Source organism: Megalobrama amblycephala, linkage group LG19, assembly GCF_018812025.1.
Source record: "Megalobrama amblycephala isolate DHTTF-2021 linkage group LG19, ASM1881202v1, whole genome shotgun sequence".
In the NCBI taxonomy this organism is placed as follows: Eukaryota; Metazoa; Chordata; class Actinopteri; order Cypriniformes; family Xenocyprididae; genus Megalobrama; species Megalobrama amblycephala.
This window is the reverse complement of record NC_063062.1, coordinates 30,282,356-30,426,534: the sequence shown is the minus strand read 5'-3', so window position 1 is coordinate 30,426,534 and position 144,179 is coordinate 30,282,356. Positions and strand designations below refer to the sequence as shown.

At 39.1% G+C, this 144,179-nt stretch overlaps 3 protein-coding genes across 10 annotated transcripts in view; 1 reads left to right on the top strand and 2 right to left on the bottom strand.

Annotated features, from left to right (window-relative positions):
* The window catches only part of kiaa1549lb (KIAA1549-like b), a 128,277-nt gene extending 106,980 nt beyond the window's left edge, over window positions 1-21,297 (bottom strand). The window contains exon 1 of one of the 5 annotated variants that reach the window (XR_007181603.1): window positions 20,268-21,297. Coding sequence is in view for 4 of the 5 variants with exons in the window: in XM_048168609.1 (XP_048024566.1) it covers window positions 20,268-20,448 (181 nt within the window). In the remaining variant the exon portion in view is untranslated. The remainder of the gene's footprint in view (window positions 1-20,267) is intronic. The other 4 variants (XM_048168609.1, XM_048168608.1, XM_048168607.1 and 1 more) reach the window with 4 other exon arrangements.
* Window positions 21,298-34,062: 12,765 nt separating this feature from the next.
* hipk3b (homeodomain interacting protein kinase 3b) lies at window positions 34,063-106,554 on the bottom strand. Of its 2 annotated transcripts, XM_048168480.1 has the most exons (16): window positions 106,212-106,553; window positions 89,504-90,767; window positions 70,791-70,914; window positions 59,381-59,500; window positions 56,959-57,045; window positions 55,907-56,091; window positions 55,636-55,798; window positions 49,632-49,749; window positions 49,227-49,348; window positions 47,345-47,463; window positions 47,025-47,189; window positions 45,075-45,380; window positions 44,440-44,586; window positions 41,653-41,882; window positions 40,959-41,104; window positions 34,063-39,328 (listed from the first exon to the last, which is right to left on the bottom strand). In XM_048168480.1, the coding sequence occupies exons 2-16, from the start codon at window positions 90,763-90,765 to the stop codon at window positions 38,852-38,854; spliced, it is 3,771 nt and encodes a 1,256-aa protein (XP_048024437.1). In that variant the 5' UTR covers window positions 90,766-90,767; window positions 106,212-106,553; the 3' UTR covers window positions 34,063-38,851. The 2 variants fall into 2 exon arrangements, with proteins under 2 accessions (XP_048024437.1, XP_048024438.1); XM_048168481.1 differs by lacking the exon at window positions 44,440-44,586 and having other exon boundaries at window positions 106,212-106,554.
* An 8,267-nt stretch (window positions 106,555-114,821) lies between these two features.
* Window positions 114,822-143,279, top strand: iqcg (IQ motif containing G). Of its 3 annotated transcripts, none has more exons than XM_048168881.1 (9): window positions 114,823-115,063; window positions 118,223-118,377; window positions 118,557-118,685; window positions 118,786-118,867; window positions 119,137-119,298; window positions 125,288-125,362; window positions 128,473-128,604; window positions 128,721-128,822; window positions 143,107-143,279. In XM_048168881.1, the coding sequence occupies exons 1-9, from the start codon at window positions 114,965-114,967 to the stop codon at window positions 143,206-143,208; spliced, it is 1,038 nt and encodes a 345-aa protein (XP_048024838.1). In that variant the 5' UTR covers window positions 114,823-114,964; the 3' UTR covers window positions 143,209-143,279. The 3 variants fall into 3 exon arrangements, with proteins under 3 accessions (XP_048024840.1, XP_048024838.1, XP_048024839.1); XM_048168882.1 differs by having other exon boundaries at window positions 114,824-115,063; window positions 118,226-118,377; XM_048168883.1 differs by lacking the exon at window positions 125,288-125,362 and having other exon boundaries at window positions 114,822-115,063.
* Window positions 143,280-144,179: the final 900 nt, after the last annotated feature.

Genomic DNA, 144,179 nt, shown 5'->3' with positions numbered 1-144,179 from the left:
TTTCAATTTTCAATAACAAATATAATGACATTACATTGTGGATACTCCTGTCACCCCATCTCTAATAAATGCATCAGTTTGCAGTGATATAGGTTCCACAACCTGTCATAACAGAGATTAAGGCTCTACTGGCCAATCCTATTTAATAAAATAATAAGCAGTGGCAAAGCATTACAAGCACAGAGAAAGAAAGATGAGACGTGCGACCATCTGCATCTCACACCCAAACACTAACGCCTCCGCTGTATACCAGCACATCCAGCTCGCTCCTCATTTCATGGATAAGAATTCCAACAAGACAGAGAGAGATGGGCTACATTTCATCTAATCCCATGAAGCTTTTTTTGTCTGCCCATGAAAAGCAATTAAACTCACACTTCCTGTAAGGACTTCACAAAGGAGCAAAGGAAATTGTCTTCATAGAGATACATGCAGGAATATATCCTGCACACTTCTCTGAGAATAAAACGGAGTATGCCAAACACTCTGTAATCACTTTAAATTGTCACAGATAATCCCATTTCAAAGCAACATTCTCCACATGAATGCGGTGAGCAGAAGCTGATGGTAATCCAGTGAGAATCTGCCTTCAATCTGTGTAGGTACACTAGAAAAGTGGTTTTAAACATCAGTTATTAAAAATCAGTATTTTGTAATATTCTATCTATCTATCTGGAAAATATCTAAACATTCTTGAGAGGCTGAAAATAATATGTACATATAATATCTGTCAAGCAGACACCTGTAGTTGATAATGTCAAGATGGCTAAACATCGGACAAAGCAGTCTTGTGATTTACTAGCCTTTTAATAATAGTGGTTTAGATCTCTGATCTATTCAGCCATGACTTATTGCACCAGTCCCCCTTAACAATAATATAGATTTATCACTTCTGTTGCTGTTCTATGTTGCTGATTCTGTCAGTTTATCTCTATTAAGTGAAAGGGCAAAGTTAGATTTTTAAGAAAGGCATTGTACATCAGCACATTGGGGTTACACAAATGTCTTGGGAAAGATAAACATTCCTGAGCCACAGGGACGTGCAGCGTAGCCTGATTTACCCCTGCAGTGGCCCGAGGGACAGTGTGCTGCTTATAACAGCCTGTGGAGAGGTTTGACAGTTCTGAAGGAGACACAGTCTTATGGGATGAACATCAATATAGAAATGCAGATGTGTTGCTTTGATGGGAATAAATCTAGGAAGTGTTCTCTCTGAGCTCAAATGGCAAGGTCAGCGGTGGTTTCATCAAACCCCATTGGTGCTTGTGTACTATAAAGTTTCAATAAAGTTTTTTTTAAAAAACTTTAAAAGCATAACTTGTAGTATATATATCTTTGTGTATAGTATAGGCATGTTTTAATTCCAAATATTTTTATTTTATCAAATTATGCAGTTTAGATTTAGTTATACTGTAACAGTGAAAGTGTTCAGCAGAGGGCGAGGATTACCCCTGACTGGCTCAAAAGATTAATTTTGAATCTCACCACATTGTTTGCATATGTTTCTGATTCACAAAAAGAATCAGTTCACAAAAGTCATTGCTTTGGGAACCGGAACACACTGGTTGGACTAGTAAATATGCTTTTCATGCTAGGGTCCTACCTAGAGAGGTAATCAACTAAGTAGCTTTTAACCCACTAAATCTTTTTTAGAGTGAAATAAGACAAAAACACATTTGTTATCTTTTGATTTTGACTTAAGTTTTTGATTTTGTTCTATTTTAGGGGGTGAAATAAGGCCCCGTCCACACGAAGCCAGATCTTTCCATATCCAATCTTTTTTTTTTTTCTTGTCTCAAGAAATATCTCCATACACACGAAAACGCTGAAACCGGTTCAAAGGCAAGGGCGCCGTTTTCAGATTTATCCACTCTGGGACCCGGTTTAAAAAAATATCGGATTCACCTTCTGAAAACGCTGGATTTGTCTGGACGAAACGCCAATCTGACACATTTTTGCGCATACACCTAAACGCATCTCCGTGTGAACGGGGCCTAAGACTGGTACATATCCTTGACAGATTTTGTTAGATTCATTCTTTGAGTTTATCCTTTACCAACATTTATTATTTGGTAATCTAATATCCTACCACATAATCATGTCATATCATAGTCAATGAACAACAACACATTAAAACACACTGTCAGAACATCTCGGATTAACTGTATCCCTGGTTCCCTGTGAAGGGGAACGAGACACTGTGTCCTGAGATGCTTTTGGGGAATGCCTCAGCGTGACTGATGACTGAAGCACTGTATAATCATGACAATTGTATTGGCCGGCGAACAGCCTTGTTGTCACTACTAGACAAAACAGTGTCTAGTTCCCCTCCTCAGGGAACCAGGGTTACAGTTGTAACCCGAGATGTTCCCTTGCGAAAGAGAACTCACACATCGTCCTGAGATGCATTTGGGGAACAAAATACCCATGCTGCCATGTCTAGGGGATGCATTGTCAATATTGGCTGTGACAAGCACAAGAAAATGTAACTCCATGGTCTGAAATACCAGAGTTAAATTCCCCCATGGGTACACACCAGCTTTGCTGTCGGTGACACTACTCCCTACGGCCACTGCCCAAGATTCATGCCTCAATGAGGAAGTACCTTCACAATTCCAGAATGAAAGGACCTGGCCCAGAGCTGAGCTCAAAGACTTGGAAACCACAACCTTATTCTTTAAGGCAGATTCCTTTAAGGATGTATGGCCCAGACGTATAAAAAAGCTGAACACTCTGACGAGGACCCTACGAGGGGAGTACCCAGCTTTAACTACAATAGTCCTTCAACCTGATACCATCCTGCTTATATAGAGGCCATATTTCTGAAAGCCTACTATAATTCACCCCTAGGGAGTGAAGTACTCTGCACAATGACTCTCTCAAACATGAGGAGTAAGTCCGCTCAACCTAAAGCGTTTACTACTAAGGAGGCCCGGAGAGGGCCAATGACTCAAAAAAGCATATCTAGACTCTAGCAATAGATTTATGAAGCAGAGTGCTTACACATGCTGCCATCCTGGTATAGCTAACTAGCCCCAGGAGCAACATACTCAACCCTTAAATAAAGGGGAGTACTGAAGTATGCATCTAGGGCAGCATGATTACCAAGGAGGCTTTAGCTAACAGCCTGCCACTTGAGAACATTTTGGGAATGTGCTTAAAAACTCTACAGCATGACCTCAGCAGAATGACTCTCAAAGTGAGAGGAAGCCATGAAAGACTATATCTATTGTAGTCTAGTTGTTTTTTTACTGAATGCTGTTTTAGATGTGCTAGGTATAAATGTAAGAAAAACCCATGGACAAGGCAACTAGCAGAGTCCATAAATTTGCGTCATATTAATATATAGGGGCTCTAGGGAATAGTGTCATGTTAGGCACAGAGACAAACAGGTAAGGTCCATTTTCAGCTTTAAATGGGTTAATCCAAAACATAATCCAGAAAAGGCAGGGTCAAAATCCAAAAAGCAGTCCACACAACACAAGAAAACAAACACAAAAAACAGTGACCATAAATGAAACCTCAATGACAAAAGCAGAAACAAACAGGGTATAAATAGACAGACACAAATGATCAAACGCAAAACAGCTGAAAGCAATGACGAGATAATGAGTCCGGGAAGTGGTTTATGGGAAATGAAGTCAAAAAGAAGTGAGAAACAGTCTGGGTTGGAGTGCCCTCTGGTGGCTAAATAGGGCACTCCAACTTGTGATCATGACAGTACCCCCTCCCTACGGAGTGGATACCAGAACGTTCCACAATAAAATAAAAAACAAAACAAAAAACAAAACCAAAAACCAAACAAGGAAAAACTCTCAGGAGGGAGGTGGACTGGAGGAGGACCAGGGGGAGGGATGGTGGGCCAGGACCAGAGCCCCTGACTGAAGGCCAGGGAGGAGCCGGAGGAACAGACCACGGGGGCTCCACGAAGGTCGGAGTCCTGGCTGAGAGCCAGGGCGGCACCAGAGGAACTGCCCAGGTGGGCTCTAGCAGGTCCGGAACCCCGGCCGAGTGCCAAGGTGGTGCTGGAGGAACTGACCAGGTGGACTTCAGCCGGGCAGACGGCCTGGGCGGCGCCAGTAGGGCAAGATGCTTGGGAAGTGCAAGAACGGCCTCTGGGGTGGTCTCCGGAACTACCACGGGCTCTGGGAAGGCCTCCGGGCCTTGAGGGATGAAGGAAGCCTTCCTCTTCCTCCTTTTACATGAGTGAGGCAGTGACTCTGTGCCCACCTCCTCTGTGGGCTCTGGAGCAAACTCACGGGCTGGATCGGGCTCTGGAGCGGGCTCACGGGCTGGTGAGGGCTCTGGCTGAGCAGGTGTTGCCCACTGGCTTCTATGGGTGAGATAATTGACAAAGCCCCAAAAAGCCAGGATTTGAAGCCCCTCCAACTCCCATTGAGGAAGAGGGTCTTTCAGACACTCATTAAAAATCCCCTTAAGAGCAGTCTCATTATAATTAAGCCCCACCGCCATCGTCCAGAAGGTCTGGGCAAAACATCCTACCTCCCATCCCTCTTGGCGTAGAGCCATCAATGCCCGAACTCGAGCCGTTCGCTCCTTTACTGTAGCTGGAGGAAGGATCCAGAAACCTCTACTGCTGGACCTTTGCATGATTGAGGTTTCTGTCACGTTAGGCACAGAGACAAACAGGTAAGGTCCAACTGGCTTCTATGGGTGAGATAATTGACAAAGCCCCAAAAATCCAGGATTTGAAGCCCCTCCAACTCCCATTGAGGAAGAGGGTCTTTCAGACACTCATTAAAAATTCCCTTAAGAGCAGTCTCATCATAATTAAGCCCCACCGCCATCGTCCAGAAGGTCTGGGCAAAACATCCTACCTCCCATCCCTCTTGGCATAGAGCCATCAATGCCCGAACTCGAGCCGTTCGCTCCTTCACTGTAGCTGGAGGAAGGATCCAGAAACCCCTACTGCTGGACCTTTGCATGATTGAGGTTTCTGTCACGTTAGGCACAGAGACAAACAGGTAAGGTCCATTTGCAGCTTTTAATGGGTTAATCCAAAACGTAATCCAGAACAGGCAGGGTCAAAAGCCTAAAAGCAGTCCACACAACACAAGAAAACAAACACAAAAAAACAGTGACCGTAAATGAAACCTCAATGACAAAAGCAGAAACAAACAGGGTATAAATAGACAGACACAAATGATCAAACGCAAAACAGCTGAAAGCAATGATGAGATAATGAGTCCGGGAAGTGGTTTATGGAAAATGAAGTCCAAAAGAAGTGAGAAACAGTCCGGGTTGGAGTGCCCTCTGGTGGCTAAATAGGGCACTCCAACTTGTGATCATGACAAACAGAGGCCATTTTCTATCTCACTTTTTTTAAAGGAATGGCCTAACTACACTCTTACCTCCTAGAGGCTAGCAAGAGGAGACTATAAAAACCAACAATACTGCTACACACACACACACACACAAACTACAGGGAAATGAGATCTCTGCAAAACGACTCTCATTATAAGGAGGAGAAAAGCTGTTATTTGGAGAGTGGAAGCCTCAGAAGTGTAAACTCTCATATTAAGAGAAGGCCTGCCATGCTCAGTTTTTATTTATTTAAAAGGCATGCTTGTTAACAAAAAGTCCAAGCCGGACAGTCAGATTATTTATTTTTCTCATCATCGGTCCAGCCCTTTCCAGGGCCTGATGTTGCACATGTGAGGAGGGGGAAGGAAGAAGGACATGGTAGAAGTAATAACCCTCAAAGGGAAGGAGACAATGTTATCTGCCTCGGCTGGTTCCAGGATGCTGGTCATGCCTGTACTTGATTATATCCCTGAGGTCCTGCTTCTTCTTCCTCAACTCGCGCCATCTCAGTGACCGGCTCTTCGGCAGAGGAGGCACACAAACGGCAACGCTGTCTCTCTGGCCTTGTCTTCAGTCCTCAAACCAAGACCTCCTAACTGTCTGGGTGCAGACTCAGACCAGCACAATATATATGTTTTAAAGGCAGCTGAGCGTGCCTTTAGTCCTATGAATTTTCCGACCACTGTCTCGTCTGATGTGCTGAGTAACTCAGAGGGCGAAACCGGGGCATAGAAAAGAAATGCTTTTTCTTTCTCCCCGATGCTTGCCAAGTTCACCCACAGATATCTCTCCGTGGCCACCATTGCCGCCATCGATCTCCAGCTACCCAGAGAGCCAAATCTGTGGTGCGGCACAGCTGAGCAACCACGTAAAGGAAATACCCTGACACTGGTCCAAGTCTCTCAGCAGGTCTGCTTGATAGGCATGGAGCACTGCCATTGTGTGCAGCACCGCACCAGCCTGACCTGCTGCCGCATATGCCCTGCCATTTAACCCTCTGGGGTCTGAGGATTTTTGGGGCCCTGAAGAAGTTTTAAGATGCCTTGACATTTGTGTTTTTTTCAGGTTGTTTATAAACATATTAATGGCAAAAGTGTCATCACACTGTATTCAGCACAAACTAAGCTACCATAATATGTGAGCAACATGTATGTACATATTTTTATTTTTGAGAGAATAACCATTTATGCGAGGTTATTGAAAAAAACAAAAAAATTAAGTCACCGAAATAAGGCCACAAAACACATACTAAATATGTGTCCACAAGACCTCTGGGTATTGGAGGTTTTAGATTAAAGTTTTTGCTTCAAAATTATGTGAAAATGATTCTGCCTACTTGACATATTCACATAAAACAATATATTGATATAAATTTTGTAAGACACTTTTTTGTTTAGAAAGACAGTATCCCGAATAATGCTGTGATTCACACCTGAGGAGACAATGACCTGCATAATGAGCCGCATAATGAGCCTTTCAATCAGGTAGGCTACGTGAGAGAGAACTAAAGAATCTGAGAACCAAGACGTTTATTTAGAAAATAGTTAACAAAATAAATGAGACACATTTTGAATAAATTAGGGCACATTTTGAGTATAGTTTTATCTGTAAATAAATCCTGTTTCAAGATATAAGTGAACATCACTTACATGGTATTTTTAGGTTTTTGGTGTTTCTATGCACTGGAGAGAAAAGAAAAAGAAAAGAAAAAATGTTTCTGCTTCCAGTCAGTGATCTCACCATTATATTAATTCAGAATGTCCGATGTGAGCCAATATATGGTCACTATGATTCTCAGATCTGTGGGATGAAAGAAAAAAAACTCTCTGCGAGCATGCTGAAAACGTACTCTGTTACGTACGTAACCTCAGTTCCCTGAGATACGGGAACGAGTACTGCGTATGGGAAAAGCTCCTTTTTCCTCCTCGCTGAAGCCTTTTTCAATAGCGCAGTGTAACTGCACGTCTATTGGCTCAAAGGAATGAAACTCTTTGAACCAATGACGGCACGGCGTAGTCGCGCGAGCCTATGGCGAAACAGCGCGCCAACAAGCCCGCCAAAACGGGCGTGGCTTATGGCTATATAAGCCGGCGTTTCACTGAGCCGCAGTGTCGGGGCACGGCATAAAATGCAGTACTCGTTCCCGTATCTCAGGGAACCGAGGTTACGTACGTAACTGAGTACGTTCCCTTTCGATACTCTCACTCATACTGCGTATGGGAAACGAATACAATCACGCCGTGCCACGACAGGGAACGACAAAACATATCATGGGCGCGAGGGGGCCCAGAGGATACGTGAGGGGCCAAGGTCGTCGAACCCTGGGTACAGGAGCAGGGACACTCCTGAGGAGGCGTGACGACGGGGCTCGAAGAGGCCATCGTATCACACCGAGAGGACCCGAGCATGTAAGGTCGGGATGTCCAAGTTGTAAAACCTGACAAAAGTGGACGGCGAGGACCAGCCGGCCGCGTCACAGATGTCTTTGAGAGAAACACCACTAGACCACGCCTAGGATGAGGCCATGCCTCTAGTGGAATGGGCTCTTACTCTTATGGGGCAGTCCAGGCCCATAGAGGAGTAGCATAGAGCAATCGCGTCGACTATCCAACGCGAGAGGTGTTGCTTTGAGACCGTAGACCCCTTGGTGCGGCCTCCAAAGCAGACGAAGAGCTGGTCCGATTGCCTGAACGGTTCGGAACGCTCAATATAGACCCTCAATGCCATAACGGGGCAGAGCAATTGCACCTCTCGCTCATCCAAAGAAGGAGGTAGCGCTGAGAGGGAAATGATCTGTGCTCTGAACGGGGTCGAGAGCACCTTGGGGATATAGCCATGTCTGGGTTTCAGAACGACCTTAGAGTCGTTGGGCCCGAATTCAAGGCATGCAGGGCTCACAGAGAGGGCCTGCAGGTCGCCGACACGCTTAACCGATGCCAGTGCGAGTAGCAGAGCGGTGTTGAGCGTTAAGGGCCGGAGATCAGCTGACCGTAGCGGCTCAAAGGGCGGACCCTTGAGGGCTGCAAGGACAGTGGAGAGGTCCCAAGAGGGAACGGTAAGTGGTCTAGGGGGGTTAAGACGCCTAGCACCTCTTAGGAAATGGACAATGAGGCGTTTCTTCCCACTGTCTGGCCAGCGATAGGGGCGTGGAACGCTCCAATGGCTGCAACGTAGACCTTGAGCATGGAAGGGGTGAGACCGTGTCGCATGATGGTCGTGTCGTATATAAACCACCAGGGAGGCCTATCGTCCAGCCGCCTTTGTGCCCTGACAAAGCGCCTCCTCGCTCAGAGGTCTACCTCTGCCTTCCCGAAGATTTCCCATATTTTCTGAACCATCTGGGGATGGAGCATCCACTCGTCCGAGGGGACATTGCTCCGAGACAGCATGTCTGCCCCCAAGTTCGATTTCCCAGGTATGTGGGTCGCTCTGAGCGAGGAGGCGCTTTGTCAGGGCACAAAGGCGGCTGGACGATAGGCCTCCCTGGTGGTTTATATACGACACGACCATCATGCTGTCCGATTGGACCAGGACGTGGTGTCCCTTCAGGAACTTCTGGAACGCGGCCAGGGCGCATTCTACTGCCAGCATCTCGAGGCAGTTGATGTGCAGATGGCTCTGCTCGTGGGTCCACGAGCCGAAGGCCGGTCTGCCCTCGAAAACGGCTCCCCAACCCGTGTTGGAGGCGTCCGTCGAGAGCACCTTCCTTCTTGACACCGTCTGAAGGGGAACTCCACGCTTGAACCAGCTGGGGTCTGTCCAAGGTCTCAGAGCTGTGACACAGGCCTGATTGACCCTGACTAAGAAGCGGCCATGCCGCCAAGCATGCAGTGGAACCCTGAGTTTCAGCCAGTATTGCAGAGGCCGCATTCGGAGGAGGCCGAGCTGCAGTACCGGGGAGGCAGAAGCCATCAGTCCCAGCATCCTCTGGAAGGACTTCAGAGGGTAACGGACATTGTTCCTGATCGATGCCGAGAGCTTCTGAATCATCAGAGCGCGCTCTGGAGAGACTACAGCCCTCATATGGACTGAATCGAAGACTGCGCCCAGGAACGTGATACGTTGGCTGGGGAGCAGCGAGCTCTTGGCAAAATTGACCCTGAGTCCCAGGCACTGAAGGTGGCTGAGGAGCACGGATCTGTGGTGTTCTAACTCAGTACGAGACTGGGCCAGTATGAGCCAGTCGTCGAGGTAATTCAAAACTCGGATCCCCATCTCTCTCAGAGGGAGAAGCGCCGAGTTCATGCACTTGGTAAACGTGCGGGGAGCTAGAGACAGCCCGAAGGGCAGGACCTTGTATTGATAGGCCACACCCTCGAAGGCGAATCTCAAGAATCGCCTGTGGTGGGGGGCTATCTGGATGTGAAAGTATGCGTCTTTCAGGTCCAGTGAGAAGAACCAGTCCTCGGGGCGGATCTGCGCGAGGATCTGCTTCAACGTTAGCATTCTGAACTTCCGTCTCATGAGGGAGAGGTTTAGAAGCCTGAGATCTAAGATGGGTCTGAGACCGCCATCTTTCTTTGGGACAACAAAGTAGCGGCTGTAGAAGCCCGACTTGCTTTCTGCTGGGGGAACAATTTCTATGGCTCCCTTCTGTAGCAGAGACATCACTTCTGCACGGAGGACATGCGCGTCGTCCGCTTTGACTGAAGTGGTGACCACACCGCTGAAGCGTGGGGGCCTTCGGGCGAACTGCAGAGAATAGCCGCGGGATATGGTCCCTATGACCCACTGCGACACTCCTGGGATGGCTTGCCAGGGCTCGACCCGTGTGACCAGTGGCTGAATAGCGTCCGGTGACAGACCGCTGTGCAGGGGTCTTTGTACCGTCGTTACAGGATGAGGAAATTTGCTCTCTTTTTGGGAATTTAAAAATATTGGGTTCGCCATTAAAACAGTGGTTTGTGTGGGCACAACATCTGTGGGCCCAGGGCACGTGCCAAGTTGATTCCCAACACCCGAAACTAAGCGAGGTGGCGGGGAATGCATGCGAGAGAGCTTTTGGGGTGGTCCGGCCGTGGCGAGACTTAACCCCATCCTCTTTCTTCCTTGTTGATCAGGAAGACGCCAGAGGCGTCGGGTCCAGCACTATCCTAGGCCGGGGACCCTGGTGTCTCGGGAGCGTGGAGCGCTTCGCAGGGCGGGCTCGCTGGCGCTGCTCCTTAGGTGGCGCTGCTTGAGATGCGGAGGGGGAGAGTTTGCTCTGGAGCTGGGTCGGCGCAGGTTTGGACCGACTTGCAGCAGATGAAGAGCTGGAGCGCTTCGACAAGAAATGTTGCATTGTCTGGGACGATTTCTGTGCAGCAGTGAAGCGCTCGGTGAACCCTTCCACAGCTGGCCCGAAGAGACCTGAGGGTGAGACAGGGGCGTCCAGGAAGGCCATCTTGTCTGCATCCTTAATCTCTGTGAGGTTGCGCCAGAGATGGCGCTCCAACACAACCAAGTTGGCCATGGACCTCCCTATGGCCTGGGCCGTGGTCTTCGTGGCGCGCAGGGCCAGGTCAGTGGCGCTGCGTAGGTCACGGAAGGCCGACGTGTCGATTCCAGACTCGTCCAGGGTACGGAGGAGTTTGGCCTGGAAGACCTGAAGGATGGCCATGGTGTGTAGTGCTGACGCAGCTTGTCCTGCTGAAGAGTACACTCGGCCAGCAATGGCGGAGGTCGTACAGCAGGTCTTGGAGGGAAGGGCCCTCTAGCTCTTCCAGCCCACAGCTGCGGGCGGGCAGAGGTGAGCGGCCACGGCCTCGTCCAGCGGCGGCATCTGCTCGTAGCCCTTCTCACGTGAGCCGTCAACCGAGGTGAGAGCCGCGGGTGAAGAAGTGCGAAGGCGGGCGGAGTAGGGAGCGCGCCACGACTTCGTCAGCTCTGCGTGGACCTCAGGGAAGAGGGGCGCAGATCGCTGGCGAGGGGTCTGGCGGGGCCCCGTACTGTTGCCCACCTTAAGACTTGTTTGCAGCAAGAATGGGACAAAATTACACCTGAAACACTTCATCACTTGGTGTCTTCAGTCCCTAAACGTCTTTTAAGTGTTGTGAAAAGGAATGGCAACATTACAAAGTGGTAAATGCTTTACTGTTCCAACTTTTTTTGAAATGTGTTGCAAGAACCAAAATAGGATTTTTTTTTTTTTTTTTTTAAATAAATAAATAAATAATAATAATAATAATAATAAAATCATGAGGAACACATTAAATAATGTGCTGTTGTATTGTCTGCGATGAAATACAAGTCAAAGTAAATTTAGAAATCACTACTTTTTTTTTTATTTGTGTTTTCCATACTGTCCCAACTTTTTCTGATTTGGGGTTGTATTAACGTTAATATAATATCCACTCTTAACAGAACTTAACTGTTTTTTGTGATCTCATGAATGTACATATTATTTCACATCATGTGGAGAAAATTCTGTATAGGCCTATTATATTTTAAATTATATACAGTAGGGCTGCACGATTAATCGCATGCTTTTGTCATGCGTGTCTCGTCAGTAAAGCCGGTTCTGTGATTAGCGGTAAATGTCCATCACCTGCTTTCAAATGGAGTGGCACTTAATATACAGAGCCGTAGTTCGCGGACAAGCTACGCAATATCGCATTCGTAATCGAAAGCGATTCATCTGTGATTATGAAGACGATATTGCGTAGCTTGCCCGCAAACTACGGCTCTGTATATTAAGTGCCGCTCCATTTGAAAGCAGGTGATGGACATTTACCGCTAATCACAGAACCGGCTTTACTGATGAGACACGCATGACAATCTCGTGCAATTAATCGTGCAGCCCTAATATACAGTACCAGTCAAAAGATTGGACACATTACTATTTTTAATGTTTTTGAAAGAAACAGTTTTGAGTCTCATGCTCATCAAGCCTGCATTTATTTGATCAAAAATACAGAAAGAAAACAGCAATATTGTAAAATATTATTACAATTTAAAGTAATGGTTTTCTATTTTAATATACTTTAAATATAATTTATTTCTGTGATGCAAAGCTGACGCAAGCATTCATACAGAGACAGAACATGCAGGATTCATATTTAAATGGTCTTTTTGCAGTTTAATATTCACAGACACTAGTCTATATCGCGATTAGAATAAAGGATTTGAGAATACAGAACTTACCATTCACAATCCTCAGCTTGATCCTCAAAATGGAACTGAAATCAGTCGTACTCTTCCTCTGAGGTAAATTCTTCCAGCATTATTACTCATTGCATCTCAAAGCGATGAAAAGTACACAAATCTGACTAAACTTGATGCGTTTTTTTTTTCTCTTTTTTTCCCAAGTTGATGACAACATCCATGTTTACATGGATCGCCTCAGAATTTGCCTTTGAATAGTGCACGCTGTCTGTGGGCGTGTCTACATTAGTGGATAATGAGATGACTAGTGAACGACTGACATCTCTTTTCAAACAGATTACACAAACAGATACTATTTGTTTTCGATGTGACTTATATTATTTAAAACCTAGTCTCAGCCTGATGCTTGAACGTCTGATGCAGTGCCCCACCAAAATATTCATCCAAAACATAGACCTCTATATAAACTGAATCAATAATAGATTGTAAATGAGTTCAGAATTTTGAAACAAACATTTTTGGGATTTTCTACACTATTTTAAGTCGTAAAGTGGGCAGGATATATTAAAATTTAATATAGGGCTTCAGCATGCATCATGATATTAAGAGCGGCAGAGGGTGCCTAAACCCTTCCCAGCTCTACAGTGCCCCACAATTTTCCAATGTAAATCTTTGGTTAAAAATGGAACTGCAGAATGCTCTAATTGAGAGCCATTGGGCAGCTTATTTTTTAGTTACCTTGTCTGTTCTTCCTATGTGGACTAGTGTATCAAATGAATGAAAGTATAAATCCTTCAGTTTAAATGTGCTTGTGTGAACATATAGGTCTGTTGTGTTTGTTTAATTCAGAATAGACATGACTTTCTTTTCCTCACTGAAATTCCTACACAACTTGTCATATTTTAACCCTTAAATGCATACCTCGGGTCTTTAGTGACCCGGGACGTCATTCACTACCCTTCTCCTCGTTCTTTTTTTAAAGTTAGACATCAACCTTCTTGGTATTCCTCAGTCAATTCATTATAAAGAATATAACAAAAAAAAAAAAATCATAAAATTATAAAAGAATGCCTATTTTTGTATTCATTTTTTGTAAAAATTGTATAGGGTCGCAAATGACTCGAGGTGTGTATGAGTAATAATAATTATTAATTAATTAATTAATCAACAATAATTGAATCTTAGATGATGGAATAAGTGCAATTCAACTTTATTCCACAAGGTGGCAATGTCTGATACACAATGCTGAAGTGACGACTCATTCAGACAGAAAACGAAATAATAAGAAAAACATGAAATGGCTCAGCGATTTACTGCAGAGCAAGTACTGAACGCAATCAAATATGACTGTAACTGTCACTGGATGAATCTGGTGAAGCTGTTAGCGATCGAAATACTGATTTTGAAGATGTTGAAAATTATATAGTTTTGAGAATACGTTTTGAGATCGCGAATGGGATCATATTCATGACCTCAAACATAAAACTAGCCCATTATTTGCTGAATTTACTGGGAAATGAGCTCTGACGAGGACAGTGATGATGGCATAAAACATCTGCTCAAACGGAGCCCTTTCAAGCTCCAAAAGGTAACAAAATATGATTTATTTTATTCTTCTGTAATTGTTACTCTAATATCAGAGGAGTTTTATATTACAGATAGAGATCCTTACGTGTTAGATATAGATCCGGGTCGATAAAGACCCGAATATGTAAGAATGATTGGTGAAACAGTCATGCATTTAAGGGTTAAAACAACATTCAAAGGCAATAGATACTAGATTAAGGCAATTCTAAGTTCTCTACGTGTGTCGTGTGTATTTAAATCCTGATCGCTGGATTTAAAAGTGTTCTGCGTGTGTTCAGCGATTACAATATAAAGCTTACAAAATGTTTATCATAAACTGGCACTAAGACCCAGAATCTGCCCTACCTATATTTACAGTCAGGAGCCACTACTGTTTATCTTCTCCCTCAAAACACTTGCATTCTCTCCCTGCACTTTTGACGGTCTTATCCCTGACAATTGTGAGATTGTGTTTAATAACCATTGGGAGTCTGTGCATTTCACCCAATTGTCTAGGTGTGCTACAGGAGTGTGTGCAGTGGTTGGTGAGTACTTTTGTTTCTCATCATTGTTCTCCAGGGGATTTGTGGAGACAATGTGAGAATGAAGATTAGGGTTTGCTATACCACCTGTTTCTTTCTGCCCCTTGCAATTGAGGGGACGAGGCCACTGTCACCTAAGCTAAGGACCTTCGTTGCCAAGAGGGAGGTTGTTTATCCTGGTGATACGAAACTCCCCTCACAGAGATGTATTTCCCCTCCTCAGGCCCTGCCAAAATGCTTGTCCTATTACTGCTCCTGCATGTGTAAAAATGGGATGACATGTTGCCTGTAGTTGCAATGGTATGGGGGCTCTGCGAGGTTCGAACGACCTGAAGGCTTCCTTCTTCTTTCCCTTGAATCGCTGCTGCATTGTAGCTAGAGCTGGCCCGAACAGACCTTTAGGGTCTACAGGCTGATAGAGGAAGTGAGCCTCATCCTTTTCAACCATTGTGGACAAATTCAGCCAAAGCCCTCTCTGACCAACCACTGCCAGTCCTAGAGTCCCCACTGTGGACTGTGCCAGGCAGCGTGAGGAGCGCAAAATAAGGTCCATAACAGGCTACGTCCACATGAAGCCGGAGCTTAACCTAAACCGATCTTTTTTTTTTCCTCGTTTCAAAAAATATCTGCGTCCACACTAAACCACTGAAACGACTCAAAACGATGTAGTATACATGCCAGTCCATTATGTGGCACTGTAATTCTGCCGCAGAAATGCACTTAAAGCAGCGAAGAGGACTTGGAGCATGCGCATTAACCTTGCGCGCTGAATACAAACTTTAGCAAAGCTTAGAAATAACACTTTATTTTGGTTCAGTAGCTTCTGCAGCACTAAAACAAGCATGTAGAGTCTGCTATTGCTGTTGTTGGTGCCGTGTTGTGGTGTTAGCGCGTCTGACTAGGGTCGACACGTGGGGTGATGACATCATTGTTTCAGAAAATATACAGATTGCCCCGTCCACACGATAACACCAAGACGGCGTTTTCAAATTTTTCCACTCTGGGACCCGGTTTAAAAAAATACCGGTTTCACCTTTCAAAAAAAAACGCCGGATCCGTGTGGACGAAACGCCTATCCGATAAAAAAAATTGTGTGGTTTCACTGAAACGTGTCTCCGTGTGGACAGGGCCACAGTGTGGATTTCCATCCACAGTTCTGTGACGTCTTTTCACTGCGACAAGGCCTCTGACATCTCCTCCTCTAACCTCCTCTAATGATGTAAGCCAAAAGAAGAGTGATCACATTGGTAGCGTACCCTGTCTGAGCTGAAGATTTATAAATCTTCTCAAAAATCGAAGCTGAGAAAAAAATCTGATGTTTGAGGCAGCTTAGGAGCTATTGTGGATAACGCCAACTGAGGATTCAGATGGCCTGCCAACGAGGCCTCCATTAACGGCATGTGAGACTAGTCCATCTCCTGCATACCCATCATGTCTGGTGAGGGATTCTGAATGACAGTGGTCTTTCCCAGTATTTAATCAGATTATCCATACAATCCTGGAAAGGTGAAAGTGTCTGATGAACTGTTGAGGTGGTAGGAAGGAGGAATTTCCCATCTAGTCTTGAGCGTTTTGGTGTGGGGAGAGCCAAAGGCCCAACCGGTCAATGTCCAACTGGTTCACCGCCCGAAAGCAAGCCTCATGCAGAGTTGCACACCCTGTTGCCGTCTACTGTTCATCTAACCCTGTAGGGTAACCATGGGACTCCGTTTGGGGAACAAACGGATCTTCTTTGTCCTCTTCTGACAGATGTACCGGTGCAGCAATGGAAACGTAATTGTCGTCCGGTAGGTCTTTCGGGAATGTCTTGATTTCCATCTTGAAGCCGACCGGTTCCCAAGCTCGTCCGAAAGAGTAAACTGGTCAGCCCAACTCGTTAAAAAGGGCTCGTTACTTGGATGCCATGAGTGAAGAGATGTAGGATGATATTTTGGGCCAGCTCTGTTTGCGAGTTTATTCTGATCTGCTTATAAACCGATGTCAATTTAACAATGATGATCACAACTACATGCTAAGAAAGCGTTATTTTTCTGTGGCCATGGAAAATATCCTTTCTGAAGAGTTGATAGATGATCAATACTAAGTGTTCGCTGGACGAACAGATTAATTGATTGTAATATTAATTCAGCTACATGAAGTTAATTTGATTAACTGATCCAAGTATTTATAATTAACCCTTTCACACGTAAGTTTAAAATATTCTGGCTGACCCCCCAGCATGAGTTTTTCAAGGCGACCGTTATTTAGAACGCATCACATTATTGTTTCCATGGTGACGCGTCATTGCTTGTCACGTAACACACCGCAGCGTTGTATGACTGATAATCTGCTTTATTTCATTTTTTATTCAAATTATTCACAAATTTGTTAGCTATAACATGAAATTAAAATGATTGATATGAGCAAGTGGATGTGTTTTGCTGTTTAAACACCTTTATAATGATCGCGTTAGTTGAGCAATACACGTTATGGGCTCCGCCATGTTAGTTTGTGCCGCCTGTTCTGTTGGATTTACAGCACATGAATTCATCCACTTCTCCCGAAATACATCAAAATTTAAGTAAGCTGGTGAACTGGAGAAGAATAGAGTAAACTTTAAAGTTACTTACACAATGTGTATCTGATATGAATAAAACGTGTCATCTAATTATAATGGAAAAAATTGTTATTGCCGCTTCTATAGACATCAGTGTGTATTTTACAAACTCTAGATGTATTGTTTTGTTTGTACTTATGTGTATTTAAATGCCTGAAACCTAAAATAAACATTATGTGGCTGAAAACACTGCATATTTGTGATATATGAAAAGCGCTGCATGCGTCAGTCTCTGGTTTAACGCCAGCCAAATCGCGCAAGCACATTTGAATTTGGCAGTTGATCACGTGAGGCACTGAACGTTCTTATCACACCAGTGTGATCGTACATGTCAAAGGGTTAATTATAACAAGTTATAATTAATTATTCATATTTCCCTTTTAAGCGAATTTGCTACACCTGAAAAGGAACACGGTGCGGTGCTCATGCTGACTGGCACACTGCAAAGTGCACGCATGAAAAGCTGTAAGTAAACAGTTGTGAGTAAACAAGTGAAAGTAAACAGCTGGGTGTAAACTAGTGTTGTCAAAAATATTGATATTTCGATATATCGATACTGAAATATCTGAAACGATTTCAATACTCCTTTCTGCAGTATCGATACACCGATGCCAGCTGCGCGTTCTTGCTCTCCTCTCTGACAGCGAATTGACACGCACCCGTCTCATCTGAACTGGATGTGTATCAGTATAATGGATCTGTGCATTTGGTCTTAAAGATCCCGTTCTTCGTGATCCCATGTTTCAAACTTTAGTTAGTGTGTAATGTTGTTGTTAGAGTATAAATAAAATCTGTAAAATTTTAAAGCTCAAAGTTCAATGCCAAGCGAGATATTTTATTTAACAGAAGTCGCCTACATCGAACGGCCAGTTTGGACTACATCCCTCTACTTCCTTCTTTAATGACGTCACTAAAACAGTTTTTTGACTAACCTCCGCCCACAGGAATACACAAGAGTTGCGTTTGTAGAGTGTGTTTGTTGCCATGTCGTCGAAACGCTGTTATTTTCATCCCTCAGTCCAATCACCGGGTCTGATTCCGGCTCAAAATTGATAAGGTAAAATTAAAGACATGTTTACAATAACACTGAGTGCATGCATCTCCACGTTATGTTAAGAGGCGTGACCTTCCCGGGCAAGGAGCGCTAAGCTGCTGTCGAATCACAACACAGGAACCGCTGGCACAATCAGAACTCGTTACGTATTTCTGAAGGAGGGACTTCATAGAACAAGGAAGTCATCAGCCCGTTTTTATGACAGTGGAAACAGCGGTATACAGATAAGTAAATTATGTGAAAAATACTGTTTTTTTTTTACACGCGAAACATGAACACGTTATATTGCACACTGTAAACACAATCAAAGCTTAAAAAAAAACACGAAAAACGGGACCTTTAAAGTGACAGCAGCAGAATCAAACAAAAGAGAAAAAAATTACTGCTCTTGACTGAATATTTGTTTAGCTTTAATAAGAATACATTTATATTGAATTCATACAATGAAGACTATGCAATTTTTTTTTTATTTTTATATTTGATTATTAAATGTATGTACTATTTATAACTACGTTAAATAAACCTATTGTACCTGAAAAACTTATATTTTTGTTATATTGTATTTGCCATATTGTATTTGTATTTGCCATATTGTGTGCAATTTGCTTCTTTTTTCTTATTTTTAATGACAGAAATTAGATAAAATAGCACAAAACAAATATATTGTGATATATATTGTTATCGTCAAATAAAATCATATCGCCCATATACTCCATATGCCAATTAACCAACCCCAAATTAAAATATATATCCAAATTTGCACTCTTTTCTTAATTAAATTAGTTGAGCCAGACATCATAATTTAAATTTAGCATTTGTCTTTACCTTGACAGGTTTTGACTTTTTAATGTCTTGATTAAATCATTGTGGGTCAAGAGGGCGTAATTTGTGCGACAGCACCAAATTACTGTATGACCCAAAAATAACCCTGTTGGAACCCTGTACCAACCAACCCTGGTGTCTCCTATATAAATGTTTGGAAGAAATTTTTAAACAGGTCAAACACTGATCTATTTCACTCACAGTGACCCAGTTAAAGCAGATCCCCACTTAACTGGACATTTTTTTTATACTAAGTTAAAGACATTTTCCAACCCTTGTGCATTTTCATTTAGACATTTTTAATATCAAGCCATTATTAAATTGTTAGATGCTCTCCACAATATATGTGATTCTTTGTAGACATTTGGTCCCCTTGAAACACACATTCATTCACAATGTAAAACAACAGGATATTTGCAGCTGCTCTTCCAGTATTTTCAGGACCAGCAAACCTCAGCATCTAAAATCAGACAATGCTGTTGTGGACAGTTTTAATGCTCCTTTGCACTGGTTGATTTATGACGCCTACTGTGCAATATGATGTCAAAACATGATTAGTCCCATAGATTGAAATCTTCGGGACAGGTATGTTACAGTTATTTCATGCAATTAAATGATGCATGTAATTATATGCCATTATGTCAGGAAACAGATGTGGTTTAAGTGTGTTAGGTGTGTTTTAAAGACAATAGAGTGCTGCAATCTCGTGTAGAGCTGCAGTATCCATCAGCGCGCGCCTACACAGTTCACTGCGTTACTGCTGGACACTCACGTGCGGTTGATCACATTACATCACACACATACAGTTCACAAAAGTCAAGCCAAAGTAGTGTATTGTCATTTTTTTGCCTATTAGACGCATGCAATGAATAGGTGCATACAAAAACGTCTCAGATTACCAATAAACACTAACAATATGAATATAATCCTATGGGTTATTTGAAAATATTAACGCAACGGATACAAAAAAAAAAAAAAAAAAATGGTAGAATAAAAACGAATAGCTAAAACAGCTAAGATCTGCATACATTTAACCAAATGTTAAAAACAATAATGCTCTAATGTTGTAAAAGTTCAATCTGATGTGTTTTTGGATGCAAATAAATCATAATCAGACTTTTAGAGCATTTGCCATCAATCATTAAATGTGCAAGCTCAAGGCTGTTCTTTTCAACAAAATCATTCTTCAGCTCATAGGCTTGAGCTGAATTTCAAAGACTCGCGTGAGAAATACAGTATGATAAGACGCCCGTATAGGCTAGATGAGATGTCGCCTTACCGTCAGAAGCCTGTGCGCTGTGTAATAAGAGTAGAAATATTGCTAAAGATGAGAGTTTAGTGCTCCGCATTCCTCCAGACGTCTGTGTGCACGAGCATCCTCTCCTCCTCTCTCCAGAGCGCAGGATGCTGCAGCTCAATCTGTGCAAATCTCTCCAGATTCCAGCGACACGACCAGCCATTTGTGTTTGCAGAGGAGGTGGACGGTACTGGACGAGACATCTGCTCAGATCCGTGAGTCAGTGGGACGTGCGGTGGTCACGCCGCTCCAAGTGCCAGAAGAGAGCCGCATTCGTGGAAATGTCCATAGTCCACGATCACTGCGACACTGGGGAAGCGAGAGAGGTCTGCATTTTTGACTGGCTTATCTATGGCTCACACTCCTCCTTACCGCCCATAATATGATCGGATATTGGAAGAGATGCATGTAATTCTTTGTCTGTTGTTCAGTGAAGGTGTCTGATGAACAGCTCGCATGCAGGGAAGCGGAGCTGTTTTGTGCCATGTGCATACTCTAGTGGTCAATGGAGTATATTACCATTAGACTGATTTATAAAACGTCAGATTCTAATAAAAACTAAGAAAAAAACCCAAAACAAAACAAAAACACTTTAAAAACACTTTTGTCCAGTTCTGGGGTTGACTGCTCTTCAGGTCTATATCCACATCTGATAGTCACCATCAAAATGTATTAGGAAAAAGAATTGAATTAATTTCCCCTCCTCCTACTTTTAGCCTCTTTTCTTTTCTTTTCTTTTCTTTTCTTTTTTCTTCTAACAAGTTTTTTAGCGCGAAGGCGGGACAGAATCGCTTTCTTCGAGAAGCCATTTCACTCAGATACGTCACAAAATGAGAAAAAAAGTCTATGAACTTCTGTTTCATGCCGATTTTAATTAAAATATTATTTTATTAAGCAAATTTATTACGTCTTTCTAACAATAGAAGATATCCTAATCCTTGACAACTGTATGCAAGCTAAGGCTGGAATACACTACACGACTTTTGCTCAGACTTGCCCGCAGTCTGGAGTTAACGCAGACCTTATGTCGAGTTCACATTGCATGATTTTCAAAGTCGTCAGATCACTGTTCTTTTCACTCTGCATGACTACCTGGGGTAGCATTCAGTCACTGCTGTGTGCACATTGCACTGTGGATCAGCAACAGGGTTTACACATTGCATGACTTTACAATAGGAAGAATCGCCGACAACTCTGTCTGGTCTGCAAACTATCACAACCAACAGTGTTGCCAACTGCTTTCAATTAAAAGTAGCTAAAACTGGTAGCTAAATGTCACTAGATGACATCATAATGGCAAATTCATTGATCTAAATATGAATATAGATCAGTGGGCAAAATAAGAATCTAGATAAGTTTTGTCCAAGAAGTTGCTAGATTTGTCCCTAAACTTTTAAAAAAAGTCTCAAAAGGTGTGGGGAAGTCACTAAATCTGTCTTATTCTTGGATTGTTATATGTTGTGTGCCAGTATGCCAATATGGCACTGACATCTTGAGTCTGCACATAGGGAACTTGGAGCCCGAGTCTGCGCAGTAGTGAACACGAAGTGGAGTCGCGATATCAAGGTCCCGCCCATACTCAGAACAACTCATGGAAATGTAGAAATTAAAGTTAAAGCTCCAAGCTCCTCGCAGAGGTCCAGAAAAAAACCACCTCAATGACTACTTCGCTCAGAGAAGCTGTCAATCTCAGCTGTCAATCATGACGTCTCACCCACGTTTTTAAAACCAAACTTTTTTTAATGAACGAACACTTGAAATAACACCAGCGTGATAAAAACTGCCTAAAATGACAGAAACCTTCTTTGGAAAAAAGCAAAAAAAAAGTTTAAAGTGTAATTTGATTGTTTAGTTTGTCTCACGTCCCACTACATTTCATGGAGAGGGTGGGGTTTATGACTTATACTGCTTCCAGCCACCTGGGGGCGATCCAAGATGCTTTGGCTTCACTTTTCAGGACTCATGTGGCACGCTTGTTGTAGAGACGTTAGTCTCGCATAGCCAGACCTTTAGACTGACAGCAGAAGCAGAGATTGTATATTATAGGGAGATGAGAGGGTCTGTATCCCTTACCATTGGAGAAAGCGTAACGGCTAACTTAATCACGTGCGGCACCTCTCAGCCTATCAGCCTAGATTCCAGCGACACGACCAGCCATTTGTGTTTGCAGAGGAGGTGGACGGTACTGGACGAGACATCTGCTCAGATCCGTGAGTCAGTGGGACGTGCGGTGGTCACGCCGCTCCAAGTGCCAGAAGAGAGCCGCATTCGTGGAAATGTCCATAGTCCACGATCACTGCGACACTGGGGAAGCGAGAGAGGTCTGCATTTTTGACTGGCTTATCTATGGCTCACACTCCTCCTTACCGCCCATAATATGATCGGATATTGGAAGAGATGCATGTAATTCTTTGTCTGTTGTTCAGTGAAGGTGTCTGATGAACAGCTCGCATGCAGGGAAGCGGAGCTGTTTTGTGCCATGTGCATACTCTAGTGGTCAATGGAGTATATTACCATTAGACTGATTTATAAAACGTCAGATTCTAATAAAAACTAAGAAAAAAACCCAAAACAAAACAAAAACACTTTAAAAACACTTTTGTCCAGTTCTGGGGTTGACTGCTCTTCAGGTCTATATCCACATCTGATAGTCACCATCAAAATGTATTAGGAAAAAGAATTGAATTAATTTCCCCTCCTCCTACTTTTAGCCTCTTTCTTTTCTTTTCTTTTCTTTTCTTTTTTCTTCTAACAAGTTTTTTAGCGCGAAGGCGGGACAGAATCGCTTTCTTCGAGAAGCCATTTCACTCAGATACGTCACAAAATGAGAAAAAAAGTCTATGAACTTCTGTTTCATGCCGATTTTAATTAAAATATTATTTTATTAAGCAAATTTATTACGTCTTTCTAACAATAGAAGATATCCTAATCCTTGACAACTGTATGCAAGCTAAGGCTGGAATACACTACACGACTTTTGCTCAGACTTGCCCGCAGTCTGGAGTTAACGCAGACCTTATGTCGAGTTCACATTGCATGATTTTCAAAGTCGTCAGATCACTGTTCTTTTCACTCTGCATGACTACCTGGGGTAGCATTCAGTCACTGCTGTGTGCACATTGCACTGTGGATCAGCAACAGGGTTTACACATTGCATGACTTTACAATAGGAAGAATCGCCGACAACTCTGTCTGGTCTGCAAACTATCACAACCAACAGTGTTGCCAACTGCTTTCAATTAAAAGTAGCTAAAACTGGTAGCTAAATGTCACTAGATGACATCATAATGGCAAATTCATTGATCTAAATATGAATATAGATCAGTGGGCAAAATAAGAATCTAGATAAGTTTTGTCCAAGAAGTTGCTAGATTTGTCCCTAAACTTTTAAAAAAAGTCTCAAAAGGTGTGGGGAAGTCACTAAATCTGTCTTATTCTTGGATTGTTATATGTTGTGTGCCAGTATGCCAATATGGCACTGACATCTTGAGTCTGCACATAGGGAACTTGGAGCCCGAGTCTGCGCAGTAGTGAACACGAAGTGGAGTCGCGATATCAAGGTCCCGCCCATACTCAGAACAACTCATGGAAATGTAGAAATTAAAGTTAAAGCTCCAAGCTCCTCGCAGAGGTCCAGAAAAAAACCACCTCAATGACTACTTCGCTCAGAGAAGCTGTCAATCTCAGCTGTCAATCATGACGTCTCACCCACGTTTTTAAAACCAAACTTTTTTTAATGAACGAACACTTGAAATAACACCAGCGTGATAAAAACTGCCTAAAATGACAGAAACCTTCTTTGGAAAAAAGCAAAAAAAAAGTTTAAAGTGTAATTTGATTGTTTAGTTTGTCTCACGTCCCACTACATTTCATGGAGAGGGTGGGGTTTATGACTTATACTGCTTCCAGCCACCTGGGGGCGATCCAAGATGCTTTGGCTTCACTTTTCAGGACTCATGTGGCACGCTTGTTGTAGAGACGTTAGTCTCGCATAGCCAGACCTTTAGACTGACAGCAGAAGCAGAGATTGTATATTATAGGGAGATGAGAGGGTCTGTATCCCTTACCATTGGAGAAAGCGTAACGGCTAACTTAATCACGTGCGGCACCTCTCAGCCTATCATATAATGGCAGTGACATCAGTCGCAACATTCCCTAGTCTGCCTTCTCTTTAAAAAATCTAAAATCTACATAGTTCCCAACAAAAGTATTGTTTAGTGTAAAACATGCTGAAGATTAGCAAACAGGCTGTCGATTAATTAAATGATTAGCTATTTCCCCACAAAAGCTGTTTAATCAGCACAGTGAAGCCTCTCCTCCATTGACATCCATTCAAAAAACAGTCTCTGGTCTCCTTCCCTGCATACCGCCAGAGGCAGAGTGTTAGCATTAGCCGTTACGCTTTTTTGGCTGAAGGTTGCAGGCTTGCCTTCCAGTGGCTTTGGCAGAAGGTCTGGACTCTATCGCAGCTTTCATTGGCCAAGGACCGCCCAAGAGGAAATTTGACTGACACGTAACGCAACCAATCACAGTTCGCTTTGTTTCAAGTCATGTTTAGGGGCATGAAAATGTAACGTCGATGTCCCTACAATAACAGACCGGCGTGCATCTAATAAATTATTCATTCAAGAACGTAGTGCAAGTTTACTGCAACAACGGACAAGCTTCACATACTTTTGTGTCCGTGGCCCGAAGACCACGGACATCCAATGAAGGTCTTCGGCCTTGTCCCTTAAGCACAGAGATTTCTCTGAATCTTTTGATGATAATATGCACTGTAGATGATGAGATTTGCAAAGCCTTTGCAATTTGCCGCTGAGGAACACATTTTTTTTTTTAAGTATTAATACTTTTACACACTCCTTCACAGCTCTGCCCATCTTTACTTCTGAGAGACTCTGCCTCTCTAAGACATCCCTTTTATAGCTAATCATGTTACAGACCTGATATCAATTAACTTAATTTGTTGCTAGGTGTTCTCCCAGCTGAATCTTTTAAACATTTCTTGCTTTTTCAGCCATTTGTTGCAGCGTGCCAACTTTTTTGAGACCTGTAGCAGGCATCAAATTTGAAATTAGCTCATTTAGTGGATAAAAGTGTAAAAGTTCTCCCTTTAAACATTTGTTATTTTACCTATGTTCTTTTGTCAATAAAATATTGGCTCATGTGATTTGAAAGTCTTTTAGTTTTCATTTTATTCAAATTTAAAAAACGTCCCAACATTTCCGGAATTTGGGTTGTAGTTGATCCTGATAAATGCTCATTGTCACAGTTGTAAACACAACAGAGTTCTTCTTCCACGAGAAGCTGAGACTAGGGAGACATGGGTCTATAACTTTTCCCTGAACTGACCTGTATCTTGATCTCTCATTGGCTGTAGGTCATTGCTAATGTAATTTTCAGTCAGAACACATTTCACACAGCAGGATTTTGAATCGCTACCCTGATAGCACACGTCCCAGATAGCACACGTACGTCTGCAAGATGTATGTTAAAGATCACTTCATCTGGAAAGCATCTGCTGTTTACAAACATCTGATAGACATCTTTAAGATGTCAGTTTTACATACATTCTAAATCATAAACATCTTAAAGACATCTTCTAAACGTCTATTTGACATCTGACAGGAAACGTCCTATAGACGTATTGCAGATGAGCAAACGCTCTAAAAAATACGTCTTCCAGACGTAAACACACACATCAAATAGACGTCTCCGAGATGTACGTGTGCTATCAGGGGTACATCTCGGAGACGTCTATTTGATGTGTGTGTTTACGTCTGGAAGACGTATTTTTGCTCATCTGCAATACGTCTATAGGACGTTTCCTGTCAGATGTCAAATAGACGTTTAGAAGATGTCTATCAGATGTTTGTAAACAGCAGATGCTTTCCAGATGAAGTGATCTTTAACATACATCTTGCAGACGTACGTGTGCTATCTGGGCCAGATATTTAGCATGCCAAATATCTCATGGGTGTCAGCGATGCATCGTTGATTCTCTTAGATCACGTCTTTGATAATGCACTCTGCACGATTATTCACTTGCATGAACGAGTACCGATTTGCCTCCGAAGGGCATTTGTTTTAGCCTGGATGCCAGCCGAACTTAGCCCCGCCCACAACATTTTGAGGTCGGGGAGTTCGGTCTGGACTCGATCCGTAGAGGAGTAATTACGCCCGAACAGAAACTGTTCGGACCAATCACATTGTCAGGGCGATGATTGACAGATTATCACCAGAAACGTAATCAGCCACGTCATCAAAGAGCGCTTGGGGAGTTTGATTGATAAGCGATCTAACTAATCAGAATGCCGCATCCGCCATTTTGTCCGACAAAGTAGTCAGGAGTTAGAAGATTAACCTCGGTGGAGTTAAACTTGAAAAATTGTGCATATTGACGTCTTTCCGCGTTTGAAACAACATTCATTCTCATGTTCATTCATGTTTATTTGATGCTATAAATGGACTAGTAGGAAGAGATGATCGGTTCACGAGCCTCTTGAACTGAGGCGCTACAGCAATCTGTCACGATCATGGTCTCACAACCCATTAAAGAGCCACAAAACGTTTTTTATTGTTTGAATTTTTGTAATAACTACACAGTTTGAAAGCTGGGACTTTGTTTAATATCATAAGTAACCTGCTCTGTCTCGTCTGTCGATGTGTTGTCAGTTTCCTCTTTTCTCCGCGATGTATTTTCCACTCTGTGTGGCGTGACAGCGCCACGGCTTGTCGGACAAAGCAACAGTAACTAAGGGGGGCGGGTCTTTGCGAAAGGTCAATTAGTTTACAACAATGATGGCTGTTGAAGAACTGAGATGTGTAGATTCCGCCATCGCGTCCGTTATAGAAGATATCGACAGCGCATTAATTTTAAAAGAGGAACAGAGGACCGCGATCAAGGCATTTGTCGATGGGAAAGATGTCTTTGCCGTCCTTCCTACGGGATTCGGCAAAAGTTTGATTTATCAGCTGGCCCCGATGGTCGCTAAGAAGAGTTCTGTTGACAACTATGCGTCGCTCAACATACGTCACTTACTCTGTAGCTCTGATTGGTTGTAGGTCTATCCAATTGAGGTCTTTCCTGGATCGGTTGAAATACGCCCCCATAATCAAAGCCCAATGGAGCAGTATCAGACTCATATTCGAACTAGAATTGAGTATGACCACGTCAGGCTACATTTGTTTGCAATTTCACAAAATCTGTCAGTGAGTGAAAAATCAGGGCTAAAATTGTGCAATGTGAACTTGGCATTAGTCATGTTTTAGACGTATTGAATTAATGCAGATGAAAATGAGGCTGTGAGGGATTTTTTCATGACAGTTTTAACAGTGGAATGAACTGTAGAAATGTTCTCTAGATCACCTAATTTGCACAACTTTTGGAAACGCGTTTCATCAGCTAAACAATCAGTTTGTTGTTAAACAACAGCACATTGACCACTGTATTCTGTTCCTCACAGCCTCATTTTAGTCAAAAATTGAATATGGCACTATAGCCTGACTATGGTCTATTGCCGAAATTCAAAAACAGTCTGCAGATTTGGGTTGACGGATTTCATAGAAAATAGTGGGCACAGACTAGAATTTTTAGCTTCAGACTCTGATTACAGTCTGAGAATAAAACATGTATGGTATTTTGAGACAATTTTAGAAACATTGTTTTCATTTGTCAATGAGGCTTTGTTTCTGCCTCTGTTCAATGACTCAAAAGTCTGGTGATCCTCAGTAGATTATTATATTCAGTTTTTTCTATGTAAGCATATCAAAAAGCAGATGTTTTAGCCGCTATGTCCTGGATTTTAGCACAGTTTAAATACACACTGTGGTTCGTGATTTATTTTCATGAATAATAATAATAAATAAAACCTTATTTATGTATGCGTGTGTATGTGTATATGGGCTAAACCAGCAGAAGACCACACTGGGTGTCACTTCTATCAGCTAAGAACAGGAAACTCAGGGTACAATTCACATGGGCTCACCAAAATTGTGCAATTATTATTATTATTATTATTAATAATAATAATAATAATAATAATAATAAAAATTTAAAAAAGCCACATTAGGCATTACTGGTGGGTATTTTTCAGTGACCTGTTCTGTTGGTTACATTGTTACAATAGGTGACGAGTATTTTTGAGAGTCATTGAATCATTCAAAGTCTTGCTCAAAAGTTTACATACCCCTTGCAGAATATGCAAAATGTTAAAGGGGCCACTTTTACAAGATGTAAAATAAGTCTCTGATGTCCCCAGAGTATGTATGTGAAGTTTTAGCTCAAAATACTCCACAGATCATTTTTTTTTATAGCATGTTAAATTTGTCACTCTTTGAGGGTAGGCAAAAACGCTCCATTTTTGGGTGTCCCTTTAAATGCAAATGAGCTGCTGCTCCCAAGAAGAGGGCGGAGTTTCAAGAGCTAGTGTTAACAGCTCCGATTACCTCATCCAGACTCACTGAAAATGTCAGAAACTGTTCAGATTGTTATGTTCAAACTGGAGTCGGACAATGTCGGAGAGACTTAAGAAGAAGTTTCAACATGTAGAATGCAACAGGACGTTTCTGAATGGTTAGTTGATGAATTTATGTAGCTGATGTGGAGTTAACTTAGCATATTCCGTCATGATAATCTATAAATCGCTCTTGTGGGAACTGATCCTACAGAGCCAGAGAATATATGCTGCATGAAGATAGAACAGGTACAGTTTAGTTTAATTACAGTTATAACTTGTCATGTTGTCATCTTGCATTTATGACATGCTATTGCATTTGTGTTACATACTGTATTGCAGTAACATGGCCTCACCCCTTTGTTGCGTGTTCTCAGGGACAGGGTTTATGTAAATTTTAGGGTTAGTGATGTCACTAACCTGGAAAGAAGCTTGTTGTAGTTCCTATACCAGCCGTTTGTTGTAGTCCTTAAACAGAGAATTCTTTCAAATAAAGTATCTCGCTTTGCTTTGAACTTTGAGCGTCGTAGCTTTGCAGACATTGTTTATGCTCTAACAGCAACATTACACACTAACTAAAGTTAAAAAAGTAAAATCATAATCAACCACCCCTGTAACTGTTTTAGCAAAATAAGAGGGATCATACAGACTGCAACTAATTTTTTTTTTAAATTTAGTGCTGTCCTGAATAAGATATTTTACAGATGTTTACATATAGTCCACAAGACAAGACAAAAAAAAAAAAAAAATGCTGATTTTATAAAAATGACACCGTTCAAAAGTTTACGTACCCTCAATTCATAATACTGTGTGGCGTTACCTGGATGATCCATGACTGTTTGTTTGTTTTGTGATGGTTGCTCATGAGTCCCTTGTTTGTGCTGAGCAGTTAAACTGCCCAATTTTCTTCAGAAAAACCCTCAGGTCCCACAAATTATTTGGTTTCCCAGCATCTTTTGCATATTTGAACCCTTTAGAGCAGTGACTATATGGATTTGAGACCAATCTTTTCACACTGAGGACTACTGAGGGACTCATATGCAGGTATTACAAAAGGTTTAAACATTTACTGATGCTCCAGAAGGAAACACAATGCATGGGGAGGGGGGGGGGGGGTAAACTTTTGAATTTGAAGATCAAGGTAAATTGTACTTAATTTGTAGACATGTGAGTCTACAAATTATTTGGAGACATGTGAGTATTTCCTATAGCTTCCGTACTAAATGGAAAACAACAACAACAACAACAAAAAGATATTTAAACAAAATGAGTAAATTGTACACATCTTCATCCTGTTCAAAAGTTTACACCTTGTGGACTATATGTAAAAATCTGCTAAATATCTTATTCAGGACAGTACTAAATAAAAATAACATGCATTTTGTATGATCCCTCTTATTTTGTTAAAAATAATTAACATTTTGCAGATTCTGCAAGGAGTATGTAAAATGTTGAGCATGACTGTATATATATAGTCAAACCAAAAATTATTCAGACACTAAATACAATTTATATATATATATATATATATATATATATATATATATATATATATATATATATATATATATATATATATATATATATATATATATTTTTTTTTTTTTTTTTTTTTTTTTTTTTTTATTAGTGGGTGCAGGACACTATAGTTCATTTATGTAATTGAATATAGCAAAATAAACTGTGACACATTATATCCAAAATTCTTCATACAGTGGACTACCAGTAAAACTGATAAAATTTGGGACCCAAAATTATTCAGACACTTTGACCTGACCATGTTTTGCTTAAGTGTTATCTGACATAATTAAGATTAATTTTTTTCTGACACAGTTTAACTCTGAGATCTTGTCATATTTTATTACCATTTTTTTTTTTTTTAAACTATAATGAATAAACTGTAATAGCAAATGAAATGTTTAAGGTGTCTGAATAAATTTTGGTTTAACTGTATACAGTGTAATACTTAATATAACGTATACTTAGTATAAACGTATACTTAAATGTTTTACTCTTTGTTATATTGCAGCCATTTGCTAAAATCATTTAAGTTCATTTTTTTCCTCAATGTACACACAACACCCCATATTGACAGAAAAACACAGAATTTACATTTTTGCAGATTTATTAAAAACGAAAAACTGAAATATCACATAGTCCTAAGTATTCAGACAATTTGCTGTGACACTCATATATTTAACTCAGGTGCTGTCCATTTCTTCTGATCATCCTTGAGATGGTTCTACACCTTCATTTGAGTCCAGCTGTGTTTGATTATACTGATTGGTCTTGATTAGGAAAGCCACACACCTGTCTATATAAGACCTTACAGCTCACAGTGCATGTCAGAGCAAATGAGAATCATGAGGTCAAAGGAACTGCCTGAAGAGCTCAGAGACAGAACCCACTGTATATCCAGCCTATACACTCAACATTCAACTTTATTTAAGTACACCTTGCTAGTCCTGGGTTGGAACCCCCTTTGTCTTCAGAACTTAATTCTTCGTGGCATAGATTCAACAAGGCACTGGAAACATTCCTCAGAGTTTTTTGTCCATATTGACATGATAGCATCAGGCAGTTGCTGCACATCCATGATGCGTCCCAAAACAGTTATATTGGACTGAGATCTGGTGACTCTGGAGGCCACTTGAGTAATTAAACTAAACTGTACCTGTTCCATCTTCATGCAGCATATATTCTATTGCTCTGTAGGATCTTAGATAGACTATCATGACAGAATATGCTAATCAATGACTTTAAGATAGTTAACTCCACATCAGCTACATAAATTCATCAACTAACCATTCAGAAATGTCCTGTTGCATTCTACATGTTGACACTTCTTCTTAAGTATCTCTATCATGGTTCAACTCCGGTTTGAACATAAAAGGCTGAACAGTTTCTCACATTTTCAGTGAGTCTGCGTGAGGTAATCGGAGCTAACGCTAGCTCTTGAAACTCCGCCCTCTTCTTGGGAGCAGCAGCTCATTTGCATTTAAAGGGACACGCACTAAAACGAAGCGTTTTTGCTTACCCTCAAAAGTGAGAAAGTGACAAATTCAACATGCTATATAAAATGATCAGTGGTGTATTTTGAGCTAAAACTTCACATACACACTCTGGGGACATCAGAGACTTATTTTACATCTTATAAAAGTGCCATTATATGACCCCTTTAACATTTTGCATATTCTGCAAGGGGTATGTAAACTTTTGAGCATGACTATACAGGTGCTGGTCATATAATTAGAATATCATCAAAAAGTTGATTTATTTCACTAATTCCATTCAAAAAATGAAAATTGTATATTATATTCGTTCATTACACACAGACTGATATATTTCAAATGTTTATTTCTTTTAATTTTGATTATTATAACTGACAACTAAGGAAAATCCCAAATTCAGTATCTCAGAAAATTAGAATATTGTGAAAAGGTTCAATATTGAAGACACCTGGTGCCACACTCTAATCAGCTAATTAACTCAAAACACCTGCAAAGGCCTTTAAATGGTCTCTCAGTCTAGTTCTGTAGGCTACACAATCATGGGGAAGACTGCTGACTTGACAGTTGGCCAAAAGACGACCATTGACACCTTGCACAAGGTGGGCAAGACACAAAAGGTCATTGCAAAAGAGGCTGGCTGTTCACAGAGCTCTGTGTCCAAGCACATTAATAGAGAGGCGAAAGGAAGGAAAATATGTGGTAGAAAAAAGTGTACAAGCAATAGGAATAACCGCACCCTGGAGAGGATTGTGAAACAAAACCCATTCAAAAATGTGGGGGAGATTCACAAAGAGTGGACTGCAGCTGGAGTCAGTGCTTCAAGAACCACTACGCACAGACATATGCAAGACATGGGTTTCAACTGTTGCATTCCTTGTGTCAAGCCACTCTTGAACAACAGACAGCGTCAGAAGCATCTCGCCTGGGCTAAAGACAAAAAGGTCCAAAGTTATGTTCTCTGATGAAAGTACATTTTGCATTTCCTTTGGAAATCAGGGTCCCAGAGTCTGGAGAAAGAGAGGAGAGGCACACAATCCACATTGCTTGAGGTCCAGTGTAAAGTTTCCACAGTCAATGATGGTTTAGGGTGCCATGTCATCTGCTGGTGTTGGTCCACTGTGTTTTCTGAGGTCCAAGGTCAACGCAGCCATATACCAGGAAGTTTTAGAGCACTTCATGCTTCCTGCTGCTGACCAACTTTATCGAGATGCAGATTTCATTTTCCAACAGGACTTGGCACCTGCACACAGTGCCAAAGCTACCAGTACCTGGTTTAAGGACCATGGTATCCCTGTTCTTAACTGGCCAGCAAACTCGCCTGACCTTAACCCCATAGAAAATCTATGGGGTATTGTGAAGAGGAAGATGTGATATGCCAGACCCAACAATGCAGAAGAGCTGAAGGCCACTATCAGAGCAACCTGGGCTCTCATAACACCTGAGCAGTGCCACAGACTGATCGACTCCATGCCACACTGCATTGCTGCAGTAATTCAGGCAAAAGGAGCCCCAACTAAGTATTGAGTGCTGTACATGCTCATACTTTTCATGTTCATACTTTTCAGTTGGCCAAGATTTCTAAAAATCCTTTCTTTGTATTGCTCTTCAGTAATATTCTAATTTTCTGAGATACTGAATTTGGGATTTTCCTTAGTTGTCAGTTATAATCATCAAAATTAAAAGAAATAAACATTTTAAATAAATCAATCTGTGTGTAATGAACGAATATAATATACAAGTTTCACTTTATGAATGGAATTAGTGAAATAAATAAACTTTTTGATGATATTCTAATTATATGACCAGCACCTGTATATATGAATGATTCAATGACTCTCAAAAATACTTGTCACCTACTGTAACAATGTAACCAACAGAAAGGGTCACTAAAAAATACCCACCACTAATGCCTAATGTGGATTTTTTTTTTCTTAAATAATGATAATGCTAATAATAATAATAGTAATTGAATAGACATATTACAGAGGGGTACAAAGGAGTTGTGCACTATTGCCTTCCCTTCATTCAACTTCCTATATATTGTACGTAAAATAAGTAGAAAAAAATGATTCCACTGATCCTGCTTATATAATGATTTTTTTTTTTTTTTTTTTTTTTTTTTAAAGATGAACATGTCTCACTGTCTGAGTTTTAAAGATACTGACCATATTTTGGTTCTAAGTAATACAATTAGAAAAGGGTTGCAACAATAGATTTTTTTTTCTTTACTTTATTTTTCCTTTTGTATTCAAAGTGAATCTTGACAAAACACCATGAAATTTTATTCACTCACCAAAAGTCACCTGGAAATTCAGTTTAATGTGACTAAGTAGAGAAGGCTTGGTCACATCTTTATTCACTGAGAACTAGAGAGGAAACATCAATTACACTCTGTAAAGACATTATATCCAAAGGGTTACATTTCCCCAGTCCTCATACTGTTAAATATTGCACAGTGCAAGTGCTACGTGACAAACTAGTGTAGCATCAAACCAGATAAGCAAATGAAACGAAACGCTAAACAAAAAGCGACAAAAGTATACACATATCAAAACAGTGAATAACAATTTAATTTGATCAACTCTTAATTAACCAAGTAACTGAAACATGAAATCCATAACTTGCAGTGTGAAGTAACTTCTTTGACAAATGATAAAAATGATATAAACGGTGGATCTGCTTATACACAGATTGAAAATCATCATATTGTGAAGTGAATTTCAGGTTGAATGGTAAATAATTTAGACAAAACAATTTTATAAAAGACCCAGATGTAATTTTGTCAACACAATTTCCAAAATAAAAATGGTGTTAATGTTAATGAATACTATTTTTAGAAAAGAGTTCAGCAGAAATCATCCATATCCATTAATTTGTTTAAATATGAACACACAATAAATATTGAAAGTGTTGAGTACAGTCTTTTCTATATTGACACAGGATGTATTTAGGTTAAATGCTGGTGAATGCCATTTCACAGGGATCGAAACATATGCACAGGGTGCAACATTAACATTCGTAATAAATCAAAATGAATGTCAACAAGGCTTTTAATATTTAAAATTAGCTGGCTAAGATTAACTAGAAATATATTAGTGATTGATAAGTCTAATTAACATTATTTATGATATATAAAAAATTTTGATCCCCGGAATGGTACTTATACTGTTTGTTCTTTCTCATATTTGGTCTGGTCAGTGGGTGAGCTGAACACTTGTTTTTGCAAAGTGAATGTGTCATTACCAATATCTCAATCAAGGCACACACAGTGTTGCTTACACTGATCAAGGAAAGAAAAAAAAAAAAAAAAAAAAAAAAACATGACCAAACATGAATATAACACATCAGCTGACATCAGTGATCATTTGTTTAAAAACATGTTTTCAATTTTCAAATGACAAACATTAATAAAAATCACAATTCAGTTGGACACTAAATTCATTTAATCACAACACTGTACTCTCATATCAAAGAATGGCCATGTGGTTACTGCACACTAGCCTTTTAATTAGTGCTCAGTGGCATGAGGTTATGGGGCTGCTTATATTAACCGAAAAATTCCTTGACAAATATACTAATGTTTGCATTTCTGAAACACAGCAGAATAACTTTTAATTTGGATAAAGTTAAATCAGTCCTGCAAGCTATTACAAGTCAAAAACATAGATAAACAGGTAAACATACACAAATTAAGTTACACAAATACATCCATTAATATGCAGTGATGAGCCAGAACGGTTATGAAGATACAATACTGATTTGAAAAAAGAAAAAAAATTCTAAATGTCCATTATCAGCAATACAGTAGTTACAATGACACTCCAAACATTGAAGCAAAATGTACTCAAAATCAAAATCCACTTCTAGTTTAGGCAATCAGAGAGACTCGTACAAATAAACAAATGCAGATATGAACTAGTCTAATCTAATTTCACAGCTATCTGAAGTGGCAATCAATATATAGCAGCTTGTCTATGATACATTCAAGATAGATGATACGACTTATTACTTGTTCAAAAAGCTAAACATAACCTCACGGTGCATTCACACAGGGCATCGGCATTAACGCTTCACTTTTACTTTGAATAGGTGACGTCATGCATTGCCGAACTGAATTGTGGGTTTTGTTGCTTGCGGCAGAAGTTGAAAATTTCTCAACTTTTCAAGTGCCAATGCAGGTGTCAGCCAATCAGATCGCCTTATGCAAATACCCTAGCACAGACGCTAGCCAATTGCGTTCATGCAGCACCTGAATGTGATTGGCTGTTCAGACGCGCACTCAATCAAGCGTTGACGCTGACGCTCTGTGCGAATGCAGCGTCAGCCATTTTTTTTTAAATACAATTTTTGAAATTTACCCCATGACTATAATTACTACAGTATACGTGAGGTCTATGCAGACAGAGTAGCTACCTTGCTAAGAGAAATGGTTCTGTTCCAAAACCTAGCGAGCTGCCTTGCGTTCTACTGACTTCATACGCAGCCAATACAGAACGTTCTACATTAACAGTCATACAAATAGCCTTCTTCTCACAAAGAGGCTAAACCCACAATTGATTGCAAAAGTCTGAAATTAGCATGTTGCTAAGCTAACAGCACTTACTATTGTAAGCAAAAAAAAATTGTCTAATCTTCTACATGTTCTCCATTCATTTTGGATTGATCGAGTTCAAAATTTTTATTTACTGTTTTATTAGAAGTCAACCGTCAATTTTGTGATAAGTAGGATTACGTTTATGGCACTTCTCGTGCTGTATCCGCATAAATTACCGACCGTTGTACAGGGTTGCCAAGTCTGCATAACAAAACTAGTCCAATGGCCAATTGAAAATAGCCCAAAAGTAGCCAAAAGACCTAAAAAAAAAAGTACGTAAAATTCATATTTTATAGTTTCTGTTATGCAAATTGAAAATCACTATATCATAGTGATCATAAACACAGCATCTAGCACGGTTTTATCATTGGTAGAATACAAAATATTTCAATGCAAGCATGGTGGTGGGGGTGTGGGGGGGACTCAACCAGCAGCAACAGTTTAAAAGTAGCCCAATTCCACGAGAAAACCGAAGACTTGGCAAACCTGTAGTCGTACAATTCAATGACATCAAGGCTATAATATTATTGGGTTTATGAGGCACACGTGATGAAAGTTGACGGTTAGGATTTTTTTTTTTTTCCAATGGTAGCGCCAGGGAGGATGATTCTTTCTATTTAAGACAATCTCTGACAGCCTTTGCATCAGGAGTTTAACTATGATGCCTTGAAATATCGCTAGGTTCTGGAACAGAGCCTTCAAATTACAGTCTTTGGTGGTGCACAAGCAAACTTCATTTGAGAGGCAAAAACACAAACCAAGCAGAACAAACTGAAAACAAAAATGCACACTATACACACACACACACACACACACAATATATTTATTCTCCCTGACGGAATGTATAAAATGCAGTTGACACCAACAAGCTTTCAAAATAGGATATAATGGTATAATAATTAAGAAAAAAAAAATCAATTCACACATGCATAAATGAGAATTGCACACCTTAAACCGTGTCAAGCTTCAGCACAAAAAAAACTAGCTCTATATATATATATATATATATATATATATATATATATATATATATATATATATATATATATATATATATATATATATATATATATATATATATATATATATATACACACACACACACACACACACACTCATATGTGTCTATACATCAAATACTGCATTGGTCTGCTCAGGCTAAGATGAATCCATGACCCTGAATCAAAGACCGATAGTTGCATTTGTGTCTTCATCTAGTCGAAGCCATGCCCACCACACAAAACAAACACACACACACACACACACACACACACACACACACACACACACACACACACACACACACACACACACACACACACACAAACCCAAACTTAATACACAGACAAAAAGAAAAACAAACCTTTAACTATATAGATTGTATTGCAGTTTTACTAAACAGTACAAATACTGTTAGATTTCTAGATTTTTCTGGATAGAAATTCAAAGAATTCTCTACACAACTAGTGAATTCAAGATAAGATTAAAAAAAAAAAAAAAAAGATTCAAACAAAATCAACAGCAAGCATTCGCAGCAGCAAAAGCATGCCGTTCTCCAATGAAGTAACGAAAAGTAATTCACTACATCTCAAATATACACTGGATCCAAAAATAAGCACTGCAGTTTGTGCAATGCAGTACATTGATGCCTATCTATGCATGAAATAATACACCAGTGTGTATATACATCACACTCACACTCGCGCACACACACTCACACTCACACACACACACACACACACACACAAAAAGAATGCACGGACTGATTTGAATTGCAAGTGCTGCAGTCCAGGACACATACACACACAAACACATTGTATATACACAGAGAGAGAGTGTAGTAGAACACAAACAACTGCCGATATATATAAGGCACTATGGCTGGGGACAACAATGCAGCGAGCCTCTTGACACATAAAGAGCCCTATAGGCTTCTCTCTGATCAACATCATGCAACACATGCAGAATGTGACGAACAACTCTTTTAGGAGACTCCATTCCAAACGACACCAAAGACAGAGAAAAGTACAAATACTCGGAACGCAAGAAAACACGGCAAGTGGACACATTTTATCAGTTGTGAACAACATACTGGGCTGTCTTTACAAACAAAGATGTGTTGTATACAAGGTAAAGGCAATGTATAAAAATAAGTTGACGATCACATGATTTTGGACACCATCCTTTGTTGATATTCATTAGAGGAGCGCTCAAATCTGAAGAGCTGAAAATCTGATAAGGTGATCAAAATGTGCAAAACAGTTTGTTTCTTATTTATCCAATCTCTTGCTTCTCAACCGTGCGCTTTCATTATCTACATGCTAAAGACTTTCCATTTTTACATTTCCTTTTTAAAGCTCATTTTAATTGCACTCAAGTCTATGTGATTCAGAGAAACTGCTTCCTTTCTCTCTTGTGCCATGGCTTTGGGTGCGAAAACCAGGTGGTTTGTGGTTTCTACAGAAAGCCTGGCCTTACGCCTGCCATAGGGCTGCAGAGCGAGTGTCAGATGTACGGGTATTGGTTTAGTTTGGTGGGACTGAGGGGGAAGCCTGCGTATGCGGGTGATGCGATGAAGGAGTGTGGCGGGAACAGGGGCTTGAATTGGCCTTGAGGGTGGAGGGTGGGTGAGGGCAAGAAGCGGTTGAGCCCCACAGTGACCTGGTGCATGAGGTGGCCCGCTGGATGGGAGAGGCCATAAGCAGGTTGAAAGACGTGATTCCGTGTGGACCCAGGTGAAGCCAAGAGGTGGGCCATGGGGGCATTTGTCACCAGAGGGCCTGAAGGGGGGTAGGATAGTAAAGTTGGCTGGGTGTGAGGGTGGATGCCCAGGTGCGATTGAGGAGGGTGGGCAGTGTGGGTGGGACTACCGTGAGGCAGAGTGAAGGTGTGGCCATGTACGGTGGGCGGGATGAACGCTTGAGGGCGGCGGTGGCTGTAGTTTCCATTCCACTCCTGGTGGGACGAGCCATAATGCTGGACCTAAAGCACAAACCAATCAATTTATTCCAAGAAAGAACAAAATTGCAATCAAGTCATAACTGTAAGACTGACTCAGTCGTTGTAAGTAAGGACACACCAATACGGAAGTCAATCAGCCAGTAATTATTTTTGTTATAGCCGAGAACAAATGAAGAGTTTGGTTCCAAAATGCTATAAATCCATTTTGATTAAATTGAGTAAAAATGTGTTTTCTTTACCAAGAAAGTGGCGAGATGAAAACCACTATTTTCTGTTTCAAACTTTCACTTGGCATCTTTAGGTTATAATAACATTAAAAATTCAAATCCAGATTTTGATTTTCAAAGATTTATTATAAAAACTTTTTCTATCAGAAGTTTAGAATCAAAACTAGCAATGTCAGATTCGAGAATTAATCATTCTTGGTCAAACGGCTTTTAAAAACTGTTCATGATTCAGTTTTGGGGACCGTGACAGAAGTTTGATGCTGTCGTGGAACAAGCAACAGCCGGCATTTTTCCTCCTCCTGAGTGCCTCATCTTCTTAATGTCCTCACGTAAATTATTAGATTTCGATGGCTTACGTTTTTTCCCCACCGCAGAAATCACCACAGGTTCATCAATGCCGTCAAAAATTATTTATTTGATCAAAATGTACAAAGTAGATAAGGAAACTAGGATGCCGGGTTTATTCAGAGTGCTACCATTACTGTTTACAGTGCGTGGAATGGTGCGCTGTGATTGGTTGAGCGGATATATTGCATTCTGCAGAGAAGGGAGACTGCCGTTTGTCACGGTTTGGAAAGAAAGGGAGAAAACATGACAGAACAACACGGCGGATATCGCATTTTGAGTAAAATTAAAAATTGACTTTTCAATACCGACCAGATACAATACTGATTTTGGCAAGAACTCAATTTTTTTTTTTTTTTTTTTTTTTATGCTGTTTATCGCGTTTTGGAAGCAAACTCTTCAAATAAATGACCCACCATATTTTGTTTTAAAGGGGTCATGACATGATAAATTAAATTTTCCTTAATCGTTTGACATATAAGAGGTCTTTGTAACATTAAAACATCCTGCAAATGTCATAATATTTATGTAACCAAGCTCCAAAAATGGATAGATTGAATTTTGTGGGATGTATGACGTCACACGTGCAAGTACATTTGCATATGACTGCCTGTAGAGCAAGGCATCAACTAATCATTTTACAATAAAATAATAAAAACATTAAAAATAAAAAATCATGTCATGACCCCTTCAATAAATATTAAAAAATTTTAAAATAAAAAAAAATAAAAATAAAAATAAAATCATTTAAAAATAGATATTCATTTTAAGATCTGCTAAAGATTATATTTAACAATATTATTATTATTATTATCATCTTTTTTTTTTTTTTTTTTTTTTTTTTTACATTGCTTCTACTTAAAATAATTGTGGCTGTAACATCTGTTGAAAAATTCATGCTCCGTATCAAAAGGCCTCAAGAATTTTATTTAGACATCTCAGCTTCTTTTTAACATTTTTTTTTATATGTATTATTTGCATTAGTACATAGTAGTAGTATCTAAATATAATATATAACTATACAACAACCAAAAAATAACAAGAGCAGCAGGTTTAGAAGCAGGGGAGGAGGAACTGACCTGTCCAAAAGACAGCTGCTGTTGAGAGGGCTGCAGGGGCGGGAAAGCCGGTGCAGTCTTCTGTTGGCGATTCACCAGTAATGTTGAGTAGGGCGGCTGTCTGTTGGAACCACTGCGGCCTTTGGGTGGGCATGATGGCTCTATAACTACAATGGAAGAAAGAGCAGACAAACTTAGCCATCACTCCTTGAAAGCTTCATGAAATAGCGCTAGATGTGTTTACACTTCTTGCATAAGGGATTCCGAACAACAGATAGCAAAATGACTGAGGTTAATGTAGGGAAAAAAGATGTTATATTTACATCAGAGGCATTAGCTTGGAGTAAACCTAGTATTTAAAAATAGAAGTTGAATTTGAAACTAAGCTGATTCCTATTTAAAAAAAACAACAAAAAAAACACATTTTCAGTCATTAGCATCATATACATCAGGAATTCCCAAACTGCAGGGGGTCTGAAAGTTGATGAAAAGCTAACAAGTAATTCAATCATAATGTACAATTTAAGTAAATAAATTAATTAACAATGACAAATCAAAATAAAATCGCTTACTTGAAAAAAAAAAAAATAATAATAATAATAATAATAATAATTTTTATGATTGTACTTTGTTGACTGTTATATGTTATTCAAACCAGGAATTTTAACTGGGTTTGTCAGTGATGTATTTTGAAAGGTTTGGTAGGATGGGTTACCTGTGCGGCCCATCGGCGCATTATTCTGAACCCGCATGGGCGGAACCACCATGGTGCGGATGGGCAGCTTGGTAGACTCGGTCTCTGTAGTTCCATTGGCTTTGCAGTTCTGGTTGTTGTCATTAATATAGGTGGCCTCCAGGAAAGGGCTGTCAGCTCGACTGGAGGACACTGATGCGGGCGAGCCATCCACCGTATCACATCCACTTTCGTGCTCATCATCTGACATACTGAACACAGACCAAATCAATCACTCTCAGACACACAAAGCAAATAATATAATTACTGATAAGCAGTGCTCAGAATGGAGCAGTAAGTACTGATTTAAAAAAAAAAAGTATGTGAAACTATGCAGTATGCGACAAACAGTCTATAAAATGCTACATTGTTGTCACAGGGCCTCTTTACTTTACATGATTAGTGAAGCATCTACTTATCACAAAAGTAGGGATATCACATCGCATTTAGTTCGCAATAAGTAATTTTGGATTTAAAAATGAAGGCTGTAAATTTAAATATTTAATCACTATTAATTTCATTTTTTTCAGAATAACCAATCTGTTAGATAGCAGATTAATACATTACAGGGGCATTTTGCACCTAATATTTTTAATATTTGAGGCAATTTGGTGTCTTTCATTGTCATTTTTGACCAAGGCCTAGTTAATTTCAAGGAAAATTCTCAAATGAAAAAAAATAAATAAATAAATAAAATACGGCTTTTGAGTAGGTTTGGGTTAGTCAGTCAGTTATAATTATAAATCGCTTTATATAAACAGTTGAAGTTTTGTTCACACCAACACAAATGTTAGGCATGAGAATTCCGTCCGATCTTTGCATGTAATTTGTCTGTTCAGAGCAATGCATAAAAAAAAAAAAATGCAGACAGACTGAATGAAAATGCAAATTCACTATAGGTAGAAAACTATTTATTTTTTATTTATTTTTTTTTTTAAGAAAAAAGGGAATGGTCCCTCTAGAATACAAAGCGCTGAAACTTTCCATTTCTGACACCCAGTTGTCATGGAGAATAAAGTAAGTCAAACAGAATTTATGTTTTCAAACAGCTATGTTGTTTATCAGAGTACAGAGAAAGGGAGCCGGTTCCAGATTTTTCCTCTGCTATTCACTGTCGCTTAGCAAAATGTCTGTTTGTGAGCACCACCAAGTTGTAGTTTTAAGCAACAGAGGTTTCATGTGACCAAAACTAGTTTTCTTCGCAGTCTCATGGAAAAGAGATGCATAAAGCTGCGAATGCTCAGCATACCCAAGACATTCATGGACTCGGCAATTAATATTAACATTATAAATTACTATTAAATTATGTACCATAAAGCCTACATGATTGGCAATGCATATGTAACTGTCCGTAATTTATTTATTTGCCAAACGACGGTAATTTTCTTTAAATCAGCGGGGACTTCCGGGTAAGCCGATCTACAGCAGCTTTTGCGCCTTCGCGCTTTTGTTATGGAACGTTATCATTTTACCGCGTTCTCATTGGTTTGCTGGCCTATGGCGAATTTCATAAGCAGGATAAGCTGTGAGCTGATAGCTTGGCCAAGAGGAAAAATGAGCTGCTGCCAGATCTCGATCACCTAAAATCACATTTTATTTGATACAAAACTAACTACACTTAACCAAACTAAAACTATTTTGATAATATTTCATTTTCTCCATAGGGATTTTTTTTATGAAAACTTATAAATTGTTTAAGACAGTCCTACTGTAACCAAAGAGTATAGTAACTAGGCTGTAACTAGGCCTATCAGAGGATGTTAATCGATAGTCTGTGCGTTTGTTAAAGTCATCAGTTTGCATAATTTCAACTTATTTTTTAAAGAATACTGATATTTTTATTTATTATAGCCTACTTATATTTATTATAATTACATTTTATTTTTTTATTTATAATAGGCTGCTAATACTAATTATGTTATATTTATTTTTAATTATTAATTTAAAAAGTACTTCTGGCATACATTTAAATTGACGCCATGGTGTTTTTTATTTGTTGTGTCTGATTTAGACTTTGCTGTGTTGCTATTTGTCAAATGAGTAAACTAACAATGTCTAGAGAGAACACGAGCGTCTCGCTTATTAGCTATAAACCCATTCAACGTAACTGCATCGGCTACATTTTTTACATGACGCACCACCCAGCATACTCGGTTAAAAAAGTCACTGCTCGCCACTGATATATATATATATATATATATATATATATATATATATATATATATATATATATATATATATATATATATATAAATCAGTGGCGTATATATATATATATATATATATATGTATATATATATATATATATATATATATATATATATATATATATATATATATATATATATATATATATATATGTATATATATATATATATATATATATATATATATATATATAAAAAAGCTAGCACTTTACTTTGATGCAATGTAAATGATCGTGACTGTCTGAACAGCCATTTGTCTTGGTGTGAACAGGCCTTAAAGGCCCGGGTATACTTCATTCTGTGAACTGTCTTGCATACAATTGAGTGTGTGAGACTTTCAAACTATACTCCTTTGGCCGCGAACATGGAAAGACAATTTGGCGTGCGCACACTTTGTAGCAAACTTTGTCACTTACACTTGCGCTGTTGTACGTGCACCGTCTGCACGGATACAAAAATCGGGCTGCACGCGGACTGTCGCGGAACGCGGACGGCTGAAGCATATCGTGGACTCAAGTCCTCATTCAGGCAGCTAGTAAACGTGTGTGCATGAAAGACGGACCTGTTGGGTCTCTTGCAGGGGGAGGAGCTGGACTGCTCTGAAGCCGATGAACTGGTACTAAGCGTTGAATCGGGACTGCTCAGGGAACACACACGCTCCATATTGAGTGTGCTCTGACATGCCTCACACTCCGGACTACCTTTACACCTGAAACGCAGTGTGTGCATACCCTTTAGCACTGACTTTACAAGCCATTTAATCACATATACAGCTCATCTACATTGCAACCATCTCTCTAATGATTTGTATTGAAACCTGTAGCCTCAATTTATCAAATTCAGCTCAGGTTTTCCAAATATAACAGTTCAGCATCATAAGACATGCTGAAATGTTTTAAAGGGAAAGATCATCCAAAAAATAAATAAATTAATTAATTAATTAAAAAAGTTCTCTTCTTCACCCTATCACCTTCCTTTCATGGTACACTGAAAGAGATATTATGTATGGCAAGTAGTATGTGGACAGGTTTCCAGTAATTCAGTGTGTAAAAATCTTCAAATCTTACTTCCACCTTGTGCTCCATGAAAGAAAGACATTTTTGAGCACCACAAGGGTGAGTAAATGCTGACTGAAATTTAGTCAGCAGTAAACAAACCCTTTAAAACTTCTAGACACGTATTAGACGGTCAACTCACTCTAGTGAATGTTTCTGAGTGTCCGGCCCCTCCTCATCTGTACCACTGCTGATACTGATGACGCTGCCTGCAGGGCTCGGAGAGTCAGCGATCACAATGGTCTGTCTCTGCTTCTGAGACACAGTTGAGTCCTCATACTCTTGTTTTGCCTTACAGCATGCAGGCTCCTCCTCTGGCACTGCCTCAGATTCCGCCTCTACTACACAATCCGCAGCCTCTTCCTCTGTGTTTTTGGCAACGTCTACCATCTTTGGGGACTGGCATGATGAGTTTTGGGAATTGGTGCTGTGCATGAAGTTGTTACTTCTATGTGGGATGATAATGATGAATTAGATAGGTAGGCATGACAAGAATGTAATAACTGATGTCAATTACTTTTGAGCTTGCTGATAGCCACTTGTAGCAAACAAAGCACAGTGGCAAATGTTTGATAAATCTAATCAAGACATATATCCACCAGTATGGAATGCAAAGTGTGTAATTTTAACTAATTAAATTATTTTTAAAATGAACAAACTGACTTTTGGGTCTGAAATCTTCACTATATTTACCAAAAGTAAATTCTCTTTAAAATGATATTTTAAAAGTTGCATGTAAAATGATTATTTAAACGAATATTGATTTATTCCTTTATTTAAATGAATATTTATTGATGCATTTATGTTTAATATATTGATAACACTTTACAATAAGGTTCATTGGTTAAAAATGAATGTATCAACTAACATGAACTAACCAGGAGCAATACATTTTTTACTGTATTTACTAATCTTTGTTCATGTTAGTTCACAGTGCATTAACTAATGTTAACAAGATTTTAATAATGTATTAGTAAATGTTGAAATTAACATTAACAAAGATTAATAAATGCTGTATAAAAGCAGTTCATTATTAGTTCATGTTAACTAATGTAGTTAACTAATGTTAACCAATGAACCTTATTGTAAAGTATTACCAATATATATATATATTACCAATATATTTATATTTGAAAATAAATATTTCACTGTATCGGTTTGCTTTGCAAATTGACCAATAATAATAAAAATAAATAAATAAATAAATAAATTATATATATATATATATATATATATATATATATATATATATATATATATATATATATATATATGTATATGTATGAGCGAGTGTACTGTACGTCAAAGAGTTGTCAAAAAAGTTTAATGGTATTATTTTTATATTATAATGCAATTATATATTTTTTAAACATTTGGAAAAAAAACATGTCCATTTATTGGCCAATTTGTAATGATTATTATTATTTTTTTAATTACTAATTCAAAACAAATTCCTTCATTTTTAAATAGTAAAAGTCACTAATGTGTTTTGTACAACGTTTACCTTTGCAATTTAAAAGTTAGATTTAAAAATAATTTATTATTTTATCATAACACTTAACAACAATGTTATATGGATAAGCATAACACTGGCAAAGTTCAGTTTGAAATGTAATATGTAAAGTAGCAATATAATCTTGTTCTTGAATGTACATTTCCAATACCATATTTGCAACAAAGTATATTAGTGCAAAATTAAAATTCAATAATGAAATTTGCCTTCTTTTTTTACACAAGATTTAACATTATCAATGTCCATTTACAGACCAACTTATTTAATTTTTATTGCGTAATAAATTGATAATCATTTATTTCTTTTTACTTAAAAAGGAATAAATAACAAACAAATAAATAAATACTTTAAAGATTTACCAAAATATTGATTAATGGTGATGATGTTTTGTCATGGATCTTAGAAAACAAAAATCAAATAAACTATTTATAGCATTACTTTTATATTTAACTGCATATTTACACTTCAAAAAACGACATTTATTGGATTTTTAATTGATTCCTTAATTGTTTGTTTTTAAGTGGCACTCCTAGCCCTCTATTCACTGACAGCATGTCCATATATGGTATGTGGACTAACCTGTTTGAAGATGGTTTATTTCTTTTATTAGCAGCTGGCTGTGGCCAAACAACATGAGCTATCCCTATGCTGATAGGCTGGTGAGCTGACATGGCCATTGGGTTTGTTAACAGTGGCTGGTGGGGCATCATGGAGCTGTAATGGTTGCCATGGGAATGAACTTTCCTGCAAAAGATGGGAGAGGAAAACAAAGCATTTCAGTGTGTAAGAAAGTGTATAAAGAAAGATGACTCACACAAGAGCCGTGTTTTAACATCAGAACAAATGAGAGATAAATATAGCAGCGCAAATACAATGACAGAGAGGCTTGTTTCACCCACCCCCATTCTGCTAGTCTCTGTGGACCTGCCACTGTGTCTGAGGCCAATGTCGTTGCTGAAGGGGCCACCTGAGGCCAGGTGGGCACCAGGATTTGCTGGGCACGATTTGACCATGCTTGCTGTAAAAAAAAGATAAAACGAGAGATGCTAACTTCCTGACATGGATAAAGGAACTCAAAAGGTGACCATGTCTCTACCCTAATGTTGCATTTAAAGATTAATACATTGACTTTTTTTTTGTTTGTTTGTTTGTCCAGTAACCATGTGAACAAAATGTATACAAACAATAGGGGTGAATCCAGGTTGTTTGTTTATTAAGTTTTTAACGCCATGTTAGCATCAAGGGCAAACACAAGGAGTACCATTCATGAAACATGAGCAGAACAAATTTTGTGTAAATCAATCGTAAAGCCATTCTGGCGAAAATTTTCGGATTCATGAAAATGTTTGTATTTTCAAAATGTTAGTTGGTACAAAAGAAATTTACACCTGCTCCCTACCACATCTAAATGGTGCGTAAAACGTTCAAACGCTCTGTGTTCTTTTAGGCAAACTGATGACACTACATTTTGATGCACTATGTACCATACCAATATTTCACAAGTTCATTTGCAATGTCTTAAAAAAAAAAAAAAAAACAAACAAACTGATCAACTTTGGGTAAAATGCAGTCAGCGCTCTTCACTGTCACTTTTTACCCAGCCGTCCAATCACAGTGGAGGAGGGGCGGGACAAATACTCTACCGACCAACCATCCTACTTCTAAACCGACTAAATAACAACGCTGGTTAATATCGCTGGTTACTATATTTTTATATTCAGTAATATTCTTCAAAATGAGATACTAGTAACATGTTACTGCCATGGATATTCCAAATCATAGTAACCAGAGTATCTCAGCCAGTAGCCCCTCACTGCAGAACACACGAGGTCCGGGGGGGCGGAGACAGGTAGGTTACAGGATATGTAAAGTGGAGTTGGATCTAGACTCCGCCCCTGGATCTTGTGTTCTGCAGTGATGACCATCTCATCTCAGCAGTAAAAACACTGTGCCTCCAAAGTGCTCTCAAGCGCCACCAGCTGGCCATTTTCAGAAGAGCACCTGTTTTTTTTTTTTGTTTTTTTTTTTCAGCTGGCTAAAAACACTTTGGTGGACACAAGTTACTTGAATATTTATTGTTAGGCTTATGGCCTATTAGTCTCTTTTGCATATATGCAATATACTGGAGCCAAACCTGAGAAGGGAGTCCAGAAGATTCCTGGGCATGTAATTTGCATAGTTGTAATTCATAGGCGGGGAATACACTACTTGTGAATGAGCGTGCATGTGTGGCATATTTACGAATGATTGGAATTCATTAACATACACAAGTTTAACTATCAAATCTGATGTTTACGAAGCGTTTGTGAATCTAGAGGACAGTTTCCGGGAAGGTTCGTTTTACACACAAATTACTCGAGAGTCCGAATTTATTAATATATTTCCAAAAGCTTCATGAATGAGGCCCAAGGTCATTATCACAATCCATGAAATTTAAATTATTATATAAAACATTTAAACTTGACATATGATAGAAACTCAAACAAATTCAGGTGACACATTCTGAAATATTCCATGTAAACATGTACTGAATAAAAATGTTTTCCAGCATTACCATAAAACTTACAGTCCAACAGAATATGTGAATTCAGGTTGATTAGGACACTTTTTCCCAGTCATATCAATGGAAAAAAAGTGTCTCAATCAACGTGAATTCACCCTACATTAAATAAGTTACTTTTCCCGTAAGCCCGAAATTAAACAACTAATTAAGTAGAAGAGTGTGAATATCGATAAAAATTTGTTGTAACCAATTATCGGTCAATCTCTATTTGCGTTTACCTGTGTAATGACCCCTGGTCTGATCTGTAGAGGTTGGATGGCAGAGGCTTGTGTCACCAGTGGTACTGTGCTCTCCATGCGCACAGAGAATCCCGCTGGCTTATTTGGGTTAGGTGGGAGACCTGTGACAATTAGAAAGGATTATTATTGTTAACCAAAACCATAAAAAAAAAAGTTAATTATTTGACTAACTAACTAACTAACTAACTAACTAACTAAATAAATAAATAAATAAATAAATATATATATTTAGTTTATATTGAAGTACTAAAATAAACTAATAGAGATTACACAGACAAAAATTAGTAATGGAAAGTAATATATATATATAGTATCATTATATTGTTAGCAAACATTTTGGTTGATCTAACACTAGCTTGAACTAGATGACTAAAGGTAAAGTACCTTGTATGGTTGGGGGACAGAGAATAAGCGCCTGCTGGAAAGAGTCACCAAACTGAGCACTTCCTGTCTGGAGAGGGATTCCAGGATGCAAGACTGAAGGGGCAGATGAGGCTAAAGCCTACAGAAAGAGAAGAGAAAGAAAAATCACAACATACAGTCTGAATGATAGAGACTAAATGGGTCTTACTTTACAGTCCTCTTACTGTATGTATGTACATACTATGAAATTAGCAGGTAAAATAACCCTAAACCTAACCTTAACCAAATGTAGTCACTTTATATTACACAGTACATTCTTGGGTACACTGAAAATACACATAATGTAAAATAAACTGCAACCTCATTCTATAGTTTTGTAGCGTTTTATTATTATTATTTTTTTGTTTTTACAATAATGTTGCAGCAAAATATATGTTTCTGTGGACACACATTAAAGTGAATTTCATTCAAATGTCCTATAGAGGGCAACATGGCATTAAGAGACAAAACATCACTATTGCCCTAATGAAGCTATTTGCCATTACATCATTTTTGTATATTATACAAGAGCTAATAATATTTAAATCTACATAAATCTTCCTGTTCAAAAGTTTACAAGCTGGATTTTTAATACCATGAGAGAATTACAATTACAATTACAAATGGCTGCAAGCAGTTACTAATGTACAAGGAAGCAAAACACAACTTTGAACAGTAATAATGTGTTCTTATTATGTTATATACTTAAAGCATAACACTATAAGCAAAACCACTGTTTTTTTTCCCCCCAAGCACTGGATAATTTTGAGATTTTGGTTTATTTTGCTCCCATAACTTGTCTTCGTTCAAACTTGTGGAAAGAAAACAACTAAAATACACATTTAGGTGTTTATTTTAGAACACACATTTGTGTCTTTAGATTTAAGTTACAATAAAATTCGTTTTCTCAAAGTTTTTTCTCCTGCAGAGTCAAAAATCGCCTGTTTTGCACATACATACACCAAACATTTAATTTTGTATTCCAATCTATATTGTGAAAAAAAAAAAAAAAAAAAAAAAAAAAAAAGAGGGATTTGTTAATATTTTATTATATTATTCAATATATTATTTATTATTCCAGGAGTTAAAATGTTTATCCTATTCACCTGTAGGGCCTTGCCTTAATTTATATTAAAATAAATATTTATTAAAATAACATTTTTATCCGATTTATTTATTTTTTATTTTTATTTTTATATTTTATTTTATTTTTTTTTATTATTTTTTTATTTTTTATTATGACCCATTCATATACACATTTACAGGCCTTTGGATCAAAGTTCACATACTCCTGAGCAAGACAGCCATAACTCCAGGGTACAGAATTACACAAAGTGTGTTAGCAGTGTGAATGTGTTCAAAGAGAGTGAACGTGACCAGGGAAACTCCTTTAGTAGCTACACAGTCAATGCTCTTCTTTTCCAGCTAATTGTGAACAGCTGACGGTATTTACTTCTTTTAATTCAATTTACCAGAACATTACAAAAGTCAAAGAGGGCTACATTATGTCGTAAAAACCAAACTAACATGCTTAAAAGGTCATCAAAAATGCATTACAACAATCTGCGTGTGTTATCTTAGGTCAGTTTGGTGTGGGTTGAAAGTTTTTCTGCCGTGTCTCTCCTTGGAAACCGAATGTCCTTACCACGTTGCCATGATGTCAGCAATGTTGCCATGACAACGGCAATATGGGTTCAAATTTGTGAGATATAAGAAAGACCACAATGCAGAATTTATGAGAGTCATTTACTGGACAGCATGAATACAACAACACATACTACCTTACAGCTTGCATCAAATGCTTGTTTCTGACAGTCTGTTTTAAGGAGCTTACTGGTCATTACTGGGATTCGGGAATATTTCAGTCCCCCAAGCCTTTTTAAAGTGGTGGTTCACCAAAATTAAATGTTAAAAGCTTTTCACAATACTTTGGTATGCCCATTATAATGAATAATGAAAATATTATTGCATTTAAATAACTCTTATCATAAAATAATGTATTATTTCTATTGTACACTAAGCATTTTATGTCCCTGAAGCACTGAATTTGTACTTAGAAAATATTTAACAAAATGTGCACAGTGTCTGTAATTTTTTTGGCAATGTTGTAAGTATTTATGCGTGTTACTTTCTTATGAAAAAAAAAATATAGTTTGAACTTAACCCCGTCACTCCAACCATTCTCCGCCTATAATAATTTAGACTCCACCCATATTTGACATCTTCAGTTCTCTTTAACAGTAATGCAGAAGATGGTAAGTAATATCATAGTTTTTATTCATATTTTTGAGGTGTATTATAGTCGGAGAGGGTACTGTCAAGCTTAACAACTAAACCCCATCACATAAAATTTAGATGGAAAATGATTCTTTTTCAAAATTTTATTTGAACCCATAAGTATATACAATGTACTTATTTCACTGCTGCCATATATGGCCTACTCTCCTACACTACACGAGGAGCAGTGGCCATTTTGTGCAATAAACCTCACCCGTCACACTCAACCCCATCACATATCTGTATATTTCTCATTGTTTTGGGGTTGAAAATTTGTGACAGGGTTGAATTTTTCACTTCATTTATGAATTTTAATAAAAGCATATACATGTACAATAGTCATGGTTTCAGTAAAGACAAGCCAACCAAAATCACAAAAACTCATAATTTTGTTATAAATAGAATATTTGATGTAATGTGTCCAATTAAACATTGATAAGCATCCTATGTCAGAAATGGCACCCACATCAGCAGCAGAAAGACTGTTTTGCAAGCAGATATACTGACCCAGAAAGAAGGGCACAATATGAGAGAGAAATATTTTTTATATATATAATATTGAAGGCAATGTCTCCCTTCAAACCTGTTACAGTGTTCAACCCCATCTCACATTTTTAACTATTCTTTTGGAAAAATAAATAAATAAATAAATAAATAAAAATAGGGAAGACAATTAAAATGTAGGCATTTCTTGCAGATTACCACCTGACATGTTAAGGACTAATTCAATAAAATTGTGGTTCTAGTTAAACATGTAAATTGAAAACCATTTTTACAAAAAGAAAAAAGAAAAAAGTCTATTTTTAACTTTTTCCTATAAAAATGTGAAAATTATCATAAATGTTACTTTTGTAGTTATTAAATTGTTATGAGGGACACATGAACAGTAGGTTTTGTGTAACAAGTTTTGTGTAAAATCCTTTTTAAACAGATCCCATTTGATCCAGGTTTGAGGAGAAAAAAAAAATATATAAATTTCCGTGCACATATGGAACGATAATTTAGGGGACTCATTCTCGCATTTAATTGCTGTTGTCACGCCTGAAACTTTACAGTGTGTACGTGGCCATTGAGGCTTATTATAAATGTAGACAGAGGCAGCGTGTGCTGTGACAGTCCTGTTTTGACAGCCTGTCATCACCTGCGCTGAATGGAGCATGTCATGCGGAATGAGTCAACGTGACTCTCCACATGTTAACAAAATAAAAGGCAAGAAACAGAAGTCACAATAAAAGGAACAAAGTGACAGGAGTGCAAGACAGAGCAAAAAGAAGAAACTAAAGGATAGATGATGTAATACTGTATTTGTCAGACAAATGATCCAGCACATGAAAATGAAAGTGTGTGCAAACCATTACAGCAACCATAAAAAAATGAAAAAAATCTCAGGGCATTTTCTTATTTAACACAAGTTTGCTCCTGTGAAACACCAGATTCACCTACACATGTTAAAACATACTGCTTTTAACTATGAGATGCACTAAAAAGACCTTTGCAAAAGTAAAAAAAACGTGCGTATGCATTACAATTTCCGGTTTGTGTATAGTAAAACCTATTTCATTTGTGTGTCTATGAAGAAAGGGAGAGTATGGATGCACATGAATTAAGATCCATTTGCTCAAAATTATGAAGAAAACAGAGTATGGATGAGCAAGAATTAATAAAGATATATGTGTTCAAAATTATGAAGAAAATGTGAGTATGGATGCATATTAATTAATAAAGATCTATTTGCTCAAAATGTGGCATTCGTTAGGGCAGTATATATCACAACAGCCTTGTGTCCGCTTTAAAGCACTCTCTGACAGCCGAGAAACCGCGTCGTGAATGGACTGATGGCGCAATACGGCTGTGTGCGTGGTCCTTTTTGTCATGTTCAAAAAAAGACTGATCAGGCATCATATTTCAAGGCCTTATGTCCTATTTTAACTAATTTAACTCTGTGGCGGCTAAGAAATCACGCCACAAAATGGGCTCAGTGCGCATTGTCATTGGCCTATCTCACGTTTAATGGTTCAAGAAAAAGCATTGGTACAGTAAAAAATTAGGGCTATTTATATTATCCCATATAAAATCTTGGAATCTTGGAACTGTAAAATGTACTAAAATTGTGTAATTCACAAGATCAAAGTTCTCTTTATTAAACCACTTTGTCGGATTTAAAGCATCCTTACAGGTGGCGGAGAAATGCTTATTTTTTTCATTCAATTTTAACAGCGCTTATTGCGAGCAGAACCATAGACATAGACTTTAGATATAAAGGGAGGCACACATTTAAAAAAATGTCAAACGAATAAGTAGCTGGATTCATCCTTGTACTAGACAAACTGGTGTAATGAAAAAACAAATTTTGAGCAAATACAGTTTTATTAATTCATGTGCATCCACACTCTCACACGATATGTTTCTCATGCGCAAGCGAAAGTCTTTTTTTTTTTTTTTTTTGCAAAGGTCCCTTTAGGGGTTCCATAGAGATGTACTTTCTTTCCAGCTATTTTTTTTTTTTTTTTTTTGAGTTTTGATATTTCAGTTTCTCTCATGTTAGGTTCTGTGTTAAACATCTATTTAACAATTATTGTGAGAAAAGGTAACTAATGCATTCATGTCTATAAAATGTTGCAATAAGTTACTTAGGAATAATAGAATAAAGTAACCACATTTAATAAAGGTATACCGTAGATTTTAAAAATAAATAAATATTGATAGAGTTAAAATACTACACTGGTTGACACTCCAACACAATAGGTGGCGCCCATGGTGGTATCACACCTTAACGCTTGTTGCCGGAAAAAAAAGTAGTTGGCACAGTAGCTAAGTTTACGTTCACCTGAATAATGTTTATAATTGGACTGATGGCTCAATCAGACATTTAATTCAAATAAAATTTAGATTGGACTGTGGTGGTGTAGACATGTATGTACATGTGCTTGTATGTTTATTTATGCGTCACATCTTATGAACTGGTCAGTGGAGGACACTGCATATTTAAAAAAATATTTGCAGGAAAATACACGTCAGCTTACGTTTTAGATGTCATCAATGCAAAAACGACAATTATACTCACAGTGACATTATTGCGCTGGCTTTCTCTAGTTCTGAAAATGATGACTGCGCACTGCGGAATACATGTAATGCACATTTAAGCTAAACAGTTTGGATTCATGCCAACAGATGGAAATTAGTGCATGTATACCTGTTGTGTAGCTACAACTGCCTCACAAAATCATGTCCAAGGAGATGGACGAAAGCAAAACACTCGACCCTCTACCGAAAAAAAAATAAATAAAAAAATAGTTCACCAGCGTGGGAGTTTATTGAATTCCGCAAAAAAAAATATGGGGTGTTAGAAACTCCAGTCAGCAGGAAGTGTCGATCAACAGTATGTTCTTTTTGTATGCTTTTGTACAGTTACGGTTACAAACTCTAGAGGAAGCAAAACTTCACGTGGCCTTCAGCACATGCGTCATGCACAGCTTTGACCTCCACATGAAGTGTTAAAGATAGCATCACAAAAGACAATTTTACAAGGTTGCTAGGAAACAATAAGTAAACAAAGTAAAAGCTGTGAAAGCAAATGAAAATTGCCATGCCTTGGTCAAAAGAGATTTTGGAGCAGAAATATGAGGTGATTTTCATGTAAAATGCAAGACAAATTCTTAGGGGTTTCACAAACTTTCTAGCAGCATTGTAATTGCGATGTTTTCAGTACCTGAGTGTGAATGCCAGTCACCTTGCAGAAGGGCAGGGTAAGGTTGGGTGCTGCACCAGTGCTCGGGACAGTCCTGACAAACTGAGCCTTGGTCCGACTGAGGGACTCGTAACTGCCTGGTCGTGAGCAGCACACGTCCATAATGTGAAAACAGGATTTGACACTGTAAAGAAATAATTCATAACATAAAACACCGTTGTCAAAAGTCTTTTCCTGGAAAACCCAGAAGGAATGAATCACAAACAAGGTTGAAGAATGAAAAGCCGCTTACTGGTTGCTGTGGGGGAAGTCTAGCAGGTGCTGCATGGTAACAAAAGGATGGCTAAGGGCATCACTTGGGGCAATTCTTTCCTCTGCATCTATCAACAACATCTTCTTCAGCAAACCCACAAACTCTGCACGATCAACTTTCTCTGCCAACAAATCACAGCCTTCCAGATTCATCACTAAATTCACCTGAAAAAAAAACAAAAAAACAACAACAACAAAACAACAAATGCTTAGTTACCCGCTTAGGTTACTAATATTGAGGCCTGCATAGTAATACACATTAAATTGAACAGTAAGTGACAGTAAAGATGTGTATAATGCTACAATTATTTCTACTGCAAATAAATGCTGTTCTTTTGATCTTTTCTATTCATCAAGGAATCCAAACACATGCATCACACTTGATAATAATTAGAAATGTTTCTTAAGCGTCAGTCAGCATATTAGAATGATTTCTGAAGGATCATGTGAAACTGACGATTGGAGTACACACTGTGGCTATTAAAAATACAGCTTTGCTATCACAGGAATAAATTACATTATAAAATATATTCAAATATAAAATATGTTTTTTTTTTTTTTTTTATTGTAATAATATTTCACACAAACTCGTTTACATTGTTTTTGATCAAATAAAATGCAGCCTTGGTGAGCACAAGAGACTTCTTCCAAAAAAAAAAAAAAAAATCTTATGGACCCCAAATAAATCTTACCAGTAGTGTTTCATGACTTAAATCTTTCATCCCAACAATAAAAAAGGAAATGGTTTCAAAAAAATATTTTTATTTCAGGAAAAATTTCACCTAAACCATTCCACAGATTTGACTTACATAAAGCTTGGAACAAATTCTGTGTGGTCCTACTGAATAAAATAGAGGATTGACACACATTTACTGTCATTAGTGAATTGAAATGTGCAGGTAAATAACATTTGCTGTCTGCTGGGAAATAGACATGATTTGTTCATGTTACACTTTTACACAGCACAAAATGACTTTTCTATTTGCATTTGTAAAGTAACTGCAGTTCTCCTTGATGTCCAAAGATACGTACATGCGCTATGTCATCCAAACAGCTGAAGATGTACTTCCTGGCTTCTTTTGATTTCAGCCCCGTCTCTGTCTCGTGCTCTTCTGTGGACTGAAACAAATGTATATTTAAGAAACAAAATCAAATAGACCCTTTTTACTTTAATACATATCCCTGGTCTTAGAATGCATTATTCAGAATTCATTAGTCTTTCTTTAAAATGTAATAATGGATGAATTTCAAGAAACGTCCAGCTGATAACACACAATCAAATCCAAACATACACATTTTTGAGGGAAAAACACAAAACAACAAAAACAAACAAAAAAATAAAATAAAATGAAAAATATAAAAAAAAAAAATACAGTGCCCTCCACTAATATTGGCACCCTTGGTAAATTTGAGCAAAGGTGGCTTTGAAAATAAATCTGCATTGTTTATCCTTTTGATCTTTCATAAAAAAATAAATAAATAAATAAATAAATAAATAAAAAATAAAAAAAAATCACAAAATTCTAACCTTTCATTTAAGTGAAACAATTGAATTCATTATGAAATAAATGTTTTTTGTTTGTTTTTTCTCTAGTTCACACTGGTCACAATTATTGGCACCCAATTATTGCCAAGATAACAGCTCTAAGTCTTCACCTACAATGCCTGATGAGTTTGGAGAACACCTGACAAGAGTGTTCTGACACCTTCATGCAGAATCTCTCCAGATCCTTCAGATTCCCAGCTCCATGTTGGTGCTTCTTCAGTTCACTCCACTCATTTTCTTTAGGGTTCAGGTCAGGGGACTGAGATGGCCATGGCAGAAGCTTCATTTTGTGCTCAGTGACACATTTTTGTGTTGGTTTTGATGTTTGTTTTGGATCATTGTCCTGATGGAAGATCCAACCACGGCCCATTATAAGATTTCTAGCAGAAGCAATCAGGTTTTGATTTTTTATCTGTTGGTATTTGATAGAATCCATGATACATTGTATCTGAACAAGATGTCCAGGACCTCCAGCAGAAAAATAGGCCCACAATATTAAAGATCCAGCAGTATATTTAACCATGGGCATGGGGTACTTTTTGTCCCTGTGTGCACCAAACCCATCTGGTGGGTTTGCTGCCAAAAAGCTCTTTTTTTGAGTTTCATCTGACCATAGAACCAGGTCCCTTTTGAAGTTCCAGTCGTGTCTGACAACTGAATATGCTGGAGATTGTTTCTGGATGAGTGAGGAGGATTTTTCTTGAAACCCTCTCGAACAACTTGTGGGGATGTAGGTGGTGTTTGATTTGATTTTTTTTTTTTTTTTTTTTTTTTTTGGCTTTCTGAGACTCAAAACTTAATTAATCTCTGCAATTCTCCAGCTGTGATCCTTGGAGAGTCTTTGGCCACTCGAACTTTCCTCCTAAACGCACAATATTAGGACAATATAGACACATGTCCTCTTCCAGGCAGATTTGTAACATCTTTTGTTGACTGGAACTTCTTAATTATTGCCCTGATGGTGTAAATGGGGATTTTCAATGCTTTAGCTTTTTTCTTACAGCCACTTTCTATTTTGTGAAGCTCAACAATTCTTGCTGCACATCAGAACTGCATTATTTGGTTTTACCCATTGTGATGAATGATTAAGGGTATTTGTCCTTTGTGTTTCCTCATGTTTATACTCCTGTGGAACAGGAAGTTATGGCTGGACAATTTCATGTTCATGATCACCCTGGTGTGCTAAAAAATGTAAATATGAATGGGAATACACTTCAGATATAATTTTACTCATAAGAATTTCTAGGGCTGCCAATAATTGTGGCCAACATGTATTAGAGAAAAACATTTATTTCATAATGTGAGTTTCCCCCCACTTTCAATTGTTTTACTTTGATGAAAGGTTAGAATTTTGTCCAATTGTGTTACTAGATAAGATCCTTATTCCTCATCTGGGATCTTATAGAACCCATAAAAGCTGCACTGAAACTGCAATTTGGACCTTCAACCAATTAGTAGCCGTTGAAGTCCACTATATGGAGAAGAATCCTGGAATGTTTTCCTCAAAAAACAATTCCTTTTTGGCTGAAGAAAGAAAGACAAACATCTTGGATGACATGGGGGTGAGTAAATTATCAGGAAATTTTAATTCTGAAGTGAACTAATACTTTAAGTCAAAATACTTTCTGGTCATTGTCTCTGAAACAATTTTCCATATATGATGACATAATCAAGGCCATGTGGGTGGGTAAAAATAATAATAACCATTAAGGTAACAGCTAACTTTTCAGAATCCAATCAAATCCTGATAGATAAAATAAAGTCTAGCCTGAATATTAGGTCACATATTGAAACTGTTGAGAATACTGTTTCATGTTATCTCTTCAGCACGCATATATCATTAGTGAACATGATAAATATGTTCTGTGGGGGGTGTGTGTGTGTGTGTGTCATAGTTCTTGATCTCACTTTAAGTCTCCAGCCTGCATACGGTGAGTCTGATTCCCGGCAAAAGAATCGAGACGTCTTCGTCCCCACATTTAACAGATGCTCTCCTGGCAGACCCTGCGTCTGAGAAATGTAGCGAATCTGAGGGGAGACAGATGGGAAAGAGTGAAACAGAGCTAGCCGAACTCAATCATTGTTAATGTTTTAACACAGTCCAATGTAAATGGATATGTCAACAAAAGACCGTCAGATGCCTAGAAACAGCATGTGTTCTCAATAACACGTTCAGTACGCAGCACGTGTTTTGAAAAACAGAATTGGGCGATTTATGGAATCATGCTTGTGTGAAACCTATAGGAGGGTGTGTGTGGCCGTTTAGTGTGTGTTCTTACGTCAACAGCACTGTGGTGCGAGAAAAAGAACTATTAGATGTTCAGTGTCACATGGGGACTGCAGAGGTGCAAGTGCTGCGGTGGTACATCTTAAAATCATATTACATGACCCTTTGACCTCTCAACCCAGACTGGGCCAGCATGCCTGAGATACCTTGGCAAGAAAAAAACCCAACAAATTTCTTTTGTTCTAAACAGCCCGTCATGCAGGAAAACTTTAGAGAAGGATGAACGGATCCAAAGAAATTCAACAATAAAAGTTGTGAACATTTGCACCAAATCAGTCTGGCATTTTTATGTTTTAAGGCTGTGACACACCAAGTCAGCCGTCGGTCAATGTCAGGCCATTGTTGAGCGTCTGTCAGCTCAGTTTTTGCACCGTTGGCACTTGTCAAATCCCGATGTAGGCTTTTTGTCCATTTGAGCTGTTCAGCTTAGCAAACCAGTGCATAAGAAAAAAAGGTTAGTTCATTGACGTACTTACAATGTAATTACTCAAATAAGTACTGAGTAATATTAATTAACTACATGCATTTACTATGGAGTTACGGTTAGGGTTAGTTACTTGTAATTATGCATTTACTGTTATTACTATAGTAAGTAAAAAAAACGAAAGTGATGAAAACAATCAAACAATCAGGATTCATATTCAAAATGGTAAGCAAGCGCTGCTTTGTTTGTTTGTATTTCCACAGTCGTAGTTCTGGTTTTACTTTTTTTTGAATGACGAATATAAACTACTATCACCTGCTGATATAGCTAGTTATTTTCTCTCACTCAGGCACAGAACATATGTGCTAATTGGTTGTTGGCTGTAGTCTTTGTCGTGTGTTCAAGCACAATTTTCTGGCCCAGAGACAGGCGACCTCACAACTTTTGTAGTTCTTTGATGCCGATTTGGTGCGTCACACCACTTAGACTGCAACTTCACACTTAAAAGTGTAGTTTAGCCAATAATGAAAATTCTGTAATCATTTACTAACGTCTTTCTTCAGTGAGGCATAAAATATCCCCACCCCCCTAGATATGGTATGCACCAAAATCTGAAATTCCCCTCTATGGCAGATTATGAATGCAGAAGTGAAATTTATGTTTGCGAGTTATGGTGTTGTGGAAGATTTTCAGTTAATAACGACTTTAACTTCAATCTGTTTCTCACACACAAGTTATGTTTTGCTTCAGAAGACTTTAAATAGAATCATGTGGATTCATTTTATGATACTTTATTCTTTTGGAGGTTGACAGCTCCTGGTCACTACATGCTTTTGTTGTAGGATAAATAACAGTATACACTTTCTGCTAAACTTTTTGTTTAAGGTTTCACAAAAAAAGTCGTATGAGTAAATTACTAATTTTTTGGTGCACTGTACCTTTAAGAAAGTTAACAGTCGCTACTATTAGACACTCTTTGCACACACACAAAGCAGCACACACTTAGACATCATAATCCTGAGCTTTAAGACTAAATAAACAGTCCATGCGGAAAACAGATGAAGAAAATTGTAAATTTCCCAGCTGCTGTTCAGACGTGAACTCATGAGAAAAAGGAAGAGAAATATCTGGGTGATGAAATGAAGGGCTAGATATGGGAATAAATGAAGACATTTGGAGAGGAAGTCAACATAAGGTCAACACAATGTTGATATGACTGGGGGAAAACAGGTCTTGGATCAGCACAGAGGACAGGAAGTAAGAAGACAAATTGTTTAACACTGCTATGCAAGATCTGGTAAGACAGTTGACACATCTAATGACACATCTAAGACACCACACATAGCATATCAGCCCATAATGATGAATAAAGAAATTCCAGTCATGGTAATATCTTTCAGTGGTTTGGGTTACAAGTAGTTTCCAGCTTCAGCACAGCTGACTTCCAGTATATGTAATCCATCTTTCCATCCATCCATTCTCCTGCCGCTTATCTGGGACCGGGTCAAGGTGGCAGCAGGCTAAATAGACGTGCCCGCTTTTAACCAACAATTTCCTCCAGCTCCTCCTGGGGGTTCTCAAGGCATTCCCAGACCAGCTGGGAGATATAGTCCCTTCAGCATGTACTGGGTCTCTTCCCAATTGGACATGTGAGGAACACCTCAAACGAAAGGCGTTTGAGAGCCACCCTGACCAGATGGCTGAGCTACCTCAACTAGATATTTTTGATGCTATAGAAGGGCTGGGTGATACAAGTATAAAGTATATATATATATAGGTATAAAATTATGTCTCCAAATTTTGGTGATACTTGTTACAAAAGCAAATTTATAATGTAAAGTGAATAAGGAATATTTAAGCTTCAGCACTATTTTTTAGGTCAGTCTAATTTGTGACATTGACCCTGTTGACAAATGAACATTGACAAAAGGTCAGATTTTGCTTCCATTGCCAAACCTTCCATTGAAGCACGGGTTGCTCTTTGGAACATTCTCAAATAAACAAATAATGCTAAATAGCATGATCATCAGGTTTTGTCAATGCTGTCTGTCTGTCTCTGGCAAATCTCTAACACAGGAGTAACAGCAATGAAAGCTGTAACTTTTGGCTTCCTAGCTGAACTTCTCATGGTAACCTTTTTAATTACAGTAAAAGTTATTATAAGAAGACATACCCAACCCTCGGGTCAGATTATTATTGTTATTCTTTCATTGCCATTTAAATCATGCAGAACATTTGAATTCATTTAAAAAAAAAAGATGTTATCAGCCAACTGGCTAGTAAGTCAGTTTTATTTTTACACACATTTGGCACTTGGTGAGTGCTAATTCTGCACCCTGTGTATGTGTTCTGGGTGTTTCAGCCTCTAAGAGTAACAGCTTTATTTTCAAAACAGGGATGTATCACTTTGGTACTCTAAGAATATGCCTACATGTTCAAGCCTGCACCCAGGGCCGCAGTCTAACATACATTTTTTTTCTACATTCAAGAGGTCTAATAGCCACTTGCTATAACACAGCGGCAGTGTCAAACGAAAGGCTCCACATGCCTGTGAGATGAGGCCCTACGATTGGTGCCATAAGGGGGCGTTCATTTTTGCTATAATTATCTTTTGCTGTGTGAGATTAAATTGAACACCCCAGTGAAGGAGGCGCGTGGATTAGGAGTATGATACCACAAGCCATTTTAGTCCCTAGACTGGAATCATACCTTAGGCAGTTAGGTGATACCCCACATGTATAATTGTTAGAGATGATGTGGCGAAAGTCTTGTTAAACATATTTCATGTGTTCTTGAATTGCTATCCCGTGGCAGTAACAAACCCTCAGTACTCAAGGGGGTGATAGTGTCAGTGTCAAATGTCAGGTATCTAGTTATAAACATATCAATTTTTTTTTTATTTTTTACTTTCCAGCAAAAGTCACTTTCCAACTGTTGCTCTGTTATGACAGTAGTTCACCTGAAAGAGAAAACTTCCTATGAAAGATGATGGTTTATGTCAACACCAGCTACCAATGCTGAGAATACTGAGTACTTTCATTTCATTATGAATCACTGTCCAGCATATACGCTACACGCAAAATCTATGAATGCATTGATCCAAGAATTTAAAGTATTTTTATGAGAAAATGTTTGAGTAAAATCTTGAAAGATCATTTATTGATAATTAAAGGTCTTGAAAGGTCATTTATTGATAATTAAACTAAAATATTGACTAATCGTAAAAATAATAGATTTATCAAGTAATCTAAAATATTAAATCTATCAAAATAATCGTTAGTTAATTAAAATTTCAGTCTGTTCCTCACACAAAGCGACTGTATTACATCAAAAGTCCAATTAATATAAATATAGTTCACTTTGTTAGCTTGTCAGTATCTTGTTAGTATCTTGTTTAAAAAAAACAAAAAAACAACAACAGCAAATGGGTTTTGATTTCTTTCTGTATAGAAAACACAGAAAAACCCTCAGAAACACAAGAGCTACATCCTCCAGTTTGGAGATCAGGGGCTGTATTCACGAAACATTTTATCTTACCACTAAGAATTCTCCTAAATAGCGGTAAAAGTTCTAAGCTAAGAGTTTTCTCTTAAAATATATTCACAAAGCTGCTGAGACAAACTTTTACTAAGGAATAGAGAGAAGTCTTAAGCTAAGAGAAAGGGTTGGGTTGACCTCGTTGCTATGGATGATGTCAACACGCTTACAAACTGTCCACAGTGATTGGCTGAAAGGGGAGGGTTCTCTGTTTGATTTATCCATAGAAATAATATTGTAGAACGAGGTATCACGTTGCCATATGGAAATAAAGATTTTAAAACAAAAATGTTGTCATATTCAAATAAAGATTTTAAAATGTGTCACGAATTAAACAAGTATCTGTTCAGCTAATTGTCAGCCTCTTACATGATTGCAGAATTCAAGCAACAAATTATGTTTTATAAACAAAGTTTGGGAGAAACGCATTCAAACGGTCCATCTAATCAGCTTATATATACAGTGGGTACGGAAAGTATTCAGACCCCCTTCAATTTTTCACTCTTTGTTATATTGCAGCCATTTGCTAAAATCATTTAAGTTCTTTTTTTTTTCCTCAATGTACACACAGCACCCCATATTGACAGAAAAACACAGAATTGTTGACATTTTTGCAGATTTATTAGAAAAGAAAAACTGAAATATCACTTGGTCCTAAGTATTCAGACCCTTTGCTCAGTATTTAGTAGAAGCACCCTTTTGATCTGATACAGCTATGAGTCTTTTTGGGAAAGATGCAACAAGTTTTTCACACCTGGATTTGGGGATTCTCTGCCATTCCTCCTTGCAGATCCTCTGCAGTTCTGTCAGGTTGGATGGTAAACGTTGGTGGACAGCCATTTTAGGTCTCTCCAGAGATGCTCAATTGGGTTTAAGTCAGGGCTCTGGCTGGGCCATTCAAGAACAGTCACGGAGTTGTTGTGAAGCCACTCCTTCATTATTTTAGCTGTGTGCTTAGGGTCATTGTCTTGTTGGAAGGTAAACCTTCGGCCCAGTCTGAGGTCCTGAGCACTCTGGAGAAGGTTTTCGTCCAGGATATCCCTGTACTTGGCCGCATTCATCTTTCCCTCGATTGCAACCAGTCGTCCTGTCCCTGCAGCTGAAAAACACCCCCACAGCATGATGCTGCCACCACCATGCTTCACTGTTGGGACTGTATTGGACAGGTGATGAGCAGTGCCTGGTTTTCTCCATACATACTGCTTAGAATTAAGGCCAAAAAGTTCTATCTTGGTCTCATCAGACCAGAGAATCTTATTTCTCACCATCTTGGAGTCCTTCAGGTGTTTTTTAGCAAACCCCATGCGGGCTTTCATGTGTCTTGCACTGAGGAGAGGCTTCTGTCGGGCCACTCTGCCATAAAGCCCCGACTGGTGGAGGGCTGCAGTGATGGTTGACTTTCTACAACTTTCTCCTATCTCCCGACTGCATCTCTGGAGCTCAGCCACAGTGATCTTTGGGTTCTTCTTTAGCTCTCTCGCCAAGGCTCTTCTCCCCCGATAGCTCAATTTGGCCAGACAGCCAGCTCTAGGAAGGGTTCTGGTCATCCCAAACATCTTCCATTTAAGGATTATGGAGGCCACTGTGCTCTTAGGAACCTTAAGTGTAGCAGAAATTTTTTTTGTAACCTTGGCCAGATCTGTGCCTTGCCACAATTCTGTTTCTGAGCTCTTCAGGCAGTTCCTTTGACCTCATGATTCTCATTTGCTCTGACATGCACTGTGAGCTGTAAGGTCTTATATAGACAGGTGTGTGGCTTTCCTAATCAAGTCCAATCAGTATAATCAAACACAGGCTGGACTCAAATGAAGGTGTAGAACCATCTCAAGGATGATCAGAAGAAATGGACAGCACCTGAGTTAAATATATGAGTGTCACAGCAAAGGATCTGAATACTTAGGACCATGTGATATTTCAGTTTTTTTTTTTTTTTTAATAAATCTGCAAAAATGTCAACAATTCTGTGTTTTTCTGTCAATATGAGGTGCTGTGTGTACATTCATGAGGAAACAAAATGAACTTAAAAGATTTTAGCAAATGGCTGCAATATAACAAAGAGTGAAAAATTTAAGTGGGTCTGAATACTTTCCGTACCCACTGTATGTATATGTATATGTATATGTATATATATATATATATATATATATATATATATATATATATATATATATATATATATATAAAGACAGTTTTCTGCATCCCTCCGCCACCCCAACTCTTCACTCTCGGCTGGTTGCTATTTGGGCTAAATTCCAAACTCAGAGCCCTCGTTCCCCTCGGACAGCACACCAAATACACTTATTTTACTTGTTTAGTCTATTCGATCATTTGCAAGTGTGAACTTATTTATTCATTTTCAAAGATTTATTTTTGGCACGTTTGCCTTTTTATTATGATAGGACAGTGAGTAGACAGGAAGTGAAGTGGAAGAAAGAGAAAGAGGGGACAGGGTTGGGAAAAATCCACGGGCCAGAACTCCAACTCGGGTCACCCGAGCTGCCCACAAGGCTATCAGCGCAGATGTAGGGCTGGACAATTATGGCCTAAAATTAAAACCTTGATTAAGTGAACATTTTACCTCGATTACGATTAATGAACGATTATTTTGTTTCTGTTTTTTTTTTTTTTTTGCCCTCATAGTTCAAGGTTTGTACTGTAAATATGATTGACTATTAAAAGGTGGGATATTTTGTTCCTATTGAAAGAGTGATCTGACATCATAGCTCACTATCAGCAGTTATTTTATCTCTGTTCAAAACATTTCTTACAGATTTCTGCTCGTTGTAAATCAGATAAAGATAAATTAGCACAGTACCAGTACGAGTGATTGTGTGTGTGAATTAGTCTTACCGTCTCTCTATTAATTGTGAAGCTGTGGGTTGTATATAGTTCTTTCAAAAGTAGAAAAATATATGCTATAATAAGTTGAGTTTCTAAGCTACTTTAGTGAGAAATCACAGGACAGCGCTGACAACTTGTTTCTGCGTTCCTCTCTGTGTGCGCGATCTTCACGTTTTGCGCAGTTAACGTTACTGTTTGTATGAGCGTTCATGCCACAATGCAGCTGCGTGAGCGCGGTAGCTCGATATAATAATAAACATCCGATCGTCTAATTCCTTGAATGTCTAAACCATAAAACAAATACAACGGACAAAGTTTAGTGAAGACGCAAGGCTCACCGCTCACGCGCCATCAGCGTTGAGTCATGTGGCTACACATGCGGTAGTATGTTTTGAAGGGGGAAGTATTAACAGAATTTAAAAAAAACAAAATAACCCACATGGGAAAATTACGTCAGTTAGAGGTTCTGAATTTCGGTTTCGATTACTTTTCGATTAATCGTCCAGCCCTACGGAGAGGACAGGACATTATATTCAACTTGACCGCAATGTTTTACTCTCCATCATTCAATGCATATTGCCTGTACATAAATGAACCTTTATGTTATGTCATCACAGATTAAAACCAATAAATCCAAATGTTTATTGCATTTTTGAAGAAAAGGCTCAGTACTCAAGGCTCTATCGCCTATTGCCTCGATGATGTACAGTGTCTTTGGGTGGATTGCTAAGGCAGATTGCCAGCAACATTGTTTGTGATTTGGTTTTAGTAGCTTTTACTACAAACTTTTCATAGGATTAGGAGCTATTTTTTGTGCTGAAATGCTTTTGTGAAATAATCCTAGAGCAAAGTCCTAAATTTAGGACTGACATGCCCATTACTTCTAGGAGTTTCTATGAGTTTCTCCTATATCAGCAAGTTAGGAGCTATTTTTAGCCTTGAAGGGATAGTTCACCCAAAAATGAGAATGATCCCATGATTTACTCACCCTCAAGCCATCCTAGATGACTATCTTCTTTCAGACTAACACAATCGGATATATTTAAAAAACATCCTTAGTCCTCCAAGGTTTATAATGGTTGTGAATGGCTGGTCAAATTTTGAAGATAAAAAAAAAAAAAATGCATCTATCCACAAATAAATTAATTCATACAACTCCAGGGGGTTAATAAAGGCCTTCTGAAGTGAATCAATGCATGTGTGTAAAACAAATATACTTATTTAAAACTTTCTAAATTCAAATAACTAGCTTCTGGCAGATGACCGTACGCATACTGTGCACATCGATTTGGGTGGAAAAGCAACCTCTGACCCCACGCAATGATGAACGCGGAGGCGCAGAGGAGAGAGTAAAACAAAACACCAGTCACGAATTAGAAGTCTAAAATAATACATTTTAAAGAGAAATTTTGGAGGATTTCGATATAAGAGTAGAGGAGCTTAAAGGGTTACTTCAGGATTTAGCATTAAGCTTTGTATTAGTAGAATACCACTAGTATTTTCGAATTACCGTGCTTTTCCCCTTCATATCAGCCCGAGATGAGAGATTTATGTATTTTTATTCTGTAAAAAAGCCTCCGATGACGCAAAAATCGTCATTTTGCATCATCGGAGGCTTTTTTGGCCAGAGGCTTAAAACTACAGCCAGTAATAGCAGGTAGTTTCGCATTTTTTCACCACGCCCATACATATGCGCGTTTGAGGTTACTCACGGACATAGATCAAAGATTTTATCAAAAGTGGGTGTCAATTATATTTTTAAGCTTACAGTAATTAACTTTAGTTTTTCTGCACTACATCAGTGGTTCATCTCGCAAATTTATCGGTCTCTGCAGTCATCTCAACCAATACAGCAACAGGCTTTTGTGGTAACGTTAGCATAAATAGATAAATAGACTAACTCAGTTTTACAGAACAGTGGCTTTACTTTGATAAGTCAACTTATATGCAACTTATATGTAATTGTCTATCTAACGTTACTTTGCTAAGTTTGCAGTTTTACTGCTACCTACAACACTACATATAGGCTACTGTGTTATCAGTCTAGTATCAGCGAGTCTTACCTCTAGGCGAATACGCTTAGTACCAGATGCCCAGGCTGTTCGTCTCTGGGAAAGTGAATATCGATGGTATTGCGGTGTCCTTCAGAATGGTTCTCTTCATTGCAAGGATATTTGGTTCGTAGTCCTCGTGCTTGAAATGGAGACTACATATTCTGCGTTTTTTTAGGTTTTCTATAACGGTGTCATCTCCAAACTTCGGGTGTTTGATGGCCCGCAGCCACTGTTTACATCGCTCCAAATCTTTAACTTAATCGGAAAATGATGGAAACTTACTTGTCCTTTCCTGGTTTTGGGTGTACATCCAGGTACAAAGCAATTTAGCACCATTTCGCTGTAAATGTATGAACTAACTCACGATTTATAGAATTAATATGTAACAAAGCAAGCCTAGTTGTTTGAATTTTCCTGGTAATGCCGCCTGTAACCGATAGGCGTGGTTTGGGCGTGGCCTCGCAAGGGCAGCAAAACAAGTGCATTCTGGGAGTTGTTGTCTTTCATCCACATTAGTCAAAAATACATTTTCTGCCTTTTCTCAGTCTAGAAAGCTCCAAATTCAAAAATAATTTCACATTTCTACTACATAAATGACCAATTTTAAATACACATTCATCTTTCCAGGGGTGAAGTACCCCTTTAAGTTTGTTGCACAGTCCTATTTGTTTAAACTGTGAAAGGCGTCTAACCCGCGTCACGGGTTACTCATTTGGTGCAAGTCGACTTGCGCATTCTGTGTCGACCGCTGGAAGCTCGTTATTTTACTTTATAAAGTTTTAAATAAGGATTTAATGCATATGATGCATTTTTTTGTCTTCAAAATTTGACCAGCCATTCACAATCATTATAAACCTTGGAGGACTAAGGATATTTTTAAATATATCTCCGATTGTGTTCGTCTGAAAGAAGATAGTCATATACACCTAGGATGGCTTGAGGGTGAATAAATCATGGGATGATTTTCATTTTTGGGAGAACTATTCCCCAGAAAATATGGCCTCAGAAAAATAAAGTAATCCAAATGGAGCTAGAGACATTGAGCAGTGGAATCTGACATCAGGAACGGGTACATTCTGATCCGCCATTCCAGAAAAAAAACGTTCTGACTTTTCTTCTCACATGTGTTATTGAGTAAATGCTAGAGTGTTGTGATAATGGAGATGAATTATGCTCAGCAGACCAAATTCTCATGGACTTAAAAGGTCTTCCTGGCATAATACAGGGTTATATATGAGCAGTAAGGGGCATGTAGCTTTAAGACTGACTGAAGCTCATGGCACCCGCTGGCATCTTGAGATCCATAACCCAGCTGCATTAACAGCCTGGCCAAGAGGAGGAGGAAAACCCATCAAACCCCCAGCTACTGCAGTCAACTGCTGTGTCAAGTCAGGAGCTGCTGGGGCTCTCCTTTCCAAACCCTCCCCAGAAACAGTGTTCTAATCTGGGCTTGTTCCGGCGTATCAATCACGTATGCAGACACACAGAGACTTGGTAATGCCCCTCCTCTCAGTTTCACCCCGGGGCATTCAGGGGCCCAGCAGCAGGAGGAGTAGGGCCCGAAAACCAGAAAACACTCAGATCATAAACCATGCACACTCAGACAGAAGCAGCAGGAGCGCACACAAAAAACACCCACATGCTGACACTTGTACGCCAACACAGCCGCTAAGAAGCGGCCGTGAAAATTCTTCTGGAGATTGTTTGGGCATGACAGCACATACCACGGCTCTATGCTAAATAGATTACGTCAAGAGAAGGAGAAATATGGAGAACTCCTGATCAAGAAGAGACATTCAGTGTATGTGTGTGAGTGAGTGAGTATCAAAGAGACTATAAAACAAGATTTGAAACCGAGAAAGAGACATATGGCCCAATCTCACGAAGCCATGTCTAGGTCACATTTCACTCAAAATTAAAAGAAAAACTTTGCAATCATAATATGCAAATAATATTTTGCACAAAGCACACAAAGGTTACAATTACAATTGCAGCGTTTTAAAAAGTGACCAATGGCTTAAAACAGTATGACGGATACATCAAATTTCATTTTGGGATGAAATATGTGGCAGGTTCTGGTTCTGGGCAGGTTTCATGAGATTTGTTTAGACAGGAGAAGAGAGATACTGAAAGAAAGGTGGATGGAAGAGGGAAGAGGTGTTTTAGAAAAATTACCTGGTCAAACTCGAGGGCTCCTGGGTAGAGGGGCCAGCCCAAGAAGAGCTCAGCAATCACACATCCCAGCGACCACATGTCTATGGCTTCACAAAAAGGCAGGCCAAGAATGATCTCCGGAGCCCTGAAGATGACAAACACCAATATGAGCAACATAACACACACACAGACACACACACACAATTCTACCTTCATCTTAAAATTGTTTATGCATCAGTAAATCAAGCCAGTCACTAAATGGTCAACTTCACATTGTTTCTCTTAGAATGAAAATAATCGGTTATGTAAAATGTGATTAAATTATATAGAGAAAGCAAACACTCCCTTTATAATCGCTGGAGCTATCAATCACACAGTTCAAGTTTGAGTTCTCAAATCTTGCCAAAACTCCCATTATAATCAATGATGCTGTCTACACTCTGCAATGCAACTTTTATATATATCGTGTTAGCATTGTTAGTTATGATGAAAGCATTTGTGAGAGTGCAGAAATCGAGCAGCAATGACGAGATCACTGCATTCATGCGCTCAACAGACATGTCTGTCATCGGCTACAATGCTCATCGCTGCAACCTTTCATGCGACGGGAGTAGATCTAAATATAATTCTGTAATCAACACCTTTCATGATTTGTTAATCTCAAAAGCTGTAATAGTACAAATGTAGTAAAATATTTAGAGAGTGTTCCACATGTAATACTTATTTCATATGCAAACATGTTAGCGGTGGGAGTTTACAATGAAGTCTCACAGCAGACACCCTTTCCAACAGAGCGTTCAAATCAGAGGGCTAAAATCAGAGTAGAAAATGGCCTTTTGTGTCTAAATTATGACTTTTTTTTTTTTTTTTTCATACTAACATTATAAGTTAGCCTGACTTCGTCATACTCATATTCTAGGCAGAATGTGAGTCTGATACTGCTCCATTGCACTTGAATTATGGGGCGTGTCTTAACCGAACCAGTAAAAAAACAACAACTCTGCACTCAATTGGATAGACCTACAACCAATCAGAGCAACGCAGTAAGTGACGTATGTTGAACTTGTACTTAAACTTTTGCCGAATCCCGTTGGAAGGACGGCAAACACATCTTTCCCATCGACAAATGCCTTGATTGCGGTTCTTTGTTCATCTTTTAAAATTAATGCGCTGTCGATTTCTTTTATTACAGACGTGATAGTGGAATCTAAACATCTTACTTCTCCAGCTGCAGTCATCGTTGGTGAAAACCATAGACTGTAAAAAAAAAACTGAAACCAACTCAACCCAAGCGCTCTTTGATGACGTGGGTGGTTACGTAACCGCAGATAGCCTGTCCATCATCGATTAAAGCCCGCCCTGGCAATTTGATTGGCTCGGCCTTCTGGGAGCCGAGCATAATTACTCCACAATGGATCGAGTCCAGACCGAACTTCCCGTCCAAAAAATGTTGTGGGCGGGGTTCGGGCTGGCACCCAGGCTAATTATAAGTGCACCTCAGGAAACATAAAATAATGCAATTCATGACCCATTTAAAATGTGATTGGACATACAGTTATGACATTTGATTAAAAATGAGGAGGTACAAAATAAATTAATTGTTCACAATAAGATCTATAACATGCATTTGCAAAGTATATTACATTTCATATAACCAAACTGACTTGGTTAATTTTACAAATGTACTACAACACTGCAGAGAAAAAAAAAAACTTTATAGAACTGCCTGGAAAAGGTTACTCAATGGCAATTTAATTTCAGTGTGAGGGGCACACAGTCATGGAATTTAGAACACTTTCCCATTTGTATAGTGGCAAGCCCATTAAACTGATGCGATGAGTGACAGAGGTACATGAACCTATTCGCCACAGACTCATAAGCAGGATAGGAGCTCTCACTATAAATAATAGTTTAGCGGAAATTGGCACATCAACTGTAAAAGGCATAATTTAAAATATCAAACGCAGATCAATATCAAATCATTCAAAACATAGTTTTCCTTTATATTGTCCATGCCTTTTAGGGCTGGGTAAACAATCTTTGAGTAAACAAAACATGACACATACAATACAAAACATACACCTATATATTTAAAAACATTTTGCTTTTGTAAAAGGCACAGGCAATGTATGTTATTTTAGGGTAGGATTGGTCTCACATGGGTTACCAGGTCAGAGAGCTCTACTTTAAGTGTAGACATGGTGACGCAGGAAGCCCAGTGACTGCTTAGCAACGAATCACCACGGTGATCTCATTGAATGGCATTAAGGTCTCTCCGTGTGAGACCGTGATGCTGCTCCAGTCAGCACTCATCTCAGTAAGTCTATCTGACAGATTACTGTCACTCAGGCTACACAAGGACAAACAATTCTATTATTGAAATATAAGCTCTGCCATCATAGGCAGCATTTTTAGGCATCATAGGTTCATGTATCGTTTTTTGCTTACTGGTAAAACCAAGACTTTAGCTTAGCAACATGCTAACATCAATAAATCTATTGTTTAAAGTCAACGTGAACCGGATGTTGTGACCGACTTAACTGCAGTATCGTGACGTATTTTACGACTGAAACTGAATATTGGATGAGAAAAATAGAGGGTGTGGCTTGTTTTTCCTGCTGGGAATTGATTGGATCTAGAAAAGTGAGCATTCCATTCAGCTTGCTGTCAAAGCTCGCAGCAGACTGACGGTTGGAGAGGATGTTCTACCCAAGTCGTCAAACTGACGTCAGAGACAGAAGGCCATTCTAGAGGGGAGGTTCATTTTTGATTAAAGACAGAGGTGTAAAGTATTTAGTTACTGTACTTAAGTATCTTTTTGACTACTTTATAGTTGAGTATCAAAGATATTGGCAACTTTTACTCTCTACTTGACTACATTTTTGAACAAGAAAATGTACTTTACTCCACAACATTTGTGATGAGTAATTCAATTACACATTACATTTTTCATGACACCTAACTTTTTGTGCAACAGTTTGTTTCTGATATAAAGAAGCGATATCACCATCTAAGGTACTGAAGGTACTATAGGTACTAAGGCATTGAAGGTACTATATCTTGTGCGTTTTGCCTTTACTCACCCAAACTTGTCAACAATGCTACTTTACATGAATGTGAGTACATTAGAAGGTAATTGCTGATTGCAGGTGTTTGATTTTTGAGAGCTGGTGATGAGCCTCAAACCAGCATCCAGTAGACTGAATATTTAATTTTACTTAACTTTGTTTTTTTTTTTTGTTTTTTTTTTTTGTTTTTATCAACTACATTGACAAGACATTGACTTTTGAAGGATATTGGTTTACTTATGGCCTTTTTGTGTACTTGAGCCTAACTGAGACTTGAGAATTTGTCATTTAAAAGTTTGCTGTCGACCTTGATTTATTGCAATACTGAGGTGTTCAGTTTTATTTTGATTTTAGAAAATAAACTTGATTTCTCATCTTACAAATCAATTGTTTCTTATTTTCACTGGCATGTCTCTCAGGACTAGTGGATTTCTGAGCCTACATTCAGCATGAGTAAAATACTTGAGTAAAAGTCTTAAAGTATCTGATTTTAACAGTACTTAAGTCGTATTAGAATTTGTTACCTGTAACTTGTAATGGAGTCATTTTCGATGTAAGGTATCTGTACTTTTACTCAAGTATGGTTTTCAGGTACTCGAAACATCTCTGACTAAAGATTACAAAAATACATTTTTTTATTTTTTTTTTATTTGTGAAATCAACTTGCACAGATGAACTGTAATATGTACTAACAAAGTAAATAGGGTCAATTTTGTTTTTATGCCGACTTTAAGCCTGAAATATACATCAGTTTTGACGTGAATGCTTATTTTATGTACAGCCTATAAATATTTCAACTGTGCAGCACTCTATTTAATAAAATCATAGCTTTTTGAAGTTTAATAATCACATTAGACTGTATCATGATTCTTGTTTTCCATCCCCAAATTTAAGACCTTTTAAAATGATTAAGACAATATACCATTTAAGATATAAACCCCAGGTTTCACAGACAAGGCTTAGGCTAGTAGTCCTAGACTAAAATGCATGCTTGAGCTGTTTAAACTGGAAGAAAAAAAAAAAAAACTTGCACTGACATATCTTAAAATATGTCAGAGCCATTGTCTTGTCTCTAGATGCACACCAGTAATGTTTTTTCTAGGGTGTGTTTATAAAAGCTACTTAAATGCTCTGGTTGAACTAAGGCCTAATCCTAACTTAGTCTAAGCCCTGTCTGTGAAACCGGGCCATAATACTTTTTATGAACTTAAATTTCTGAAAATTAATTATTTTAGACTTAAGGGCCTGCAGTGACATTTGTTTTTTTATTTGCTCATGGTCTTAAATATATTTTACAGTATGCAAACACCTATTTTTAATGGCAAATGCAAGTGAAATGCTTGCACTATTGAGATATGCTTATTGACCAACTAAACAATGTGACCACTCAGTGCACTTTTTTTTTTCTGCACTATTAGAGAATTCGGACTGTGCATGTACAGTGTACATACTGATGATAAAATTTATGTCACATGCACTGTATACGCATAACCCTTGCATTCACAAAAAAAAAAAAATAAATAAATAAATAAAAGTATAATTTGGGCTTTTCTTTACTTGAATTGCTCTTTGTGTGGTGTGAATGAGTAGTGACCGAGGACATCGTTTCAGCATGATCATACATGAGGTTCAATTTCGGTTTGGTTTGCATGCTGCCTAGGAATGTAGCTGCCTATGTAGCATGGCATCTAACTAAAGTTGGAATTAAAAAGGGAGAACACATTGTGAGATTCATCTCATCTTTACTTTTACTGTATGTGGGGAACAAATGTGCATTCATGTGAGACATGCCGAACTCAAGTTCAAAAAACCCTGCATTAAGCCTCCTACTACATGCTCCCTTACATCAAACAAAGGAATTCAGAGAGCTTCCTGATGTCTCCATGCATAAAGCAGTTCAATCTCCACCAGCCGCTGGATGGTGATCCACTGCAGGTCTCATATATCGTCTCTCCCTCATAAACAGGTGAGAGCCAATCTATTAACGGCATCTCCATCCATATATCTGATCTGTCTCTGAGGGGCGGCACTAAATAATCACGGTAGTGAAAATATCGTCCCAGAGTGATTGCATACAGTAATGAAAACTGGGATATTTTTGGAGGGTGGGTTGCTCCTCCATGTAGACTCATGGTTCCCAACTTTTTGTGTTAAAGCCCCTGAAAACCTGAAATGTTACTATGTTTTTATTCAATAATATTTTAATATTGTATACTGAACTATTTTAGTCTTAATAAATTACATTTCCTGGCTTTTAACTTTTGTGCTTTCCTAGCCAAAGCACAATAGAAGGATATTGTTTTTTTTGTTTTGTTTTGTTGTTTTTTTTTTATGTTTTTTTGTGATATCTGGCAACCTTTCATATTTAATGAAAAGAATATGTTTGTGTGAGGAAAGAGATCAGAGAGTCGAAGGAGAGCCACACAATTATGCAGACTGAAGAGCAGTTATTTGTAATGTCGATGGGTTGGGAGTTATTTAATAAAGTGGTTTGAATTACACACCTTGTAACCGTGTTATTTACTTTGGAAACAAAAGTTATTTTGCAGCCATATTTGATTTTAAATCAAGTTTCTGTACACCAGTTGCAAATTCTGACACCCCTAGACCCCAGGTTGGGAATCACTGGTGTAGACAACTTCTGGCTGATAAATATAAAAAATAAAAATAAAAAGTCTTGAAAGTTGCAGACTCAAGTTACCAAGAACAGTAGTTTGAATCCTAGGACCAGCTGGACACTGGGTTCGCATAGGTTTTTAAAAATGAAATTCAAACACTGTTTTTTTCCAAGGGTGAGGAAGCCGCTAATAATAAAATACATAAGAATTATAATTTACTTAATGAAAATTCTTATTCGTTATTGGCCACATATTGCAGTTTAAATGAACACCATGTGTTCAAATATAGTGTCTAACTGCTGTCTCAACCAACCAATCAGACTCCAAAGTAACAGTCAATATAAACAATTACTAAATTAAACATGAAATGTTTTAAAAAATAAAAGTAAAATGTGATGAAAAAAAAAGCAGAAAGGGAAAAAAAGTGTAATCCTAAAAAGTGCCATTTTTAACTATGAGCAATACTTTGTTAACAGCATATTTAAACCAGAAATAACATAGGATAAAAATAAGAACATTCATGTCATCATAAGAGAGAAAGCTTAAACCGAATGCTGATCTAAAATCAGCTCCATGTACTTACAGCTACAACATAGTATGGCCTATATGATGCCATCAGTGCCCAACTATTTTTGCACTGGCATTCAAAATATCCTTTTGCCTCACAGGCTTACCGTATTGCTTAGAATATAACACTTTTTTTTCTTGGAAATGCATCTGAAAACAAGTAGTTGTCTTATATTCAGAATCTAGAATTTTACGTCAATAATACACAGACAATAGGGAGCGCAAAATACATGTAAAATACATGTAAAACGAGTGTGCCCTATAGCATTATGTCATAGAACAAGTCTTACCCAGCGCTTACCCTTCGACTTCAAGGAGAAACTGCTGTTTTTCTTGTGATTGGCCTAAGGAAAAAACATTCATATCCCTTGGTTCAGATGGGTAAAGCGGATCAAACGCCTGAAATCTACTGGAAATGAGAACTACAGGTTATTTTTATGGTATAACATAAAGGGTTTATTTTTAAATGTGATTGTTGGTACATTTTACCATACGTTCAATATGAAAAATATGCAAAATGAAAATTATTTTTTAATTTCTTTATAAAAGATTTGGTCGTCAAAAAGGTACATCTTGAAAATGTGTGTGTATGGGGGGGTCTTATTATTGGAGTCATCATTTATTCTGAACAATACGGTAATTTTCATTAACCCAACAGTGGGACATGCAAAGAAACATGCTTCTGCCCTATCATAGCTACACAGCACCTGTGGGCCTGTTCCTGGAATGTTTACTGAAGTCTGGTAATGAAAATAAGCGTAAATATGAAAAACAACTAATTACTTCCCTCTTATTCTGATTAAACTCCACAATAAAGAGACTCAAAATGATTTTTAGATGGTGATATGTGCGTTTACTGAACATCCACACTCACTTGCTGGTGGTCTAATTGTGGAAACAAGTGGAATGCAGTGCAAGAGCTTTAATATTATATATATATATATATATATATATATATATATATATATATATATATATATATATATATATTATTTTTTTTTTTTTTTTTTTCACTGAATTTACACTTCAAAAGTGAACAGTAAGATGAATCCAATTTGACTACCTTCTCTTTACGCAATCATTGGTTTGTAGAAGGAAATGCAGTTCACACTTCAACACTGTTTCTCACATTAATGTGAAACCCAGTACTTTGAGGTCTTAACATGCAATCTGTGAAACCAAACGCCCATGCGTTATTTCAACGTGATCCCTGATAAGTAGCTAGGTGGCATGAACCTTGTGTGGGTGCGAAAACTTTAAGGAAATGTCCATGATCATTCTAATGGCAAGTTTTCTCTTGGTAAAGAGCTTTTAGCTGATTTCAAGCAAAAATAAATCTATCAATGTCACCAAGGCCGACAGTAACCGGCAACCACAGAAGCTCTGTCGAATGAAAGAACTTTAATTGACAACCACATAAACATCACAAGAGTAAGATTACCTTTCCACAAAGCTCACGCTTTTTAAAACAATAAGCTCATGATACTATATTTAGAGGAGAAAACAAATGGCAAGCTAATGGAAAAATCTCACATGGAGGTGTGTTACCTGAGCATATTAAACAACTTCTGAAACCAAACACCCTGATTGTCATGTATAAAGCCCTAAAAAGATAAACCGTATAACTATTATCGTAGTGAGACAGACAAAACAAATTCTTAGGGGGTTGAAAATGTTTTGTTGCAGTTACACAAAAAAATGCAATATGAAACCTATTGCTTGATAATACGGTCTCACAGACAGGTTGGAACTAGACGACAGCCCTGCCAGGAAAATATCCCGCAGAGACCGAAGGAAATTCTCGGATACTCTGTCATGTGTAGCCACTTTCAAGTCTTCCAGTGGAAGTGTACAGGACATCCTCCAGATTGTTTCTGTAAAGTTTCCAGAATGCTGTAGATCATTCAAGATTAAGAACACCAAAGACTCAAACAGATCTAAAAACACCTAGACATGAAGCATATCTTCAAACTCAAACCAAAGCCAGATCTACTGTGTCTGAGCAGATCCAAGACAAATGTACTTCATGTCTCCAGCATGGCTCAACATAACCATTGTTCAACATGGACACTATTAGCAAACAGACAACCTGTCCAGATCAAGCAAACAGAGAGAAATCCCCTTCATCACAGGACACTAATCTGAAGTCATGGTGCATCATTAAGATTTACCTTTAACATTTTAGAGTAATGTTGTCTATTTGTCTCAGAAAAAGAGTTTGGACTACAAAAGGCCTCAAATTTTATAAAAACCTAAATCCATTAATTCACATGCTCTTTATTTCCTTATTGAAGCTTACAGCTACAATGATGAAGGAAGATAAGTGGGATATTTCTGAGTCACATCCTAGTTCTCTTTTGAGATCACTTCTGGGAAGTGCAACTAAACAAAGACTAATAAAGAATCTGATCCCAGAGGGAAGGGGGAGAATTCTTAACTCTGTGGCTTGTGAGAGGGATTCCCATAAAATCCTAACATCTGTGGTTTACTTTCAGTATGCTGAATTAAAGGAAACTCCAAGTTCTAAACAGTAAGTCTAACAAAATGTTGCAAACTGTTCCCAGTTAAGTTGGTAGAGGTCAAACAAGTTTAGCTGAGTGAAGAGACAAGTAGTTCTAGAGAGAAGAAAATTATATGCTTCAAATGTACAAAATTAAAACACCATTCTAAGCAAACCCAAATATTTATGGTTCTAAAATAAACAGGTTCAACATCTTAGCAGACAAGTTTTCTCATTGAAACCCATTCCTGCAGGTAAACAAACAGAATTAAACTGCTTATGTAGTTTAATATTTACTATGATTCAATGAATGACTGAAGCTTTTAACATATCAAATCCAATTATGTAGTAGTTCATAAAACAAAATGACAAATGGCCAAATTCATTTATCCTTTCCAACTGTGGATATGTGAAACAAACTTTTGGCTAAGTCAAACTAACAACAAGTCAAGAGTGAGAAAAACAATAAAACACCTGTCAGATTAAAAGACATGACATGAGAGGAATATTACATATTGTAAGATAGGATTTCAAGCCCTCTGCTAGTTAAGCTCACTCATGAGAAGTCAAAGGCAGCCAATTATACAGGGCGTCCTTAAAGGGATAGTTCACCCAAAAATGAAAATTTGATGTTTATCTGCTTACCCCCAGCACATCCAAGATGTAGATGACTTTGTTTCTTCAGTAGAACACAAATGATGATTTTTAACTCCAACCGTCAGTCAAATAATGGGAGTGAATGGGAACACAATCTATAAGAGTCGAAAACACTTGCATAGACAAATCCAAATTAAACCCTGCGGCTCGTGACGAGACATTGATAATCTAAGACAACGGAAGTAATGCCTAGCAGTCATTGAAGTATAAGCGCGAGACATCACTTCCGTTGTCAGAGCACAATCAGACCTCACCAAGCGAGTGCTGAATGCACAGTTGGACAAAGTGATGCATTAGAGGTAAAAAATAATAAAAATACTGTTCGGTTTCTCGCACAAACTGATCGTTTCGTGTCTTAGGACATCAATGTGTCATCACGAGCTGCAGGGTTTAATTTGGATTTGTCTGTGCATGTTTTTTTGACTCTTATAGATTGTGTTCCCATTCACTCCCATTATTTAACTGACAGACGGCAACGGTTGGAGTTAAAAATCATCATTTGTGTTCTACTGAAGAAACAAAGTCATCTACATCTTGGATGCGCTGGGGGTAAGCAGATAAACATCAAATTTTCATTTTTGGGTGAACTATCCCTTTAAGGCTTGTTTAGTTCAGGCAAATGGTACCAATTAACATATCAGGTCCATGGTACAGAGCTTTATATGCAGGGGTGGGTGATATACTGGTAGACACGATAAACCGGTAGAAGAATAAGCATTCTTAAGCTCACGTGACATTGCCGTACTGTGCCGTCATCAAAGTTCAATTGCGTGCACTTTTAAGCATTGCAATTTAAAAGCAAGTGATTTTAAAGGGTTAGTTACCTTCGCAAGTGACTTTTGGCGCTCCAAACCACTGATTTGAAACAAAAGATCCATAAATCTTCGAAGCTTCATGAAGCAGTGTTTTGAAATCGGCCATCACTAGATATTGTTGAATAAAGTCCACTTTTTGGCGCACAAAAAGTATTCTTGATGCTTTATAATATTAAGGTTGAACCACTGGAATCACATGAACTGTTTTAAACATGTTTGTAGTTTGTAATGTCAGAATTTTCATTTTGGGGTGAACTAACCCTTTAAGCAAGTGACCCTTATTGGGCTTGAGCGGTCAAATACACACACTGCTCAAAATGCCCATTTTTGCTAGTACCCATCCCCCTTCCATTTGTAAAGTGCTTTGAGTGCAGAGAAAAGCGCTACATAATGGAACAAATTATTAATTATTATTATGCTCTTAAACACAGTAATTAATGTCTTAAGTGAATGTAAACAGTTGAGAAAGCGTATGTGTATCAGTTTATTAGATCAGTGCATTCAGACTAACAAACCTGCTGCCACTTGTATCAATGTTAATCAAACAACAAGAGAAAATCACTCACTGATCTTGACTGAATAACCTTTGCTTTAATAAGAATAAATGTATATTTAATTTACACAGTGAAGATTATGAAGTGATTTTTGTACATTTAATTACTTGTACAATGTATGTAGTATTTCTTATTTCTAGTGCTTGAAGGTTTTCAGGAAGGTCTATTTAATTTGTCTGTTTTATTGTAGTTGTCCTATTGCTTGTAATTAGTTTTTGTTTTTATTTTAATCACCGACTGTTTACTTGTCATCTGTAAGCTTGAGGGTTTTTTTTTTTTAATTCATAGTATTAGTTTTTTGTGATATTGAAATGGATGACAAGAATTTTGAAATATCAATTGTATAAAAAATTATGATATCATTAAAACTTCAATTAAAGCAAAAATAACTTTATTGTGATATATCGTTAATGTGAAATAAAATGACTCATATCGTGATATAAGATTTTGCTCACATCACCCACTCCTATTCATATGTTTTACGGAAGTATTGAAAACAGCTGTACAAGCTCATAGTAACAAAGCACAATTGTACGTAGGTGCGTTAAAGGGGTCATTTGATGCTTTTTAATGTATTCCTTTAGTGTGTAATGTTTCGTCTTAAATGCCACTCCATTTGAAAGCAGGTGATGGTGATTTAGCGGTAATCAGGGAACCAGCTTTACTGACGAAATGCGCGTGACAATCGCATGTGATATATAGCCCAGCCCTAATCTGCAGAGTAACAAAGGTCAGTCTCCTTTAAAGCAATTTATTCTATCTAACAGAGAACACTGATCTAGACCTGCCTAAAATACCTCAATCAAAGCCCATATATTACTTTTGTTAAACGTCCATGTAACAATGTGAAATATAAGCATAATGCTCACCCAAAGGCATATGCAAAGAAAAAAGGCGAGGTTGTCATGACGCGAAGACGTTGTATGTTTGGATGTAAGAGCAAAACTAAGATTAATTTATACAGCAGTTCTTGAGAAGTACAACCCAAAAATTTGCTTGTGCACAGCACATTTTACAAAGGACAGCCTCCTGAACCTGGAAGAGTACAATGCAGACTATATACAAATACTATTTACCACTCAAACTAATCACTGGTCTCACGATTCAATTCAATTACGATTATCATGTCAACGATTCGATTTGATTCGATATCACAATACATCACGATGCGTTGCAATATTACTGCACCTGGCTACATTTTCGTCAATGAATTCAAACAGTCAGATAAATTAACTCCCTTTTTATTTTATCTACTCCAAGAAGGTACAATTCCTGAATGTAGTCAAACAAAACTTAAGTCTGAAAAAAATAAGATGGCAGGAGTAGGGTTGGGAACCGGGAACCGGTTCTCATCCGGAACCGGTAGTGTTTTTTGAAAAGAACCGGAACCGTGCAAGATTTCTAAGTTTCGGTTCCGAAAACGGTTCTGGTGTGATGGATGGTCGAAGTGCGGGGAGCGTATCCTTTCATAGACGTCTCACATCATGAATATTATAGCAATGAATGCACTGAAAATCCCTCGCGCGGCGCTACTCATATACGCAATATTTCGAGAGAGAGAGAGAGAGACATGCTCAAAGCTGCACGATTAATCTTTAAAAGATCGCGTTCTCGATTTCATCACCTACACGATCGCCTCTGTATATTAAACCTTTGACAAAAATAAAATCGCGACATTCAAACATGCGTTCGCGCTGCCGTTGATCTGAAGAGAGTTGTAATGTGTAGCTATATAAACAGCTTCACAAACAGTCTTTACAAACGCACAGTATCATTATTTCTGTGTGACAAATAGGCCTATTCCAATTATAACAGAAATATACAAAAGTTTATTATTCAGATAGAAACGCTGATATTTATGTTATGTATAATAAATTACCTTCTGTTCTGAAAGTGACGACTGTATCGATTGCATTGTTACGCCACTAGGTGGCAACAAATTTACTGTTGAAAATGTGTCTATCAATGAATCATTCTTTCAGTAACAAGTCTTTATGAATCCAACTTACAAAAATATTGTTTCACCTGTCTGAATCTTACATGTGTGTTCAAGCATTTTATCTTATTTGTGGTAATACTTTATAAGGTTCATTTATGAACTAACCATGAGTAATACCTTTGTTACTGTATTTGTTAATCTTTGTTAATGTTAATAAAAATACAGCCGTTCAGAGTTTGTTCATGTTATTTCACAGTGCATTAACTAATGTTAACAAATACAACTCTTGATTTTAATAATGTATTAGTAAATGTTGAAATTAACATTAACAAAGATTAATAAATGCTGTAGAAATGCAGTTCATTATTAGTTCATGTTAATGTAGTTAACTTATTGTAAAGTGTTAGCAAATTTGTTGAGATTAACAGTCTGTTAAATTAATTAAAAAGGACAGTTTGAGTCGAGTATTGTGCATTTTTCCCTTACTACTATTTTTTAATAGTAGTTTAATTATTTTAATGGAACCGGAATCGTTAGGCAGAACCGGAATCGGAACCGGAAAATTTCTCACGATTCCCAACCCTAGGCAGGAGCATTTAGAACTAATAAACACTAGTAAATACTAAAAGCACATGAAACTGTCAAGTGTCAATAATGCTCTCACACACACACACTGTAAATGTTAAAATAGTGGGTGCATTTTTTATTACTTGATTTTGTGTTTCGCCTCCCTCATCCATTTTACACAAGCAAGAAAGCGTGTATGTGGCGAATAACGCAGTAGGCCATAACGACTATAATTGATCAATGCAGAATCGTCCATGTCCCCATTGCGATGCATCGCAGAAATGATTCATTTCAACACCCCTATTAAAACCGATGACATTATTATTAACTATGTGTTTACAAAGGCTTTAGAAGCCTTGGAAGCTGAAGCTCGTGATTATGGTAAGAGGCGTTGCATTTCCGACACAAGCTTGAGGTGTTTGGCTAAATCACAATGCACTTGGCCAGCTGGCAAATCAGAGCACTCTGAGCTTTTAAAAAGGAGGGGCTTTGTAGAAATCAGACAGACTGGGAATAGAAGAGCTACAATAATGTACAGTATGAGAAAAATAATGTGTTATTTGAAGATTAAAGCATGTTAGCTCTTCTATTAACCCAATAATCAAACTAATGAACTTTTAAAATAGCATCATATGACCCATTTTAAAGTAACAATGCTGCCATTGCCTCCACTGTCCTTGATGAGTCCTGATCCTTGATAACAAATCTCAAGCAGGCCTTGACAACACTAAGAATCCTTGATATACTACATTGGGTTTGGCACGTTTGGAACATTTTTTTTTTTTTTTTTCTTTTGAATTGTAAACTTTCCCAATATGACTTGTTACAACACATAGGATTGGTTGTACTTGAGCAATCATTCATATGTTTATAAAAACCCATCCAACTTACTATTATTTCACCTTTAAACTAAGAGGGGAACAGATGAGATGGAATATAAATGAAGTAACAATGAGGAGAAAAAAAAAGTTTAAGACAATTTACTTTGTTCCTCTTACGGGACACAATTTGATTGCCCTTGTTTATCATGTTGCCAACGCTAGCAGATAAATGATTGATGAGGTAAAGTTTCCAACTCAAACAGAACATGGTCAAAGACATACCAAGTCCATGGTCATCCATGCCAAACCATCAACACGACAAGAACCTGTATCTAATAAACTGGCTAATAAAAAGGATTGATGTCATATCCAAATTATACGTCAGATGGACTATATTTTAGTGCTTTTTTTTTTTCTTTTTGGAACTTATTTACAAATGCAACTTAATTTAATTGTTTGCTATTTTCATAAATTTTGATTTTCATTTGCATTTTTAACCAAAAGTGTGGAGCTCAATTTCTGGGATTGCTGGAACACGCCCCCTTTTTAAACTCCTGTCTATCTATATTCCCGCTTCTAAAAGCAACAAAACAGCTGACGCTGGAAGACAGTGACCTTGACTGAGCGCGAAAGTGATCTCTAGTATTTTGCTCTGCCTTATTTCACTTTGACTGCCAGCGTACTTCACCATCTATAGAAGTCAAACAGAGTTGGCCATCCTCCCATCAGCTAATTTTAGGCAGTAGTCTCCTGAGTGCAGCCCCCACAGTGAGTTTGAGAGAACTCTTCCTACAGCAGCAGAAACGGGGGTGAGATTAAATCACTTTCACGTGACTTGGGTAGGTTTGGGTTTAGAGGGTGGAGAAAATGTATTAAACAAGTGTAAAGTGTTTTTGCAATTCTGGTCTATATTCATAATCATATTTCAAAACCAAGTGGTTCTCATTCTTGCTGGTTTCAATCATGCAAATTTGCAAACAAAATTTATACATACACACATATAATGCATTCCCAAATATACATGAACTGCACAAAGATCGGTTTAATTAATCAGAAACCTTCAAACACCAGTCAATCACAAACTCTAGTTTGTCAAATGGCAAAAATAGATACATTTTTTCCAGCCAGGATCATGATCCACAATCTTATCAATTATTTTTTTAATGTTGGTTTTTCAGACTATTTTGCAAGTCACTGAGCAGTACATCCAAACTTCCCTAACAAGTTCCCTATTTTAAAAATGTAACCTTACAAGGCAACAAAAAAAAAAGAATGACAGACCATTTAGGCCAAAGTAGGTATGAGCGATACAACCAAAATCTTATTTCACTATTTTATTTCATTATTTTATCTTTGTTATTATTAATAAGAACAAAGATGCAAAAATAGGACAAATACAATAAGATACAAAAGAAATAAACAGTACTTTAATATTTTCAGCTACAGTAGGTGTATTTACTCTAACAGTATCTTTCAACTGAATAAACAAATGTAATAAAACACTACATTGACTTCAATATAGGAATTAAATAAACGCTGATTCTCAAAGCTACTGAAGTTATTCAGTTAAGAGCATTGAGTGTTTTTCTTTATCTATTTTGTTGTTTGATTAACATTAATGAAACAGACAGCAGAAGGTATATTAGGCTGCTGTCACTTTAAGACCTAATGAACGGATCTAATATACTACTGACACGCATCTGAACTGTTTACATTAATTTAAGATATAAATGACTGTTTATGTAAACCTTGTGTGTATTTGACAATTTAAGCACAATAAGACTTGCGCTGTGTGACAGGCTTTGTGCGTGTGTACCTGAAAGTTTAACCGACAAGGCTTTAAAACGCATGCAAATAATCCAATTTGGTGACGGTGAAGAACTGCAATGTCGCGTGAGCTTAAAGGGTTAGTTCACCCAAAAATGAAAAATTATGTCATTAATGACTCACCCTTATGTCATTCCAAACCCGTAAGACCTCCGTTCATCTTCGGAACACATTTTAAGATATTTTAGATTTAGTCCGAGAGCTTTCTGTCCCTCCATTGAAAATGTATGTACGGTAGACTGTCCATGTCCAGAAAGGTAATAAAAACATCATCAAAGTAGTCCATGTGACATCAGTGGGTTAGTTAGAAGTTTTTGAAGCATCGAAAATACATTTTGGTCCAAAAATAACAAAAACTACGACTTTATTCAGCATTGTCTTCTCTTCTACCGTACATACATTTTCAATGGAGGGACAGAAAGCTCTCGGACTAAATCTAAAATATCTTAAAATGTGTTCCGAAGATGAACGGAGGTCTTACGGGTTTGGAACGACACAAGGGTGAGTCATTAATGACATAATTTTCATTTTTGGGTGACCTAACCCTTTAACCCTACCACTGCGTTGCTAAACATGATGTGAATGTACGTCACGTTGTACAGTAGTTTGGGATGGTGGCGCCAGAACTGCAACTGATAGAACGTGCACATACGATGATGATTGTGAAGACATTTTAATTTTTCAGAATTTAAAATCATATCACACACCCCTACTTTCAGCATCACTGAACACATTTTACAATGTCATAGATTTCCCCCCCCACAAACCAAATCAATAAGTATAAACATTCTGTGTTGGCCTATCTATCAGTGGTTTGAGATTTAGGGTTCTCACACTTTTTGTACAATTAATCTCCATGGAAAAGTCAGAACGTCAAAGACCAGCGAACTGCATGAAAAACACCTACAAAAGTACACATGAAATATTACACAAACGTGTGAGAGTTTAATCAAATATCTGAGATGGACATGATTTCCAGAAGCATGGGCATGTTTACACTTACTTAGAGACATGGCTGAAATTAAGATTCCAAAGATGACAACCTACACCAAGATAACAGAATGTGATGCAATCGTACAGTTTTGCTTCATACTAGCACCTGCAAATGCTATAGCAGTTTGCGTCAATTTCCATTAATCATGTTACTATTTAACCCAAAGTTAACAGTTATGAGCACATAAGTGCCTAAAAAGGAGGCAAAAGTGTAGGATTCACAAACTTGGGAGTCATAGTCAGCTGTAAAAGTGGGGGTGAAGTGAACTGCCTCAGACAGATTGTGACTTAAGATGTAATCCGGCGGGCAACAGCAGGGGCTTGAGTGGATTAGTTACCCACACCTATGTGATTACACCGCTCCTCATGCAGGACACAGGCCGAACCGATTTTCTCAATCATTAGCTTCAGTGTACTGATTAAAATGAGACTGGCTCTTCAGTCACAAATTGTTTGTATGGGCCTGTTTACACCTCGTCACTTCATGCATTTTTACTAATCAGATAGCTATCTGATTTATCAAAACGATTCCATTTACACTTGGTGACAAATGTGTCTCCGCAAAACAGTTCTTCAATTCCTGTGCTATATGCAATTAGTGGAGTTCACGTCACTGAAAGCAACAAGTATGAGCTGCATTTTATTGATCATCAGCTAATTTAAAAATCAAAGACCGCAATAGGAGAGAGAGCAGCACTGGTACAATCATTTAGTCTCATTTATTTTTAATGAAGATGATTGTGTTAAGCATCTGCGACTTACTTTCAGTTTCATTTGCGGCAGTTTGCACGTCTTCATGATAATAAATGCACACTACTTGCAGAATGTACTCATAGTAGAAGTAATACTTTAAAACTCTATATGAACATTCCAGCATTTGGAATGTATGAACATTTCAGCATTCCAGCATACGTAACATGTAGAATAGCCGAAGGAATGAGATGAAGAAACAAACAGATCTAATGGAGGATGAGAAATCCAAATTGATGGTGGTTTGTGACAGGATCTCAACAGGAGTTTACACATATTTATATCAGGTTTGTTACCTAACACGCATGTTTTCACATAGAACTGCACTTTTTTTAGTTAGACAAAGTTAATTCTTAGTCTATGTTTTTAGTTTTGTCCATCACTGTGACATTCAAGGCATTTCCTTTGATGCATTCAGGAAACAAGATGGAGCAAGATGATCTTGCAATAAAAATAAACAAATTTAGACATCATTTCAACATCCAAACTGAGGCTGAAAATATTTACAAAGGTTCCCTTCAACCAAACGATATTATTTGATTATATACGCAACAGGGCTCTAAACTCATCTATTACCAGTTGTTTTTACCCTATTATACAAAGTACTTTCAAAACATCACTTCCTTTCCCATGGCGAACTGAGAAGAATGGTTTAGCCCCTGCCTGTTGCATTGTGGGGTCAAATAGTTCTACAGGGTCAGCGTAGCTTTAGAACACAAGGGAAATTGTTTTACATCAGTGGCGTTTCCTGACTGGTAATTCCACAAGGACTTTAGTTGTATAACATACACAGAGAGCTAGAGATTTTTAAATGTTTTCAATGATCTATTGGTGAGAAGGAATTATGTGCTTTAGAATATTTTTTTCCTCCAGAAATTACAGATTAATGCCCAAAAAGAACAACTCTGCCAAACTCAAGTGAACACAGTCCAACTTCAACATTCATTATAGTGACAAAAATATTAGTAAGAGCAATTAATTGTCCACTGTGAGATAATGCTTTGGAACATCAAACTGATTTCAGCTGAGCACTAATTCAGTCTTTTGTTTGTACATACCTGTAGTACCGTGACTGGAGGTACGTTGAGCAGACTGCTTTGGAGACATGACTGGCTGAGCCAAAGTCTATGACTTTCACTCGGTAGGGCTGCCGTACAGGGTCCACCAGCATGATGTTCTCAGGTTTCAGGTCCGCGTGAATCAGTCCCATGGCCTTCAATTTTTTTAGTGCCATGGCCACCTGCTGAAGAATGGGACGGATCACCTTCAGAGGTAGCGGGCTGAATTTGTTTTGCTTGAGGAAGTCGTACAGGTTCTGCTCCAGCATCTCAAACACAAGGCAGGTGTGGCTGCGGTGCTGGAAACACTCGAAGGCTCGCACAAGATTATGCTCATCTGCATTCTCGCTGCTGAGGCGGGCCAGAATGCCCACCTCAATCTGGCCCTGTCGTGCATATGATGGATGATTCTTCAGGATCTTCACTGCCACAATCTCATTGGTGCCTCGTTTCCAGCATTTCACAACCTGGCCGAAAGTACCACGGCCGAGGAAGTCTAATACCTCATAGGTGTTCTTCATCGAGCAAAGCAACTCATGCTGCACCAACTGGTAGTCTCCATCCCCATTTCTGGAATTTCCACTTTGCTTTGCAGGCCCTCCACCGGCTGCCGCTGGCACTGCAACCGGTGGGTTTCCCACATTTGATTGCAACATTGCAGGTAACATTGACAGGTCCTCTACAATCTGCATTGCGCTCCCTAAGTTCTCAAGCTCCCCGCTCTTACGTTTCAGCCCGCATCTGTGGGAGCTGTCTTGCAAGTTAAAACCTCCACAGTCTTCCCGTTCACCCTCGTCCTCTCCTCCACCACCTTCACCTTCACCTCCACCCTGTCCTCCACCTCCTTCTTGACTGCTGCTTCCCTCTCCCCTACCCCTTCCAACTGCCCCTGTAGCTCCACTGCTGCAACCCCTTCCTTTGTCCTGGTGCTCTGGCCCTTTGTCCTGAGAGGAGATACCCCCTTTTTGCTGCTGTGCCGCTGTGGTGGTATGCTGACGTCGCACACCACGTACAGTAGCCGTCTGCAATGGAAAATCCTGCCCGCGGTGCCTGCCAATCACAGAATCTCGCGTCTTGAACGAAGCGGTGAGTTTTGTCGGGTAAGCAATGCCAAGGGTTCTACCATTCAAGTAAGTCTGTGGGTAGGCCCTCTCATGGTATACACAGTTCCTGGGCTCGACTTTGAGTTTCTTCACACTACAAAAGGCACTTGTCTGAGTTTGAAAAACATGTGGTGGGTAGACCAAGACTTGTGAGGCCATACCTGTGAACACAAGAAAAACAGATACAGATCATGCTCCACTTTCGGTAAATGTTCTGAGGGGGGGGGCACCCTTAGTAAATATGATCAAAGATGAATCTTTGTTTATCCTTTTTGTATCCGTTGTTTATCCTTTTTATCTTTCAAAAATCTAACCTTTCGTTGAAGGAAAAGAATTGTAAGTGGGGGGAAAAAAAAGAAGAAAAAAAAAAAAATCTAATTATGAAATAAATGTTTCTCTCCAAAACACGTTGGCCACAGTTATTGGCAGCCCAACAATTTTTTTTTTATGAGTAAAATATCTCTGAAGTATATTCCCATTCATATTTACATTTTTTTAGCACACCAGGGTGATCATGAACATGAAATTGCTCATGACTTCCTGATCCACAAGAGTATAAACATAAAGGCCAAATTCCCATAATCATTCATCACAATGAGCAAATCCAAAGAATATAGTACTGATGTGCAGCAAAAGATTGTTGAGCTTCACAAAATACAAAGTGGCTGTAAGAAAATAGCTAAAGCATTAAAAATCCCCAATTTCCACTATCAGGGCAATAATTAAGAAGGTCCAATTAACTAAAGATGTTACAAATCTGCCTGAAAGAGTTTTCAGACAAGACTGGAACTTCAAACGGGACCAGCTTCAATGTTCAGATGAAACTTAAAAAAAAAAAAAGGTGGATTTGGTAGCAAACCCACCAGATGGGTTTGGTGCACACAGGGATAAAAAGTACTCGATGCCCACAGTTAAATATAACACTGGATCTTTAACTCTCTGGAGTCGGGTAACACACCGACGCTTTTTGCAGGATTTTTTTTCACATTGCAGCAAAACAGACTTAAAATACTCCATTTTTTGTAATAGAGACATAAGTAATATATCAATTGAAACTATAGAATATCTTCTTTTATATGTGTACAACTCAGAGTAAAAACAAAATGTTCTGCTTTTTGCAAAATAAAGAAAACTAACATGATGCGTGATCTGTCGTCTCCCTCTGAACGAAGTCCAATCTGATCGTTTTCAGAAAATGAACTGTAACTTAGTGAATACTAATGACACAAAAATGAGACTTTTGTCTAAAAAAAAACGTTGAAATGTCAGGTTTTAAATCGTGTAAGTCAAATCAAAAACAAATATTATCTGTATGAAAAGAGACACATGTCAGACCTCCGTGATTCAGCTCATTATCCACTAATGCGGCCACGCCCACAGAGCCAGCACTATTCAGAGGCAAATTCTGAGGCAATACATGTTTACATCGTCTCAATCGTGTATTTATTGTCTTTGAAACCGTTTTGAATAGCCATAGTTAGCGATCTCTGGAAGCCTGTTAGTTCCTGGATTGTCACATGGCCTATTCTTCTTTAGATTAATTTGTGGACTAAATGTGCACAGAGCACTCTCCGGCTGCAAGTATGAATTGAAAACACAGTATCCAGCACTCACAGTGATGACAATAAATATTGAATAAATATTACTCCTCTGTATTGAAAATTGACATAAACATGAGAATCCATCAATATTTTTCCAAATGTGCATGCTTTTAAGCTAAAAGCCTATATGAAAGGCCATAGAGGTAACAATTATTCAGACACTTCGCATCACAGAAATACATTATATTTTAAAGTATATAATAGAATACCATTATTTTAAATTGTAATAATATTTCACAGTATTGCTGTTTTTTCTGTATGTTTGATGTACACCATGATGAGCTTGAGACATGATCACAGAGAGTTTTTTTTTTTTTTTTTTTTTTTTTTCCACAGCCTACCTGACTGAAAGGCCTCATTATTATGCAGCTCATTAGAGGTTCTTCATGCGATTCTTTTGTCTTCTCAGGTGTAAATCACCAATTATTCATGATGATTCACGCCTCCACACATACTGTGTTTCTTGACAAAAGGTGTCTTACAAAAACTAAATCAATATATTGTTATAAATGAACAAGTAGGCAGGATCATTTTTACATAATTTTGAAGCAAAAACTCTAGTCTATAATCTCCAATACCCGAAGTCTTGTGAACACATATATAATATTTTTTTGGCCTTATTTCAGTGACTTAAGTTTTTTGTTTTTTTCAATAACCACGCATAAACGTTATTCCTTCAAAAACACAAACATGTACATACATGTTGCTCACATATTATGGTAGCCTAGTTTGTGCTGAATACAGTGTAATGACACTTTTTCCATTAATGTGTTTATGAACAACTGAAAAAAGCACAAATGTCAGGGCATGTCAAAACTTCTCCAGGCCCCAAATCAGCCTCAGACTCCAGAGGGTTAATGTTGTGGGCCTATTTTTCTGCTGGAGGTCCTGGACATGCTGTTCAGATAAACAAAATGAAGCTTCTGTCATGGTCATCCCAGTCCCCTGACCTGAACTCTAACAAAAATGAGTGAACTGAAGAGAAGCACCACCAACATGGAGCTGGGAATCTGAAGGATCTGTAGAGATTCCGTATGAAGGAATGGTCTCTGATCTCTGGTCAGGTGTTCTCCAAACTCATCAGGCATTATAGGTGAAGACTTAGAGATGTTACCTTGGCAAGAGGAGGTTGCAAAAAGTATTGAATAAAAGGGTGCCAATAACTGTGGCCAACGTGTTTTGGAGAGAAACATTTATTTCATAATGTGATTTCCCCCACTTTCAATTATTTTCCTTCAATGAAAGTTTAGATTTTTGCTAATTTTATGAATTAAATATCAAAAGGATAAACAATGTCATTTATTTTTAGTCATCTTTGATCAAATTACCAAGGATGCCAATAATTCTGAGCCCAAATGTATTTTAAAATTCATGAAAATTGACATCCCTGATCTCTATTCAATTATCATTAATAAAGTGACTAATGCCTGTAGAGGTGTTTTCCTGAATTTGTTGTGTGACATCACCGGTGTCCATGAACTGAGTGTAAACAACTTGTGACAGGTCATTGATCCTACTGAGTGCAGTGGCTTGCATCACCAAGCTGACATCATACTTGACCTTTGCCCCTATGCTACAGCAGCAAACAGCAGGCTGCCTTGAGCAGCCAATGACAGGCCAAGAAAACAACATATTGCAGCAGAAGGTTGAGTTCCTCCCTCCAACACCCACCAACCCTCCTTCCATCAATGCTGTATAGGGAAACAACTAACTGTTCACAGGTTCAAATGACCTTTTCATATCAGTTTCCATGAATTGAGGTCTCTAGGCAACGGCTGTTTCAAAATGAGCATTACTGTGTGGGGGGGAAAAAAGACACCAAAGGAACAGCATCATCTGTGCTTGCATGTCTTCTCTATTCTCATTAAATGTAAAATTTAGAAAGCACTGTTTATATAAGAGGTAACAGTAATGCTTTCTTCAGCAAACAAACACCATTAATAAGTTAACCACATTGACTTGCAATGTCAATGCAAAAAAGCATTAAGTAAAGCGAACTGCTGTCTTTGAGTCACAAGTTGTGGCACTACTCTAACTCAATTATTTACACTGAATTTTTCTCTGAGGTGAAACTTACCTTTGATTTATGCACCAGAAATAAAATGTTAAGGAAAGGGAACAAGATATGGTTGTACTTTTTGCAGCAGGCCAACACATGATCACAATTTTGAAAAGACTGCCAATTTCACGTTCATCTGTCTGACATCCTGTGCAAACATTGTGGCTTGTCCAATTCAAGTTAAGAGCTGAAGCACTCTTAAAAATCTCAAGAGCAAATTTTTCATAGAGTGCAAACAGCTAACAGGAGCGTAGCAAAGTTAGAAAGGGTATAAATGTGAGAAACCACAACATATAAGAGAAGACAGGCCATTCAAAGCAGAGACATTTTTAAAAAAAAGAACAAATATTATCCAAAACAAATCTTGCTGCCAACACGAACACTATCATGCATGATCACTGGATGTTTTTAGTTTCAGCTGTCTAATTTAAACTAATTCTACTCTAATTTCTGACTATTTGTTATTTGAAGATCGCCATGTGGTTGACTCACTTTCACATTTACTCTACAAAAGTTCAAGGAATTAATGCTGGCTAACTTTATGCAACTATCCTTGTAACTACAAAATTATGAAATGATCAGAAAGCTAGTTTAGATTTATCAAACAGACAAAGATATTTAAGGATATTTTGGATATTTTTGAAGTGTCATAATATTGCAGGATCTGTTGGATTCATACCCCTAGTGAACATATCTGCCACAGGATGTGAATAAGCAAGTTAAATACATACAAACAAACAGAAGAGACCCAAATCGAAACATGTCTACACAGGAACAGTCTCTTATCTCAACTGATGGGCCTCAGATAACTTCTCTATGTTGTCCTTATATAACATGAAAAGTTATACGTAGCTTAGTGTTCCACATTTAAGTTTTAGTCATCTATATCAAAATAAATTAACTTAAGTTTAACCCTCTTTTAACCCTGCAACCTAAAGTAATTTATCAGTGTGTAACCTACCTCATGAAACATGTTTGAATCAACACAAAAAACAAACCCAAACATCATCTGTCACAGGCCAAAAGTTGTAAATTAGTGAATAAAAAGCAACACACCTCCAAGGAGCTGCGGAAGTGGAAAAGTAAATATCACAAGCAAACCAACTACTAAAAAATAGATGCAGTCTCCAGTGTTTCTAGTGTAAAGCTTTAAAACTGTAGTTTGCCAAAACTCCATTTAAAGTAGTTGAATTACAGTCAGGCACTTAATTTAACTAGCTTATGTCCATTTGCTTATGTCCATTCACTTTGTCAATGTAAATGGCTGTCAGTGTGAAAAGTGTGACTTTCCCCCAAACCAGTTAAGTGCAAATCTGGCCCCCACAGTTTATTTTAAATATTTCACTGGTCATGTGGGCTAACTGCCTACACAATTTTCTTGTCAGGCTTTCTTGTCAAGCTGCGTTGTTGAGTTGACCAATGAAATCAGTTTGTGCTTAACTGGATTGGGGAATTAAAAAATAACAATAATAATAATATTAATAATGATAAAGTATGTGATGTGGTGGCGACAGCAGTCAAGTGCATACTCAGTGCTTTAGTAAGGACATGCATCTCAATTGCTGATGGCTTTTCAGCATTTGGGGAAAAAATGTTTTGTCCTCCTTGAGAAAAAAAAAATGCAACAGAAAAGGGAAAAGGGAAGAGGAAGTTATGTTTAACAAAGTCCCCTGTTTTTAAGGAAATCCAAAAATGCAGTCACAAAATTCCACAATCCAAGTAAACAAATTATTTGTGAAAAATAAGTGAGGCAGCCAATGGTATGCAACAGGGCTAGGTCACACACACACACACACACACACACACACAAACACCACAGCTACAAGATGCAATGAAATCAATCAAAATCACAGAAAATCTCTGCCAGGATGAGTACTAAATAGTCAAATAAAACAAAGTCATCTTCACTTGACATGGTTCGATTACAATTCAGAGGGTAACGATTCGATTATAAAGTGAATCTCGATGCATCATCTTTCCCCCCATTTTTTTTATTAATAATAATAATAATAATCATCATCACAATATAGTTATTTTTGATATTTTTGTTATTAAGAATAAGAACAAAGACGCAAATAACAAACAACAGAACAAATACAATGTATGAAAGAAACAAATTAAATTAACAGTGTTTTACTTTTTCATTTTACATCTATTTAACAAGCATTCAGGTAAGAAATAATATAGAAACTGAATAATCAAATGTAAAAATAATCACTGCATAGTAGGGGTGTGACGAGATCTCGTGGAGACTAATATGTGATGAGCTTTCTCGTCGAGGCGAAAAGTAGTCTCATGATGTTGCCATGACAGAGTGGAGGATGATTAGGAAAGAATATGCCACCGCTTCGTTTACATTATGCCTCCACTGTCATTTTGCTTTGTATTTAAATAAAAAACATTTAATCCAGCTTGATAACGGTCGCCGCCGCTCCATATTTACAGTTACGCACGATCGCTGAAAGTGAAAGTAAACGCGAGCGCGCATTCAAACGCGATTTCAATACTCCGCATTTTGAAAACGGCTCCCTGATGAATGCTAATATCTCTCAATATGAAAGCTATTTTAGGCTAGGTAGTGTAGTTGTAACCATCTCTTTGCTCTGTATCAGAGAAAAATTTGGTCTTATTTGCACTTTGAATATTGAGAGAGTGTGATTATGGTTGCACTTATTGTAAAGTGTTACATAAAAATGAATAACAGTTTTCTCTTAATCTTATTAAGCACAAACAGTAAGGTTTCATTTGTTAACATTAGTTAATGCACTGTGAACTATCATGAACTAACAATGAATGACTATTTTTATTAACTAACAAACAAAGATTAATAAATACTGTAGCAAATATATTGCTCATTGTTAGTTGATGTTGGTTAATACATTAATGTTAATAAATGAGACCTTATTGTAAAGTGTTACCATTTTTATTTATACTGTTTTTATTTCTATGATCAGTTTGTGGAAAGGAGTTCAGTTAGGAGGTCAAAAGTTGTAGAAGCTCATAAATCATGTACAGTAAGATCTGAAGAGACTGAAATCATACAGGAGAGAAGTCAGTCAGTTGAGTTTGTGGCAAAACCTTTTACAGTGCTTGAGTATTGTTGTCTTTTACTGCATATGATAATTCATAGTAAGAAAGTAGAACTGAAATGACATTAATTACAAGATGATTAGTTAAAACATTTCAAATACACCTGCACAATATTTTTTCTAGTCATGTATTTCGCCATCGAGGATTTCTTAAAAATAGTGTGTAAAACTCTTGTCTCGTCTCGTCTCGTCTCGTGAACTCAATCTCGAGTCTCGTCTCGTCTCGGGAGATACCAGTCTCGTCACACCCCTACTGCATAGTGTTTTAAATTACAAATAAATTATTATTAAAGCTACTAAAGTTATTTGGTCAAGAGAAGTGAGTGATTTCCCATTTTCTTTTGTTGATTAACATTAATGGCAGACAGCAGCAGGTGTATTATATTAAGACCTGATATACTGATTTAATATAGTCTAATGTTACACATCAGATTACTCACCAAGACAGATATTTTAAAATAATTATGTGTGTATCTGACCATTCAAGTGCAATACACTGCTAAAGAGAACTGAATTCAGGATTGAATGTCTGAGAGAGAGACATTGCACGTTACGCCCAAAACACACCCATTACTCATTAAGAGAATAGGAACAACCCTTTTAGACCATGTGCCGGGCGCAACAACCATTGTTCCTCTTGTTAAACCAGCAAAAGTGGATTCAGACACTCTCCAAGTGCACATGACCATGCGCTTAGATCGTTAAAACGGGGCCCAATGCCTTTTTTGTGGCTTTATTGCACTTGCAACTCCCTGACATTTTTCTGAAGTTTTCTCTTCACCAAATCGCTAAAGTGTCAACACAACTCGCTGTGCAGTCTCTGCTCCGTATCTTCATCTGGACGGTGCGAAGAACGAGACGGCAGCGTAGGTAAACCGGCATTGCAATGTTCATCACGGAGCCAAATAATATCAATTACGTCCATAAAAATGTATTTTGAATTTGATGCGAGTAGATTAAAACAATGGCCAGTAACATGCATACTTTACTATCTGAGTGTGGTATAACCATACTTGTTAGCAAATAATGAAAATTACATGTAAACTGGAGTTCTGTAGTGTCATGTAAACATCTTACTGTGATTAAGACCTTACTCTGATTATGAGAAATAATCACATTATTGGTGCATATGTAAACAGTCAATGAACAAGAAACATGGAGCATGATAAATCTTGAACCTCCAGGGAAATCTCCCATTAAAAAAATAAAAAATAAAAATACACTGAATAGAGGAAACAACAGTCACAGAGCTCATAATAAAACAAGAACCAACACTGCCTTGGCTTTTCGGAGATGACGAGAAGTGAGGGACATAAAATGTTGAAGGATGAGAATGAGAAGTGAGGGACATGAAATGGGGAGATGGCATTTTTTATTACTCAACAGATGAGTAATGTATTTTATTGAACTGATTGCCATATGTAGCTCTCTAACAAAGTTCATTGTAAAGCATTATCTCATTATATATATATATATATATATATATATATATATATATATATATATATATATATATATATATATATATATATATATAGAGAGAGAGAGAGAGAGAGAGAGAGAGATTTTTTATGAGAAAATGTTGTGAATAAATCATTGAAATAAAACATTCAAGGAATAATGGCAGATGCTACAGTTATTATGTATTGGCAAGTTAAAGGGTTATTTCATCCAAAAATGAAAATTACCCAATTACCCATTTTGTTCCAAATTAACCCGTAAAGGCAGGAACACACCAAGCCGACATCGAAAATTACCCAATTACCCATTTTGTTCCAAATTAACCCGTAAAGGCAGGAACACACCAAGCCGACATTGACGAACTAGTGGCGACGAAAGCAGACTGTAGGGTTGGCTCACGTCGGCAGCATCTGGGTCTAAAGTTGCCCTGACACACCAAACCAACTCTTGACAACCGATAGCCAAGTAGCACGTCCGTTCTGAGCCTGCATAAGATGAAATGCCTTTCCGTACCAGCAGGTGGTAGTAGGTGAACAGCCAATCAGAATGATCAGATGGCCCGACAGACCGACAAGCTCTGACGCCGATTCAACATGTCGAATCGGCCGAAAAAAAGCAGACGAGGACCAACTTTAGCCGACGGTGCAAAACACACTGAGAAAACGTAGTCGGCTGACGAACAAAAACTGCCAGACGGCCGACCGTCGGCTTGGTGTGTTCCTGCCTTAAGACTTTTGTTCATCTTCCAAACACAAGTGAAGAACTTTTTGATGAAATCTGAGAGCTTCCTGTCCCTCCATAGACAGCTACGCAACTGCCACTTTGATGTTTCAAAAAGTTCATAAAAATAATCCATAAAAATTGAACAGGGTAAATTGAAGTTCTGTTTTTAATGTTAATCAAACTACAAAAGACAGAAAAGCTCTCCCTGCTCTTCACTGAATAACTTTTTGTAAATTTGTAAGACCTACCTGAACAACTTTAAAAGCACACATTACTTAATTTGTATCTTTGTTCTATAGTAGTTATTTATTTATTTGATTGTAGTTTAAGTATTCCAGTGTTGTTGTTTTTTTTATTATTATTATTGACAGTTTACTTGTCTTTAATAATCTTTGAAATTCATTAGTTAGTAGTTGTAGTAGCTGTGGTATAGAAAATTAAATCGAGAATTGTTAAATTTCACTGGTATCAAAAATATTGGGTGTCATAAGCCAATCTATTACAATACAATGATACATGGGTAAAAACAAACAAACAAACAAACAAAAAAAAAAACAATAACTATTTTATTCATTTATTACTTTTTTGTGGTGGGGCCAGTGAAAATTGAATCACTGAATACACTGAATCGAATCGAGAATCAAATCAAATTGAGATCTTGTGAATCGGAATCGAATCAAATCAGGACGTCTGAATCGATACCCAGCCCTAGACAGAAAGCTCTCAGATTTCATCAAAACAACCTTCATTTGTGTTCAATAAGTCTGAAAGTCTTAAGGGTTTGGAACAAGCAATGATTAATTAATAACAGAATTTTCATTTTTGTGTGTGCGTGTGTGTGTGGGGGGGGGGGGGATCATTAGATTACATCTAATCGATTGTCAAAATAATTGATAGCTGGATCTATAATTAAAACATTAACATTATAAAACATTTATTTTAAATTTGTTTAAAAGAAACATACAATAAATGTATATCAGTGGCGTGCAGTCCATATAAGCTGCGAATGCTCTGCATACCCAAGCCATTCGAGGACTCGCTGCTCAATATTACCACTATAAATTACTATAAATTCCCTTGCTTAAGGTGTACCATAAAGCCTACATGATAAAATGTTGGTAATGCATATGTAACTGTCCATAATTTATTTGCCAAACGATGGTAATTTTCTTTAAATCTTCCCAATACAGAGGCTTCCAGGTAAGCGGATCTACAACAGCTTTTGCGCCTTCTCTCTGTTTTGTATTGTCATCATTGTCCCACGTTTTCTATGGTATGCTGGCATATAGGGGATTTCATGGGAGGAAAATTTGTGATTGGATCGCTTGCCCAAGATGAAAAATGTGCTGCTGCTGCTCCTGGCAGATCTCGTTCACCGAAAATCACAATGTATTTGAGACAAAACTAACTAGACTAAATCAAGTGGAAAAAAGTCATAACTGAAAATATTTTCATAGTATTTTATTTTCTCCAAAGACAGACCTACAGAAAGTAGACCTACTGTAACTATCCAAGCCTGTTAATCGACAGTCTAAGGCTATGCGTTTGTTAAAGTCATCAATTTGCATTATTTCAACTTATTTTTTAAAGAATACATATATCTTTATTATACTTACATTTATTCTAAAAAAAAAAACAACAACACTTATAGCATACATTTAAATTGACACCTGCCATAGTGTTTATTTGTTGTATCTGATTCAGATGTGTCTTATAGTTTCTGCGACATTAGTGCCACCCAGCGGAATTACAAAAATACAGCACATTTTGCAAATGGCCCTTTCGCGTGTCTCACCTGACTCAACTTAAACCCCACACAACAGCTTTTACGGGTGCTCGTGAAGGCATCAACAGGTAAATATAGTCTACTTTAAATAATAAGTCAAACAAGGAATACTTTCAGCTGTGTTGCTATGTGTCATGAGAATAAGCAACTAAGCAGCTATAACAATGTCCATCAAATGTATCTGCACCAGGTGCATTTTTGACGCGCCACCCAGCATACCCGGTTAAAAAAAAAAGTCACAGCTCACCACTGGTGTATATGTACTGTATCTACAATCAGGGAATACACTTGTTTGTTTAAATAGAGTTCACAGTTTGAATCCTCTCATTTCTTTTATTTTCAAGATTTATCCATTTTTGCTCTGACACATTATGGCTATTACAATCATGCACATTGATACGATGTTATCACTGATCAAATATAAACCCTTTTAACAATATACAAAGCAATAATCAGTACCTGAGATTATCAGTGACATTGGACACATGGTTTGTAAGTTCTTGAATAGAAATCATTCTAAAAATAGAATCCCCTGTCACACATCACTTATCGCTGCCATGGCTGTTTAGGACAAAAACTCTGATTAGCATGGGAAAAACATCTTTCATCTTGTCACAGTGCGCCTGGTTAGGACACTGTTTAACCAATCACTAGTTATTCATTTGACAATAATTTACAGTTCCAACCTGTACAGTACTTCAAGAGACTTGACATTTGCAAAACAATAAACAACTAAATGGTTACAATTTAACTTGACACATGATTAACTCCGTTAAAGCATGAGGAATTTTTTTTTTTTTTTTTTTTTTTTTTTTATGAGAGTTCGGAGAATAGTGAAGAACCACGATTGTGGAGGCCTTGCTTTAAAATGAATACTTGATATAAATGTTAAAGAACATTTTTGTACTCAACATCATGATTTCAGATTTGCATGTGTAAAAAATTTGTATCTCAAGAAATGTAACTTGACAATTTCAATGGATCACCCAAAAAAATGAACATTCTGGCATCATTTTCCTATACTCATGGGCCCGGTTTCAAAGACAGGGCTTAGCCTTAGTTCAATTAGGATATTTAAGTATCTTTTATAAATGTACTTAGAAAAAAACATTACTGGTGTGCATCTTGGGACAAAACAATGACAATGACATATTTTAAGATACTTGTCAGTACAAGTTGCTTTCAGTTAAAACAGCTCAAACATGCATTTTAGTCTAGGACTAGCTTAAGCCTTGTCTGTGAAACCGGGGGATGATGTTCCAAACATGTATGACTTTCTTTCTTCTGTGGAATATAAAAATATATTTTGAGAAATGTCCCAGACAGCGTTTATTTTTTTTTTGGCCTTTTCAAGTGAACTTCCCTTTTAAGTTATCTTTCTTAAATCACCTTTTTTGCATTCACTATTTAATTTTAAAGGTGCCGAAGAACATGTTTTTAAAAGATGTAATATAAGTCTAAGGTGTCCCCTGAATGTGTCTGAGGTTTTAGCTCAAAATACCCCATAGCTTTTTTTGTTATTAATTTTTTTTAACTGCCTATTTTGGGGCATCATTATAAATGCGCCGATACAGGGTGTGCAGCCCCTTTAATTCTCGTGCTCCACACCCCAAGAGCCCGTGCTTGCCTTAACAACATAAAAAAAGTTCACACAGCTAATATAACCCTCAAAATGGATCTTTACAAAGTGTTCGTCATGCAACATGTCTAATCGCGCAAGTATAGTATTTATTTGGATGTTTACATTTGATTCTGAAAGAGTTTGATTGTGCTCTGTGGCTAAAGCTAACATTACACACTGTTGGAGAGATTTATAAAGAATGAGGATGTGTTTGTGAATTATACAGACTGCAAGTGTTTAAAAAATGAAAATAACGACAGTCTTGTCTCTGTGAATACAGTAAGAAACGATGGTAACTTTAACCACATTTAACAGTACATTAACAACATGCTAACGAAACATTTAGAAAGAATTTACAAACACCACTAAAAATATCATGTACTTTTTTTTATATACCATTAAAGTCAGGGGTCTTCATGTTGCACCCCACTGAAATCAGGTGTGGGCAAAAAAAAAAAAAAAAAATTGAAAAAAAAAAAAAAAAAAAACATTCTTCAAAATACCTTTATATATGTGTGTGTGCGTGCGTGTGTGTATGTGTTTGTGTGTGTGTTTTCCACAGGAAAAAAGAAAGTAATGCAGGTTTGGATCAACATGAGGGTGTGTACATGATGAAAGAATTGTTGTGTGAACTATTCCTTTAATATCTGACAAGACTTGTGTTACTTTACAGTGGGGAGGGGCTGAATCTCAAGGGTCAAAAAGTAAGGTAATCAGTGATCTGAACTGAATGCACGTACAAGAATGAAAGGCCATAAAGCAAGAGAAATATAAAAAACAAGTTTAGATTTTGCATCTTTCACAGACAAACAACAAAGGAGGACATTTCTGAGCCATCCCTTAAAATGTAAATTCCATGGAGTCATAGCATGTACTGTAGTCAGGTCTATTTTGGTCGCAAGCCTCACCACAGTGAGTAACACAGGCCGGAGTGGGCTGTTGGTGTGGACATGTCTCTGCACTCAGCAGAACTCAAATGGCAGCCAGGCTATCGTGTGACTCCTCTATTGAACTTCCCCCGCCACTAAAAGAACTCATTCTTCAGAAAAAGCAAAGCCCTGCTGATGTAAACTGGCTTACCCACCATACAACAAGGAACATGCAACACTTCCTACGGGGCTGCCTTAAAACAAAAACTAGCTGATCACAAAAACTCACAGACATAGTTCACCCCTAAAACAACATTTATTCATCATCATGTCATTTCAAACAGATATTACTTTCATGTTTCTGTGGAAAACGTAGAGTTTGTGAAGAATATCCTGGTCAAGCACCATGTATTGATTATCATTTACTTATTAAATGGGCTGTTAAACAGATAGTTCACACAAAAATGAAAATTCTATCATTTACACACCCTCATGTCGTTCCAAACCGATATGAGTTTTTCTTTCTTTAGTGGGACAACTGTTTGGTCAACTGTTTAGTTGCCAGTAATCTTCAAAATATCTCCTTTTGTGTTGCACAGAAGAAACTTGTGAACAGTTTGATTCGTAAAACCAATCATTCACACGGCGTACCGGATCAACAGGTTCATTGAAAAGATCGTACTTATGATTCTGATGTCGTGACTTTTCTAATGGACCCAGCTGACTTCCATAGTAGGGAAAAAATAACAATGGATGTCAATAGGACCCATCAACTGTTTGGTTACCAACATTCTTCAAAATATCTTTTGTGTTCGGCAGAAGAACGAAATTCATACAGGTTTGGAATAGGGCTGCACAACGATTAATCATGATTAATCGTTTGCAAAATAAAAGTCTGTTTATGTAATATATGTGTTTGTTCTGTGTATAATAATTATGTATATATAAATACACACATACATGTATACATTTAAGAAATATATGAATGTATAAATAAATAAATAAATATATAAATATTTTATATATAAATATAAATTTTTTCTTAAATATATACATATATGTGTGTGTATTTATATATACATAATTATTATACACAGAACAAACACATATATTACATAAACTTTCACGATTAATCGTTGTTCAGCCCTAATTTGGAACAACTTGAGGGTGAGTAAATGACAGAATTTTCATTTTGGGGTGAACGATTCATTTAACGTCCCCAGTTCTTACTTTCAAATAGGCCTATTTAACGTTTGTGTTAGAGTGTCATTTGGTTATGGTATGACATGAATTACATAAGATTTTCCTATTAGGGTGAACTATTGCTTTAATTTCTACTGCCAAAATAATCAACATCATAGTGTTTCATTTTATTTTGACAAGACAAACAGCCCTCAGATCTTAAAAGTATCTGGCAAAGCACTGTGGGTAATGTTAACACCCCACATGAGTTTTTCTCATGCATAGTAAATGAGTCTATTTTTATTTAACACTTGACCTATTCCACTGCAGATGCATGCTGCCTCAAAACAACCTTAATTAGCACTTTTAAAAAAGTATCCTAATGCCTTCTGTTGTTGGCTTTATCTCAGGAACTCAATTATCTTCTTTACTTATTTAGTTTTATTTATTCTACTATCATATTTCCCATATTATGTACAATTTATATATTAAGTAAATCAACACTGAGTATTTGACTTTCTCTAAACTCGGTGCAGACTTGTTTGGATAGTTTTGGTCAACAACGTGTGTTGTTAAAGACTAGAGGTTTCTTTAAAACTGCTGCTGGAACAGTTCAGCTCTCAACTGGAACTTTCATAACATAGCAATGTTTACTTAAAGATATAATTGTTTAACATCTGTAAATGCACAATTTAAACAGTTTCAAAATGACAAGCAAGGGATTTATACATCCACATTTAACTATCGATCATCTCTCTTTCTCAAACGTACACAAATCCATATCTCTTCCTAAAAGTTTATCGAACTTATTAACTTAATTAGAGGTTTTTCTTATTCAATGACGTAAAGGACCAGATCATTCTATTTACCATCAATAATTAAAGCAAGAGATAACCGAGTTTGGATTAACTTCCTATTTTACTGGTTACATACAAGAGTTAGAGCGAACCTAGAACGACTCTGTGTTAAATCCTAGTGAGCTGTCTACCTAGATACCCATAATTCAAACTGAATTAAAAAACGTTCGTATTATAATTGAGAATTCGCAAAGCGCCTATGATGCCCAAAATGCTGTCTATGTAGGCAACTCACTAAGATTTGACACACAACGATGAGATCATCCGTTTTTGTTTGACTGTGTTCCATAAACAACCCGAGTTAGTTTACCATCAACAGTAAGAAAAGAAAAAAACACTCCGATTAAAAAGACTCACCTTTCACACGAAGTAACAGTAGATATAATCCAGGTCTTCTCCGATCATTTTACACACTTCAACTGAACTCACAACATGTAGATGTGTGTGTCTCATACTGCTGCCATCTTGTCCACAGCACCATCACCCACATTTTACACCTCAAAAATCTCAAAAATACACGCGATCCACGACACTGAACCGAGTCCGGGGCATTGCAGTGATGCTCGAGCTCTGGTTTTGGTGGTATGGGCGGTGGAGCCCATGTTGTGTGCGGGGAAGAGCAGCACTGACAGCCGATATCATGTCCCTCCACACTCACTCACTCTCAGCTGCGCGAGGAATGTTTGCTGCTTATGACACTGCGTCAGGCCGAACTAATCGAGTGAGGAAAGAAATAAAACACTCGATGCAGACATGACGGCAACACTGTTTAAACAAAATTAAGAAAAAAAAAAAAAAATACCACTGTAACCTTAGTTACAGCTATTCACAATACAGATAGCTTTTTGTTGCTAATGTAAAAATATAATACATGAGCTCTCCTTAAAACACTATATTTATGATGAATGTTTAACGTCATTTTTGTGTACTTAGTGTACTTCAAATCTTAAAAGTAGGCCTATAATTAAAAAAATTACTTGCAGATAATATAATAGCTTAATACTGAAATTAATAGAGTACCTCAGAGATTATGTGTTTTTGTAGGCCAACCGGGAAGTTGGTGCACGGGTTCTCTCGATCGAAAGCCTATTTTTCCCCGTAGACTTTTGGAAAATTGCAAAAAAAATAAGCTCTAGTGTTTAACAAAGGGTTATTACACTTACATGTTTTGTCTATCAATATAATCTTTACAAGTTAACACAACATTTATACATTTTAAATCCTAAATAAAGTCATGAGATATAAAAAGCTAACAGTAGGCTATAAACGGACTACAGCAGACCATGGTCGCGGATCAACGTCACCACCACCAAGCTTCCTCAAACTTTATTTAAAAAACAACTTTATTTAAAAACATGCTCACTGATTATGGTCTGCGCTGTGTATGAATATTTATCCACTTGTTCATGAGAAATGCTGTTCAAATGTCCTGTTTGTCATGATGACGTCTAAAGTCCCTGCCAAAGGTAGGCTAGTCTCTTTTAGCAACTTGTTAGCAACCGCCATTTTTAAGACACAATAAAGGTTTAAAAAATCACAAGCGGGTTATAACTAGTGTGTTTTATGTCCGAATCAAAACGTGAAAATATTTAGAGGCTTTGTTAACCCAGACCTTATTTCAGGCGATTTAGCAAAAACCCATAGACTTCAGGGCGATGGAACCAGAAGTCGCTTCCAGGTTTTGCGTACAAAAAATACATCATCTCTGAGGTACTCTATTAAAGGCCACTTAAGTGTAATTAATGATAGTAGGCCAATCCTTTCATTCACACTTAAGTACACTTTTAAAAAGTGCATTTTGTAACGTCAAATTAAAAGTTTTACTATCAAGTACATTGTTTTTACAATCTTTTGTCATGCTTTAAAGACGTACACATATTTTTATGTGTTGACTAACATACTAAAGCACATTTGAAGTACTCGATTAATTTTAACTGTATTGGTTTGTTTGACACATTTTAAAGTTCATATATTTTAAATGTACTAAATTAGACCATCATCACAAAGTTGTAATAACAAATAAGCATTAAAATCATGACACTAGTTTCAATAGAAATTACATTATATAGTATATTTTAGTTTAACATGCTTGTCAGTACATTCGGCAGTACACTTTAACCGTATTTCAAAGAAATAGTATTTTTAAGAAGATTATAAAATTGCATATAAAGATGTACTTAAGTCCTATTTAAGTGTATCAAAAATTTAAGTTTGACTAATTGAATTTAATATAATTGTAAATAACATGCAGTTAAGTGTCTGAAAACATTACATTCAGTTTGCACTTAAGTATATTCTTTTAAAGTATCATTATTTGTGCAATAATTACTCTTGTAAATTTACTCTAGAGTAAAGTTTTTGTCTAATATTTATAAATGTGTAGATTTATTTATTTATATTTTGTGATAGTAAAATACAACTGCAGTTCAGATTTCAATAAAATGCCTTTTTGAAGCATGTTGAACACAGATAATAAATTAATACTTTAAATTATACTATCCTGAGCTGTGAAATAAAAGGCAGCAGGAAATTCATGTTGAATTCTGCAGTCTATGGGAAATTTTAAAATTAGTATCTTTAAAAAGAAAAACACTGTAACCTATGTTAAGTGGTTCATGCTGAATTAACCTCATGCCTTCCAGCTGTCTGCCTGAATGCTTGTGTTTGTTGTCTCAAAATGTCAACTGTCCAATGTTGTTTGTATGATGGTTAATGTCCTAAAATGATTAACTAAACTGGATTACACTGGATAGTGTTTTAATGCTTTCACTGCTAATTGGTTTAAACCTGTTGCTGACACAGTATTTGTATGTTTAAAGCAGCTGAAAAGAAACAGAGCAGCTGCAACCTCTTACTGTAGCTGTTCCAGTGAGGTAGGCTACTTCAATTTGCTTTTAGTATCAGTGAGATGACATAAGCAACATTGTGTGTGTGTGCGTGTGAATGCGTGTGTGTGTGTGTGTGTGTGTGTGTGTGTGTGTGTGTGTGTGTGTGTGTGTGTGTGTGTGTGTGTGTGTGTGTGTGTTTAAGAACACATCTCAAGCCATTTGGTCAGTCATGTTTGATCAGCTGGCTACGGGGTAATCTTTCCCTCCTATAGTGCTAGCTTGTTTCTGCTTACAGGATGTAACTGGGGGATGGAGGTGTCTCTAAATCACTCAGTGGAAACTGTGCCATACTGTCATATGCACTGAACGAACAGTCATAATGTTTTGCAAAAAAAAAGTACACTTTTTAAAATAGTACTTATTATGGAAATAATATACTTAAAGGTGCAATATGTAATATAATCTGTCCATTAGAGATCGCAAAGGCGTACCTTGATGACGCCAAGTTTGAGCGCGGAATCTTGGGACGTGGTCTTCACATCACAGCCAGTAGAAATAATCGGGATAGGACTCGGGAAGAAATCATGTTCATGGATGCGATTATTAATGATACTGTAGTATGAAGCAGAGCAGGACCGAGTGTTGTGGGAGCTGAACGAGGCCGCGGGAGCGATTGCGCAACACGCCTCACGAGCAGCGGAACTTTTATTATGTCGTAGTCGCCGGCGCCGCTTCCGCTTTTCCGGTCATGAGTATGACGTAACGCAGCTCTGTTTATCATATTAGATACATTTGAGTGTGTTGAAAATTATGTTATAATGTTACTCTGCGCGTTCGCTCAGTGAGACACTTGTTGCAGATCGATTTTAGAATATCATATTAAATGCTTGTGTTGATAAATGGCATGCAATTAATTTTAAAATGTATTGGATGATGGAGGAAATTCTGTATTACTGTTACTAAAAATAAAGCTGCATCTGATTATGCTATGTTAGCTATTTGACAAAATAGTGTTTTTCTCTGAGGCATGGTAAAGCATGGTACTCGCAAAAAATCAAGAAAATTAGAAAACAACTAAACGTGTTGAGCTATATAACAATAATTAGTTTTCTGTCTATAAATGTAACCAAACAGTTGTTTCCTTGTCTATTAAAACGTAATATATTAAAGCGTCTTTGGTGTTTCCATGGTTTCTACAAAATAAAACTGGACACCGAGGGTTAACGAGGGTATGACGCAACTGACAGGCGACTCCTCACACGTCCCGGAGCCTTGGTTAAAATTGAAATTTTCTCACAATTTACAAATAGTTGGAAACATTTGGGATATTGTAAGTACTCAAGTGAACAAAATATATAACACTGGCCTAGCGGTTTTTGGATATTTTACTGCAAAATTCTTACATATTGCACCTTTAACTTTGAATTGAATATAATGTTTTTGTACACTTACAAATAAATTAATGATATTATAATTTCATAATTTCTTCTGTTGTCTTTGAAATATGGACAAATACAGACAAGCTAAAATGTACTATTGAAACTTGTATGTCATGTATTTAAATACATTTGTAATTAGACATTTGTAATGATAAAATTGCAATTTGGTACATCTAAAATATATATTAACTTAAATGTAGATTAAGTCAAATGACACACTGTAGTTAAAATTATAATAAGTACTTGCACGTGCTTTACTTTAACACATACTTTAAAATTTTTGACATTATTAGAAAGTGCACTTTTTAAAAGTTTAAAACTTAAGTGTTTTAATAAAAAGTAATGGAAGTACACTTGTTTTGTTTTTATTTTATTTTATTACCTTAAAGTAGTTTATATATATATATATATATATATATATATATATATATATATATATATATATATATATATACATATAATGTCATACTTTTAAAATTTGAAGTACACTGTTTATTCATTAAAAACATTGACACTGTCATTTCTCAGCTTGTTACATTTTTGTCACATGAACGAAACTAATAGTTACGGGACTCTCATAGTTCACCATTTAGCCTCATGCTGTTAACCTGGTTTCCTAGTTAATAACAGGCATCTGTTTGCCCTGAATGTGGCGAGGAAAGGGATATAGCTGCTTTCGACAGCTGTGGGTATAAACCTTCACCATATAAATATCCTGCTGGTTTGTTAGTCGTTCTGGAAGCTTTGCAAATGGTAAAGACATTTGTGAGAGGCATTTGCAATTGAAGAGGCACAATAACATGAGTAAGAGTGCTCTTCAATATCAGCACAGCTGTGATTCAGCCATGGCCTGTAAGTAAGGTCTAGCTTGTCAGGGAACGTGAACACAATGATAAAACACATGTAATCAAATTAGATGACATTTTTAAGAATTGGAAAAAAAGTAATCCATTCAACATGTTTTAGAGAGCTCCACTTGCTTTACAGTACACGTGTTTTCATCCATTTAATTGGTGTGCAGTATTCAACCCAGCCACACATGCTCGTCTTTTGAGGATCTCTGGGTTCTATTAGTACAGTCTGACATGCGCGGCCCTTTATTGCGCGATCTGCTGCCCTCTGCTGTTCGAAACAGCAACAGTCATGAAAGCCACTGTTCTGAGAATGTCAAAGCTATTTGCAACACAGTTCCCTTATGTTTGGGTTAAGGTAAGTGAGGTTTAGATGATCTTAGTAGGCTACTGAATGTTTATACATTTGCAATGGAGAGTGGAGAAATGATGGAAATGAGAATGAGAAAATTAAATAAATGAAAGAAAGATAAAAGAGGAAAAAAATGAATACTAAAGTTTTAAAGGTTTTAAAGGTCTTTACATGAAATCATACAATAACAAGAATAACAAGAAAAACGACAACAACAAGGTCCGTGTATCTTTTGGTCATTCGTTTTTTGATTTAATAATGAAATCGGAAAATGAAAAACGGCACCTTTTTCGTTTTTCATTTTTTTTCAAACAAAATGAAAAACAAGAATTCGGCTTGATTTTTTGTTTTTCGTTCAGGGGTAGAAAATGAATAAACAACTTGAATATTTGATCTCAACATGTGGGCGGGAATGAAACGCCCCTTTCCGCTGATTGGTCAACCAAACATTAAACTGTGCCGTCATCAGTTCTTCAGCTGTTCAGAGCAGCAGAATAATAGTCCTTCGCTGTGATGGATTTAACGCGTTTATTGCAACTATAATCACTTTTAAATTTACATTTAATCTTAATCTCTTGATCTCTATCTCTCAAACAGCCAGACTAACGAATGATTTGAGACACAAATCGAGGCAGAGCCTATAGACAAGGCTTTCTTCTGTGTATCCATAAAAACGCGTGTTTAGCTCGGAAATAGGCTATTATAATCATTGTACCTCAGAAATAATAATTTAGTTCGCACCTGCACTCACAACTACCTAATAGCCAATACCTTTGACACACTGTCTGTTTTATTATTGCTGACCACCTATCAAAATCTGTGTGGCAACGCTGCGCGACTCACGCGACAGCACAGAGATAGCGGCGCGCACTCAAGAATTGCATGAGCAAATGCGCCGGCGCGCGCAGCATTTAATTACTTTATTATAGCTTAAATAAAGCGCAAAGAAACTATGAGCAATGACCGTCGTTGTTCTGTTGTAAGTTAAGTCATGAAATTACCAAACATGCGATTAAAGCTGCCTCAAAACTGTGCATGCATTTATTTGTTGACATGGTTTTAAATTGTTATCCAATTTGTTGGCCTTAAAACGTCTTAAAAATGCATGTACACCAGGGAAATCTAAATTTTCGGGGAGCATGCTCCAGTACCCCCCTAGGAAACTACATTTTCTGACCTCGGCAAATATGAAACCCTGCGTACGGCCCGGCTTATTCTATCTAGGCTAATAAAATCTGAGGTAAATGTTCATTTCTACAAATGTGCGCACTTTTGGACTTAAAGTTTGTATGTGTATGCAGTATGCACTGTGATCAAAAATAAATGGGACCAAACGCGATTGAATGTAAAGGTTTGTGTCTCGTTATTCTATTAATAGCCTAACTACCGATTGATTTTTGCATTTCTATCAGAAATTAAGAATTATTGTCATTGTAGTGGTGCAAATATCTATCTAAGCTATCTAATGCTTAAAATGTCAAGGTTTAATCAGATTTTTTTTTGTAAAAATGTTTCTGTAACAGCCGCCAAAAATAGTATATAGAGCTCTACTGTGTTTTTAACAATTTTTTCAAAAAAAAAAAAAAAAAAAAAAAAAAAAACAGGCAATACGCTGAGATTATTTAATTAATATTAAGTATTGGCCGGCTAACGGATGGCATACAGAACGGTTATTTTCTCTGCCAACTAAACCTCCAAAGCAAATAAAGTCACAGAACCGTTGTGCGACTGACTCACAGTAGGCACACAGAGTTGTTTCGTTCCTGAATGAATAAGAGTCTTTGAACAACCCATTAATAGACGATGATTAAGTAACCAATTAATATAGACAGCCACTTGATTTTATTACTGAATGAACCAGCGCTTTGAACGAATCGACAAATGAATAAATGACTCCTTCTTTAACACAATGACTTACCGCCACCTAGTGGCGATATTACTTTCATACTCCAAGTATTATTTGATCTTGTCATTTCATATTTCTGAATAAAAATGTTGTTTAAAATATTAATCTCATTATATTATACAGTTGTAATTAATGTGTAAATGTATTTACTGTAAGTAGCTACATCTGAAAGCATCATGCAGTTGACTGATACTGATTTAATTGGTAACAGCCTAGTGTCATATTATTCTAATTTATTTGACTACATTTAAGAATTTAACATTATAGATAGCATAAATATTTAATAAGATTAGGAAAGAAATTATATATAAAGGTAAAAAAAAAAAATTTCCTTGAAAATCATTTGTCCCATTTAAGTTAATTTCTGACACTGGTAGATGGCATTAAATATGAAAACCTTTCATCTCCGGTTTATTGTACAAAGTCTTATTTCAGGGTTTTATTCATATAACTCAAACAAGTTCACCGTAAAATTGTTATGTCAAATTCATATTTCACTAAAGTCAATCACTGAAACATTAGATAATGGCATTATGATATCCATCTGTTGACTGAATAAAAATCATAATAGAACTATAATAGATGTGCTGTGAACATTAACTACGATGGTGGTCAGCAATAATAAAACAGACAGTGTGTCAAAGGTATTGGCTATTAGGTAGTTGTAAGTGCAGGTGCGAAGTAAATTATTATATCTGAGATAATATTTCTGAGCTAAACACGCGTTTTTATGGACACACAGAAGAAAGCCTTGTCTATAGGCTCTGCCTCGATTTGTGTCTCAAGTCATTCGTTAGTCTGGCTGTTTGAGAGATAGAGATCAAGAGATTAAGATTAAATGTAAATTTAAAAGTGATTATAGTTGCAATAAACGTGTTAAATCCATCGCAGCGAAGGACTATTATTCTGCTGAACTGAACAGCGGAAGAACTGATGACGGCACAGTTTAATGTTTGGTTGACCAATCAGCGGAAAGGGGCGTTTCATTCCCGCCCACATGTTGGGAACAAATATTCAAGTTGTTTATTCATTTTCTACCCCTTGAAAAATCAAGCCGAATTCTTGTTTTTCGTTTTGTTAGAAAAAAAATGAAAAACGAAAAAGGTGCCGTTTTTCATTTTCCGATTTCATTATTAAATCAAAAAACGAATGACCAAAAGATACACGGACCCAACAACAACAACAACAACAGGCCAATGATATTACAGACATTTAAAAAGAAAGATAGCATGATATAATAGAATTCGGCTATATACAATTAACATAAATTACATATAATGCAATTTTAATAATGTTAAATGGCTTTAGTACTGATTACATATAATGTAAATTTTAATTAATAAAAAACCGTAATGTTATCAATGACGTAATGTTATGACGTTACCTGTGAGAGAAACATTGGCTTAAGTGAGTTCAGTTTTTACACTGCGAATAAACAATAAAACTTTATATAATAGTACAACATATGCTGTGCATTAACGCAACAATTAATTAAATCCGGTGTAAAAAAAAAAAAAAAAAAAAAAAAGAGAGAGAGAAGAGAGAGATCTGAGAGGATCTGTGTACAAGACGTGCTGTTATGACAACGGACGCCGTTGCTATGGCAGCACCTGTAAATGCTTTTCTTCATGGTCGAGTTGCCTGTTTGTTTAGGATGATAGAAAGGAACCTATTGGATCCAAAGTTACTTGTTATTTTGTATACTTCCCCATATGTTTAGTCATAATAAGCAGTATGATGTCTGTGGATGTGCTCATAGCGTGTGCTGTGCTGCAGGACCACGCTGATCAGCTGTCAGTGTTAGGAAACATCATACGCCCGGGAGCGGAGACTGTGAGTAACATCACTACACAATCTCAGAAATGTTTTCTGTTGACAGAACAGCAATTTGTGATGCAACTACTGTGGACACGGCGGTCCAGAAGGTTCTGTTATGTTTACCTGCAACTCTCAGGAAAGAAAAAAAAAAAAAAAAAAAAAAAGCTTGTAGCCTACCTTTAGTGATACAACAGTTTGTCGCTGGGGCGGTACCCTTAAAGGGTTAGTTCACCCAAAAATGACATTTCTGTCATTAACCCTGTTGAAAAAAAAAACCCCAGCATATGCTGGTAAGGTAGGTTTTGAAGCTGGAATGCTGGTTTGAGCTGTTTTATGCTGGTCAAGTGCTGGTCCAGGACCAGCATAAACCAGCTCAAACCAGCATCCCAGCTTCAAAACCTACACTGCCCTCCAAAAGTTTGGAAACGCCCTAGAAAAGTGGGGTTTTCGACAATATTGGCATGAATCCTTTTTAATTTGTGATAATTTTGCACTGATAAGGGACAACACAAACTATGAAAACATATTTTATTATATAAACAGTTTATACATAGAAAAAAACTTAAATTTTCTATTCATCAAAATATCCACCATTAGCAGCTATCTGACCTAAACTGGGTTCTAATTGGTTCATTGTATTCTAAACTTAATTGGCAATCAATTGTTGAAGCTATTAAGGTGTGCTGACCCAAAAATCTTTTACAAACCTGGGCCAAGTTTAAACCAGTAAACAGGCATCACAGCTGGCAAAGGGGCATGTCTGACTTTGACATGTATTGCCATTATTATGTAATCAAAATGAAAATTATCATTGCTGGTCTTCAATGATAATGTGAAGTTACTGTAATGTATTTGCAGCAAAAAATGATAAGGATTTATGCTGATATCGTCCAAAACCACACTTTACCAGGGGTGTTTCCAAACTTTTGGAGGGCAGTGTACCTTACCAGCATTGCTGTTTTTTTAAAACAGTGAAGTACTCGCCCTCATGTCATCCCAAACCCTTAAGATCTTCGTTCATCTTCGGAACACAAATTAAGATATTTTTGATGAAATCTGAGGGTTTCTGAACCAAACGTAGGCAGCAACGTCATTGCACCTTTTGAGGTCCAGAAATGTAGCAAAGACATCGTTAAAATAGTCAACGTGATTATAATGGTTCAACCTTAAAGGAACACTCCACTTTTTTTGAAAATAGGCTTATTTTCCAAATCCCCTAGAGTTAAACAGTTGAGTTTTACCATTTTCGAATCAATTCAGCCAATCTCCGGATCTGGCGGTACCACTTTTATCATAGCTTAGCATAGTTCATTGAATCTGATGAGACCAGTAGCATCTTGCTCAAAAAAATGACCAAAGAGTTTTGATATTTTTCCTATTTAAAACTTGACTCTTCTACATTGTGTACTAAGACCGATGGAAAATGAAAAATTGCGATTTTCTAGGCCGATATGGCTAGGATCTATACTCTCATTCCGGTGTAATAATCAAGGAACTTTGCTGCCGTACCATGGGTGCAGCAGGCGCAATGATATTACGCACCGCCTGTGACAAATGTCTCCTGCTTGCACAGGGCAGCGCTGCCTGTGCAACCATGGAGACATTTGTGAGAGGCGCTGCGTAATACCATTGCGCCTGCTGCACCCATGGTACGGCAGCAAAGTTCCTTGATTATTACACCGGAATGAGAGTATAGATCCTAGCCATATCGGCCTAGAAAATCGCAATTTTTCATTTTCCATCGGTCTTAGTACACGATGTAAGTACAGAAGAGTCAAGTTTAAATAGGAAAAATATCGAAACTCTGTGGTCATTTTTTTGAGCGAGAGTCTATTGGTTTCATCAGATTCAATGAACTATGCTGAGCTATGCTAAAAGTGGTACCGCCAGACCTGGAGATTGGCTGAATGGATTCGAAAACGGTAAAACTAAACTGTTTAACTCTAGGGGAGTTGGAAAAAAAAGTGTAGTGTTCCTTTAATGTTACGAAGTGATGAGAATACTTTTTGTGCGCAAAAACAAAACGAAAAAAAAGACTTTATTTAACAATTTTAACTGTTGTCATACGCAGTTGACATAGTGAACGCAGTTCAGCGCTTATGCTGATGCTGATGCAGGAGCTGGCCAATAATGAGTCACCGTTCTGCCATAGAACACAGAGGCGCAGAACTGCGTTCACTACGTCAGCTGCGTATGACAGCAGTTCAAATTGTTAAATAAAGTATTTATTTTTGTTTTGTTTTTGCACACCAAAAGTATTCATAACATTAAAGGGTTAGTTCACCCAAAAATGAATAAAATGTAATTTATTACTCACCCTCATGCCGTTCCACACCCATAAGACCTCCGTTCATCTTCGGAACACAAATTAAGATATTTTTGTTGAAATCTGATGGCTCAGTGAGGCCTGCATAGCCAGCAACATTTGACATTTCCTCTCTCAAGATCCATTAATGTACTAAAAACATATTTAAATTCAGTTTGTGTTCAGTGGTTCAATATTAATATTATAAAGTGACAAGACTATTTTTGGTGTGCCAAAAATACAAAATAACGACTTATATAGTGAAGGCCGATTTCAAAACACTGCTTCATTAAGTTTTGGAGCGTTATTATATCTTTTGTGTCAAATCATGATTCGGATCGCGTGAGACAATTGCCCACTTGTCTCAAAAGTTTGGTGCAACAGAATTGTTAGATTTCAACTTAATTATTTTTGATGCAACATTTGTTGTTCCCTTGTTGTATTTGATTAACTTGTCATTTGATTATCTTCAGTCTGACTGGATACATTTTACAATAATATGTCCAGGTCACATTTTACCCCATAAATAAAATAATTTATGTAATATATCACAATTACAGCAAACAATGCTGCAAGGATTGATGGTAAAATATGCTAAATTGTCATGAAAATTATTTATTTTGTATGATTTTGACCTAGACACGTTCTTGAGATGTTTCATGAGATTTACCCAATTTATTTCACACTTATTAGACAGTCCTCCTGGTGTAATTTGAGGTAAAGTGTCTTGATCAAGGAGAAAATGTGGAGTTCCTTGTATGGTTTTAATGCCAGCTCACTGCACCACATAATAGCAATACTGTAGCTGTGTTTTATCTCCCAGTCATGTTTTTCTTTGTACCACATTCTGTATCACTGTCTGTATTTAGCAGCAAAGGACCGAACTGCATCTGAAAACAGCTCAACTGATGGCTAGGAGCAGTTTGTCTGATTTCACAGGAGAATTACAAAAATCCCAAAAGCAAATAAGTATTCAGGAGAGTCTACTTACTCCTGACAACCTAGCCAAAGTGCAGAGAGACAGGTATGAGTGCACACGTCTCTATACTATAATGTTACTACATTATATGTAGTTAACAGTTGTAGCTATTGTTTTTAATTTAAAATTGAAAATTGGAATTTATGTCATTGTATTTTTTTTTATTAACTTGAACATGTCATAATGTTTAATAAACCATTTCAACATCATCTATTATCCCATAGGCAGTTTGTGTCAGACGTGATAAATGGGCTAATGGTCGAGCTCCAGAAGGAAAACACTTTTCAAAGTCTCTTTTCAGCAGTAGGAGAGGACCGGAAGAAGAAAGTCCAACTTCTGGACATAATAAACAGGTCTTAACATAAACCGACAAATTATTTAACCCAAAATATCATGTACTATACTATGTAGCCTCAAATAGTGACCATACACCATATTGTACATGAACTATAGGGAGGAAGAAGGTTGCCTCAGGATTAAAGCACTGCAAAAACAATTACTTGACATTCGCAAGCAAAAAACAGAGGAGTGTGAGGTAATCATCTGTCAATTAATATTTAATTTGACTCGAACACTTTGCATAATGTTCCTGATTTTACTGTGCATAATTCACTGGTGTTTGGAAAGCATGAAGTGTTGCTTAACTGTCATGACAACAAAGAATCTTGATTCTTGCAAAAGAATCTTGCAAAGAATCTTAATTGTTAACAAAAGCTGATACACAAAAGTACTGCATCATCTTTACTTTTGAACTTTGGTCTAAAATTTTGGATTTTCTAGCTGAAAAGAATGTTTTCTTCCCAGAGGCTAGAGGAGTTGGGGGCCTACCTTAGGGAGCAGGTACAGGACATGAGGGTGAGGACAAACCGACAAGAGAAATTTTTGAAGAGCTGTGCCGAACAGCTAGTCTGCCAAGGACTGAAACTCAGCAGTCACAAAGAGAATGAACTGGAAGATGAAGCTGGGGTGTGTGTTTGATAACTTATCAAAGTCTTAGTGACCACACAGATCTTTATCCACAATTTAAAGTTGTAACACAAAAGAAGAATGTTGGTGTCCAGACAATATCTGACCCCACCAACTTTGTTGTTGTTATTGTTGTTGTTTTTATGGACAAAAAACGTCTCAGTTAGGTATGTATCCCTCGTTCCCTGAAGGAGGGAACGGAGATGTACGTCAGTAGTGACCGACGAACTGGGATATCGCTAGAGAGCCCTATCAGCTTCGAGTGAACTAAAACAGGCCAGTGGAATTGGCGTGCAATATTTGCATAATGCGCACCACCTCCGACAGGTGTATATAATTAGGAAGCAGATGCAGTCGCACCCCTTCCAGTGCCCTGCGCAAGCTCTAGCCACCCGGCGTGCCAATGGGACGGGGAAGGGGGCGAGCTTACGCCGAGAGTGTCTACTGCTGTTCTGAAATACCCACTAAGTAAACTAGACTACACTGGGGAAGCGAACCCGTAGGGGACGCTGCGGAGACCACTGCCTACCCTGGGGGGGAGGAGTTTACGTGGAGAGTACACATATGGACTGGCCGTGGGCAGTACGCATATGGAGTCCCTGGGATGGCTCAACCTGGGTAGGGGGAGGCTCATCTGACAGGTGACAGCAGAGCTGGCTTTGCTAAGGGAAAGACACGGGCTCACCGTAGGGAGTTCACCGTGGACAAATAGACATATGGGACCGCTCATGTGGAGGGGTCACAACATATGGAACCCAGCCAACATCAACGTTGGTGATGGACGTTGGCCTGGCATCAGACACTCCGCAATGTCCGAGCCAAAAGGGGAGGCAGAGGAACTCGACAGGGTTCGCCAAGCGGGGAACTCGACTGGAGTAAAGGATGCACGTCTCCGGCCCAGGAGTGGCATTGCAAGCCGACACTTAGAACAGCTGGTGGAAGCGAGTACACAGGAAGATACCGGTTCTACACAAAGGCAATATAATCTAGCGAACGTGTTAGGTGTCGCCCAGCCCACAGCTCTACAGATATCTGTCAGTGAGGCGCCGTGTGCCAGCGCCCAGAAAGAGGCCACTCCTTTGGTGGAGTGGGATCTCAACCCGAGTGGGCAAGGCACGCCCTGGGATTCGTACGCCAGGGTGATGGCATCCACTATCCAGTGGGCAATCCTCTGCTTGGAGACAGCCTTTCCCTTCTGCTGGCCTCCGTAACAGACAAAGAGCTGATCTGAGGTCCTGAAGCTTCGCGTTCTGTCACGTACAGGCACAGAGCGCGGACAGGACAGAGCAAAGCTAGGGCTGGGTCTGCCTCCACCGAAGACAGCACTTGCAGGTTCACTACCTGATCTCTGAAGGGAGTGGTAGGAACCTTGGGCACATATCTGGGCCGGGGTTTCAGGATAACGTGAGAGTCACCGGGCCAGAATTCCAGGCACGATATGTCGAATGAAAATGCTTGCAGGTCCCATACCCTCTTCACCGAGGCCAATGCAACCAGGAGGACGGTCTTAAGGGACAGTACTTTTAACTCAGCTGATTGCAAAGGCTCGAAGGGATGACTCCGGAGAGATGTAAGTACCAGGGTGAGATCCCAAGAGGGTATAGAGGGAAGGCGAGGTGGATTTAGTCTCCTCGCCCCCCTCAGGAACCTGACGATCAGATCGTGCTTCCCCAAGGACTTGCCATCAACTGCATAGTCATGTGCGGTGATAGCGGCAACATACACTTTGAGGGTGGAGGTAGACAGCCTTTGCTCCAAGCCCTCTTGCAGGAAGGAGAGAACATATCTGACTGAGCATGATCGGGGGTCCTCTCGGTGAGAGGAGCACCATTTAACAAACAGTTTCCACTTCAACGCATAGAGGTTCCTAGTAGAAGGAGCTCTTGCGGAAGTGATGGTGTCTACGACCGCTGGCGGGAGATCACTCAGAACCTCCGCATCCCGTCCAGGAACCACACGTGGAGGTTCCACAGGTCAGGTCATATTTGCGTAGTTAGCTGTGTGCCAGTGCATCCATGCCGAGCGTGCCGCCGGTCAGGGAATAGAACCACTGACAGTGGGCAGTCTCCAGGGAGGCGAACAGATGTATCTGAGCCTCGCTGAAGTGCTGCCAGATCAGCTGGACTGCCTGGGGATGGAGTCTCCATTCGCCCGCAAGCGGAGGCTGCCGTGAGAGCTCATCTGCTGCACGGTTGAGCACGTCTGGGACATGAATGGCACGAAGCGACCTCAGATGCTTCTGACTCCAGCCCGCAGGAACGAAGGGTCCGACCACTGGGTGAGAGTGCAAGGGCAGCTCTGTGTCACGGGGACACGGAACCTACTGCACTGCCACGCCCATCTCGGGACCTGGCCGTGGAGCCAGTGTTGAAGCGGCCTCATATGAAGCAATCCGAGCGGCGTGACTGCAGCTGCGGATGCCATATGCCCCAAGAGCCTCTGAAAGAGTTTCAGTGCGGCCGCTGTCCTGCACTTGAGCGTACTCAGGCAGTTCAACAAAAACTGGATGCGCTCCTTGGTGAGGTACGCTGTCCGGCCACCCTAGTCCAGTTCCATACCGAGATAAGAGATCCTCTGCCCGGGGGTGAGTTTTCTCTTGTCCCAGTTGACCCGAAGACCCAACCGGCTGAGGTGAGCTAACACCATGTCCCTGCTCTCGCGAGCTGGCCAGGATGAACCAGTCGTCGAGGTAGTTGAGGATGCGAATGCCCTGTTCTTTGAGCGGATCAATGGCCGCCTCGTACCTTCGTAAAGACGCGGGGCGACAGGGCCAGCCCGAAGGGCAGGACTTTGTACTGATATGCTCGACCCTCAAACGCAAACTGTAGAAAGGGTCTGTGGCAAGGCAGAATCGAGACATGAAAGTACATGTCGTTCAGGTCGTTCGCTGCAAACCAATCCTGGGGACAGATGCATTCGAAAATGCGCTTCTGCGTCAGCATCTTGAATGGCAGCCTGTGAAGGGACCGATTCAGGACACGCAGATCCAGGATTGGCCATAGCCCACTGCCCTTTTTGGGTACAATGAAGTAGGGGCTGTAGAACCCTGACTTCATATCGGCTGGAGGGACCGGCTCGATTGCATCCTTCGCCAGGAGGACAGCAATCTCCACCCGGAGAACAGGTGCATTGTTCAGTGACACCTGAGTGTAGTGGACACCCCTGACGCCGTGCAAACTGAATCGCATAGCCGAGTCTGATAGTACGAATGAGCCAGCGGGACGGGCTGGGAAGCGCTATCCAGGCTTCCAGACACCGAGCCAGTGGGACCAAAGGCACCACAGACGTACCGGGGGTGGGGCAGCGAAGCAGAGTGCTGAGACCCAACTCGGATGGCATAGCGGCCCGAAGTGGGGTCAGACTCCGCGAGGTGGCAGTGTGCATGGGAGACGGCACATGGGAAGTGGCCTCGACCATCACACTGGAACCTGCTGGCGATGTAAGAGGGGGCTGCGAGTGGCAAGGCGGGGCCTCGCACACTGACAGCTGCGCCCTTTTCTGACCTGGAGGATTGGGAAACTGCTCTTTTTGTGTAGAAGTGGGTACCGCTGGACTCCGGAGAGCCAGCAGCGGGACAGACAGAAACACAAATCCCCCCGGCCCTCCTCCGGGGGTGGGAGAGATGCTGGAATCCTCTCCCGAGGAGCAGAATCCTTCCCCTCCAGGTCGCCCGTCTCAGGAACGTGTGTTCCTCGATCGATTGCCACCTGGCTTGGCTTGAGCAGGCTGGGCGCCGCGTCCAGAACCGGCTCCCTGCTGTTTGGCGGGTGTAGGCTGCTGCTTCGCCGACTTAGCAGGGGCTGAGGACGATGCAGGCGGGCGCCCTCGGCGATGAGCAGGCTGAGGCTGAGCCGCCAGCGGGGTGGAGGAAGCAGTGGACCGCTGGGGCAAGACGTGCTTTATGGCCTCAGCCTGCTTCTGGGTGGCAGAGAATTGTTGGGCAAAGCTCTCTACCGCGTCGCCGAAAAGGCTGACCTGAGACACGGGAGTCCGGGAACCTATATTTATCGGTCTCCCTCATGTCAGCCAGGGTCAGCCACAGGTGACGCTGCTGGATTACGAGAGTAGACATCACCTGACCAACAGAATGTGCCGTCACCTTAGTCGCCCAGAGGGCGAGGTCAATGGCAGCGTGTAGCTCCTCAAGCAACTGTTGGTCAAGACCTCCCTGGGGCATCTCCATTAACATTTTTGCCTGATAGAATTGCAAAAGGGCCATGGCATGCAGGGCGGAGGCAGCTTGTCCATCCAGCTTTCTCCGTAGTCCTGCAAGAATTTACAGCCGGGATGGGAGACGCGGTTCACCGCGCCAGCCGGCGGCCATTGGACACAGCTGCATCGCAACAGACCGCTCGACTGGGGATATCCGCGTGTATCCCCTAGCCTCTCCACCATCCAGGGTGATGAAGGCGGACAAGGGGCCAGGTCTCGCATGAATGCTATAGGGCGTCCGCCAGGACTTGGTCACCTCATCGTGACTTCCAGACTTCCACCACTTCCAGAAAGAAAGGCATCGGGGCGGGGCGCTGGGGACCATTCGTCAGATCACCCTGCCTACACGCCGATGAACCGGCATCCCGGCTGGAGCCAGAGAAAACGGCCGCACGGGGCGAAGGGGAGGACCAAGGAATGAGAGTCTAGATCTCAGCTAGATCTCTTCCAGAAAGAAAGGCATCGGGGCGGGGCGCTGGGGACCATTCGTCAGATCACCCTGCCTACACGCCGATGAACCGGCATCCCGGCTGGAGCCAGAGAAAACGGCCGCACGGGGCGAAGGGGAGGACCAAGGAATGAGAGTCTAGATCTCAGCACTGCGATAGTCATGTTCCCACAATGAGTACATGAACTATCTACAAATGCAGCTTCAGCGTGCTGAACGCCCAAGCACGTGATGCAGCGATTGTACCCATCAGCGGGGACTAGGGAACGACCGCACCCAGTAACACACAGACGAAATGACATCTTGATAAAGATGCAGGGTTCGTCTGTGAAGCTCTTTTAGAAGAGAAAGAATCAGCTCTCTCGTGCCGAAGCACACAGGGAGTGTCACAATGTGTTCGGGTACATCACTCCCCGAACACAATGGAGGAATCGGCCCAAATCTCAACAAATTACATTGGGACAAAGTTGCTGTAACAATAGCAGTTAAGAGCTTAAAATGCTCAGGCTCCTCGATAAGCTCGCGACCTCGCTGCTGTGCCGTAACACCAACACAAGACACTGGAATCTCTTCAAAGGCTTGTAATAGAACACTATGAAGTCTGAATAGCTGGAGAACACCGAATGGTTGGCTCCAAAGCAAAAGACAGAGTGCGATTGCATCTGCTTCCTATTTATATGCACCTGTCGGAGGCGGTGCACATTATGCAAATATCACACGCCAATTCCATTGGCCTGTTTTAGTTCACTTGAAGCTGATAGGGGTCTCTAGCGATATCCCAATTCGTCGGTCACTACTGACGTACGTCGAGCGTGACCAACTGAAAGGGAACACTGAGGCATTTATCAGAATATCTTATATTATATTTTTAATTAAGCTATACTTAGAATATAAAATAGAATATAAAATGTAACTTTTTAAACTTTCAGACCAATATTTCAGTTAAGCCAACATTTTAATGTTTATGCAGGGTTGTGTGAAGCTGTGTACGTTTGGTTAAATATACCTCAGTTGGTAGTGCATTTGAGCTACACCTCTTTATGTTCTTGCTAAATACTGAAGAACAAATAAAGTCCATCAATGAACAATGGCATATTGGGTAGATGTTGCTACCCAACTACTTTAACTGCCACTGCCATTTTGGTCATTTTTACATCAATATGGTCAAGTGACAGAAGTCAAAACTTTTATAAATTCAGAGTTTTCAAATAACAAGTTTGTAATTACAGTAATTCCAATAATTTTGGCACACCCACACATACTGTAAAAAAACACATACTGTACCATCATATTTTGATTTACAACTTCCACTTTTGGTTGCACACTCAGATGCTGCAAGAGAGAATTGAGGAGGAAAAAAATGTTCACATGGAGACAGAGATCTTCCTAAAAAGACAACATGCAGTGAGTGAAGCACAATTTTATTTTATGTAACATAATTCATAAAGCTTTGTAAAACAAACTAGATTTGTGCTTGCAGGGATTTGCATCTCTAAGAAGTGATTGTACCCCAATTGGTATAGGTTAGGGGTGCCCAGTCCTGCGCCTGTAGGGCTACTGTCCTGCTGAGTTTAGCTCCAAACCTGAACAAGCTAATCAAGGTCTTCAGAATTACTGGGTTCTTCTCAATTAGAAGGCTGCATCCTAGCAAAGCTGTTTCATGAAATAGTAGTGTCTAATTGGCCGCATTTACATTACATGGTTACATGGATTCTGATATTCCCAGATCGGTTTCATTCACATGTAGAAATAAATCTGATATGAATTGGATAGCTGCATTTGCGTCTGCCATGTGAGTCGCACGGCAATGAAAAATCAGCGGTGGCAAATGACATCAACTCACGTGGACATCGTCTGCGATCACATGACTCTTTTCAATGGCGCAATTGAGGACAAAGGGTCAACTTAACGTTTTGCTGACCTTTAAAGATGGTGTGGAAAGCAAAAGCTTGTATTATCATTTCCTCTGCGTCCATTGCAAATCACACTATTTTTACTATAATTCCATTTTGGCCTAAGCTTTTTTGGGTCAGTACGTCTACTTTGGGTTGTTTCGCCAAGTGTATAGTGTAAGTGCAAGTATCGGATATGGGTCACTTTTAAAAGAAGATGTAAGCTGGTCATCAAAATATCGGATATAGTCAACAAATCACAATTGGCAATCAAGACCTGCAGTGTAAATGTGGCCTTAGTAATAGTGATGCTTGAGCCATGTTGGTTCAACATTATAGGACTGCTGTTAATGATGTCATGCACAGGTGATGGAATAATAACTTCTGCTAGTTAAATCAATATTGCAATTAATGTCCTTTTCTGTTCCCTTTCCCCTCTCTGATAAGGCCCCTGAAATCATTCTAACCTTCCCCTTGTTATTGTGCTCCTGCTAATCAGTAACTATCAAAGTCCCTTTAAAACAAGTAATTTCACTCGACGGCCATCTTTGAAACGCCTCTCGGGCATCCAAGTGCAGCTCCTATCTCTTTGAATGGGGAAACATCAAATTCTCTAAAGCTGTTTTCCAAGCTTTCGATTAAATTTCATATTTGAAATCACCAATGACATCTAACAACAACAACTGTCTCAAAAATATTGTTTCTAAATGCTCGAATCATGACAAAAAACTGTATTTTTCAGGCTGGATGAACCTAATGCTTATGCGCAGTCCTAAATGCGTGTCTCTTGTGCCTCATTTCGGAGGCGCGCATCTGACTGTTTCTATAGAAACCGGAGCTTCTAACGGCCGCTGCAGTGACGCGATGTCGCGATTGGCTCTTATTTAGAAGGCGGGACTTATTCCACCATATTGCGTGTTGCACTTTCTCCCATTCATAATACTACGAGTAACGCGTCTTATGTTATTCTATAGTCTTTGGTAACTATGCTTCTAACCACAGGTTGAGAGTTGTTGTTCCAACCACACAACTTTGCAATGCTGTTTGCAAATTTTTTTTGCAACTATCCCTGCGTCATGTAACATGTATACTTCCCTACTTTATAGTGGGCGAAAAACAGTATGTGAGATGACAAGTATGTTCGAATTCATAATATTCATAAAACAGTGAGTTAAAGTACCCAGATGACCTATGACTTGACTTCCAATGAGATTCTGAAATGCACATTTGATGAACACTGTACTATGCCATGAAGCCACGCAACTGACGCTGTTAGTTAAAGGATTAGTTCACTTCAGAATTCAAATTTCTTGATAATTTACTCACCCCTATGTCATCCAAGATGTTTATGTCTTTCTTCAATCGAAAAGAAATTAAAGTTTTTGAGGAAAACATTCCAGGATTTTTCTCCATATAGTGGACTAAAACAGCTGTTAACAAGTTGAAGGTCCAAATTGCAGTTTGGTCCAAATGCAGCTTCAAAGGGCTCTACACAATCCCAGCTGAGGAATAAGGGTCTTATCTAGTGAAACAATTGGTCAATTTCTAAAAAAATAAATAAATAAATAAATAAATAAATATATATATATATATATATTATATATATATATTTTTTTTAACCACAAATGCTTGTCTTGCACTAGCTATGCAGTGTGCCACGGATTACATAATCACATTGGAAAGGCCACGCATGATGTAGGTGGGAGTATCAAACAAGTGTTTACAAAGCGAACATGCAAAGACTAAGTCAATTGGGCCTTTACAAAAAAAAGGGGGGGGGGGGGGTAAAGTAACAATGTCAGATGATTTTAAAGTTGGAGGAGTTTTTCACGTACGTCACACGTGACCTTTCCAACGTGATTATGTAATGTGTATGAAGATGAGCATTTGTGGTTAAAAAGCATATTATTTATTTTTTTTTTTTTAGAAAATGATTGTTTCGCTAGATAAGACCCTTATTTATCGTCTGGGATCATGTAGAACCCTTTGAAACTGCACTGAAACTGCAATTTGGACCTTTAACCCATTGGTAGCCGTTGAAGTCCACTATATGGAGAAAAATCCTGGAATGTTTTCCTCAAAAACCGTGATTTCTTTTTAGCTGAAGAAAGAAAGACATGAACATCTGGGATGACATAGGGGTGAGTAAATTATCAGGAAATTTTAATTCTAAAGGGAACTAATCCTTTAATGTGACAGTAAAAACACAGTGGATGTACAGTAGCAAGTCCGAATTTCATTCATACTAGCCATATTCATACTACAATTTATTAATTTTATTAATGGTCATAAAGTAAGTTTCAAAACAAATATACCTAATAGACAGTATGCACTTTTGAACACAGCTTATGGTAAAAGGTAAATCGTTGAAATGTGTTGCTAACGATGGAACTTGCGACCATTGTTGGCTAATAATGCTTTTGGGAAACGCACCACAGGATGTTGCAGTCTCAACATAGTCAGAATTGCCATGCTGCTCACCACAGAAACTCTGGTAATGAAGCTGACTGACTAAAGTTTCTTCTTGGTTATGCTTAGAGTTCTGTTTGTAAGCCCTTTAATTGTGCCTGATGCAAATCTATCAGGATTAACTGCTGTCACTGAACTGTTTGTGCCTAAAAGAGCCTAAGGGAAAAGCTCCAGTTTTGGATCCAGCGGTATGAGAAAGACATGGAGGAGAAGGAGCAAGAGATCTCTGCTCTAAAGAATAAAAGAAACAACAGCCATGCACGAATTCAAGAGCTGTCCAAAAAGGTTTTTGTATGAAACGCATCTGTTTACTCTCACCTGATTTCATTCCTTTCAAAATTCCTTTTAAGAGAGTCAGTATCAATAATTGGCAAAATGTAAAATGACTTTCTATACCTCAGTGCAGAGACATGCAAGAGGTTATCATTGAGGACAGGATGGAAAAGGAACATTTGCGTGCACAGCTGGAGAAAGAACAGAAGGAGAGAGGTGCAGCAACTAAGGTAACATTATAGCTTTCTTTTAGGAAAAGTGGGTGAATGGATAATGGCTATGAGAAGATTGTACAGTATTGGTCAAAAGTTTTTTTTAAACTTTTTTTTATAAACTATTTTTAATTTTTTGAAAGAAGTCTCTTATGCTCATCAAGCCTGCATTTATGTGATTAAAAAATAGAGAGAGAAAAAAAAACGTACTCGGTTACTAACGTAACCTCGGTTCCCTGAGATACGGAACGAGTACTGCGTATGGGGAAAGGTCTCCCTTTTTCCCCGCTGCTGAAGCCTTTTTCAATAACGCAGTGTAACTGCATCGTCATTGGTTCACTCATAGACAAGTTGTTGAACCAATGACGGCGCGGCATAGCTGCGCGACCTATGGCGACAAAGCGCGCGAATATTCCTGCCGAAATGGGCGGGGTTAGGGGCTATATAAGCAGGCGTTCGCCATAGGATTTCAGTGTAATCGACTGAAGCGACGACCCTGAAGCCGCAGCCTCGTGGCACGGCAAGTGACGCAGTACTCGTTCCGTATCTCAGGGAACCGAGGTTACGTTAGTAACCGAGTACGTTCCCTTTCGATACTTCACTCGTACTGCGTATGGGGAACGAATTCAACCACGCCGTGCCACGGCTGGGAAAGATACAGCCTGATATTGGACACATGGGAGTGGGTCCAAAAGAACAAGCGAGAAGGCAAAGCCTTAATCGAACCCTAGTTACACTTAAGGAAATAATTCCTGGGGTTGTGTGAGGCGGAACTCGCCAGAGGCCGCTTAATCACACTGAAAGAACCCGAGCTTGCAAGGTCGGGACATCGAGATGATAGAATCTGACAAAAGTAGACGGCGAAGACCAGCCGGCCGCCTCACAGATGTCTTGAATGGAAACTCCGTTGGACCAAGCCCACGAGGAAGCCATTCCTCTAGTGGAGTGGGCCCTGACTCCTATGGGGCAGTCTGCACCCAGTGAGGAGTAGCACAGGTTAATAGCGTCCACTATCCAACGGGAAAGGCGCTGTTTTGAGACCGGAGACCCTTTGGTGCGGCCACCAAAACAAACAAAGAGCTGATCCGACTGCCTGAAAGGCTGCAATCGCTCCACATAGGTCCTCAATGCCCTGACTGGGCAGAGTAGCTCTAGCTCTCGTTCATCCGCCGAGGGAGGAAGAGCAGAAAGCGAGATGACCTGAGCTCTTAACGGGGTTGAGAGCACCTTAGGAACGTAGCCATGCCTAGGTTTCAGAACGACCTTCGAGTCTCCAGGCCCAAATTCAAGGCATGCAGGGCTCACAGAGAGGGCCTGCAAATCGCCAACGCGCTTAACCGATGCCAGTGCTAACAGCAGAGCGGTTTTTAGCGTTAGGGGCCTGAGATCGGCTGAACCCATTGGCTCAAAGGGGGCTCCCTTTAAGGCCCTGAGGACCAACGAGAGGTCCCAAGTGGGAACGGTGAGGGGGCGAGGAGGATTCAATCGCCTAGCACCCTCAGGAAACGGATTATAAGGCCGTTACGTCCCACTGATTGGCCAGCAATGGGAGCATGGAACGCCGCAATGGCTGCTACGTAAACCTTAAGAGTAGAAGGGGTGCGCCCCATTTCCAAGCGTTCTTGGAGGAAAGACAGTATGAAGGATACGTCACTCTCCACAGGGTCTATGTTGCGTGAGGAACACCAATCAACAAAGACCGACCATTTCTGGTCATAGAGGCGTCTCGTGGACGGGGCTCTAGCCTGAGAAATGGTATTTAGGACGTCCCCGGGGAGGCTGGTCGGCTCCCATCGAGGGACCAGAGGTGCAGAGCCCAAAGCTCCGGCTGTGGGTGCCAGATCGTTCTGTTTGCCTGAGAGAGGAGGTCCCGTCTCAGGGGAATCGGCCACGGGGCTCTCAGGGAGAGCTTGAACAGCTCCGAGGACCAAACTTGGTTCCTCCAGAGCGGGGCCACCAGAAGGACTCTGTGTTGGTCTTCTCTGATGCGCCTGATGACCTGAGGGATCAGTGCGATCGGAGGGAAGGTGTAAAGGAGCGTGCTGGGCCATGTATGGGCCAGAGCATCGACTTCCTTCGAGAAAAATGTTGGGCAATGAGAGTTGTCTTCTGAGGCGAAGAGGTCTATCTCTGCCCTCCCGAAGAACTCCCAAATCTTGAGGACCACTTGGGGGTGGAGCATCCACTCGTCGGAGGGGATGTTGCTCCGTGACAACATGTCTGCGCCCAGATTGTTCCTGCCAGGAACATGAGTCGCTCTGAGCGACTGAAGCCTCGGAAGAGCCCATTCCAGAAGACGTTTCGCCAGAGCGCATAAGCGGCTGGACGAGAGACCGCCCTGGTGGTTTAAATATGACACCACTGTCATACTGTCCGATCGGACTAGAACATGACGTCCTGTCAAGTGAGCCTGAAAAGACTGAAGGGCCTTCATCACTGCTAGCATCTCTAGACAGTTGATGTGTAGACGGCTTTCCTCGTGACTCCACGAGCCGAAGGCCGGTCTGCCCTCGCACACAGCGCCCCAACCCGAGTTGGAAGCATCCGTTGAGATCACCGTCCTTCGTGAGACCGCCTGTAAGGGTACTCCGCACTTGAACCACATAGGGTCCATCCAAGGTTTCAGGGCTAGAAGACTGGCCTGATTGACTTTGAGACATAAGCGGCCGTGCCGCCAGACGCTGGGAGGAACCCGGAACTTCAACCAGTACTGAAGAGGCCGCATCCGAAGAAGGCCGAGCTGCAGCACCGGGGAGGCGGAAGCCATCAGCCCTAGTAGCCTCTGGAAAAACTTCAGAGGGAGACAGGCTTTGTTCTTGATCGAGGCCGTGAGCTGCTGAATCGTTAGAGCACGCTCCGGCGAGACTACTGCCGTCATGCGGACTGAGTCGAAAACTGCCCCTAGAAACGAGATTCGCTGGGTGGGGCACAGCGAGCTCTTGGCTAAGTTGACCCTGAGACCCAGACATTGTAAATGGCTGAGGAGCACGGATCTGTGGTGTTCCAGCTCGGCTCGCGAACGGGCTAGAATGAGCCAGTCATCGAGATAATTCAGGACCCGGATTCCCATTTGCCTCAGAGGGGAAAGCGCCGCGTCCATGCACTTGGTGCTCGTATCCCTTCTCTTCGGCGCCGTCGACGGCGGTGAGGGCGGAGCGGTGCGTTGTGTGAAGGCGGGCGGAATACGGAGCGCGCCACGACTTCGTGAGCTCCTCGTGGACCTCAGGAAAAAAGGGCGCTGAGCGCTGGCGAGGTGCTTGGCGGCGGCCTGGCAGGAACCACTCGTCCAGGCGGCCGCGAGATGGCTCCTCTGGAGGGGCCCACTCGAGGTCCAGCTCTTCCATGGCTCTGGACAGGATGCGGAAAAGCTCGGCATCCATGCCCTGGCCGTGCTCAATGGGCTCCAAGGGAGGCGGGGGAGCGGGGTCATCCGGCTCGCCAGCCCATCCTTCCGCTTCGGAAGCCGCAAGTGACATGGTGACATCTTGCTTCGGCAGAGGGACGCTGCTCAGGGCGAGAGAACAGGACGGGAGAGAGTTTCCTCGGAGGAGAAGGCGAGGCACGCGGGGGCTGGGCCGGCGTGAGCTCGCCTAACTCCGGGCGCTGAGTCGCTCTACCCCGCTGTCTCTTCCTGGCCGGTTCGCGGGAGGAAGGAGACGGGAGGGCGCGAGCGGCGAGATCGCCCTCCGTGAAGAAGGCGACCCGCGAGCGCAGGGAACTGAGACTCATGCACTCGCAGTGCGGGCATGAGTCTCCAGCAAGCGTGCCGTCCGCATGGGGCTTGCCCAGGCAGGCGACACACTCGCTGTGACCGTCGCTATCGTGCAGGGGGGCCCTGCACGTAGCACATGAGTGACGGGGCATCGTGAGACGCCGGTGCCGTGAAAACGGCAGTTGGGTGGCTCTTTGTAGAGCGGCGAGGGCCGCGGAAGCTCTTAGAAGCGGTGAAAACCGCTGAAATCGCTCTTTTAGAGCGCCGTTAAGCCGCGGGTGAAGCTCTCAGGCGGCGCGCCGGATGGCGGCAGGGGACGCACAGGAAGCGGCCGGAGCGGGAAGCGGGAGGCGGTGGCTCGACGACGGCGCAGAAGCTGCAGTCAGTGAGGGCGCCGGCGCTGTCCTCAACCGGCGAGTCCAGGCGAGTCCGCTGCGGAAGCCTCTTCAGACGGCGGCGAGAGCTGTCAGGAAGGCGGCGAGCTTCTTCGGCTTCAGGCGGAGATCAGCGAAGAGAAGTAGAGGTCGTCGCTGAAGGAGAAAACACTGAAATCCTATGGCGAACGCCTGCTTATATAGCCCCTAACCCCGCCCATTTCGGCGGGAATATTCGCGCGCTTTGTCGCCATAGGTCGCGCAGCTATGCCGCGCCGTCATTGGTTCAACAACTTGTCTATGAGTGAACCAATGACGATGCAGTTACACTGCGTTATTGAAAAAGGCTTCAGCAGCGGGGAAAAAGGGAGACCTTTCCCCATACGCAGTACGAGTGAAGTATCGAAAGGGAACAGTAATATTGTGAAATATTACAATTTAAAATAATGGTTTTCTATTTTAATATACTTTAAAATGTAATTTATTTCTGTGATGCAAAGCTGAATTTTCATCAACCATTACATCAACCATTGTAATCTATTATGCTGATTTATTATCAATGTTGGAAACAGCTGTGCTGCTTAATATTTTTTTATAACCTTACCTACATAAGCATATTAAGCAGCACAACTGTTTCCAAAATTGATAATAACTGAGTATCAAATCAGCATATGAGAATGATTTCTGAAGGATCATGCAACACTAAAGTGAGTGACTAAGTGAGAGAGAGAGAGAGAGAGTAAGTATAGAAACTAATTTCTACGGGTGGAATTTCCAAAGTTCAATATTTTTATGTAAATATATTATTTTCAAGAATGCACTAATTTATCTGAAAATTATCTGGAAAAGAATGTGGTAGATATTTTGTGGTGCTTTATGTCAAACTTAAAATTTGTTTTGATAGCTGTGCATTTTAACAGCATTGAAAACAGGAAGAAAAATGCATTTCATATTGATTAATAAATAGGAAAAAAATAAAGAGTTTGGTTCCAAAACGCGATAAACGCCATTTTCAAAAAATTGAGTTTCCGCCAAAATAAGTATTGTATCTGGTCGGTATTGAGAAGTCATTTATTAATTTTGCTCAAAATGCTATCCGTCGTGTTATTTTGTCATGTTTCCTCCCTTTCTTTCCAAAACGCTACAAACGGCAGTCTCCTTTTTCTGCAGAATGCGATATATCCGCTCAACCAATCACAGCGCACCATTCCACGCACTGAACAGTAATGGCTGCGCTCTGAATACACCTGGCATCCTAGTTTTCCTTATCTGCTTTGTACTTTGTGATCAACAAAAACAGGAAAATGAATACTTTTGACGGCATGGTAGTTTGGTAGTTTCTGTGGTGGGGAAGAAACACAAGTCATTGAAATGTAATCATTTACGTGAGGAGATTAAGAAGATGAGGCACTAGGTTAAGCTGTTGCTTGTTCCACGACAGCATCAAACTTCTGTCGCGGTCCACAAAACTGAATCATGGACAGTTTTTAAAAGCCGTTTTTAATACCAATGTACTCGGCAAATGCGTTTATTTTAACCGTGCTGTGGCGCCAGATACTCTTTAATCGGTAATGACAAATAATTAATTTATAACATTAACAAGATGACCCATTGAATTCATTTTGGGAGCAACGACTTAATGTATTTTTAGTAAAATGCCCATATATAAGATAAGTATTGACAAAGTTTAGACGCTGTCATATATGTGAATCAACTTACTTTGTTATGTATTTTCAATTTGAAAATAACTTTTATATTGATGGATTAATTTATTGATGGATTAATTAGTCATGGATTTATTGCATTTTGGGGAAAAAAGAATAAATTTTTATAATAAACTTTTTAAAATCAAAATGTAGGTTTGAATTTTTTTTTTTGAGTAACCAAGGAAACAGCAAGAATGAGCGGGGAAGCAGGAACAAAAGGAAACGCAACAGAATTTCAAAATAAAAGACAACATAACAGGACCTATTCGTAACAGTACTCCACCCTTCCCGGAAGGGGTTTTGGAGGTGAGTGTGGAACTGTGATGGACAGGACCCTGGAGTAGATGACAGAGATTGATTCCATGGCGGAGCTGATGGAGGGAGGGGCCAAGGTGGAGCACTGATGGACGGCCTGGGCAGAACCTGGTAACCGACTGACAGAGAATGAGCTGGAAGAGATGGAGACCCATGCGGAGCTGAGAAGAGGATGTACCAGGGTGACATTGATGGCCCGGAAGTCCAAGGCAGAGCCCCAAGCCTGCAGGACCAAGGTGGAGCTGGGGGCTTGGCAGACTGAGGCAATGCCTGAGGGAACGAGGTCAAAGGCAGATCCAGAGGGAAGGAAGAGCCTGGTTGAGTTGAAGGTGTGGAAGGCTTAAGTGCAGCCAGAGGCCCTGAAATCCACAATGAAACCATATTGGACCCTAGGGAGCACAGAGTGCAGATTCATAGGCCTGGAGGCCTGAGGTGAAGCCAGTGAATCTGCATCACCATGCCGAGCTGATTGGGAAGCTTGAGGTGGTGACAGAGAGCTAGACAGCTAGCTGGGAGGGCAGAGCCGAGTAGCTGGATGACACCAGTGGAGACGGCAGATCCAGGAGATTGGAAGGAGCCAGCAGAGGTGTCGAGACCAGGGAGACTGACTGGGACACAGGTGCTAGGAGATTGGATGGGGACATCAGAGGAGGAAGGACTTCGGATGAAACCAGAAGATCTAAACAGCCGGACGGGACCAGCAGGGTTTGAGAATGAAGATTAGAGTGGGACCTTGATCTTTGAATCATCCAGAATTTTAAAATAAAAGACAACATAACAGAACCTAACTTTAACACATAATTGCAGAACGCACTTTAAAGTAAGAAGGATTTTGATTGGCTTTTAATATTTTCATCATTCATCAGCTGGAAAAAAAACTTTTATTCTCTTAGAGTAAGAATGATTTTTAAAACTTTATGGTTATAATTATTATTACAGCTATTGTTCTTGGTGTAAACAGGCCTTTAGACTAATTAAATTATTTTTGTTTTATTGTGTTGAAATTCTTTACTTCAGTAAATCATTTTTCTTGTCATTCCATTCCAGCTCATTGTAAGCCTTTATTATTATTATCATTATTATTATTCATTATTATTATTATTATTATTATTATTCGTGAATTTTGCCCAATCCTATTGTGGCAAGTATAGACAGCACATTTGTCATGCACACAGAAGAGGACAGATGAGGTTAGGGATGGGTATCGTTAAGCTTTTAACGGTATTACTACTCTTACCGATACTCCTTATCAATCCAGTGCTTTAATGGTATTCTTATCGGTACTTTGTGTTGTGTTTTTAATGAAAACAAGAAACAAATTGAAAACAGAATTAACATTGCTTTATTTTTTTGAAATGTAAAATAAATAAAATAATTATTTGTAGTAAAAGAAACAGTCATGTTTGAACAAATAACTCTTATACACAAAACAAATGAACATAAAACAAATTAAATTAACAATATTTTCCTGTAAAAGTGGCATGCAAAATATACAGTGGCATAGAGCAACATGGGTGGGGCATGCAGGAAGGCTGCAAAAGGACAAACAGTTTTTAACCATTCTTCTGGAGAAAGATTAACATATTTGCCTTTCTGGCAGAAGACGGGACCTCTCCTGGCTTAATGTGTTTTCAGCAGTTGAAAACACCCTCTCACTAGGGGTGGAAGAGGCTTGAGCACAGAGGTAGCTTGTTGCAATTTTTGTGAGAAGGGGCAGAATATTTCTCTTCTCCCACCACCACATCACAGGATCTTCAGCCATAGGAATGGGAGGCAGGCTTTTGTAGAGCTCAACCTCCAGGTCAACACGCTCGCTAAGGGTGAGGGGTCAAGGTATCCAGTTGGACTGTCAACCTCAATTCCCTGTCCTCCTCTGAGAACAGCTCCTCCAAGGCACTCCTGGTTTTGTACAATGGAGGAACTGTCTCCTCCATTTCCTCACCTTCTCCTTCAGATTCCTCCTCCTTTTGCTGATGTTCTATGTCTGTCTGTTCCACGCCTGTTGTTGGTCCTGTCACATTGTCAACAACTTTCCTCCTCAGTCTGTCCCAGGTTGCATCACTGACTGAACACCCTTTAAATCTGGGGTCCAGTGCTGTGGCTTCATGCAGGAAGGCCTGAATGTCATTATTCTGATATCGCTGGGAGAGGTTCTCCCAGACCTTCTCTTTTATAGATGGTACAAAAATTGTATCCTCATCCTTCACAGTAAAATGGTCTTCCAGTTTTTGAAGAATGGGTAAGATCTGTCCACAGGTGGCATTCTTCTCACATGACACACACAGTGTGGATGTATAGAGGATTCTCATGAGCTGGACAAACTACACAGCCTTATGGAAGTCCTCATCTTTCAGACGGTCCAGGTTGTCTTTGGACAATGCTTTTCGCAGTCGTGGGTCCAAGGCTGCAGCTTGGATCGCTGGATACTGCTCCATGAATCTCTCTATCATTAGATAGAGAGAGTTCCACCTGGTCTTGACATCCAGGATGAGTGAGTGCTGTGGAAGGCCTGAAACAACAACAACAAAACAACACGCATTTAATTCACACTTGAATATTGAATTAAATTGTTAGATATGTGAATTTCAAAATAACACTTATAATAATAGTTTGAACTGACTTACCAAGGAGCTGCTGCTTTTCCGTCAACACTGTTTTGGACATAGAGGATCTCACGAACCACACGACCACTGCTCTGATCCGGGATGCCCATTTATCAATGGATGCAATTTTGTAAATTTTCTGTGCTGCCAGATTCAATGCATGAGCAAAACATCCTATTTTTAGGATCTGTAGCTTCTTGATGGCAATATCCTTATTGCCAGCATTATCAACAGTCACAGCTACAATCTTGCTCTACTCAATCTCAAACTCTTCCAGACTCTCTTCTGCTACTACTTCACCAGTTTGTGATTTGTACACTGCCCTGGTGTGGAGGACCTTCTGTTTGACACTGCCCTGGATTGTGTAGTGCACTGTAATAGTGAGATAGTGATCCTGGCGGAGTCTGGTCCACCCGTCTGTTGTAATGGCCAGCTTTGGTACATCCTTCAGCTCACTGATCACATTGGCCTTTTCAACACCATACCAAGAAGGAACTAATGTGTCACTGAGATAACTTCTAGAGGGAGGGGTATATTTCGGGTTGAGTGCCTTGCACATATCCCTATGGTAAAAAACAATGATAGATTTAATTTGTTATAATATCATTATTAAATTGTGTTGCTGTTTATTGTATTGTGGAGTGATGGGACTAATAGACTAACCTTTTATAATACTACTATATCCTAAAAATTAATAAAACTATATACTGTGTATACTGAAAGTGTTACCTAAAACAGTTGGACTCCACTGATGCAAAGGGGTGTAGGCCTTTCACAATGAACTTGGTCAAGGCTAAGTGGCATTCATTCACCCTCTCCTCAGGCATTCTCCCACTAGCTGCCAGCGTGAAGGGGGTTTGGGCTGTTTTTTGACTTGGACCAGGGGTTTTAGGAAGAGTGAGTTGGTTCAATGAAGCTGCAAAAAAAAAAAAAAAAAAAAAAAAAAAAAAACTGCAAAATGCAGCTAACAACCAGTTAAGGCTAATGTTTACATTTGATAATGGACCCATGTTCACTTGATTTATGTAATTATGTGTGGTTAGAGCTGCACAATAAATTGATAATCCCCCATATCTCCCATGATTCTGAAGAAAAAATAGACAACTAAAAAAAACACGGAATTTACTAGAGGTTCTAGCAAATGCTTCAATCTATTTAAAAATACATTAATTTGAAATAAATTATTTTAAAAAATGAATGGTCAATGTCTCATTCATAAAGATTTGTTTCATTATTGGATGAATCAGCATTTGTGGATTGAATCTTTTGAATAAATGATTCAATGACAAACACTTTATTAAACAGTCTCTTGTCGCCACCTACTGGGCTAACAAGATAAGTGATACAATACAAATGTCATAATAACACTTTCAAAAATATGATTTGCTCTATTTTTATTGCTACCGTAGATATCAATTTATCAATGTTCATACCCAAACTATAAACTTTTATCCCAGTACACATTTTTCCCCTGTTATTTAAATGTGTGTAATAACTGTAATACAAATAAAGATAATGTGAAGTTGAAAAGACTGTTTGTGAAGCTGCTGTACATTTACATGGCAGTGGCAGCGCGAACACAGATTTGAATGTTGCAGTGCGATGATCATTCTTTAGGTTAACCAAAGTCCCTCTTTGGTTTAAAGCTTCTTTCGTGTCACAAGCGTCAGCGGAACGTAAGTAGCCCCTGTTTTCACTGCCCATATCAATGAATGAGAGCTTCACATCAGAAGTGTGACGACCACCCTCTCATTCATTGACAAAATATGCGCTGCTCATGCTCCACTGAGTCTGACGCTTGTGCCGAGAAACAGCCATGGTAATAGACACTTAGCGGAATCATTGTCATAAATTAGAAATACGATCGCGTGGGTGTTTGAATTCAAATTGCAATCTTTTAATGACTAATCGTGCAGATCTAAGTTATAATTAATAAATATAATATACAAGTTTTAAGTTTGGAACACAAATTTGTTTGGGAAGACTGCTAGTATACGTACCTGACATAGATGGTTTGGGAAGACTGCTAGTATACGTACCTGACATAGATGGGGCAACCAGAGACGAACTAGCTAGCAACTCTAGTAAAGTGTAACCACACTTTTGAACGTTTGATTCTCTCCGCCATTGTCACTCTATGTATTGAGCGAGAGTTTGTTGTGTATTGTTGTGTGCGCGCATGCCGTGCTCGCTGTTGCATGTGACAGACAGCCTCCGCGCACGAGAGATCTCACTTCTGGATTTCGATTATCTTAATATTATCAAATATTAGAAATGGTTAGTGAGAAAATGTGCAAGATAACATTTATTTAACAATAATAAATGGGAAATATATTTTCTTAATTTCTCCAGTACCGATAGCAGAACCGATAGTGTCAGAGCTTATTGATACTACGGTCTTTCATAATTAAGCACCGGGGCCAGTTTAATACCGGGTTTTGGTACCCATCCCTAGATGAGGTGAGTACAAACAATGAGTCTTTATTGGATGGATATGAGAGAACAGAGTGGGAATTCAACAGGTGAGGATATAAACAGTTGATAGTTGCTTGAAGACTTAGCTGATTGTGACACAGTGTTTCTGGTGCAGGTGACGAGGTGATGAAGACTGATGAACAGAGAATTCAGGAAGATGATGATGGTGAACAGAAGATAGGTAACTCAGGTGAGTAGACAGGTAACACTCCGATAAGCAAACAGGTAGCACTCAGGTGAGTCATAGGATAGGGTCTTTGGTCCTTCTCATTCACGGTGACGAGACCAGACAAGGATGTGGTGGATCGGTGGCAGATAAAGGGTGAGTAACCGAGGAAGTGCAGGTGCAGGGAATCAGTGTTCAGGTAATGGCTGACTGAGTGCAGGTGTGAATCAGGAGGAATGCTCGGAAATGTAGTGCGGAGAGAGACTGCGCTGTAAGAGTGTGACTGTGACAGTACTCCCTCCTCCCGGTAGGCGCGTCCTTGCACCGTAGATAGTTCAACTGGGGAGGGAGGGTGTCCTGGAGTCGTGACAGGTAACCAGGGCGATGGGGGCAGGTTCAGGGGACCAGGGCGGCGCCGGTATTTCAGGGAGCCAGAGCGGGGCTGGCAGTTCAGGGAGCCAGGGTGGAGCCGGCAGCTCAGGAAGCCAGGGCAGTGCTGGCAGTTCAGGAAGCCATGGCGGTGCTGGCAGCTCAGAGACCCAGGGCGGTGCAGGCGGCTCAGGGGCCCATGGTGGTACAGGTGGCTCGGGATACTAAGGGGCATGGTAGCCCCCCTCCCCCAAAATTTTCTTAGGGATTTCTTGGTTCATAGCAGGCATTTTGTTGAGCTCTGGAGCTGAAGCTGGTTCATGGGCTAAAGAGGACTCTGAAGCAGTTTCAAGGTCTGAAGAGAGTTCTGAAGCTTTCTCGTGGACTGAAGAGAACTCTGAAATGGGCTCGTGGGTTGGAGAGGACTCAGAGACAATTTCTAGAACTGAAACGGCCCTGGGCTAGACTCTGGGGCTGATTCAAGGGCTGGAGAGGTCTCTGAAGAAGTATTATAGGCTGAAGAGAATTCTGAAATGGGCCTAAGAGGCCTCGGTTTCATGGACTGGAGCCACGGTGTGTGTAGCCCAGACACACACACAAATGCTAGTGCCAAAATGGTCACTGCAATGTTCTATGGGATGGGAGTGAGTACTGGGCTAAGTTCTGGGACTGGCACGAGCACAGAGACTGGAGCAGGCTCAGTGAATGAAGCAGGCTCAGGGACTGACTCAAGGATGGACTCAGGGACTGGAGCTATCATTAGATTCTGGTCAGGGGCTGGAGTCTGTGCTGGCCTTGGGACAGAGACTGGAGCCATTTTGGGACGAGGAAGGGTGTCATTTCTGGATCCTGGATGAGAAAGGGAGTTAGAGTCATAGGCACGGTGTCAGCCGTTTTGGCTGAGGGCTCAGATTTGGCAGCCATCTTGGCTGAGGGCTCAGGTGTGGCGGCCGTTTTGGCGGAGGGTTCAGAAAAGGCGGCCATTTTGGCTGAGGGCTCAGGTGTGGTGGCTAACTTGGCTGCGGGGTCAGACTCGGCAGCCATGGTGGGACAAGACTCTGAAGGGCGGCCATGATGGGATGAGACTCTGGAAGGGCAGCCATGACCGGACGAGACTCTGGATGTCGGCCATGATGGGACGAGACTCTGGAACAGCAGCCACCTTAGGATGAGACTCTGGAATGGACAAGGGTGACTGTGGCTGAGTGGTGGTGATGTCTCCATCAACCTCACCGACTGTGAGGGAAGAACCACTCAACCATAACACATAATCAATAAAGTGAGCCGGGGAATAGGTGGTAGATGCCGCTGGAGATTGTTGATAGAGCTGATCATCCAAACCACAACAAAAGATAGTCTTAAGGGTATCATCGTCTCAGGTTACCATATGGGAAAGCTTGAGGAACTCCTCCACATAGTCCTTGATTGAGTGGCCATCTTGGAAAAAAGTGATCAGCTGGTCAGCGGGTTTGATAGGGGTGTGGAGAATGCCCATCTTAATTTTCGTGGTCAGGTCTTCTGTCATGCACACAGAGGAGGACAGACGAGCTAAGTACAAACAATGAGTCTTTATTGAATGGATATGGGAAAACAGAGTGGGAATGCAGCAGTTGAGGATATAAACAGTTGATAGTTGCTTGAAGACTTAGCTGATTGTGACACAGTGTTTCTGGTGCAGGTGACAAGGTGATGAAGACTGATGAACAGAGGATCCAGAAAGATGACAATGGGGAACAGAAGACGGAAGACAGAAGACCAAACAGGAACAACAGGTAGGTAACTGAGGTGAGTAGACAGGTAACACTCTGATAAGCAGACAGGTAGCACTCAGGTGAGTCATAGGATAGGGTCTACAGTGCCTCTCATTGACGTTGACGAGACCAGACAAGGATGTGATGGGATCGCTGGCAGATAAAGGGTGAGTAGTTTAGTTTAGTTTATTAATTTATAAAGCACATTTCAAAACAAAAGAGGTTGCAACCAAAGTGCTGTGCAGAAAAACAAAAATTAAAACAAAATTAAAGCACACAAAACAAAAAGAATTAACACACTGGATCAAAACCTTGAGGACAATCAAAAAATTTACACCTTCAATTAAAACATAAAGAATACAAGTTTTTAAAGAGGATTTAAAAGTATAAAACAGAGGGGGAAGATCTAATATTGAGAGGGAGACTATTCCAGAGTCGAGGAGCAGCCACAGAGAAAGCCCGATCACCTTTAGTTTTGTAATGAGAAAGTGCAGGTGCGGGGAATCAGTATTCAGGTAATGGCTGACTGAATGCACATGTGGATCAGGAGGGATGCTGGGAAATGTAGTGCGGAGAGAGTAACTGAGCTGGTGACTGAGTGTGACTGACAACATTAAGCTGTTGAAAAATAAATAAATAAATAATTAATAATAATAATAATAGTTAAGAAAAAACTTAGCTACAATAGTTGCCTATACACTTTTGTGCTTGAAAAAAAAAAAAATAATAATAATCCACACATTTGCAATATGGGAAAGGAAATTAAAAACCATAGATATGTCTAATCCCTGATATACTTAATCCTCTTTTGTTTCATGTATCTCTTTTCAGATACAGGCCTGGTGGCGGGGGACTCTCGTACGCAGAGGACTGAGTTCTCCTAAGAAAGCAGACAAATCCAAGTCTAAAGCTGGCAAAAAGAAGAAGAAATGATGACTGTCACAATAGACTTCTTTAGTGGCTGCAAAAAAAAAAAAAAAAAAAAAAAAAATAATAAAATAAAATAAAATAATTAAAGGGAAGCAAGTCATTGCCAGAGCATCAGCAGAGTGACCGTTTTGTGACAGGAGTGACAAGGATTTACTCAAGCAGTACTTCATATTTTAAAGGACAGAAATTACTACACCTTTTGTAATTTTACTCTGGGAAATACCAGATTATAGGTGAAAATTAACACTAAAAGGTCACACATTAGTTCAACCACTATGTGGGTTTAGATAAAAAAAAAAAAAAAAGACAAACACAATGAAAATAAAACTGATGAAATGATCTGGAACTGGTAAAATTGTGTGAGATGGCCTTCTTTCTAGAAAACAAAAAGAGGATCAAATCAGGATTACCATGATAATGGCAGATTAGTTAAGGACACGAAGCATGCAGAATGATGTCCATGATAGTACTTGATTCCAGCCTTATCATGAGCTTGGCCCACCCTAGCAAACAAACCCTGCATCACATCACCCTAACAGTCCTATGGCCAACCTTTTGTTTTCATGTAGGCTACAGTATACTTAGTTTTATCACCTATTGATACATCTCACACACGGTCTAATAAGATACTCATAAAAGTATTGTAAATATTGTGCATGCACACTGACCTGATACCTGTAAATCCACTCTATATTTTTTGTTTTGTATTTAGTGTTTGGGGGATTGCCGAATGCCGACATCTGGTGGTCAGAATATGTCATGTGTCAACAACCTTTGGCTCTTGTGCTTTTTAGGCAGCTGCCACAATGAAATACAGCAAGATATTTGTGGAAAACTTAAAAAAAGAAAAGTATGGACTATTGAGTTTTCATATTTTATGAACATTTTTATTTTTATCAACTTTTTTATTAATATAAAAATACTTGAGATTTGGACATTAAGTATTTATACTGAAGTATTTATATTTAGACAGG

Excerpts from the sequence above, each read along its gene's own strand:
- hipk3b (XM_048168480.1), bottom strand. The coding sequence starts at position 90,765 with ATGGCCTCACAAGTCTTGGTCTACCCACCACATGTTTTTCAAACTCAG. Across the intron at positions 59,501-70,790 it reads GAGCCCTCGAGTTTGACCAG|ATTCGCTACATTTCTCAGAC; the intron begins GTAATTTTTCTA and ends GTCTCCCCTCAG. Across the intron at positions 57,046-59,380 it reads ATGCAGGCTGGAGACTTAAA|TCCACAGAAGAGCACGAGAC; the intron begins GTGAGATCAAGA and ends CATTTGTTTCAG.
- iqcg (XM_048168881.1), top strand. The coding sequence starts at position 114,965 with ATGATGTCTGTGGATGTGCTCATAGCGTGTGCTGTGCTGCAGGACCAC. Across the intron at positions 118,378-118,556 it reads GCCAAAGTGCAGAGAGACAG|GCAGTTTGTGTCAGACGTGA; the intron begins GTATGAGTGCAC and ends ATTATCCCATAG. Across the intron at positions 119,299-125,287 it reads AACTGGAAGATGAAGCTGGG|ATGCTGCAAGAGAGAATTGA; the intron begins GTGTGTGTTTGA and ends TTGCACACTCAG.